The 140,532-nt window shown below is 46.1% G+C and overlaps 11 protein-coding genes across 14 annotated transcripts; 5 read left to right on the top strand and 6 right to left on the bottom strand.

Moving 5' to 3' along the window:
- Positions 1–28,240: 28,240 nt before the first annotated feature.
- Positions 28,241–28,904, bottom strand: LOC6597253. The gene has a single exon (XM_002022411.2). The coding sequence runs from the start codon at positions 28,886–28,888 to the stop codon at positions 28,391–28,393; it is 498 nt and encodes a 165-aa protein (XP_002022447.1). The 5' UTR covers positions 28,889–28,904; the 3' UTR covers positions 28,241–28,390.
- Positions 28,905–44,838: 15,934 nt separating this feature from the next.
- On the bottom strand, positions 44,839–45,682 carry LOC6597255 (probable U3 small nucleolar RNA-associated protein 11). Its single transcript, XM_002022413.2, has 2 exons — positions 45,170–45,682; positions 44,839–45,102 (listed from the first exon to the last, which is right to left on the bottom strand). The coding sequence occupies exons 1-2, from the start codon at positions 45,641–45,643 to the stop codon at positions 44,893–44,895; spliced, it is 684 nt and encodes a 227-aa protein (XP_002022449.1). The 5' UTR covers positions 45,644–45,682; the 3' UTR covers positions 44,839–44,892.
- A 705-nt stretch (positions 45,683–46,387) lies between these two features.
- Positions 46,388–49,791, top strand: LOC6597256 (RNA cytidine acetyltransferase). Of its 2 annotated transcripts, none has more exons than XM_002022414.2 (5): positions 46,388–46,603; positions 46,672–47,119; positions 47,179–48,463; positions 48,527–49,496; positions 49,564–49,791. In XM_002022414.2, the coding sequence occupies exons 1-5, from the start codon at positions 46,401–46,403 to the stop codon at positions 49,685–49,687; spliced, it is 3,030 nt and encodes a 1,009-aa protein (XP_002022450.2). In that variant the 5' UTR covers positions 46,388–46,400; the 3' UTR covers positions 49,688–49,791. The 2 variants fall into 2 exon arrangements, with proteins under 2 accessions (XP_002022450.2, XP_026846547.1); XM_026990746.1 differs by having other exon boundaries at positions 48,527–49,500; positions 49,564–49,612.
- Positions 49,666–51,405, bottom strand: LOC6597258 (ribosome biogenesis protein NOP53). Its single transcript, XM_002022416.2, has 4 exons — positions 51,278–51,405; positions 51,052–51,225; positions 50,262–50,999; positions 49,666–50,195 (listed from the first exon to the last, which is right to left on the bottom strand). Exons 1-4 carry the CDS (start codon positions 51,403–51,405, stop codon positions 49,796–49,798), a joined length of 1,440 nt encoding a protein of 479 aa, XP_002022452.1. The 3' UTR covers positions 49,666–49,795.
- A 920-nt stretch (positions 51,406–52,325) lies between these two features.
- Positions 52,326–54,419, top strand: LOC6597259. The gene is made up of 3 exons (XM_002022417.2): positions 52,326–52,624; positions 52,833–53,363; positions 53,419–54,419. The coding sequence occupies exons 2-3, from the start codon at positions 52,897–52,899 to the stop codon at positions 54,224–54,226; spliced, it is 1,275 nt and encodes a 424-aa protein (XP_002022453.1). The 5' UTR covers positions 52,326–52,624; positions 52,833–52,896; the 3' UTR covers positions 54,227–54,419.
- A 523-nt stretch (positions 54,420–54,942) lies between these two features.
- LOC6597260 (chitooligosaccharidolytic beta-N-acetylglucosaminidase) lies at positions 54,943–58,346 on the bottom strand. Its single transcript, XM_026990747.1, has 3 exons — positions 58,090–58,346; positions 55,304–56,841; positions 54,943–55,245 (listed from the first exon to the last, which is right to left on the bottom strand). Exons 1-3 carry the CDS (start codon positions 58,221–58,223, stop codon positions 55,064–55,066), a joined length of 1,854 nt encoding a protein of 617 aa, XP_026846548.1. The 5' UTR covers positions 58,224–58,346; the 3' UTR covers positions 54,943–55,063.
- A 17,653-nt stretch (positions 58,347–75,999) lies between these two features.
- LOC6597261 (paired mesoderm homeobox protein 2) lies at positions 76,000–77,472 on the top strand. Its single transcript, XM_002022419.2, has 2 exons — positions 76,000–76,513; positions 76,877–77,472. Exons 1-2 carry the CDS (start codon positions 76,307–76,309, stop codon positions 77,462–77,464), a joined length of 795 nt encoding a protein of 264 aa, XP_002022455.1. The 5' UTR covers positions 76,000–76,306; the 3' UTR covers positions 77,465–77,472.
- A 3,318-nt stretch (positions 77,473–80,790) lies between these two features.
- Positions 80,791–82,309, top strand: LOC6597262 (palmitoyl-protein thioesterase 1). Its single transcript, XM_002022420.2, has 4 exons — positions 80,791–81,302; positions 81,360–81,509; positions 81,571–81,697; positions 81,762–82,309. The coding sequence occupies exons 1-4, from the start codon at positions 80,902–80,904 to the stop codon at positions 81,879–81,881; spliced, it is 798 nt and encodes a 265-aa protein (XP_002022456.1). The 5' UTR covers positions 80,791–80,901; the 3' UTR covers positions 81,882–82,309.
- Positions 82,310–82,450: 141 nt separating this feature from the next.
- On the bottom strand, positions 82,451–87,675 carry LOC6597263 (carbonic anhydrase 2). Of its 2 annotated transcripts, none has more exons than XM_002022421.2 (4): positions 87,258–87,675; positions 83,069–83,928; positions 82,859–82,995; positions 82,451–82,781 (listed from the first exon to the last, which is right to left on the bottom strand). In XM_002022421.2, the coding sequence occupies exons 2-4, from the start codon at positions 83,541–83,543 to the stop codon at positions 82,641–82,643; spliced, it is 753 nt and encodes a 250-aa protein (XP_002022457.1). In that variant the 5' UTR covers positions 83,544–83,928; positions 87,258–87,675; the 3' UTR covers positions 82,451–82,640. The 2 variants fall into 2 exon arrangements, with proteins under 2 accessions (XP_002022457.1, XP_026846437.1); XM_026990636.1 differs by lacking the exon at positions 87,258–87,675 and adding an exon at positions 86,631–86,681.
- An 896-nt stretch (positions 87,676–88,571) lies between these two features.
- On the bottom strand, positions 88,572–91,673 carry LOC6597265. Its single transcript, XM_026990574.1, has 4 exons — positions 91,331–91,673; positions 89,262–91,249; positions 89,044–89,197; positions 88,572–88,977 (listed from the first exon to the last, which is right to left on the bottom strand). Exons 1-4 carry the CDS (start codon positions 91,556–91,558, stop codon positions 88,798–88,800), a joined length of 2,550 nt encoding a protein of 849 aa, XP_026846375.1. The 5' UTR covers positions 91,559–91,673; the 3' UTR covers positions 88,572–88,797.
- A 28,580-nt stretch (positions 91,674–120,253) lies between these two features.
- On the top strand, positions 120,254–139,035 carry LOC6597267 (homeotic protein ocelliless). Of its 2 annotated transcripts, none has more exons than XM_026990652.1 (4): positions 120,254–120,851; positions 127,921–128,310; positions 130,617–130,771; positions 137,523–139,035. In XM_026990652.1, exons 2-4 carry the CDS (start codon positions 128,130–128,132, stop codon positions 138,843–138,845), a joined length of 1,659 nt encoding a protein of 552 aa, XP_026846453.1. In that variant the 5' UTR covers positions 120,254–120,851; positions 127,921–128,129; the 3' UTR covers positions 138,846–139,035. The 2 variants fall into 2 exon arrangements, with proteins under 2 accessions (XP_026846453.1, XP_026846454.1); XM_026990653.1 differs by having other exon boundaries at positions 127,921–128,301.
- The last annotated feature ends 1,497 nt before the right edge of the window (positions 139,036–140,532 follow it).

The raw sequence follows: 140,532 nt of genomic DNA on the forward strand, positions 1-140,532 counted from the left end.
CTCGTATCTGTATAGAGCTAGACAAAACAGATACATGAGAGCTACATGGTGGGAATACGAATGCATGTTCGAAGAAATGTGATGGAAGATTGCCTAGAATAAATGGCAAACACTACACGAATGAAGCGTGCAAAACAATCATAGAAGAATTCAAGAATATAGAGGACAGTTCTAGGCTTAAATATCTATACAAAACCTGGGAGTATCACATATTCGAGGAGTTCGAGGAGTTTTCCCTTAAACGGAGCGAAACGGTGCCAAAGCACTTGCTCCTGCAGCTCCATCATACCTCCTACCTCCAGCCAGAGAGCAGGGGCTGTCCGATGTGTGGATGCTGGCTGCTGGCTGCTGGCTGCTGCCGCATCTACTAATTGCCAGACCCCAGCGCCACGCTTAATTACACGATAATTTCGCATGATTTTAGTGGAGCATTCCATGCACCCATCCCCATACCATCGCATCCCATCGCATCCCATCCCATCCCATTCCGACCAACATCCCACAGATGGATGGATGGATGGATGGATGTTGGTTGGGCGGTGGTGCTGATGCTGGTGCTGGTGCTGGTGCACTTGTTCCATGGAAATCTTCATCAGACAGTCAAGCAGGATGATTTTGATTGCTTCGACTGTGGATGGTGGATGGTGGATGAGTGCTCTGAGGAATGGGGAATGGGACTGACCGCAGAGAGCACATAAAGCCTTTAAATGAAGCGTGCCGCTGCTGAATTTCAGCTTATTTAATGCAAATGAAGCGACCCAATCCGACTCAGGCCACGACTCTACGACTCCAGGGGCCCCCAGAGCTCAGAGCCACATCATTGAAGGCCATTTCACTGTCAAGTCAAGGGATCTATCTCTGGCTGTGTGTGTGTGTGTGTTCGTATCTATGTATCTGAATCTGTATCTGTATCTGTGCATGTGTGTGTGTGTGTGAGTGCGACAGGCATGTTGACGGCGCTTGATAGTCATTCCCATTCCCATGCCCCTCGCCCCTTGCCCCTCGCCCCTTGCCATACCCCTATCCATGCTCCGCTTCATTCTGGTTATAATCATACCCTGTAGTCGTATGATTATGATACTCGTATGATCCCATTCGACTTCGACTTCGACTTCGAGTAGAATAACAGCTGAGGAGCGCTGCTGTATGACGCTGTATTTATCTAGCGTTTATTTAGGGATACACTGAAGCTCATTCGGAATAGATTTTCAGTGTAAGTAAGTCCACATCTTTTTACACATTGCTGAAATGTTTTGCTATCCGCCTTAACATTTGGCTTCTGGTTTACGGGGTACTCTCGTGGACGTAGCACTCGAGTGGTAATCCTTAGACATGTTTTTAGTTGCAATCTAGCTCAATCTATCTGCGTAGACATCTACATAGGTGGGGCTACGTGGGCTGCTGCTGCTGCTGCTGCTGCTCTTCTGCTCTGCTGCTTTGGTGTCGACGACACGTGTTCGCCTTTTTCGGGGGGCGACAACAGACGGACAGGCGGACAGGCGGACAGGCGGATGGACGGACAGGGAGACAGACAGCTTTATTACACGAGTTATGAGCGAGACACAGACGAAAGATTCATCTGCAGGATGCAGGACGGAGAGGTAGCCGTAGCCATAGCCGTAGCCGCACATTTACATGCATCAATATCTGTGCGTCGCCATCGGGGCATCGCCATCGTATCGTAGGTGGCCCCGACGAATGGGTGGCTGGCGGGGATGAGGGGTGAATGGATGGATGAATGAATGAATGGGTGTGGGTGTATGGGTGTATGGGTGCATGGGTGTGTGGGTGTGTGGGTGTGCGGATCCAGATTAATGTTTCGGGCCATTGCCGGCCTCGCTCTCGATTCGATCAATATTGTAATGAATGCAAATTACAACAAAAACATCTTATTGATGCCATAGCGAAAACAGATGCCGTTGCAGATACGTATAGAAGTACTCGTCATGTGTTTGTCAGTGTTTGTTCTCCGCCCTTAAGCTCATTATGGAAATTATCGAAAGGTAAACCCACACAAAAGGGAATCATCACCATCACCACCATCCCTTTCATCCCACTGCTGCCAGAGGGAGTCCTAATAGTTTTAGAAAACGGCTTTCCTTTTCGATAATCAAGTGGGAATTGCAATACCAACGAAAAGGGTGAAATACTGATTAAGAAATGCCTCAATAGGGTCTGTTCGGAGTCTTCATGGTTGGTTCTTTCCAGTTATTTGTTGTCTGATTTAAGAACTTCCTGGATTTTTCTCCCAAGTTCAACTTTATTCAGTGATCTGTGAGAGAAAGGTGCTCTTTAAGCCCCACCTTTAATAAATCTATGGCGAAAATTCAACAAAATTCTGATATCAAATCACACATCCATTGCTTGGGAAAAGCTGGAAAATATTTTCAAGCGGATGAGGGGGAGGAGGAGGGACAAAACAATCGCGGCAGCGGCAGCGGCAGCGACAAAATGAAATTTGTTATTATAATATTTTCATTCTGGTTGCGCGGGGCAACCCATCAATGTTGCATACACGGTGCAACGGATGATGCAACATGCATATGGATGCATCGATTTGTATGCGTTTTACGGGGAGATGGGAGTGGTCGAGTGGTCAAGTGTGGTGGGGGGAGGGGGGGGGGGGGGGGGGGGGATACCCGGACGGATCCACAAAATAAAATAGTCATTGATATGTTATTAAATATGGCGTCGGCTGTGCAAACAGTGAAACGCAGAGACAAACCCACAGGATACACAGGATACAGAGGATACACAGAGAGGGCCAGAGATTGAGGGAGAGGGGGACATATGTGCGAGTAAAATATATTTATGAATATGGCTCTCGTATCTAGATACATTTCGGTTTGTCTGCGAATCTGTGTGTGTGTGTGTGTGTGTGTGTGGCATTGTTTGCTTTGATTTTATTACGATTTTTGTGTTGATTTTGCTTTTATTACAACTCGATTTCAATGCCGAATACTCATACTCCCGAAACACCCGAGTCCGAATGCGAATGCCAGTGCGAATATGAATATTCATTGTGTTATTGCTGTTGCTGTTCGTTTTGTTCGTTTGATGGCCAACATTTTTTTTGGGGGGGCAGAAATCAGAGAACCGCAAACACAAAATGCGCTTAGATCGACAAGAAAAAACAATCAAAATCGAGCCAATAAAAATTCCATTATATATTTACACACACAGCCACAACAACAGCAACATCGTAAATATGATGTCTCTTCGAACATACGAATGTATTCGTTCATAAAGATACGAATAGAAGTACTCTCCCACCAATCTGATCCACTTCATGGTGGGGTTTTTCGATACGCTTAAGTGTCATCCATATTTGAGGAAGAGGTTTATTGACTCGGTTTCGATTTGGTTTCGATTTTCCGTAGAAAATTCCGCTATAATCGTCGAATGGTTTGAGTATCCTTTCAACGAATAGTTATCTCTATTATCTGCCATTCTTTCAACATACTTGTATATGTATATATCCCATATATTTACTCCCACAAAATTCTTATATGAGTCCATATTCCCACTGTCAGATGCGATATTTCCTAAGATGTACTCAGGAGGAATCGGAGAGAAGAATAGGAATACGATTATTGCTCTTCTGCTCTTCCCTATATCATACCGTGTTCACAGATATCTGTGGCATAGCATTACCATTGATAAATATAGGTAATACTCACAGTTCCTTTATACTGTAGACAACTTCAAGTACTTATGAACATTCAATTCACATCTTATGATACTCTCCTCCATCCATTCGATAGGCTCTTCTTCAGCAATTATCAATCAGATTCATCCCATCTGATCTTTGAAATTCCCAGGACATCCTATATATGTATTTTTCTGCTGCTTCTTCTACAGTTCAGTTCAGTTCAATTTAAATTTTGTTTTCTGATCTTTAGTCATTATCTTTGCTATCCCTCTCCCTAGCACATGATTGTCACATATTTATATCTTATTTCTAGCCGTTCTCCCGCAGTTTTCTTCTCATTTGCATGCCATATCATATTTCCATTCCCTGATCACATTTCCTTGATTAATATTTCGATAATTTTTCGCTTGAACTCCTCCGATTATTTGACTTTGCCTGCTGCCCTTCCCTGCCATTCCCCTCCTGCCCCACCGACACATGCCGCACATTTATTGCCACGCGAGTCGGCCGGAAGGAAGGATATCCTTCTTTGTGTTTATTTTGTGTTTAGCAGACAAACAGCAAAAATGAAAATCAACAAGAGATTCGTACCTCCTCCACCCGCCCCCTAAAAATTCATCTTTTGTCTCTTGCCAAAAAAAAAAAAAAAAGAGAAAGAAGAAAATATATATTTAAAAACAAATAAATTTCTTATTACAAATTTTTCATTTATTTACTTTATTTTTTGCCTCTGGTTTTTTATTTGTTTTGCCATTTGCTCCATATCCACCGAAATGAAACAGGGCAAAGAATAAGGGAATAAGCGAAAGCAGGAAATAAAAAGAAGAAGGAGACAGACAGAGAAAGGGAGACAGGGAGAGAGCAAGTGGAAGTCGAAACAGAAGAGCAAAAATACTCGTCGTGTATGTGTGAAGCATTTAAAAGCTTTACAAATATTAAAATGTCTGTCTAACTGTGAGTGTGTGTGTGCGTGTGTGTGTTTGTGTGTGTGTGTGTTTGTGTTTGTGTGTGTCCCTATGTGTGTCTGCTTATCGGCATCCACAAATTGCACACGTGTATGGGTGCGTATCTGTGTGTGTTTGCGCAAATCGTTAGAGCGAAGAGTTGTGTAAATATTTGTGTGAAAAATTTTTCGAAACGTGGATTAAAAACTTTTACCATGTTGCTTTGGTTACAGTTCGAGTGAGATAGCCGCCGCCCCTCCCTGATAGGAGGGATGCCACACTCTATATAGCTATGTATGTGTTCCCGGTGTAACGGGAGGGGAGGGGAAAGGTTGTTCCGGGGCTCCGGGGTTCTGGCAACTGCATTTAGTTGTCGTTTGTGTGTTAGTTTGTTGCCTCGAATATCTGCTATCTATTACAGATTTATTTTGAAAAATTTATTAGCATATTTATTTACTTTTTGCCCTCCCCGCCTGCCCCACAGACCACGCCCCGCTCTTCTATATGCGCCTATTTGCACGTGTGTGCACGTGTGTGCACGTGTGGGTTTATGTTTTGGTTATTTTTGGAATTACGCAATTTTTGGGGCTGCTGCTCTGCTGCTCTGCCGCTGATAAGTTTTTGGCATTTGCATTGGCTAAATGATTACAAAAATGAAAAATGAATGAATGCCCAGACAGGAGGAGCAGGAGTCTCTAAAGGTATTTTCGTATCTTTAAAGCGTAGTTTTTTCCGGGAAAACATAGGGAATCCAGGCAACAAGGGAATCGGAATGCAAATCGGGTGAACTACTACGGTTATAGAGAGCCCAAAACTACGAGGGAGCAATCCTTGGAGTCCGTTGGAAAGCCGTCAGATGCCGGACTTCTGTTCCATTTCCGATTTGTTGGATGTATTTCCTTCACTGGAGCTCGTGGCAATCGGACCATCCCCCTTCGCAGGTCTTGCCACAGTGTTTGCTGTTTGTCAACGCACCACTTCGTCTATTGGGATGCTTCTCCAGAGTCCCCGACTGACCTGAAGGTCTCTGCGGTTGCATCCCGAGAGCTGTGGCGCCTCTATTTGCCGAGTCGCCCCTCCGCGCCTCCGTGCGTGGCCTGGCATGGAGTGGCGTGCAGCGGAGTACTCCTAAGCCCACGTGAAGTGAGTGCAACCACAAGCAGGCGAGGGATTGGTAGCCAAGACCATGTAGAAGTCCCGTTCCGATTTGATTTCATTCCCATTATGGAAGCAGTATCGAAGGAGGGTCTATTTAAACGCAGCCTCCGGACTGGTTATCTTACAGTTTCAAGCCAAGCAATCACTAACGATGCCCTCTTCCTGCTCCGCCTTCATCCAGCCTCGAGGGTATTCCCATATATACTCTCGTATAGTACGCATATCTGAACAATGCCCAATCTAAACTTTACCTATTTCCACTCCCAGAAGAGTAGCACGAGGCAGAGGGGGCTGTGGGTTGCGGGTCGGGGGTCGGGGGTCGGGGGGATGGGTAATGCCAGAGAAAAGAGAAAAAATGTTGCACAACTTAAATTGCGGCAACTTTTTCCACTTTAAACAAGGCAAACAAGGAATGGGGATGGAGCTGCTCGGGAGCTGTAGGGGATGATGGGGGGAACGCAAAAAAAGTGTGAAATTTTAAGTACTTGAAGTGCCGCTGGGGCAAAGTCACTTCCCTGGCCACCGCCACCGCCACTGCCACTGCCACACAGTCACAGCTACAGCTCCTGCTCTTGGCTCTCCTTCTCTTCCAGAGCACACTGGAAAACACACACACACACACACAGCTGTATAGACACAAGCCCCGCAGACAGACAGACAGACGGACAGAAAACAAGCAATACGTATTCATAACGCGTATACGCCATGTTGTTGTTGACAGCCATTTTGTAGATGATGCGCGCGCGCCCCCACTTAACAGAACGGAGAAACAACAGGAGACAGGGTGGAGGAGGAGGGAGGGCGGTGGGAGTGGCATACCCCATACCCCTATAGCAATCTGCATCTGCCTGATATTTCTCACTGTCTCTGTCTCTGTTCTCTGGTCTCTGGTCGCTGGGCACCACTCCACTCCACCAGCTCCACTTCATGCCACATCCCCATGCCCCACGCCCTTCTGGGCACCACTCTGCCTCTGCTACAAAATCAACGAGGCGTTCGTTTATTTGAGCAGCGCCACCTTTGCGTGGCAAAAGCTCATTTCAGGCTGGACGTACTCCATCCTCCGACGTCCTACACCTACACCGCCACCGCCACCGCCACCTCCAGAGAGAGGCATGGGAAGGGCACGTAAATAAACACAGCTCAAGCGAAATATATTGACGATGTTGAAGCGGAAGAGCATCATCATAGCGGTAATCATGTTACCTCAATTCGAAATGAATTCATAACTGAATTTTCGCATTTTCCTCACACTCAGCCGCACACAAACCACCCAGAAACCCCCCACCCACCGAGCCACCGAGCCATCGAGCCATCCATCCATCCAAGCAGGGAATGTCACTGGCTAACCCCAAAAAAGCAACACAAACTGATGGCAAAAACCTGGGCTGCGGATGCGGAGGGGGGTTGGGCGGATGAGGGGATGGGGGGATGAGTTCTGATGGAGTTCCGAGATAGAACCGTTTCCAGGATGTCATGTTGATGATGACGATGTGGCTGTGGCTGTGGAAGGGACTGAGTCTGAGACTCCTTCAACCGTTTGCCAGGGGTTCAGAGGCTCGTTCTCGCTGCTCAAATCATATTTTTAAAGCGGGCAAGCGCGAGGCGTAGCCGGGAAAAACAACAGCAACAAATATGAAATGAGTAGGAAAATGTATAGCCAAAAGCAAGACAAACATTAAAATACACTTGAATTTTCAAGGAATTTCAAGGAGCACATATATATCCACGGAAAAAAGAGTCTTAAGAAAGGATTCATCGATTTGATCACGGATTGAGTGCATATCCATTTAATTAAATGGAATTAACGATAAATGTAGGAGAGGAAAGAAAGAAAAAAATTCCATATATATGAATATTAAATTCTATAATTTTGGGGGATATTTCGGGGGATATATGTAGTATAGAACCCTTAAAGGTTAATGCGATATTTACGCTGTGAACAGATATATTTCTTTAATTTTCAAAGCATATCAATATCATACTTCTGTGTTGTATTCCTGCGATAATTTTGGTTTTTTCTTGTCGGATTTGCGAGGACAATACTCAATCTTATTCGTAATAATCCCCGTACCGTCTCTACAAATGGCAAACGTAATCCCACAGCTGTGTGACCTTTTGAGGAGCTTCAGTGGAGAAAAAAATGGAGAAAACTCGTTAACTGGCATTCCATTGCCGCTGCGCTGGATTGGCAGCCTCGTCCTCGCCCGCCTCCACTGGCTACTGGCGGACTCTGTCCGGGATTTGCAACTGCTGCTGTTGGGACATAACGTATACGTATAGGTGAACGTGTACGTGGTGTATCCGTGGTGAGGGTGCAACATGATGAGCGTCTGATGGGCAGATGGTGGCCTTCTATTTGCTACCGTTTCATGGCCTCGCTCTGGGTTCTCGGTTCTCGGTTCTCGGTTGTCGGTTCTTGGTTGTCGGTCCATCCCCCACATCGTATAATGTATTTTGTCTCGTGTCTCCATCCGATCCCTGGCCTCCTTCTAGGCATGCATTTTATCTTGTTGTCGTCATCCTTGTTGCAACCCCCCCTCTCCCCACTGCCCCCCATTATGGTCTTGGTCCTGGTGCCCTGTGCCCTGTGCCCCGTGCCCCGTGCACAGGATGTTGCTCGTTAAATTTTCTTTATGAAGTTAACTGTAAATGTCCCTACTCGTATATCCAAGCTCCTGCTGCTCCTGCACTTCAATTTCATTCCGCGCAAAAATAAAATGGCGATAGAGGGAGACAGTCAACGGGGAGAGAGGCAGAGGCAGAGGCAGAGGCAGCAGCAGCAGCTGGGAGTAAAAAAAATTACCCTGTAATGCAATTTTTGCAGCTGCCTCGCAAATGTCGCGACCTCTTAAAGCTTTAAGGCAGATGCGGGTTCGGAGATGATTCGCCCAGCAGCCCCTTTCAACTTTCACCCGAAAAAAAGGAAAGCAGAGGAAATGTTCGGTGGAGCGGGGTAGGGTAGGGGTAGGGGTAGGGTAGTAGGAAGGGGAGGGGGCGCACTGCGTTTTACACGTGCCATGAATTTCCGTCAATTTCCACCGACCGTCCGGAAAGCAAACGAAACAAAAACAACGAAATGCAAATATTTAAATTGCATTCGCGACAGTCGTGTGCCACACTCTGTCCCACCCCCCCGTCGCCCCTGTGGCACAACATGCACCTTAAATCATTCGTTCTACAAACAGATAAATTATGTTCTACAAGAAAATGCGCTCCACAAAAGAAAATGAAAAAGAACAGAAAAGCGAAGTGAAATGGGGAATAGAAAGAAAGTCAGGGGCGTGGAATGGCGGTTGGGAATGGGGGGGTGGTAATGGGGGGAGATGGGGGGAAAACCTTCTCGAAAAAGTAGCTTTTGAAGTTGATTTCACTGTGGGCTCTGGCAACCCTAGGGAACCGCAGAACCGAAGCAGCAGCCGAAGCCGAACTAGTTCCCTCCCGAGCCACAGACCATGGAGATGGAAGGCAGACAAAGAAGCTAACGAAATTTGCCAAGTGGAAAGCGGAGAACTCTCATTGAAGGAGCAATGAAAGGAGCACAAGCTGTGCGAGGAGCAGGAGCAGTAGCCAAAAGAGTCGGACGAGGAGAAGGAGTCGTTGGATGAACTAGAAGAAGTAGCACTGCACGACGAAGAACTAGAAGGGTAGCCATGGAAAAATTGAATGAAAAAAGTAGACTATCATCAAAAAGGAGAACTAAACACGCAAACCGAATCATAAGATACACTTACAGAACCATTATTCGGATGTGTTTGTCGGAGGATGGTTAGAGTTGTATGTAGGAGTGCTCCAAAGATGATTCACTATGTTTTTCTTTTCCGCTCACTATGGTGGTTGGGGGTAAGGGGTTGCTAGACCGATCTCCAAGCCCTCTCAGTCGTACCAGGCACAATAACTGGCTCTTAACAGAGAGCGGTAACAGGCTATTGGCTTAGAGACTCATGACGTGATCAAATCCAAGAATATTTACCATTTCTAAGCGAAATGAGTGTATCCTATGTATACCCTTCGAGAGGGTACCAACAACAAATATGGCGTAAGAAGAAAAATGTTCACAAAGGCGTCTTAGCGAGGGCGTAGGAGGACGGTGAATGGGGGATGGGGGATGGGGGGTGGAGGACGGGGAATGTTGAATGAGATGGGGATTCAGATGGTGAATCGGTGGCGGGCGGGCGGCACTGCAAGTTTGTGTAGGCGAACGATGTTAAATGGGACAAAGAAAGACGCACAGACAGCACACAGCCAGCCCCGCGCTGTGGAGTGGAAAACAGTTGGAGTCGAGGGATCAGGGAACGGGAACGGGAACGGTGAACGGTGAACGGGGGTAGGAAGGAAGGAAGGAGCCCATTACAGTGGGATGAATCGAAGGAACAAGGAGAAAACTCTTTGACAGAAAAGAGGTGGGTATTTTCCCTTTTTCCATACGATTGTATCGCAATTTCTTGAGATAAATCCGTGTATTTATTTACCCAAAAGATGGGCACACAATTTGTATTTAATCTTTAGGTTGATCCTTTATGTTATCCGATTCCTATTGGTATTGATCATTAATCGTACATTTCTTTCAATCTGATGTAAAGTTTATAATCTCGTGAGATTGAGTTAAAATCTTTTTGGTTAAGGCTCTTCGAATTTCTTCCACTGTGTGGCAGTGTGGCGTGGCACGCGGTGTGGCACTGTCGAATGCTTATTCTCAATGAAGGCGCCAAAAGAGGAAAATACGAAAAACACACACACAAAAAGGAAAAACGAATCGAAAAACGGCAAAAGGAAATGAAGCAAGAAAAATTACAATTCCCCGACATGGATGGTTGTTGTTGTTGTTGTTGTTGTTGTTCTTGTTGCTGTATGTTGCACGGATGAGAATGGGTGGGGGAGGATCTGGGATCTGGGATCTGAAGATGGAGATTGGTTCTGGGTTCTGGGTTCTGTGGGATGTTAAGGGGGGTTGGAATTGAGTTTTGGTGCGCAACGACGACGACGACGACGACAGCGACGACGAGGACAAGGATGAACAAGTGGCGAATGGGCAGGAGAACAGTGGAGAGGGCGGGGGGCGGTAGGCGACGCCATTTTGTATGCAGGTGAATTGGCAACGCAGCTGCCTTTCCTATCTCGCTCTCTCTCGCTCTCTCGCTCTCTCGCACTCTGTGTGTCGGTGTGTATCTGTGCCTGCGTGTGTAATTTTTATCTGCCAACTTTTATCATTTTTTATTTTTATACACATTTCGTTTGCCTTTTACCCTGGGAGAGTGGCGGAGGGAGGCGGAGAGAGTGTGAGGGGGGGCGTCAAGGTAAACGACGAAGGAAATGAATGCTGTAAGAAAGGTGGCAGTGTGGAGAGGGACAACACACACACGCACACACACACAGACACATATGCTTTCTCCCGTGCGTGTGTGAAAAGAAAAATTGCGTTCAACTTTGAATGAGTTTTCCCCAGCAGGAGCAGGAGCAGGAGCAGGAGGAGCAGTAGATTGAAGGACGCACTGCCTCTCAAGGCTACACAACCACTACTCCACCTCCATCCCCATCTTCTACCCCATCCAACCCTCTTCTCTGCTCTTCTCTCATCTCCTCTCCGCATCTGATGGCAAACAAATAGCAACAAAAAAGTGGCATTGTCATCGTTTTTATTGTTGTTTTTCTACTGGGGAAAACTGGAGAGAGAAACACAATTACCTGTCGCTATCGGGGTGAAAAATACACACCCACACACATGATGTGTACAAAACGCGCTGGCAACTCTGGCAACTCTGGCAACCGTTTAATAGTCGCTTTAAGAGTTGCCGAATGAAAGAAGCCTGTGAAGGAAGGCCCTGCTTTCGAAGGACATCGAAGGGTATGCTGTTCCACGCGCATTTCTGCTGCAAAATCCATGGAATAGTTCTGTCGAATACGATACCACCTTCTCTGGGAACATGGCCTCTCTTCCAGGGGCTCTGCTCAGGCCAGCGGCTGTAACAGAGCAACAGGCCTGTTGCCGCTCCCTGTTAAGAGCGTCTACCATCGAACTCTCCATACCCACTCCCAGAAAAATATACAAAATGAACTCATCGTTGGAGCACTCCGCCATTCAACACTACCCAACCTCCTCCAAACACCCACCAAGAGGCTAAGCCTCATCCCAGATTCCCCCATACAGAAAAGAATGCTATCAATCGTGGGTTTAAACGTTTATTTACGATCTTTACAGCAAAGCGTTACACCAGGAAGACGTTCTTTATGTCTATTATCTTCCCGGGCAATACGCTGTGATCATGTTAGAACAAGCTGCAGTACAGTGGATGGAGGCGCACCATATCTCCGATCTCGCCTAGGAGATAAATCATGGCATACTATTCTGCAGCTTCCAAGCTATGCTGAATACTGGAGTCTTGCCTCGCAACTCTCTGGAGATCGTCAGGATCTGGACTATGTGCTACACCACCCAGAGACTCCATCAACGTCCCACCGATCTGTAGTTCCTTCGGGAGCGTCCCTTCGGTGGAATGCAAGGGAGACCTCTTGGCTGCAGTGGGCCCGCTTCTTATAGATGGGCCTTGTGTAGCGGCACTCTTGTGCATTTTCTTCTGTCTCAAACTAATAAATGGCAGAAATAAAGTGCATGGCACTGAGGGGCTAGCAGCACTGGTTGTTAGAGCTGACATGTCGCCATAAGAATCAGTGTTCCACATTTGCTACTCAAGCGAGCCAAAAGCCATTCCTTCCCTCGGGCGGCCGCAGGTAGCAGGAGATGCCCGATGCCCCATGCCCGAGTGTCTCCAAGGATCTGGGCTTCCACTTCATTTATGGTCTAGCCTCCTCCCACGCCCCAGTCGCATTCTCGCCACCTCTTCAGCTCTTTTTCTGTCGTCTGTCGAAACACTTTTGCAACTTTGCACACACATAGAACCCACAGGGAGGAAAGGCAGGAAAGGCAGAAAAGGGAGGAGTTTGCGAATTAATTTTTGGAAAATCGCCTGCGGCTGAGAAAATGGAAATTCTCTTTCAACACCGCCGCCACACCTCACCGTCAACACAGTCATTCTCCCATTCTTGATTTACTTAACCTTCAAGCAGTGAACCCCCAGAATAATAGCAGCCTCCAATTCAGGGCCAGAATCAAAGGCAGTTGGGCGAAAGAGTTGGTTCTTTAGGGCCGATATATATCGAAGTGATTATCAGATATTACATCCAAGTAATGAATATTCCGCTCATCCGAAAGTGGAGGATTTAGTACATTATTATTCATTTTTATGAACCATCGTCAAGAATCCAAAGAAGAATTCTAATTCGATGGAATCGGAGGACATCCCATCCACAGTGTTTACCGTTTGTCAACGCACCACCCCTTCTATTGACCGTAGAGCGTTGAGCGGGACGCAACCACGTGTCGGGAGGCCTCTAATGGGTCCCCGACTGACCTAAGGGTCTCTGCGGGTACATTCCGCGAGCTGTGACGGGTGGCAAAGGGCAAACGGCCTGCTGCTGAGCCTCTATGCGCAGAGTCGCCTCTCCGTGCGTTGCATGGCATGGAGTGGAGTGGAGTGGAGTGGAGTGCTCCTAGGGCCAAGTGAAGTGTGTTGCCACAGCAGCTGCAGTAAAGAACAAGCGGCATCCAAAAGCTTGACTCCTTAGCGCATCTCAATGACGATGATGATGTCCCAAAGATACGAGAACTTGTTACAACTATCTGTTCGACTTATTCGAGAGTCCGAAACCAGATAGTTTCCATCAATCCATTGGGTTGTCGAAGGTCCTTCATCAAGAGATTTTCCATTTATTGTTGCGATTTGATTTTGTTTTTGGGATAATTGGCTTATCAGAAATGTTTCATAGTCCTCGCCCTTGCCACAGGACCAATTGCCTCTGCCACTTGTCGTAGCCACTGGAACTTGCTCTGGCCCTGGCCCTGGCCCTGGAGTTTTCCGTTTTCCAGCATCCCGCTTTCCGTTTTCCGTTTTCCCGCATTCCCTGCCTCCTTGGCCCGATTCCCGTTTGCCGTTTCCGTTTCCCGTTCATCCCATTCATCGTTTCTGCGTTCATCGTCGCGTTATCCCCGGTTTCCGTCGCTCCGTTGACTTTGGCATTTGGCAATTGCATTTAGCGCCAAATCAAATCGTCTGATAATCACGTTACAAAAGCCAAATGCGCTGAAATTAAAGACAAGAACCCGTCCCATCCCGTCCCGTCCCGTCCCGTCGAGTGGCAGGCAACACGGCGGGAGGCAGGCACAATGCAGAAGGCGCGCCATGGCGGTGGAGGTGGAGGTATTTGCAACAGTATTACAGTGCTGCGAATACGAGGACATCGAGTCCGTCCTCGCGAGTTGTCGATGCCAGGCGGTTGACGGTGACGGTGACAGGTCAACCCTAAAACAGCTCAAAACACCAGTCACGACCACGAACCACGACTCTCGCGTATAATCGTATCCCTCATGGCCCTGGCTTTGGGCTTTGGGCTTTGGGCATTGGGCTTTGGGTTCTGGGTTTTGGGCCTGCTGTGATTTTCGGGCCAACCTCCCGCTGGGATCAGAGAGATGCGCCGCTAAAGTCGCATCCCAGCAGCAGCATCCTTCGGCTGTCGTCTGTCGCTTGGCTTTGACATGGTGGCTGGCCCTTCCTTTACATCCAGTCCAGTTACTGTAGTCCCCGCCATTCGCCAGTCGGCAGTCGGTTGTTTGTTTTGCCGCACAGGGACATGTGCAACACTCCGGGGCATACATACTCCGACTACGAGTACGAGTTTATGTGTACATATGCCATTCACTTTTTCGAGTGTGTATTTCACGGCCCGTCGAGCCGAGTTCCCATTTCCCATTTCCCATTTTCCCATCCATCCACCACCCCACAAAAGTCCGCCCAGCCAACCTTGAGCCGCCTTCCCGCAGTCCACCCCTGAAAATGTGGATCTGTGAAAAAAGGGAACTATTTTGTTTGTATTTAGATTGCATTACTAAGCAAATTGCGGAAAAATTAGCGGCTGATTTGGGGATCATCTAATTACACACCAAGTGAAACCCAGAGAGAGAAAAGGGAGAGGGAGAGGGAGAGGGAGAGAGCAGACCAGATGCACAGTCGATGAGGCATGAGGATAGAGGGTGGACGATTGAAACAGAGACTATATATCACATTACTTTGATTCCGTTTTTGGTCTGCCACGGACCACGGCACTGTGACCAGAAACTGCCATATGTGCCCTTAAATGCATCTGTATCGTTTTTTCCTTTCTTCTTTCACCTCCTCAACCCTCCCCCCACCACCTCTTGTTCGCCCAGCGCATTGGAGTGGGATCTCTTCTGATAAAGAAGAGTCAATGAAACAACTTATAGCTCCTTCCGGTTCTTTTACTCTTAAACTGCAACTTTGGGAACATACTTGGCACGAGAAAAAAATTAGGTTGTATTCCCGATGGAGTTGATCACATCCTCATACTGGAAACTTGCAATATATCCCCGAAACCTTTTTTCAAAAACCCCAATTTGGCGACCTTTTGCACTTCCATAACTTTCACTCCGCATTTTGCACCGTCGATATTCAAAACAATTAATAGGTTGAAAAGAGAATTATATGACCTTTTCGTACGATTTTTGATAAGTGCCGATACAAGGGGTTTTCCTGAAGATATATTGACCCAAAATCCAAACTTGTTAGTAAATCGTGTACCTTTTATTGCAGAGAATATTAGCTGTAATGGAGAGGCTACATATATCCTGTACCCGCAGAGAAAACACTTGGGAGAACACACTGTGATCCGTGTGTCGGATTTTGGAGGTGATCTCAGCAGTACGGACTGTATAGCGTCCAATCCCAGACTTGTTGCATGATGCTGGGGTCCTTCAAAGAACTACTCGGGAATTGCGGGAAACTGTGGCGTCCTATATGGCGACATCTTGGTCAATTCCAGTTACAGTTTGCTGCCCCCTTCCCCATTGGATCATTGGTCTCCTCTTGATGAGACGTATGATCCAAGATGTATTTTTAGGGATACATGTGTAGCGAGGCAATCATTAATGGCAACAGTGCAACGTTCATGTCACGACAAGTGTGTGGCCCTTCAGTGAGAAGAGTTCTAGTTGAATATGCCACGAAGCTGTGGAGCAGGGGTGCTGCTTCGATCTGAGAGCCCATAAGTGCAACTGTGATCCGATCCCATCGCTTGCTGCAATCGAAAACTCATCGTTGTGCCATTGAAAGTCGTTTCAATTGATTGATCGCTTCGGCTTCAGCGTTTCTGGCGAAGAAGCATGGCCCAGAGGTGGGATCATGCAGCAGGCAGCATGCAGCATGCAGCATGCAGCATGCAGCATGGGGTGCCATCATCAGAATCAGCATCATCGTTTTGGGCAACCGTTTTTCCTCCTTTCTGTCTTCTGCGTACGTATTTATCTTAACAGATGCTAACTGGCTGCCAACTGGGGCTCTCCTCTCCTCTCCTCGGCTTGGTTTGGTTTGGTTTGGGTCTCCGTCTCCCAGGGGAGGTGTTACAGCAGTAACAGTAGCAAGTAGCAAGTAGCAGCAACACCTTAATGCCACACACACACACACGCACACACGCACACAGGTCATCTATATGTAGCAGCATTCCACTCCCTCATTGGCGGGCAACCCCTGCCTGGCGTTGTACTCCGTATCTGTCCTCTATCTCTCTACCCAAAGCACATAAATACTAGTAAGGAGAAAGGAGAAAGGAATGGAAAAATGCAAATCACTGAAGCTCAAAAGCCCAAAGCGAGTACGAGGGGAAGGACTCTGCCTCAAGGGGAAGGGCATGGGGCACTCGCTTTGCCGGGTGGTTTGCGTTTGCCAGCAGCAAAGTCAAGCCATGCAAAAGTATTACAATAATTATGATAATCTATGCCATAAAAAAACGACAGAGAGAGCCCAGGCCCAGTCCCAGTCCCAGGCCCAGGCCCAGGCCATGGCCAGAACCGAAACGAACCGAACCGAAAGTCGCATTTGTGGCTTGACTTTGCTGTGAGTGTGGGTGTGAGTGTAGGTGTGGGTGTGGGTGTCGGCGGAGCTGCTGCGGGTGGTGGTGGCTCAAAAGGAATTACCATACTTTAAGCTACCGCTGGCAGAGAGGCGGCAGCACCAGAGAAATGTGCACGAAAATCCCAAAGTTCTGCCAACTTGGATATTTCTCGATTTTATGCTAAATACACAAACGGGGGACTGTGCTCTGTCGAAAGAAGGGAACCCTCGAATGAGATCTTGTCTGGGAGTTGGAGGACTCTGGAATGATATGGAATGGACTGGACGGAACCATCATGAGATTATGAACAGGAAAATCGGTGAAGCAGGATTGTGGTCCCATGGCCAAACAGGTGTTGACTTGGCTACACCTCCTCTGGTCTCTGGTCACTGGTCACTGGTCACTGGTCTCTCCTGCCTCGTCTATCCTCTGCTCCCCTTTTTCGATGCTGTTTTTCGGACATTGTATGCTTGATTTTTATCTGTGTACGTGGCGTGGACTGCAGCCCCCACGTGCCCCGACATCCCCGTTCTCTGCAAGATGCCTAATGGCCATTGGCATCCAGACATCGTATCGACAGCAACATTGTCCCCAGAGAGTGCCGCGTTGGCAACGTTTGCCAGTTTGCCAGTTTGCCAGTTTGTCCCCATCGCATTTGCGATGACGCCTACATATCCTTGTGGCCTACCAAAGGGGATGTCAGCCCAGTCCCAGTCCCGGTCCCAGTCCCTGTCCCTCTCGTTGCTGTTGCTGTTGTTGGAGCCTGTGTTTGTTGTTGTCGACAGGCCGTCAAAATCAGGCAACGCTGCCACTGCCTCCCAGAACGCTCGTATTTCGTTTACAATTTGACCCTTGAAAGGCACAGACAACAAAACAAACAAACAACTGAACGAACGACGAAGCGCCCAGCCCCAGCGAGGGGTGCCACAGCACCATTCAATATGAACATTGACATTAAGATGAGCAACGCCCATACATATCTTTGATTTGATACACGATTTTTTGAAGCTGACTTTTCACCTGGCTCCAGGCTCGGCCTCAAAAGCCACTCCAACTCGGCTGCTCTCTCGTATGAATCGTGAGGAAGCCGACGACTCTCGGATTCCCATGCATTCCCATTACAAGTGTATGGTGTTTGATAGAACCCACTCGTAGAGCCTACTCTCTCGCAGAGGGCCATAGTAATACGGCTTCGGCTCCCGTTCTCTTCGTTTTCGTTTGGGGATGCCCATCTATAAGTGTTCAATCCGCCCTCGCTCTGCCATTGGTCCTGTTCGTCCTGCTGCTACTGCTCCTGCTGTTCGATGGGAGTGCAGTGGACGACAGGTTGCTGTTCTATGGCTTTTCTACATTCTTCTTTTTCTTTTTTTTTTTTTTATGTGTGTGTCCTTTTCATCCCATAGCTTTCCATGGCTTCAGTTGCCACACAGCTCCACAGAGTCGATGCTGCCTCCTCTGGACTATGGGCTCTGGGTTCTGGGTTCTGGATTCTCTGGGTTCGCTGTGTTCTGGGGCCGTGGGTAGTTTTGATAAAACGTTTCAATGGCTGAGCACATAACAGTTGACTGGCTGCCAGCCCCTGCCCCTGCGACAGTGGGGATGTATGTGTGTGTGTGTGGGTGTGTGTGTGTGTGTGTGTGTGACAAAGACCATAAACTCCAAAAAGAAAAGAAAGAAAAAAGAAAAGCTGAGCACACAACCGAGGACAAACGTTAGTGCCCCAGGCTGATGCTTCCAGCTCCTCCATTCGCCGTTCTCCGTTCTCCATCCTGCCTTCTGCCTCCTGGTTTTGCTGCTGCTGATTCTGATTCCGATTCCTGCTGTTGACGATGCAACGCTGACTGGCATTTTGGGGGGTGGCAGCGGTGATAAAAAGTTGTGCTTGTTGTAATAACAACAGCAGCATCGAGAACTGACGCTCGATGCCAATGCCGATGCCAATGCCAATGCCGATGCCGATACTCGGGCTACAGCCACACAGCTCCCCTGTTCCCTTTTCCCTGCTTCTGTTCTGTTGCTCCTGGGGCTTCAGCTCCAGCTCCTTTACCATTGAACTGCACTGAAAGAAACTCCTCCTCAGTTATCGATATGGATCATATCTTTGTGCTTCAGAACCTATCTGTATATTAAACTCAAATTTAGTTCCTGTCTGTAGGAAAAGTCGGGCTGCGATATACATACGTGCATATATATTTTTTATACCCGCTCGAGAGCCGTGTGGATCGTGACAGCGAGCGGTAACAGTGCGCTGTAACCGGCAGCGGTAACAGGCTGTTAACTCGAGCTGGTAACAGCGCTCTGTTGCTCTGTTAGAGCTACGTCCTAGCAACAGTGCACTGTAACCGGCAGCGGTAACAGGCTGTTAACCTGAGCTGGTAACAGCGCTCTGTTGCTCTGCAAGAGCTAGGTCCTAGCAACAGTGCACTGTAAACGGCAGCGGTAACAGGCTGTTAACTCGAGCTGGTGACAGCGCTCTGTTGCTCTGTAAGAGCTAGGTCCTTCATCCGATTGCCTTCAAGCTACATATATATTCCACTGCTGATCAGGGCATGATCCTCATGCTGTTTCTGGCTTTATCCTTCGATTAAATTTTGCTTGAATTTCCATCTAAAAGAAGAACTCTATATGTGTCTTTTCTTTCAGTGCTCCAAACAAGCCTCGATTTTTGGAGAGCCATAAGAGCATGATGGTGGAGGCGGAGGTGAAGCTCTCTGATGAGAGCTGGGAGCGAATTCCCGCCCGACTCAATGAGGCTATTTGGAACACAACGATTTCGCGACGACGACAACGGCAACGACAACGACAGTGCTCCTGATGCTGATAGTACTCATAGAGATGGAGATGAGGATGAGGATGGGAATGACGATGAGGATGAGGATGACGATGATGATTACACGTTGTGGATGACGACTGTGTCGCTGCGTGCGTGGGGGGCGGGGGTGGGGGCGGGGGAGAGATACTCATCGAAAGGAAAATGACAGCCCAGAGACACATTCAAGGCACAGGCACACCAGATAAGAAATGAATGACAGGCGCAAGACGAGAGGCAACAAAACAACAGCAGCAGAAGAGCTGGGAGCAGAAGAGCTTGGAGCGGGGAGCAGGAGCTAGCCATCAAGCCAGAAGGAGCATATCAGTCAGTGTCAGTGTGAATGCGAAATTGCGTTGCTTTTACGAGTCCTTGGGCTGGCTGGATATGGGTATGGGGATGGGGATGGGGATGGGGATGCCCTTGCTGGCAGCCATTGCTTGCCACATAAAAGTAATGCCTGATGGATATGCCTGCCCCCAGCCTCCTAGCGATAGGAAGGTAAACCAGAGCCAGAGCGGGTGTGCGAATCCTTGTCGAATGGATGCTGGCTCCCCCCCAAAAACATACACGTATTCGGGGCCATGGCGTGGTATCTGTGAGTAGCATAAATCACAGCTGCAGTCCCCAGAAAACCATTTTGGGGGCCATACGATAGAAATCTGTCTCGGAATTAAAACGAATATTTATATGCTAATGCTGGAAAATCTGGAGAACTATTTTCAGTATTAAGTGCAGGGATATCTATGGATCTAAATGGAAATGGAAGCCTTGGGAAAACATTCAGGTTCCTTCAAGATGATGGCTAATATTTTTGGATGCTCTCTGGAAAAGTACCAACCATCTAGCTTTCCACATTTCCACAGCACAATATTCTGCCATCAGATAACAAAAATGTCAATCAGGAGACCACCTGCACCTCTGGAGAGCCCGTTCCAAATCGAACTTTGCTCTGGGAATTATGCTTATATAAAGGCGTGCCACACAAATCAACTGTGGCAACAGCAAATACGTGCAACAGCGCTCCAGTCACGTACCCCAGAGAGAGAGAGAGAGCGAGAGCTTCTTATGGCTGTACGGCAGTAAAACAGAGAAAAAGCTAAAATCCCGTACGGATATAAACAAAATATAGTTCGGGGCCCAACGGGACCCGCTCGATACACACAGACAGATACACAGAAGTGCAGATATATGTGTGTGTATCCTGTATTTCTATATCGTATATATTTGTACGTGTATTCTCCAGGTCCTTCCTTCCTTCTATATAGTAGTGGGCGTAGCATGTCAACTCTGATGCTTGTGATGGCTCTGATGGTGGGCGCCTCTGGTGTGAGGCTTTTGGGGCGCACTCTGGTGGTTGCCACGCTTTGGCGACCATGCCACCACAGCCGCCATCCCCCCGTCAGTCAGTCAGTCAGTCAGTCATTCGTTCGGCCTGGGCCTATCTCCCCTGCATATCCAAGGCCCGGATGTAGTCCTCCTCCTCCTCCTCCTCCTCCTCCTTCTGCTGCTTCCTTTCGCTATATACATACATATGTATGTATGCATCTGTGTAGCTATGGGTGTATCTATGCCCAGACCGCAGCCATTGTTGCACAATGGAATAGAGATACAAAAATCACTACATTTACAGGAAGTTGTTTCGGTGTTTCTTTCGATATTCTTTTAAGGAACACGATACTTGATAAAAGCTCTTACCCAAAGACTCTCTAACTTTTTAATTAGTACCCGATACTCCTGCAGTTTTGCCCCCCTCCGCCAGAGGGCGCAGCTCACTGCACGATGAAGAGTGTGGGAGAAATATTGTACGCGATCTACTAGATATGGTTCTTCTCTACGATTCTGAAAGTAAAGTAACCGAAAAGTAACCGTGTATATCACAAGAGTCTGGATACAAAATTGGGTTGCTCTAGCTCTTATAGTCTCGCAGATCTAGGGCTATTGATGCTGATACTCTATGGGTTCGAAAACACTTCCTTCTGGGTGCTACACACATCTACTTCAACCGCAAATCTTTATTTGTCGTTCTTCTGGAAAACCGAAAATTATAAATTAAGAGTATTTTCCCATGGGAAAACGACTGCGAAAGGACAAGAGAGTTTTTTGCATAGTATTTTCCATGCAGAATTTTCCATTTGGCATCCATAGTACTACCAAAGTTTTTGTATGGCGTGGCATGGCTGCGGAAGAAGTGGAGGAGGAGGAGGAGGAAGAGTAGGCCAAAGGCAGATGCCAGGCCAAGCATGATGATGCGCCCATCAACGAGGAGACATCGAGAGAGACACCCAAACTCGTATGTTCCGCTCCAACTCCGACTCTCCCGTCTCCTGTCTCCCGTTTACCGACTATAACAGCACGAGCACCAGTTCCGGACCGGGACCCGGACCCAACCACGACCACGATACCGACACTGACACCATCATCTAGCCATGGACTCCTGCTCCCGCATTGTTTTTCCGGCTTGGGGTATATTTTTCCTGCTATTTGTAATCCTACTGCTGTTCCCTCTTTCGGCATAGAATATTGTTACCTATGGGGCGCCCATGGTAGCCCTTCTCCTTCCTCCTTCCTCCTTCCTTTCTTCTCGATGCTTTTGCGAGTAATAACTTTATGCGAGGGTAACACGGCGGTCGGAGGGGGCCAAAAACCAAACCAAAATCGGGCTCAAACAAGCATAAAACTTGCCAAACGCCCAATGATGATGTCGGTGTGTGTGCCAGTATCTGTGTGGAGCTGTGGGTGGCTGGCTATGTGTATTCTCACTGATACAGAGTGTGTGTGCAACCCTCAGACAGCACGAGAACGAGAGACGAACCAACGATGAAGCTCCTCCTGCCCTCCTGTCCTCCTGTTCTCCGTTTGTCCGCTGCTCATTCGTGTTCCCTCTGAATCGCTCTCGTCTCATCCGTCGTTATATCAGCGCAGTCATCATCGATATAAACTCCTCGACTTGCGGCCCAGCAGACTGACAAACTGACAAACTGACAAACTGACAGACCATGCCCATGGCCCCATGGCCCCTTGGTTGGATTTCTGCTCCACTGACAGAAAAGATACCCAAAAAACACGCAAAAAGGAAACTTTATTAACTTCTGGAACATCTTCAAAGGAAACCCTTGTTTTATTACCCCTTTATTTCTCTCTCTCTTTGGTGACCTCTTCTTATATTACCTCTGATTTTTCGTTCAGTGTTGGGGCCATTCCCAGGGACTCACTCTATCAGAAGACTCCTTCGCTGCGGCCGCCTCCTGAGCTCATTCATCCATTCATTCATGCCATATCCCGGTCTCAGCCTCCCAGCAGGGAGGGGGCTTGGGGGCTTGAGGCCAGGGGGCGTGGCAACACACACCACAGATAGAGATAGAAAGAGAGAGAGAGAGAGAGATAGGGAGATAGAGAGTCCAAAGTTTGTGGGTCTCGCCATGCGTATACGTAATCTGGTATTAGATTACTGATCCATGTCAAATCTTTGGCTTAGGTCCGTCCTTCCGTCCTCTCCATGCGTCCGGCTGTGTGTTCGCCTGTCCGTCCTGCTTTCCTGCTGTCCGCTCGGTTGTCCGTTCACTTGGTTGGGCCTTTAGTCGCGTTGTTGTGATTGATACGAGAGGAGAGAGAGGCTGGGACTGGGACTGGGACTGGGACTGGACCTGGGCGAAGACTGGGTATCCTTATCTTCCCTGGTCTCTTGGTGTCGACAACCTCCTTACCCCTCCTCCATCTCTGCCTCCTCCTGCAACTGCTGCTGCTGCGGCTGCTGCTCATGCCGCTTCCATACGCGCCGCTGATTTTATGCGCATCGTTTCCACATCACAAAGCAGCAGCGGCAAAAACGCTTCTCAATCCCCAGTCCCCTTTCCCCTTCCGAAGGTGGATCTGAGGCGTGAAGGCTGGTGAGGAGCCATCCGAGGGAAAAGGCGAATTACTTATAATATTAAACAGTGGCCAAAACGATGGACACGCCGAGTAGCAGGTGAATGATTGGACGGATCCAGTGTCCGAGTATCCAGAGTTGGAAAAACTTCAGTTGATTGAACTTTTCACAGAGCGAGACCGAGTGGGATGGCCATGTGGCATGTGGGGCATGTGGGGCATGGTGGCATGGTGGCATGGGAATGGCCGGCGTAAGCCAAAATCCAATCTCGCACTTCAGTTCCTCGAAAAAACAAAACAAAAACCAAAAAAAAACCAGTGACCATTGTAATCAGTGGGAGATTATAACCAGATTGCGACTGCTATTCCATTCGAGGCTTTCCTCCGATTAGGTGGCCATAATCCCGGTTCGGTCTAAGCACTTAATTCTATTATCCAGCAAAAAAAAAAGGAGTTTACTAGAATTACTGGAGCCCACGGAGGAGATTCATCAGTTGAAAAACATTCTTCTATAAATACAGCACCAGAAAGGATTTTCTTGCAGTGTTTCAGCCATGAAAAGTGAAAGCACATTTTGTTTTTGCCTTCTTGGGACCGACTTGTGCGCCTCGCCAAGGACCGTGTACATTGTCGTTGGATTCTGGGACCGATGCAGTAGCCCGAGGAGTGTGGAAATGTGTCTATTCGCGCATGAGTTTTCATTTGCATGTTGCTCAAGGAAGCATTCAACCTCCAAATGGGCTTTTCATCATAATAAAACTAGAATGAGAATAATGTATGGTACAGATTGCAGTCCTCAGAAATTGTGAAGTACTGCATCACACCCAGATAATGATGAGTGCTTCTTTTGTGGATAAAACATATTGTGATTCAATCTACAGATATCCATCTTCACTTTATGTCATATAAATCCTAAGTAACGTTCATTTATGAAGGAAAACGGGAACAGTCCCCCCTGTAAGTCCTCTAATATTCCTTGTTTTTATGGCAGCCTTAGATCCTAGACATCTTCTATAGATACATATACCCCTCGATATAGTTTTAACCTTTTGATTGTTTTAACCCTTTGACCCCAAAGAAAAGGGAAAAGGGATAGCACTGGAATAATAACAGCAGCAAAAGTTTACAGGGTTCCCATGGCCCCGTAGCCCCGTGGCCCCGCATGTCCTCTCTCCCTTTTTCCCTCCTTCTCATCCCCATCCTCATTCCCCACCTCCACCGTCTCCTTCTCCTCCACTTCATTAATAATGCACAGTTTACCTTAAGAGGATTTTCAACGCCTCCTCTGCTAATAATAAGGACACACAAAAGCACACAACACACTCCCCGCTCCGCCCACTTCTCGTATCCTCCCTCTACCCCTCTACCCCTCTACCTGCCCCCCACGCCCCCTTGCAATCCCCGCCCACGACAGAGACAAATATGAAACAAGAAAGAAATACACGAATTTTTAGGAGGAAAGACTCGAAAACTGGATACCCTTTGCGTCGATTGATTATAAATAGCTTATCCTCTGCAGAGTTTTTTATGTACAAAAACGCACACAGAAAACAATAGATAATTAATAAATATAAATGTCAATGTACATATATGAACAGGATTTAAATAATTTGTGTGACTATTGCCAAAAAAGCTAAATCTTGTAGCACTAGGATAGAAGATCAAATAAATAAAAATCGTCTGGGAATGTTAGCCATAATGTTTAGGACCCTAGAATAGGGTTAGCCAATAAACAATTGTTCCTATGATAGATTTATTATAAGGTTAAGCTAAATTTGATTTTTTTCCCGAGTGATATTGTATAGTAATGTCTTTTGTAGCATTTGAGGAATTGATGAATGTCTTCAGAAGCAACAACTTCTACCTGTAAGAATATGTTTGAGTATAGAGTTAGCTCGAAATCCCATGTCTATCGTCAAGTCATCATACCCTGTCCTTCCGCAGGGTATTCCGATATGAAAATATGTGGGAATATGACGTGCTGGCGGCTGGAAGATCTCTTTCTCTTCTCTTGGCCAGCAAACTGAAAGAAGGCAAGGGCAGGAGAGAGGAGGGGAGGGGAGAGCGAGCAAAGCACGCCCTAATTTTGGCTTATTATTAACCAGCTCGCTTGGGTTCCGTTCGTTCGTGTTCCTTCGTCCCTTTTTGCCATGGGGTTCCGCTCCTCTACTCTGAACCGTCCTTCTCCCGTGGAGCGGCACGAAATGGGATGGGGGTTGCTGTGTGTGTGCGAGTGTGTGTGGGGGGGCGTGGCCCAGAGTTAACGGCAACAACATCTGTGAAGATGCTGCCAAAAACGCCAGCATAATTATAATAATCATTTCATAATCATATTTTATTTTTATGTTAGTTCTACCCCCGATCACCCCCTCACTCCTCACCCCATGGCGGCCGCGAGTCCCCCGCGGGTTTTTCGCTACGAACTTTTTTCGAAACAGTTGCCAAAAAAAAAAAATAAAATAAAAATAGCGCAGGAGGAGGACCAGGACCAGCATCATGGCCCAAAAAAGGAGAGAGAGAGGGCGAGAGAGAGGGAGAGGGTGCAACATCGACAGATGTGTTTCTCATTCGATTTTTAATATGCGGCCAATCTAACAGTAATTGGTTTGTTATTGTCTCCCCCGGCAAGGACATGCCAGTGGAACAGAGACAGCACTAGCCTCCAGAGACCAGACCTCCGAAGAGCATCCCCTGTTCCATGCTCGAGCAGTCCCGTCCGCAGTTCCGTCCGTACGCCCTGCTGCGGTAAATATCTATCGTTTATTGTTATTGCTCTTGTTCGCTCTATTGTCCTCCATTGTTCTCGAAGGAGAACAGAACAGAACTCCCGATCCCCGTCCACATGGCATACCCCCCTGTTGGTCGGTCGACCTGTTTGGTTAAATTTATGAAAAATGTTGTTCACACTTTCCGTTTTTACGTACAAAAGGAAGCACAAGGAAAGAAACGAAACGAAACCGACCTGAAACCGCCTGCTGCTCCGGGGTGAGAGCTTGAAGCGGCGGGAACGGGGCGGGGGGCAGGGGGCAGGGGGCACGAGGCAGGCGGACAGACAGGTTGCCCTCAGGGGGAGTCGACCTTTTGTTGGTGTACCAAATGGGTTACATGGTTGCACATGTTGTGCCTCAGTCCTCAGTCCTGTTTACCCATTTGCCCAGGATTCTACCAGCACAATAAAAAAAAAAACTAACACCCCCCACATACAGACACACACAAAAAGATAGATGGAACTTTGGAGGAGGGATGGATGGATGGATGGATGGATGCTGGAACAGCAGATATTTTACAAATCCTTAACCAGATTTTAAGAGGATCAACATGAGGATATCTGACGGAGCTTTGAAGAGAAAAGTTATATGTAGGAGATTAAAGTTAAAAAATGCACAGAATGCGTGTCATGCAACAGCGCTCATCGGTTGGAGAAGTTTCTGTGTTGGGATGGTGCCAGCGTTCTAATACATTGAAAATTGTGAATTATGATGGAACGGCCATAGGGTTATGCTGTATACACCAAAAGATACGTATCTAGAAGGACAATAATAATAAAGATATAGACGATTGGTAAAGATACTCCAGGATACACTCAGGAAAGGCCACTCGAAGGAATTGTAGAAATGTAGGATCGAAATACGGAAGGCCTTCTTCTGCCACACACCCATTAAGCTCCACCCGGAATCCACTTGCCATTCCATCACTCCACTCCCCTCCCCTCCCCTCCTCTCCACTCCACTCTACTCCCCAACCGCAATGACATTCGTACGAGGCACGTCGAATGAATACCCACCGAATGGGTTAAAGTGTTGCCAAAACTTGCCATGCCTCGATGGTCCAAGTGGTCCGGGGGTTCAGGGATTGTGGATTGTAGATTGTGGAAGGGGGGGTAGATTTTTGTGGGTGTGCGCTTTACACGCACTTAAGCCTCGTCTCGGGACGCATCTGATATCAGATTTGTCGCTATCGCTATCGCCCTGGCACTGGGTCTGGGTCTCCGGCTGGATTGCCGTACGGCTTGCGCTGCTCCTCTCTAAACGATTGATGGCAGGCGGCAGTCGTCTGCCCTGTCAAAAATCCGTATCCGTATCCGCATACGCATTCGCATCTACTCGTACCATCTCGCAGACCCAACCCCCCCTCCTCATCCCAAAAAAAAAACAACAAGAGCGGATGAACAATCCCTTTGCGATGGGTTGTGTTAGGGGTTTTCCTGGTGAGGAAATGATAAATTGCGCATTTGGGAGTTTTAAAGGTCAATTTAGGGGTTAGTCCTCTCAGTCGTTTCTCGACAGAAAGACAGAACGCCACAGCGACTGACTGACAGATGAACGCACGGAAGGGAATGGACGGGTTTTAGCTCTGGATCTGGCACTTCCGCAGCCCATAAACAGCGACACTTCAAAGTTAACTCGCACAATAAAAAATCCGTGTACGGGTTCGAGTTCGAGTTCGAGTTCCTCCTGGTGTCTGGTGCCTGGTGCCTGGTTCCTGGTTCCTGGTGTTTTCCAAGCGTTTTGAGTGTCGAATGGCGAGTGTCGCAACAGCGGGGTTGCACTTGAGCGATCCAAGGGGCAAGGAGTGGTGCGCAGTGCTGTGGAGTGGCGTGTCGTGGAGTGCTGTCCCGAATTTGCTTATGGGATTTGTTGTCTAGTGCGGCGCCTGTTGACTTCCTAGTTGGCATTTATATTAATGGCTCGGGCTCGAGTTCTACTTGCACTCGTTTTCCCTCGTTCCCCTTTGGATTGTTAGCTCCTGACGCGTGCCTGTCCAGGGATATGCGGGGCTGGAGTTAGGGTTGGGGTTGGCTTTGGGGATGGGGATGGTAGCAGGACAGGTAAATCCACACGGCAACTATTTACCCATTATTATTATTTATTTCCTATTATTTGGGATAATTCGATTGGTAAGATATGGGATTAAATTCGTTTTGAGCATCCGAATTGCATCACAGCCGTAAGCCTATCATGGGGCCTCAATAAATTGAGGGATACGGGGAGGTATCTGCTAAATGCACCTTGGTTGAAGCTGGCTGTGTCCCGGTCCGCCGGTGGCCAAATACTTGGCAGCCCACTCTGGCGTTCCGATCATATTGGCGGAGTAGTTTTCCTCTTCCGGTGACATCACGGTGACCTCGTCATCAGTGCTCTTGCTCTCCGATTCACTGTTTCTGGGTATCCGTACTGTCTGGTCCTGGATATCCTGGACTTCCTCTTCGGGGTCCCAGAAGTTTTCTTTGCTGCCTCGATCCATCGCTTGTTTTTGTGGAGGATCCGAGCTCCCACTTTTCACAAAATTCCGACGCAATATTTTATAGAAATTAAGAGTCAATGTGATGAGCACCAGCACGGAAACCGCCACGTCACAGACGACGAGCATAGCCTCGACGCCTTTGATAATCCTGGCCTCCAGGCTGGCTGCCTCATTGAAGATCTCAACCAAGTTGTACACGTCGTCGGCCATGAGAAACATGTTCATATCAACTGCATTCGTGTTGAGAAACATCTTGAGCAACGCCAAAACCTGAACCCAAAATTATTGAATTTTGTACTGACAATTTTTTGAAGTGCCAAAGGAACGCTCTGACAATATATAAACACACATACTCGTATGACGCAGTACTCCCTGTACGATAGTAATAGTTTCGCAATGCATTAGATCTTTTCTGAAAAATATGGTATGGTATTTGACTATTATTATTTGTAAATACAAAAAGTCCTTTCTTCGTTCGTATATTCCTATTCCTATTCCTATCCATTTTCCATTGCTTCCCATTCTTCCAGTTATGTTATATCATATTATTGTAGATGGGAGCATGCTCTTCCTTTGAGAATGATGTTGAATTCGTACAATTAGGAGTCGCAAGTGCTACCTTCTAAGGGCCTTAACCAAATCAAATCCTTTCGATCTCCCAATTGAAGCGGCCTCTCAGACCGCTTCCCACGTCTATAGCACTCTTTCTATGAATTTGTATGATTATAATGTTCCCAAAATGGGATTATAAATTCTGTTGTAAGCTCGTTAGGTCGCCGCTGCGTGTGAATGTGAATGGGCATGGGAATGGGAATGGTTGGAGGAAAACGCTTTTCGGCCTTTTCCGCGCTTTTCTTTTGCTAGCCCGAGCCGAAGCGTTTTTCTCATGTCAAATGCACACTATTCACGCGTGTCGGGGGCGGTGAAGCGGCGAATTAAGATATTTACGGGAACAAAACCATTGACACAGGCAGCAGACAGCAGACAGCAGGCAGCAGGCACCGGTCCCCCGGTCTACGCTGTACCTTGCCTCTTCCGCTGATGCTGCCGGTACTGCTGCTGCTGCATCATGATAAGCGGGACGTATAGAGGGCGGGGCTGCACCCAAGCTGCTGCGAAAACGGAAACGCGAGACCTGGTCTCTGACATCTCTTCAGGAACACGCGTGTAGAGTTGCCAGGTTGCGCTTATCACAGCAGAACAGGCGACAACTGTGGCCGGGGGACGGGGCCTTGCCACGGGACGAATGTCCCACGTGCCACGTGCGGCCACGTGACCGGGGCTAAGAACTTTACACGTGCCCCCAGAACGTTCCACGTCCCACAGCCCACAGCCCACAGCCAACATCCCACACCCATCCAATGTCATGGTTTTTGAATAAGGATATGACTGAGGATGAGGACGAGGATGTGGCTGTGGGCGTGGCACTTGCTCAGCGCTTACTCGAGGAAACGGGGAAGCGGGGTAATGCCCAGAGATGTCATTCGCAAGCCAATTTCCAGATTCCAGAAGTGCTTCTAGAGGGACATCAGATTCGGCATCTCCGTAACATACGAGTGGATACCCCATAGAAAGGTCCAGTGAATGATCTTCTGATCTGATAGAAAAAACATGGGAGTTCGCTTCGCAGAATGCAGGAAAAGAAATTCTGCATTATCCAAAGACTCATATAGGCATTTCCCTCTTGTATTTCAGATGTAATGCGCTTTCCTACTATTCGTGCTCTGTTTCTAGCATTGATCGAAGAAGGAAGTAAGGAAATCCGCGAACAATGTTTTACAATTATAGATCTGTTCATCATTGAAGGTATTGTGGGGATTTATATATATTTTGGGATATTCTAGAGTTGCGACAAAGAATTTTTGATAGTGGACTTTGGCGTTGGTCCTTGCATACGAGAGAAAACCGAATCAGAGGGAGGACAGATTCCCCCCACAGTAGAGTAACCGCCCATTTCATGGATATCCCTCGCTGTGGGACTGGTGGAAGATGCAAAATTACCCAGCATTATCCCCAAAATAATCTATTACACGACCATCCATAGCTTTTCAATCCATCAATCGTTTTGGCGCTGGAAATGCCGAGTGAAAATTAGTCAAAGTCAAAAGTCAAAGATTTTGGAAATATATTGCAAGTTCTTAGTATGGGGATGCGATCATCTCCTCTCATCTTTCGATACAGCTTCTTTTGTATCTTAAGAAACGTGGATATCAGATCCATGCGCCCCATGCTCAAAGGCTCAGAGCGACACTCAATCATGGAATGCAAACAGATTCGGGTTTCCATATTTTCGGTTAGGGCTTGTTAGGGTAAAAATCAGAGACCGCAGGCGACAGCCAGAGAGACAAACAGACAGACAGACAGAAAGCCACCATAAAAACATATGACACCATATTCTGATGAGTCGCGTCGCGCGTTTTGGCACGCCAAATTATGCACAAAATAGATGGCTGTGTTGACACTTTCCAGGGCACACGACCCACACTACACGGGAGGTACGGGATACGGTTTACACACGGGAGGATGGACTCGCTGACAGCGCCGCAGCGAGAGGGAGAGGGAGAGGACGAGGACGAGGGCCAGAGCCAGAGCCAGGACCAGAGCCGGCGGCCCTAATCGGACTTGTCATGTGCGCATCACAACAGCAATCACAGAGGTCGGGTCGAGTCGGGCCCAGGGGTGGGACGACGCGCGAACAAAGCCAAAAATACGCGACTGAAAGAAAGCCTTCCACAAATTTTTTAACTAGCATCAATTGGGTTTGTAATTTGAGACCCAGCTTTGTGCCCCCTACCCGATACCCGGGAACGGGATTGGGAATGGGAACGGGAACGGGAACGGCAACGGGAACAGTAACGAAGGGTGGTGGTCGTACAAAAAGGCGATTGCGGTGCAGCATGCGGCAGAGATTGTATGAGGACGAGGGAGTGCCACCACCCTTGGCCCTAGGTCAGGGTTTCACATGAAATTAGTTGACTCGCTTTTCCTCTTTTTTTTTAAGAAATATGGGATTACATATCTCCATAGCTCTTTGCGGTCTGATACCTTCAATTGCACTTCTGCGTGCTGTTCTGTTTTTTTTTTTTTATTCATTCAATGCCAAATTGTTTTTGTGTAAAATGTTAACTATCAGGATATTCACAGTCTCAGAGAAGTGTGACACGAATGAGGAGAAACAAGCCGCAGACACCTTGTAGCCTGCACTACATGGGACCATTAGGATATACTATAGTCCCATCCATAGAAATTGGTCCGGCAGAAAAGGGAACTCTTAGCAATGCAGCCCCCAGGACTGGTTTAGGTATTGGCTAGGCACACACAACGCCCTCTCGTGGGTTCGTTCACTTTAGAACATCATTAGAGCAAGGTTCGTGTCTGTGATGATAGGAAAGCTTTAGGGATGTTAGATGTAACATTGTAAACAAATTATCGATTGCAGCCATAGCCATATCGAGAGGTGACAAATCTTTAGTTCGATTAAAACGATATTTGGATTCTGCAGCCCTAGCAGTGCTAGGCTAGCACGCAGCTCTGGCTAGTTTTTCAAAAAAAACAACGCCGATTCATGATGAATCTTGAAGAATTTCAACACAGCTTAGTTGAAGATATGGCGCACAGAAGAAACCAGTATTCTACAGATACGCCAATCCCCGTCTTCGGAAGGCTATATTTCAGACAAATAGGGCCAGATCGAAGAAGGACCCACACTACCAGGATCGTGAGGGTCCAGACTGTCAACTGGCATCAAAATCTCGACTACGAAAATGAGGCCGATTTTTTGAAAATTTAATGATGTAACCATCATGATTTTTTGCGAAAATCGCTAAAATATGCGTGTCATTTTTTCCGATGACAGTCGATTGGCAGGACTCTCCCGATCACGGAGAGACATGCCGCGACAAGAGCGGCTGCCGAATTGCAGAGATATGGCGTACACAAGAAACCAGTATCTACAGATACGCCAATCCCAGTCTTCGGAAGGCTTTATCTCAGGCAAATAGGGCCAGATCGAAGAAGGACACACACTACCAGGATCGTGAAGGTCCAGACTGTCAACTGGCATCAAAATCTCGACTACGAAAATGAGGCCGATTTTTTGAAAATTTAATGATGGTTACATCATGATTTTTTGCGAAAATCGCGAAAATATGGATGTCCTTTTTTCCGATGACAGTCGATTGGCAGGATCCTCCCGATCATGGAAAGACATGCCGCGCCAAGATCGGCTGCCGCATTGCAGAGATATGGCGTACAGAATAAACCAGTATTCTACAGATACGCCAATCCCAGTCTTCGGAAGGCTTTATCTCAGGCAAATAGGGCCAGATCGAAGAAGGACCCACACTACCAGGATCGTGAAGGTCCAGACTGTCAACTGGCATCAAAATCTCGACTACGAAAATGAGGCCGATTTTTTGAAAATTTAATGATGGTTACATCATGATTTTTTGCGAAAATCGCGAAAATATGGATGTCCTCTTTTCCGATGACAGTCGATTGGCAGGATCCTCCCGATCATGGAAAGACATGCCGCGCCAAGATCGGCTGCCGCATTGCAGAGATATGGCGTACAGAATAAACCAGTATTCTACAGATACGCCAATCCCAGTCTTCGGAAGGCTTTATCTCAGACAAATAGGGCCAGATCGAAGAAGGACCCACACTACCAGGATCGTGAGGGTCCAGACTGTCGACTGGGTGTCCTTTTTTCCGATGGCAGTCGATTGGCAGGACTCTCCCGATCACTAAGAGACATGCCGCGACAAGATCGGCTGCCGCATTGCAGAGATATGGCGCACAGAAGAAACCAGTATTCTACAGATACGCCAATCCCCGTCTTCGGAAGGCTATATCTCAGACAAATAGGGCCAGATCGAAGAAGGACCCACGCAGGTCAACGCAATCGATGTTACCCACTTAGAGTTTATAGATAAAGATCTGAGCAGCAATGGTCCTTGCATCCTAGCGCGAGCAGAGCTGCACGAGGCGAAATCTGCCAACTTTCTGGATGCCAGGATGGGCTACAGCTTCAAAACGCGTAAGTGAATCAGTATATAATTGTGGACATATTCAAATATATTTTCTTTCACAGAGCACTTATGTACCCAACATTTTGCCACAAGCCGAGTCGAATCCGATTTCCCCTCCGCCAGACGGAGACCCATCCAAGCACCGAAGCGTGTTCGAGACAAACGGAGTCCTATCCCAGACAGAGAGAATCGTATCGCAGCAGGACAGAAGCGCATCCCTTGCAAGATCTGCACCTTACTAACCATCGGCATCATTCGAACTGGGCATCGACAACAAGGAGTTTGACTATGGCAACCAGGAGAGGAGCTACGAGGGCTACTAGACTCTAGATACATAGATCTCGTTGCTGTTAGGTTTAAGGATGTACGCGTGAATTCATTTAGAAAGTAGATACAAATGTTTTCACTTGTTTATTTGTTTATCCTAAGCTAAGTTTCGATGAATAAAAATATTGAAAAATCATCCTTGCTGTATCCTGTATGGGGGATTACAAAAAGGCTTGGCACGCCCAGATCGGTTTGCAAATAGCGGAGAAAACTAAATATTTGTATTGGGGAAATAGTCCTTGATCCTTGATAAGGACTCCATTAAATCAGGGACATTTTGTCGATCACAGGAAGCCATCGCACGCCCAGATCGGCCCACAAATAGCCGAGCAAATAAAATATGTTTTTTTTTGGTTGTTGGAGTCCTTACAGAAGGATCAAGGACATTTTTCTGATCACCGGGGAGCCATCGCTCGTCCCGCTCGGGCCACAAGTAAGAGAGAAAACAAGAAATATATGTTTTAAGAAAATATCCTTGACCCTTGGTCCTTGATACGGATTGCATTAAATTAGGAACATTAATGCAATCACAGGAAGACGTCGCAAGCTACGATCGGGATACAAATAGGGGAGAAAACAAGATAGATTTGTCTGGAGAAAATATCCTTGAACCTTGGTCCTTGATACGAATTGCATTAAATTAGGAACATTAATGCAATCACAGGAAGACGTCGCAAGCTACGATCGGGATACAAATAGGGGAGAAAACAAGATAGATTTGTCTGGAGAAAATATCCTTGATCCTTGGTCCTTGATACGGATTGCATTAAAAAGTTTTTTTTTTAATTTTTAAATTTTTTTCCGTTTTCTAACCCCCAACAGCATGCAACATTTTCGTATGGCCGAGTTAAAAAATGTTGCATACTTTTGGGTCGGGCATTTTATTTTTAAGACGCGACCTTCTGCTGATTTCTGTTCGCCTGGTATTTCAGATCACAAATTCTCGTTTTTGGCCTTTTGAAAGTTGTTGTTGTACAACAACAAAAATTTTCTATGCAACAACTGTTTTAGTTTACTCCGTTATTTGTGGCCCGATCTAGGCGTGCGACAGCACCCTGTGCTCATAATAGCTTCCTTGATCCAATGCATTCCTTATCAAGGACCAAGGGTCAAGGATATTTTCTTAAAACATATATTTCTTGTTTTCTCTCTTACTTGTGGCCCGAGCGGGACGAGCGATGGCTCCCCGGTGATCAGAAAAATGTCCTTGATCCTTCTGTAAGGACTCCAACAACCAAAAAAAAACATATTTTATTTGCTCGGCTATTTGTGGGCCGATCTGGGCGTGCGATGGCTTCCTGTGATCGACAAAATGTCCCTGATTTAATGGAGTCCTTATCAAGGATCAAGGACTATTTCCCCAATACAAATATTTAGTTTTCTCCGCTATTTGCAAACCGATCTGGGCGTGCCAAGCCTTTTTGTAATCCCCCATACAGGATACAGCAAGGATGATTTTTCAATATTTTTATTCATCGAAACTTAGCTTAGGATAAACAAATAAACAAGTGAAAACATTTGTATCTACTTTCTAAATGAATTCACGCGTACATCCTTAAACCTAACAGCAACGAGATCTATGTATCTAGAGTCTAGTAGCCCTCGTAGCTCCTCTCCTGGTTGCCATAGTCAAACTCCTTGTTGTCGATGCCCAGTTCGAATGATGCCGATGGTTAGTAAGGTGCAGATCTTGCAAGGGATGCGCTTCTGTCCTGCTGCGATACGATTCTCTCTGTCTGGGATAGGACTCCGTTTGTCTCGAACACGCTTCGGTGCTTGGATGGGTCTCCGTCTGGCGGAGGGGAAATCGGATTCGACTCGGCTTGTGGCAAAATGTTGGGTACATAAGTGCTCTGTGAAAGAAAATATATTTGAATATGTCCACAATTATATACTGATTCACTTACGCGTTTTGAAGCTGTAGCCCATCCTGGCATCCAGAAAGTTGGCAGATTTCGCCTCGTGCAGCTCTGCTCGCGCTAGGATGCAAGGACCATTGCTGCTCAGATCTTTATCTATAAACTCTAAGTGGGTAACATCGATTGCGTTGACCTGCGTGGGTCCTTCTTCGATCTGGCCCTATTTGTCTGAGATATAGCCTTCCGAAGACTGGGATTGGCGTATCTGTAGAATACTGGTTTCTTCTGTACGCCATATCTCTGCAATGCGGCAGCCGATCTTGGCGCGGCATGTCTCTCCATGATCGGGAGAGTCCTGCCAATCGACTGTCATCGGAAAAGAGGACATCCATATTTTCGCGATTTTCGCAAAAAATCATGATGTAACCATCATTAAATTTTCAAAAAATCGGCCTCATTTTCGTAGTCGAGATTTTGATGCCAGTCGACAGTCTGGACCCTCACGATCCTGGTAGTGTGGGTCCTTCTTCGATCTGGCCCTATTTGTCTGAGATATAGCCTTCCGAAGGCTGGGATTGGCGTATCTGTAGAATACTGGTTTCTTCTGTACGCCATATCTCTGCAATGCGGCAGCCGCTCTTGTCGCGGCATGTCTCTCCATGATCGGGAGGATCCTGCCAATCGACTGTTTTCGGAAAAAAGGACACCCAGTCGACAGTCTGGACCCCCACGATCCTAGAAGAGCGGGTCCTTCTTCGATCTGGCCCTATTTGTCTGAGATATAGCCTTCCGAAGACTGGGATTGGCGTATCTGTAGAATACTGGTTTATTCTGTACGCCATATCTCTGCAATGCGGCAGCCGATCTTGGCGCGGCATGTCTCTCCATGATCGGGAGGATCCTGCCAATCGACTGTCATCGGAAAAGAGGACATCCATATTTTCGCGATTTTCGCAAAAAATCATGATGTAACCATCATTAAATTTTCAAAAAATCGGCCTCATTTTCGTAGTCGAGATTTTGATGCCAGTTGACAGTCTGGACCCTCACGATCCTGGTAGTGTGGGTCCTTCTTCGATCTGGCCCTATTTGTCTGAGATATAGCCTTCCGAAGGCTGGGATTGGCGTATCTGTAGAATACTGGTTTCTTCTGTACGCCATATCTCTGCAATGCGGCAGCCGATCTTGGCGCGGCATGTCTCTCCGTGATCGGGAGAGTCCTGCCAATCGACTGTCATCGGAAAAAAGGACACCCAGTCGACAGTCTGGACCCCCACGATCCTAGAAGAGCGGGTCCTTCTTCGATCTGGCCCTATTTGTCTGAGATATAGCCTTCCGAAGACTGGGATTGGCGTATCTGTAGAATACTGGTTTATTCTGTACGCCATATCTCTGCAATGCGGCAGCCGATCTTGGCGCGGCATGTCTCTCCATGATCGGGAGAGTCCTGCCAATCGACTGTTTTCGGAAAAAAGGACACCCAGTCGACAGTCTGGACCCCCACGATCCTAGAAGAGCGGGTCCTTCTTCGATCTGGCCCTATTTGTCTGAGATATAGCCTTCCGAAGACTGGGATTGGCGTATCTGTAGAATACTGGTTTATTCTGTACGCCATATCTCTGCAATGCGGCAGCCGATCTTGGCGCGGCATGTCTCTCCATGATCGGGAGGATCCTGCCAATCGACTGTCATCGGAAAAGAGGACATCCATATTTTCGCGATTTTCGCAAAAAATCATGATGTAACCATCATTAAATTTTCAAAAAATCGGCCTCATTTTCGTAGTCGAGATTTTGATGCCAGTCGACAGTCTGGACCCTCACGATCCTGGTAGTGTGGGTCCTTCTTCGATCTGGCCCTATTTGTCTGAGATATAGCCTTCCGAAGGCTGGGATTGGCGTATCTGTAGAATACTGGTTTCTTCTGTACGCCATATCTCTGCAATGCGGCAGTCGATCTTGTCGCGGCATGTCTCTTAGTGATCGGGAGAGTCCTGCCAATCGACTGTCATCGGAAAAAAGGACACCCAGTCGACAGTCTGGACCCCCACGATCCTAGAAGAGCGGGTCCTTCTTCGATCTGGCCCTATTTGTCTGAGATATAGCCTTCCGAAGACTGGGATTGGCGTATCTGTAGAATACTGGTTTATTCTGTACGCCATATCTCTGCAATGCGGCAGCCGATCTTGGCGCGGCATGTCTCTCCATGATCGGGAGGATCCTGCCAATCGACTGTCATCGGAAAAGAGGACATCCATATTTTCGCGATTTTCGCAAAAAATCATGATGTAACCATCATTAAATTTTCAAAAAATCGGCCTCATTTTCGTAGTCGAGATTATGATGCCAGTCGACAGTCTGGACCCTCACGATCCTGGTAGTGTGGGTCCTTCTTCGATCTGGCCCTATTTGTCTGAGATATAGCCTTCCGAAGACTGGGATTGGCGTATCTGTAGAATACTGGTTTCTTCTGTACGCCATATCTCTGCAATGCGGCAGTCGATCTTGTCGCGGCATGTCTCTCCGTGATCGGGAGAGTCCTGCCAATCGACTGTCATCGGAAAAGAGGACATCCATATTTTCGCGATTTTCGCAAAAAATCATGATGTAACCATCATTAAATTTTCAAAAAATCGGCCTCATTTTCGTAGTCGAGATTTTGATGCCAGTCGACAGTCTGGACCCTCACGATCCTGGTAGTGTGGGTCCTTCTTCGATCTGGCCCTATTTGTCTGAGATATAGCCTTCCGAAGACTGGGATTGGCGTATCTGTAGAATACTGGTTTATTCTGTACGCCATATCTCTGCAATGCGGCAGCCGATCTTGGCGCGGCATGTCTCTTAGTGATCGGGAGAGTCCTGCCAATCGACTGTCATCGGAAAAGAGGACATCCATATTTTCGCGATTTTCGCAAAAAATCATGATGTAACCATCATTAAATTTTCAAAAAATCGGCCTCATTTTCGTAGTCGAGATTTTGATGCCAGTCGACAGTCTGGACCCTCACGATCCTGGTAGTGTGGGTCCTTCTTCGATCTGGCCCTATTTGTCTGAGATATAGCCTTCCGAAGGCTGGGATTGGCGTATCTGTAGAATACTGGTTTCTTCTGTACGCCATATCTCTGCAATGCGGCAGTCGATCTTGTCGCGGCATGTCTCTTAGTGATCGGGAGAGTCCTGCCAATCGACTGTCATCGGAAAAAAGGACACCCAGTCGACAGTCTGGACCCCCACGATCCTAGAAGAGCGGGTCCTTCTTCGATCTGGCCCTATTTGTCTGAGATATAGCCTTCCGAAGACTGGGATTGGAGTATCTGTAGAATACTGGTTTATTCTGTACGCCATATCTCTGCAATGCGGCAGCCGATCTTGGCGCGGCATGTCTCTCCATGATCGGGAGGATCCTGCCAATCGACTGTCATCGGAAAAGAGGACATCCATATTTTCGCGATTTTCGCAAAAAATCATGATGGTTACATCATTAAATTTTCAAAAAATCGGCCTCATTTTCGTAGTCGAGATTTTGATGCCAGTTGACAGTCTGGACCCTCACGATCCTGGTAGTGTGGGTCCTTCTTCGATCTGGCCCTATTTGTCTGAGATATAGCCTTCCGAAGACTGGGATTGGCGTATCTGTAGAATACTGGTTTCTTCTGTACGCCATATCTCTGCAATGCGGCAGTCGATCTTGGCGCGGCATGTCTCTCCGTGATCGGGAGGATCCTGCCAATCGACTGTCATCGGAAAAGAGGACATCCATATTTTCGCGATTTTCGCAAAAAATCATGATGTAACCATCATTAAATTTTCAAAAAATCGGCCTCATTTTCGTAGTCGAGATTTTGATGCCAGTCGACAGTCTGGACCCTCACGATCCTGGTAGTGTGGGTCCGTCTTCGATATGGCCCTATTTGTCTGAGATATAGCCTTCCGAAGGCTGGGATTGGCGTATCTGTAGAATACTGGTTTCTTCTGTACGCCATATCTCTGCAATGCGGCAGTCGATCTTGGCGCGGCATGTCTCTCCGTGATCGGGAGGATCCTGCCAATCGACTGTCATCGGAAAAGAGGACATCCATATTTTCGCGATTTTCGCAAAAAATCATGATGTAACCATCATTAAATTTTCAAAAAATCGGCCTCATTTTCGTAGTCGAGATTTTGATGCCAGTCGACAGTCTGGACCCTCACGATCCTGGTAGTGTGGGTCCTTCTTCGATCTGGCCCTATTTGTCTGAGATATAGCCTTCCGAAGGCTGGGATTGGCGTATCTGTAGAATACTGGTTTCTTCTGTACGCCATATCTCTGCAATGCGGCAGTCGATCTTGTCGCGGCATGTCTCTTAGTGATCGGGAGAGTCCTGCCCAGTCCACAGTCTGGACCCCCACGATCCTAGAAGAGCGGGTCCTTCTTCGATCTGGCCCTATTTGTCTGAGATATAGCCTTCCGAAGACTGGGATTGGCGTATCTGTAGAATACTGGTTTATTCTGTACGCCATATCTCTGCAATGCGGCAGCCGATCTTGGCGCGGCATGTCTCTCCATGATCGGGAGGATCCTGCCAATCGACTGTCATCGGAAAAGATAACCATCATTAAATTTTCAAAAAATCGGCCTCATTTTCGTAGTCGAGATTTTGATGCCAGTCGACAGTCTGGACCCTCACGATCCTGGTAGTGTGGGTCCTTCTTCGATCTGGCCCTATTTGTCTGAGATATAGCCTTCCGAAGGCTGGGATTGGCGTATCTGTAGAATACTGGTTTCTTCTGTACGCCATATCTCTGCAATGCGGCAGTCGATCTTGTCGCGGCATGTCTCTTAGTGATCGGGAGAGTCCTGCCAATCGACTGTCATCGGAAAAAAGGACACCCAGTCGACAGTCTGGACCCCCACGATCCTAGAAGAGCGGGTCCTTCTTCGATCTGGCCCTATTTGTCTGAGATATAGCCTTCCGAAGGCTGGGATTGGCGTATCTGTAGAATACTGGTTTCTTCTGTACGCCATATCTCTGCAATGCGGCAGCCGATCTTGGCGCGGCATGTCTCTCCATGATCGGGAGGATCCTGCCAATCGACTGTCATCGGAAAAGAGGACATCCACATTTTCGCGATTTTCGCAAAAAATCATGATGTAACCATCATTAAATTTTCAAAAAATCGGCCTCATTTTCGTAGTCGAGATTTTGATGCCAGTTGACAGTCTGGACCCTCACGATCCTGGTAGTGTGGATCCTTCTTCGATCTGGCCCTATTTGTCTGAGATATAGCCTTCCGAAGGCTGGGATTGGCGTATCTGTAGAATACTGGTTTCTTCTGTACGCCATATCTCTGCAATGCGGCAGCCGATCTTGTCGCGGCATGTCTCTCCGTGATCGGGAGAGTCCTGCCAATCGACTGTCATCGGAAAAGAGGACATCCATATTTTCGCGATTTTCGCAAAAAATCATGATGTAACCATCATTAAATTTTCAAAAAATCGGCCTCATTTTCGTAGTCGAGATTTTGATGCCAGTTGACAGTCTGGACCCTCACGATCCTGGTAGTGTGGGTCCTTCTTCGATCTGGCCCTATTTGTCTGAGATATAGCCTTCCGAAGACTGGGATTGGCGTATCTGTAGAATACTGGTTTCTTCAGTGCGCTATATCTCTGCAATTCGGCAGCCGCTCTTGTCGCGGCATGTCTCTCCGTGATCGGGAGAGTCCTGCCAATCGACTGTCATCGGAAAAAAGGACACCCAGTCGACAGTCTGGACCCCCACGATCCTAGAAGAGCGGGTCCTTCTTCGATCTGGCCCTATTTGTCTGAGATATAGCCTTCCGAAGACTGGGATTGGCGTATCTGTAGAATACTGGTTTATTCTGTACGCCATATCTCTGCAATGCGGCAGCCGATCTTGTCGCGGCATGTCTCTCCGTGATCGGGAGAGTCCTGCCAATCGACTGTCATCGGAAAAGAGGACATCCATATTTTCGCGATTTTCGCAAAAAATCATGATGTAACCATCATTCAATTTTCAAAAAATCGGCCTCATTTTCGTAGTCGAGATTTTGATGCCAGTTGACAGTCTGGACCCTCACGATCCTGGTAGTGTGGGTCCTTCTTCGATCTGGCCCTATTTGTCTGAGATATAGCCTTCCGAAGACTGGGATTGGCGTATCTGTAGAATACTGGTTTCTTCTGTACGCCATATCTCTGCAATGCGGCAGCCGATCTTGTCGCGGCATGTCTCTCCGTGATCGGGAGAGTCCTGCCAATCGACTGTCATCGGAAAAGAGGACATCCATATTTTCGCGATTTTCGCAAAAAATCATGATGTAACCATCATTAAATTTTCAAAAAATCGGCCTCATTTTCGTAGTCGAGATTTTGATGCCAGTTGACAGTCTGGACCCTCACGATCCTGGTAGTGTGGATCCTTCTTCGATCTGGCCCTATTTGTCTGAGATATAGCCTTCCGAAGGCTGGGATTGGCGTATCTGTAGAATACTGGTTTCTTCTGTACGCCATATCTCTGCAATGCGGCAGCCGATCTTGTCGCGGCATGTCTCTCCGTGATCGGGAGAGTCCTGCCAATCGACTGTCATCGGAAAAGAGGACATCCATATTTTCGCGATTTTCGCAAAAAATCATGATGTAACCATCATTAAATTTTCAAAAAATCGGCCTCATTTTCGTAGTCGAGATTTTGATGCCAGTTGACAGTCTGGACCCTCACGATCCTGGTAGTGTGGGTCCTTCTTCGATCTGGCCCTATTTGTCTGAGATATAGCCTTCCGAAGACTGGGATTGGCGTATCTGTAGAATACTGGTTTCTTCAGTGCGCTATATCTCTGCAATTCGGCAGCCGCTCTTGTCGCGGCATGTCTCTTAGTGATCGGGAGAGTCCTGCCAATCGACTGTCATCGGAAAAAAGGACACCCAGTCGACAGTCTGGACCCCCACGATCCTAGAAGAGCGGGTCCTTCTTCGATCTGGCCCTATTTGTCTGAGATATAGCCTTCCGAAGGCTGGGATTGGCGTATCTGTAGAATACTGGTTTCTTCTGTACGCCATATCTCTGCAATGCGGCAGCCGATCTTGGCGCGGCATGTCTCTCCATGATCGGGAGGATCCTGCCAATCGACTGTCATCGGAAAAGAGGACATCCACATTTTCGCGATTTTCGCAAAAAATCATGATGTAACCATCATTAAATTTTCAAAAAATCGGCCTCATTTTCGTAGTCGAGATTTTGATGCCAGTTGACAGTCTGGACCCTCACGATCCTGGTAGTGTGGGTCCTTCTTCGATCTGGCCCTATTTGTCTGAGATATAGCCTTCCGAAGACTGGGATTGGCGTATCTGTAGAATACTGGTTTCTTCAGTGCGCTATATCTCTGCAATTCGGCAGCCGCTCTTGTCGCGGCATGTCTCTTAGTGATCGGGAGAGTCCTGCCAATCGACTGTCATCGGAAAAAAGGACACCCAGTCGACAGTCTGGACCCCCACGATCCTAGAAGAGCGGGTCCTTCTTCGATCTGGCCCTATTTGTCTGAGATATAGCCTTCCGAAGGCTGGGATTGGCGTATCTGTAGAATACTGGTTTCTTCTGTACGCCATATCTCTGCAATGCGGCAGCCGATCTTGTCGCGGCATGTCTCTCCGTGATCGGGAGAGTCCTGCCAATCGACTGTCATCGGAAAAGAGGACATCCATATTTTCGCGATTTTCGCAAAAAATCATGATGTAACCATCATTAAATGTTCAAAAAATCGGCCTCATTTTCGTAGTCGAGATTTTGATGCCAGTTGACAGTCTGGACCCTCACGATCCTGGTAGTGTGGGTCCTTCTTCGATCTGGCCCTATTTGTCTGAGATATAGCCTTCCGAAGGCTGGGATTGGCGTATCTGTAGAATACTGGTTTCTTCTGTACGCCATATCTCTGCAATGCGGCAGTCGATCTTGTCGCGGCATGTCTCTTAGTGATCGGGAGAGTCCTGCCAATCGACTGTCATCGGAAAAAAGGACACCCAGTCGACAGTCTGGACCCCCACGATCCTAGAAGAGCGGGTCCTTCTTCGATCTGGCCCTATTTGTCTGAGATATAGCCTTCCGAAGACTGGGATTGGCGTATCTGTAGAATACTGGTTTATTCTGTACGCCATATCTCTGCAATGCGGCAGCCGATCTTGGCGTGGCATGTCTCTCCATGATCGGGAGGATCCTGCCAATCGACTGTCATCGGAAAAGAGGACATCCATATTTTCGCGATTTTCGCAAAAAATCATGATGTAACCATCATTAAATTTTCAAAAAATCGGCCTCATTTTCGTAGTCGAGATTTTGATGCCAGTTGACAGTCTGGACCCTCACGATCCTGGTAGAGTGGGTCCTTCTTCGATCTGGCCCTATTTGTCTGAGATATAGCCTTCCGAAGACTGGGATTGGCGTATCTGTAGAATACTGGTTTCTTCTGTACGCTATATCTCTGCAATACGGCAGTCGATCTTGGCGCGGCAGGTCTTTTCGTGATCGGCAGAGTCGTGCCATCAGAAAAAGGACTCGGAAAACCGAGTGTCAAAATCGAAAAATATGATTTCCGATCATGGGGAGAGAATGATTGGCTAATCATTGTCCACTCCACACTCCACGAAATTGATGAATCTTGAAGAATTTCAACACAGCTTCTGTGAAAGACATCGTGATTTTTTAAGCAAAGATGAAGGATAGGATGAAGCAACAAGAGTAATTATTAATATTATTATGTAATGGTATCTAATCTGGCGGGGCTTTATAGCCCCTCAAACACTTCGGCTTAAAATCCAGGTAAGCTAGGTGATCGCCATCACCATCCAGCGGGATTAAGTCAAATTTCTTTCCTTGTTTTGGATCACGATTCTTGTTATACACCCGCTATGGATGCAGATGCATCCATATAGTGGAATTCGGAGGCAAGAATCCTGTCTATATTCCTCGACCGTTCAGTAATTGGACACGTATGCCAGTAACACTTAATCGCTTTATTCAAAAAAAAAAAAAGAGGAACTTTTGGTAATCCCTCACTTTTTGCGCTCATAGCGGAACTCGTAGACCGGTGCCCTGTCCGCTGTGGCGGGCTTCAGCTTTTGTGGCTTGATGAGACGCGGTTGCTTGAGCTGCTTCTTCAGCAGCAGCTTCTGCTGGACAATGCTCAGCTCCCGTTCGCGCTGCACGCGTTTTTTCAGCTCGTTGATGCGCTGCTGCTTAGTGCTATTGGGTGCGAGGGGCTCCTGGTGTTGGGGTGGAGAGATGGTACATTAGTTTACGTTGGCTACTCAATCGAGGGGGAAAACTTACCTTTGTGGCCTCCGTCTCCTTGAGGCGCTCGCCCAGGGTAGCTTGCTGTTTTCTGCCCTGCTCATCGAAGGTGTAGTGCTTGTTGGCCTTACCCGCATCGATGTCCATGAGCTCGACCTTCAGGCGGTCGATTTTGCGACGCTCTATGGTACGCTTCATCACCACATACTTGAGATCCTGGGTCTGCATCAGGGACAGCTGTTCGGGTGTGTGCTCGTCTTTGGCCTGCTTCTCGTGGTGAACATCGTCCGAGAGCTTCGAGTTGATCATGTGGTGGTAGAACTCGTCAGGGTTCTTGTTCTGTGCCCGCTTGTACAGCAGCTTCAGGGTCTTCTCCTTGCGTTGGGCGTCGAGTGCGCGCTTCTTGTAATCCTTCTTCTTCTCGAGCAGCCCCAGATGCTGACGCGCATCTGGCTGGTGGCGCTCGCGATGCACCTTCTGGTTGCTCTTGTTAGCATTCTTCCACGAGGACATGGCTCCGATTTATATATGTCTTCTACAGTGTTTAACTAATGTTTAAAACTCGAAAAACATTTGTTTACACAAAAACGTGCGAGCCACAAATGGAGTGCTGGAAAAGACAAGACATTCAAGTGCTGTGAAGCGTCTAAGCGGAACTAGTTCATTCTGTTCTTAATAAAATACATATAATAGATCTATGTATTACATACTTACAAAACTACTACAAGTTATGATTATATATATAATTGAATTATGATCATTTTTTGGAGTTCAAAAATCACTTCATTTTGAATATACGCGTTGCATTGGTATTCGGCATTTGATTCCCTCTGAACCATTTAGTTCGTTCAGAATGGAACGTAGGCTTGAGCTGCTATCGCTGGCTATCTGGGGATGGGCGATATTTTGATACCGTGACAACCGCAAGTAATTATGAGATTTCTACCTTAAAGCATTAACATTCTAGTAAATTGTGAGCAATATGTATTTAAATTACTACGACTGATTTTTGCTGTCTCTAACCATACAGTATATAGTTATGCCAGTTCATACAACGTTCATGCACTGAATTAATTCCCAGCGATCCCAACGATATGTATAAACAAATAAGTATGAAAATTGTCACGGAATACTTGTGAAGAGGAACAACTATCGCACATAGAGATGCGTATCGAGACTAGAGCGCACACGTGCATTTTGAACTTCTGCGGCTCTCGCAGATAATTCCTTTATTTATTAGATTTAGAGATTAGTACAAGAGTTAGCCAAGATGGTCAAGAAGAAAATTGACAATCGCATACGCGTGATGATTGAGAATGGCGTCAAGCTGGGCCATCGGACCATGTTCATCATCATTGGCGACAAGGCGCGCGACCAAGTGCCCATACTCTACGATATCCTCACCAAGTCCACGGTGAAGGCGCGCCCCACAGTGCTGTGGTGCTACAAGAATAAAGACGAGGCCATATCCAAGTGAGTGGGCGATCAGTTATTCTCTGGCAAATGCCCAACTTTCACGTAATTCCCTTCATTTCCTTCAGCCATGGCAAAAAGCGGGCCAAGAAGATTGCCGTGGGCAAGGTGGACGTGAATGAGGCGGATTTGTTCGATTCCTTCCGTGTTGCCACCACCATCCATGGACGTTACTACTCGGAGACACATGCGGTCCTTGGCCGCACATATGGTGTGTGCGTGCTGCAGGACTTTGAGGCTCTGACACCGAACCTGCTGGCTCGCACAGTGGAAACCGTCGAGGGTGGCGGGCTTATCATTCTGCTGCTGAAGACCCTACAGTCGCTGAAGCAGCTCTACACGATGAGCATGGATGTGCACAAGCGATTCCGCACCGAGGCACATCAGACAGTCACCTGCCGCTTCAACGAGCGTCTGATCCTGTCGTTGGCCGACTGCAAGCGCTGTCTGGTTGTCAACGATGACCTGACAGTGCTCCCCCTCAGCTCAAAGACTATCAATGTGGACCCAGTTAACGTAAGAACCGATTCGATCAGTGGTTGTGTGGTAATATCATTCCAGTGATTTTATTATAGCCTGCAGGAGCGGGGCGCTCTGAGAACGAGAGCAGCCTAAAGGATCTGAAGGAGAGCCTGATGAATGTACAGCCGGCGGGGGCCTTGGTTAACCTCTGCAAGACCTACGACCAGGCCAATGCCGTGGCCCAGTTCATTGAGGCGCTGGTGGACAAGCAGCTGAAGCCGCCCATGTCTCTGACAGCGGCACGTGGTCGCGGCAAATCGGCCGCCCTGGGTCTCTCGATAGCCGCGGCCGTGGCCTTTGGCTATGTGAATGTTTACGTGACCTCGCCGCATCCCGAGAATCTGATCACGTTGTTCGAGTTTGTGCTGAAGGGATTCGATGCGCTCGAGTATCAGGAGCATGCGGACTACACCATAATCCGGTCGACAAATGCCGACTACAAGAAGGCCATCATCCGGATCAATATTACGAGGAGCAGCCGGCAGACCATCCAGTATATAGCGCCCAGCGACACGCATCTGCTGAATGCCGCCGATCTGCTGCTGATCGACGAGGCGGCCGCCATTCCGCTGCCACTGGTAAAGAAGATGATCGGCCCCTATCTGGTGTTCATGGCCAGCACCATCAATGGCTACGAGGGCACAGGACGCTCCCTCAGCCTGAAGCTCATCTCGCAGCTGCAGAAGGAGAACAATGCCCGGCCGCCGCTGAAGCTGGATGAATCGATTCGGTACCAGGAGAACGACGACATCGAGCGCTGGCTGATCAATCTGCTCTGTCTGGATGCCAGCACTGTGCCGTCCATCAGCTCCGGCTGCCCGACACCCGATGTTTGCGAGCTGTACTACATTGATCGCGACGCTCTCTTCTCCTACCACAAGGCAGCCGAGTCGTTCCTGCATCGCCTCGTCTCCATCTACGTTTCCTCCCACTACAAGAACACTCCCAACGACCTCCAGATGATGAGCGACGCCCCAGCGCATCATTTATTCTGTCTGCTGGGTCCCGTCCAGCGTCTCGATCAGCTTCCCGAAATCCTCGTCGTCATCCAGGTGTCGCTGGAAGGACAGATCTCCTCGAAGAGCATAAGCGAATCGTTGGGACGCGGCAAGAAGGCCGCCGGCGACCTCATACCCTGGAATATTGCCGAGCAGTATGGAGATGTGGACTTTCCCAAGCTCTGCGGCGTTAGGATTGTGCGCGTGGCCACACATCCCAATTACCAGAGGATGGGCTATGGCAAGCGGGCGATTCAGCTGCTCAAGGACTACTATGCCGGACGGCACACAAACCTGGACCTGGATAGACCCACTGCCTCCAAGGATGGTGGCCAAAATGGTGAGAATTCTACCCTCCGCAAAAGTACTCCCGAAAAAACTTTTCATTCCGCATCCCCCGCAGGCATAGAAGAGGTGGAGGAGGAGCAACTGAGTCTCCTGAAAGAGCAGATCCGGCCGAGGAAAAACATTCCCACACTCCTGCAACGCCTGCACGAGCGCACACCGGAGCCTGTGGACTACATTGGCACCTCGTATGGCCTGACGCCGGAGCTGCTAAAGTTCTGGAAGAGCGCCGGCTTTGTGCCCGTGTACCTCAGCCAGAAGGCTAACGAACTAACCGCCGAGCACAGCTGCATCATGCTGCACACGCCCGCAACTACTCCGTGGTTGGGGCTCTACTACCAGGACTTTAGGCGGCGTGTCCTCAAGTTGATGGGAAAGACGTTCCGAGAGTTTGAGACGAAACTCTGCCTGGCACTACTCAAGAACAAGTCCGCGGCGGAGTCTGGGAGCAGCAGCAAACCCCTGGACAAGAACACACTGGACGTGTTCTTTTTGCCGCACGACCTGGAACGCCTCGAGAGCTACGCGCGCCAGCAGTCCGAGTTCCGGCTGATCCTCGACCTCCTCACAGACATCGCCCAGCTGTATTTCCAGGGCCGGTTCGAGTCCCTGCAGCTGGACCTGGTTCAGCAGGGCATTCTCCTGGCATTGGGTGTGCAAGGCAAGACGGTGGACACCCTCGGGCAGGAGCTGAATATGCCGGGCAACCAGCTGCTGGCCAAGTTCTTTGATGCCATGAAGAAGTGCAATCAGTGCTTCCGCTCCATCATCGAGCAGCACATCGAGGGCGGCATGCTGCAGGAGGCGGATCTGCCGCGCGGCGAGGACCTCCAGCCGATCAGCCTCTCGCTCGACCAGGAGCTCGACCAGACTGCCCAGAAGCTGAGCAAGCAGCAGCGCAAGGAGCTGAAGCGCCTCAAGGCCGAGCAGCTGGACGAGTTCCTGATCAAGGGCACCGAAGAGGACTGGTCCAAGGCCCTGCAAACGAACGGCAGTGGCGGCGGCAGCGGTCTCATCTCCGTCAAGAGGTAGGTGCGCGTGCATCAGCATTCCCCTCATTTCAATGGCCATCTCATTCATCTCTCTTTTACCCAGTGGACACCTGAGAAGCGGTCCCATCGAGCCGATCGAGGATAGGGAGCTGGCCGGACCGCAGGCCAAGAAGAAAAAGAAGAGCAATATGAAACAGAAACGCAGTCTGGGCAAGTCCTTGATCTAGGAGGATTCACCCTAAGTGTGGGTGGATTTTAATTTCTGTAGAAAATTAATTACATTTTTGTTAAACGAGGAAAAAAAACCGAATATATATAATCGAAGATTTAAGGCCTTATATTTGAATGGTATCCTGGGTCTGCTTGGCCGCCTTGGCGGCGGCACGACGACGATCGGCCAGATCTTGGTAGCTGGTTCCGGGATCCTTGTGCGAGTTGCGCTCGAAACGCTTCACCTTGGCCTTCTTGCGGGTGACGGCCACCGTTGTGGGCAGCATGTTGTTCTTCTGCAGCAGATGGAAGCGGTCCTTCAGCAGATTGCTCTCCGGTTTCACGTTGCGCAGATTGCCGGCCAGATCCTCGGGCATATTGACATCCACATCGGGCTCCTCGAACTTGTGCCGCCCCAGGCGCTTCGGCTCGAACTTCTTCTTCTCCGCCCGCTGCTTGCGACGCTTCTTCAGGTCGTTCAGGTCCTCGGCCTCGTCATCCAGTTCATGGCGAATCGATTTGATGCTTAAAGTGGAGTGGAGTCCAAATTGAGTAACAGATAAGGCGAAAGGATGGGGGGAGATGGCTTACCGGATCAGATCGGCTGTCTGTTGCTTGAGCTTTTTTTTGAGCTCCGTTTTGCGCTGCAGCTCCTTCTGCTTGAGCTCCTTGCGGCGGGCCTGTTTGCTCTTCTTTGAATCTCGCTCCACGGCGGCATTGATTGTACGATAGGCCTTATCCGACGAATCGTTTGGGTCATCCTCCTCCTGCTCGGATTCCTCCTCTTTCGCATCCGCATCTTCATCCATTCCCTCGCTCAGCTCCATCAGGCGGCGCTCGTCGCGCTGCTCGGGTGTGACTTTGCTGAACATACTGGTGGTGACGCGCTTCAAATGCTGCTCCTTCTTGATGATGCCCTCCTCACGCTCCACGACCTCCGACAACAACTGCTTGTGCGCCTCCAGTGCTGGATTGTAGCTCATGCCGGGATGTGGAGGGACAAACTTCTTGCCCTTGATGGTCTTGTGGTGCATACTGGCGTGAGTCTTGACCAACTTTTTACCCACGTTGCCGGCTATGTGGAGGGCCAGATCGCGGCTGATCCAACCCTTTTCGTCTTTCAGGCCCGGAATCTTGTCACGAAAGTCCACATCCTGCCAAATGTCGTTGTCAAAGTTGGTCTTCTTGCTCTTCTTGTCGGCCAGGCGCTGCTCCATCTTTACATAGTACTGGCCCCGATCGCTGTTGGCCTGTCGATGGCGCGGCTTGGTGGGATTACACACCTCCATTTCGATATTGCGTCCGTTCTTCTTTTGCTTCACATGATTGCTGAAAGAACGCACTTGCATTTGGAGGATCAATACAAAGGTGCACCACCTACCGCTTGACAATGGGATCCTGCACTTTGGATGTGTTCTCCATGGGTTGGAATGTGCGCATGGGCTTCTTGGCATTCAGCTTCCGCTTCTGCTTGATGCTCAGCACAGTGGGCTTCGCCTTCAGCGGCGTGGAGTCCAGCACGAATAGATCCTCATCCTGCTTTTCTGTGAACGTGCTGTGTGGAAAAAGTTAAGAAAACTCCAAGATTCGGGGCAGCAAGAACCCACCCAATGCGCTCCTCCTGGCGCTGATCCTCAAGGAACTGCTCTACATCTTGAATGTCTGTCTTGCGCCAGGCGGATTTGTTCTTCTTCGAAATGCGCTTCTTTTTCGTTCCAGGCTCCATGGCAGTCATGGTAAAAGATGTTTAAAAACGAAAACAAATTGAAGTGCCAGAGCGGCACACGTGCAATGAATATGGGGATAGGGAGCAGTGTGACCGCGGATTTATCGTTGAAATATACCGTCCGACCCTCAGAAATATACCGTAAATATACTGACGAATTCAAGTTCTATTATACATATTCCTCGATTTTGATATTCCGTGGAATATTATTAGCTAGATAGAACATTTAGCCATGCCCACATAATTTTATCCAATTAATTAACCTATTTTCTAATTGACTGGTTTATTTTAAACACTTGCTTTTATTGCATTTTGCGTAAAAAGGTTTTACCGAAAATGGTCAAACAAAAAAACGAAAGAGGATAGTCGTTCCTATTTTTCAATTTTGATATTCCGTCGAATATTATTAGCTAGATAAATCATTTTGCCATGCCCACATAATTTTATAGTATTTATGAATCCATTTTTACTTAACTGGCTTATTCTAAATACTTGCTTTGATTGGATTTCTATATTCCGTTGAAAATAAAATTTAATAGGATGAAATTGATGGTATCAGCTCGATAGTGCCCTCGGCATTGATGGGCAATAACAACTGCTTTTCACAGCTAAAAAATTCAAAAATGGGTAAGCAACAGCACGATTTGCAAGCTAAATGAAACATATATTATTGATTTGAGCACCAAACAATAATATAATAATAATATTTTGCGAGGAGAGCAACAGTTGCTATAAAGAGCTAAAAATTTATATTAAATAAACATGTATACTTAAAAAATCTTGATATGGTATGGTACATAATTGAAATAGCTGAAAAATACATCAGCAACAGGGTAAACAAACTCAACTTATAAGCAGTGAATCTTTGCAGTATGTACAATAAATATATGCAATCGTACAATAACGAAGTTAAATTAAATAGCTAAATAGCTGAAAGTAACTCTGGCATGTAGCTAACGAACTGCATCTCTATACCATACCCAACAAGTGTCAGTTGAACAAAAATTTGCATCAAAGTGCGTAATTTTGTGGGTGCGTTTCCATTCAGCCGTATCAAATTTTGGGCTCAATTTAAAAGCCACTCGCTCAGGCAGTCCACAGAAGCAAGTCGCACTCCGTTAGAAGCAAAAGGGCGAGCAATAAATACGGAATTCCGAATAAAAGCGCTCCATACAACACAGAAGCAGCGCGAGAGCAACAACCAGCAGCAGCCGCTGAATAAAAGCCGGTAAGTTAACGCCGCGCCGCCGCTCCGCCAGCGTTCACAATGGCTGATGACAGAGGCAGCGCTGCGAGTGTACATCGGGAACTACTGACGTGTCCAAACACAAACCCAGCCAGAATAGGCGTCGCTGCCGAAGATGTTTTTCACTGATTAAAGCTGAATGTCAAGTGCTGTCCGCTTATCAATTGAATATTATCTCATTTTTGAGCAGATTGTTTGCTACAAATACCAGATAAAGATCCCCGAGCGGAAACACTAACCCATCAGCCGGCAAGATGAGCTCAACTGTGAAATTGGGAGACATTTCCGCCAAGTTCTCGGAGGCGACGCTGGACGAGATCTTCCAGAAGGCGGGTGGCACCAAGTACACCTCGTACAAGTTCGGTCCCAGCGGCAAGAAGGGCGATGCCTACTTGAGCCGCGTCTTTCGCATCACCATCTTTGGCGTTAAGGCAGGCCAAGATGGCAAGGATGTGGAGCTGGAGGTGAATACCATCGTCAAGGCCATGCCGGACAATCTGCACAGGCGTCGTCTGTTCCGGTCTGTGATATTCTTCCGGAACGAGATCCATTTCTACACGAAGGTCATTCCAGCCATTGAGGCCTTCCAGGAAGCCAGGCAGCCCAAACCGAATAATCCCTTTGTGGAGTACGCCAAGTGCTATGCCTCCTTGTGCGATGGCATCAATGATTTCATTGTTCTGGAGGATGTGGGACAACGCGGCTATAAAGCCCCTGTTCGGTGAGTCTCATCCATTCCAGCAGCCTAAAGCGATGACTGAAACAATCTCTCGCAGCCAGGACTACATTGCTCTGCCGGATGCCCTGCTCACGATGCGCGCTCTGGGGCGCTACCATGGCGTGGCCCTGGCCTTCAATGCCTTGGACCCGAAGAACTTCGAGAAGGCCGCCTCGGCTTTGGAAGAGACCTACTACGGGGAGCACACCCGCGAGTGGTACACCGGCTTCTTGGGGCTGGCCGAGAACGTCGCCAAGGATGCCATTGCCAAGACCTATCCCAACACCAAGTACGAGACGATTGGCAACAACTTCCTGCAGCCGTCGCTCTTCGACGATTTGATAGACCTCGTGTCCACGCGCTCGAAGCTGAGCGTGTTCGGGCACGGCGACTGCTGGACGCCCAACTTCCTCACCAGCTACGGGGATAAGGGCCAGCCGCTGAGCATTATCATCATCGATTTCCAGCTAGCACGCTGCTCCTCACTGGCCCTCGACCTAAGCTTCTTCATCTACTCGTGCACCAGCCAGGAGCTGCGCGAGAAGCACTATGAGGAACTGCTGCGTGCATACCTGGACAGTGCCCAGAGCCTGATCACCGATCTGGGCGGCAATGCCGAGTCGATCATCTCATGGGATTCGCTAAAGGCGGAGCTTGTTCAGTTTGGTCGCTTCGGCTGCGGCATGGGAATTGAATCGCTGCCCATGACCATGATGGAGGACGAAGAGGTCGCCGATCTGGATGCCATCAAGGAGAATGCCATTCTCACCGACATCTGGAACATTACGCCCTTCAAGGAGCCCGCCAAGCAGCAGCGTCTGGCCGACATCTTCAAGCACGCCATCGACCAGAACTACATCAAATAGAGTGCCTCGATTGTAAGGAGCACCAAAAAGATCAAAGGCAGTGGAGGACAATGAAAAAGGGCCCCCAGTATTATTGACTACATATTCTACCCAACATCATATCGCACATCGTATATCCTATCTAATATAATGTAATTTTTTACGAATTTTACGAAATAGAGTGTCCCATTATATGGACTATAGTGTAATTGCATGTGGAAGTCATGTTGTAGAATATTTTAAAGAATATTTTACTTTTACAGCGGGTCTCTCTCGATTGATCACTGATATGGTTGATGCTGTTTCGGACAATACGACAATAATCTCTTGGGATAATCCTATTTTCGGATTATTCGGATAATTTTCAGAACAATGAAGTTGCAACATGAAACCTTTGATATCCCAAGCTTTTAAGACCAGCATCAGCATTGGCCGAAACGCAGAAATATATATAATACCTAAGTCCTGGGCAGAAGATCGGAAAGGAAATTCGAAGAGGAGAGTTTAAAGATGAAACCAAAAAAATGGATATGGAAAACATTGGATTCAATTTAAAACAACCCTCCAAATGTTTAAGAATGGATAAATATTAAAATCAGCATATAACGCCAACGAGGGGCCCCTCCGTATGACGCGTGAAACACCAAGATTGGGTACAGATACGAGGAAATTAAGATCTAATGCATCCCATATCGAGTATTGTGATTCCTCTTCGAACAATCAGTCAAAAACTTCGATTCTTGTTAGATAATAATGAATTTTGTTGTTGTATGGATAATTAACGATGGAGATAACATAACTGATAGTAGACTGAAAACATATATACACAGTGCTGTTCGGCCATGTCCGGACCTCTGTCTAGAGACACCTCCCCTCATGTAGGACACACCACCGTGGGATGACGGCGTCCGCATGGATGCCACGTGCCAGGAGGCGCTCTCGATAGCGATAGAAGCGGCGCTGGGCGACCAGAGCCGAGGACTTTGGATTCGACCAGAGGCGTTCGGCGGCCGCACCAGCTCGTGGCCAGATGCGGGACTCTAAAGGATCGAATAAATGAATGATCTGAGGGGGGATTCGCTAAGGGCATGCACTTACCCAAGGAGTTGTGATCGACAAACTCGCTCCACATGCACACCTCGCCGCCGAGGACCTGGTTCCCGTGATTGCCCATCGGCATGCCGCTGGCGTAGACTGTGCGCCAGTTGTAGTAGCTGGTGCTGCCCCAGAAGCCGTGGTCCAGATACCAGGCGTTCTTGGTGGAAACAATCAGGCGGTAGCCGCGTTGCAGCAGGTCCCGGTTGAGGGGGTCCTGGGAGTCGACCCACGTCTGGATGATGAACCGCTCCTTGGGCAGGAAGGTCTCAATGTATTTCGGAACGGTCAGGTGGCTGGACCAGAGGATCACTGGCTTGGGCTCTTTGATGTTGGGATACATGCGCTCGTTGATGTCGTCCCAGGCGTTCAGATTCCGCTGATGGAACTGCGACCACAGCCGGAGGAAGCTCTGCTCGCTGAGATCGTAGCCCTGGGCCCGCATCTTCGTCACGATCTCCTCCGTGTTGTTCCAGCACGGGAGAAACACCTCGTCGCCGCCCATGTGCACGGTCTCCTCTGGTGCCCCCATCTCGGCCACATCCTCGAGGATCTCCTTCAGCACCGCGTACATGTGATCGTTCAGGGGGTTCAGCTGACCGCACGGCGGCTGCACGCAGAAGCGCCGCCAGGGCGACTGATTCAGGCACACGGACATGTTACCCAGGCCCGCCGCCGGGCCCCACTGCCACCCGTTGCCCGCGTGCGAGGGCCCATCGATCTCAATGAGGATGCGGATGCCCCGGAGGCGGGCATACTTCACCAGATTGACGGAATCCGTGCGGGAGTAGGTCTGCGAGGCGGAGTAGGCGCCGTAGCGCTGCATCTCCGGCACACGGGTGATCTCAAGCGGGAAGCTGTGCGTGTCCACCACATGCCAATGGAGGACGTTCATCTTGGAGGCGGCCATGGCGTCGAGGGTGCTGCGCAGATACCGCAGCGGTATGAAGTTGCGCGAGGTGTCCAGGAGCACGCCGCGATGCGGGAAGGCGGGACGATCGGAGATGCGGGCGGCGCTAACGAGGAGCAGGCCGTTGGTCACGCTCCCCGCCACCAGGTTGCTGAGCGTCTCGAAGGAGTGCCTCGCTCCGTACACTGTCGCCGCCTGGATGTCCACGAAGGTGGCCGTCTCCGTGGTGCGGAGCACCATCGAGTAGCTCTCGTCCGTGCGCCAATCAAGGACGAGGCTGTCACTGCTCACAGTGGCCCGCACGAGGATCTGCTTGCTGCTGGCCAATGTGCAGTTGCGGGTGCACTCCTTGAGCAGATTGCTCACAAACAGGCGGTTCGTCTCGCGCAGGAACTGCGTGGTCACCTCGCTGGGGGCCACCACATGGAAGCGCACCTTCCACGGATCAAAGTGCACCCGCTCGTGCGACAGGCTGCACTCCTCCCCCGTCGGCATCGGCCAGATGGATCCATACTTGCCGCACGACAGCCGGCAGTCCCTTTGGCTCTCGAATCGCTCCTCCAGATACTGCGCCCCATCCTCCATATCATCCTCGGACGTACAGATGTCCGTTTGGCTGCAGAGCCACTTTCTGAAATATGGAAATATGTTTATGTACTCTCGGGCGGAAGACTCCAGCGATAAGTTTATCAAATTCTTCTTCGATGCGGTTCCGTTCCACTCGAAAGACCCACAAAGATTGCAGAGGATCTACTCGTATAATCGTATATTTGCCTATTATGGAACATTTTTTACTAAATTTTGTTGTATTGTATCTGTAATTTGTAACAGCTTTATGGCTTTTGCGGTTCGATAATGATTCGTGGTAGTGCCGCCCAAAGACCCATCAAAATATACAAAACAAATATCAACTTTTAAAGGGGATCTTTTCAGTAAGCTCTTAAGTTAAGGGAACCATAGTTTTATTTATCTTGCATTTAAGTTCGTTTGAGAATGAATTGTTCCCTTTGTTCAAGCTTAGCGGAACTTTTTGAAACCGTCTTTCAAGGTCAGGAATTCTCTATGCCATGGAATGAATATGATATATGAAATATTTATTGCATAGGATCATTAGATCTTCACTATTGCACACGAGAAAAACTGGAAAGCTGTCTGAAAAAACCACTTTTTCTCCATGGCCTGGGTTTCAATTTCACTTGATCAAAATTGGGTTAAAAGTGGATTTTGGATTGCACTTTTAATTGCTTTTGCGGTTTTAGAAAGAAGGGAACACACCGGCTGCCGCTGCCGATCGCTTCGACGCTGTCCTCGTACTGCGCCGGCGCTGCGCTAAGGGCTAGGCAAATGCAGACAGCCAGCGTCGCTGTCGGCGTCGGCGTCGGCGTCGAGCAGTAACAAAGGTTGTGGCCGCTGAACCGCATCTTCGTTTTTAACTGTTTTAACGGTTTATACACCATATGCATCAAAGCGAGATAATGACAGCCAAACCATACAAATATGTATATCAAATGATTTAATAATAAGCCCAGAAATCTTAAATTCTTTTACCCTTATCTCCGTTTGGGTTTGTAGGTTTGACCCAAAAAGGACATAAACAATGTCTTTTTATCCTTTTGTTTGCATAGAGACTTCAGAACTTAAAGAACAAAAAAAACCACAAACTTTTGTATAATTGATTTAAATTTCACTTTCATGTATTCCGAAATAATTCACTTTAGATCGTCACTTTTGCACAAGAGAAAAGCTGGAAAGCTGTCTGGAAAAACCACTTTTCCTCCGAGGTCTTGGTTTCAATTTCACTTCAGCGACATTAGGTTTGATGTGGATTTTGGAGTGCACTTTTAATCGATTTATGGGGATATGGGAAAAGAGAACACACCTGCTGCCACTGCCGATCGCCTCGGCGCTGTCGTCGCCCTGCGACGGTCCTGCGCCAAGTGCTAAGCAAACGCAGAGTGCCAGCGCCGCTGTCGCCGTCGAGCAGGGATAACGGTTGTGGCCGCTGAACCGCATCTTCCTTTCTAACTGTACTCCCTGGCTATGCTGCTCGTTTTATACACAATATGCACCAAAGCGAGATAGTGACAGCCAAAAAAAGCAAAAAAAAACAGAAAAAAAAGTAGGTGAAATTTCACTTGCTGCAGCGACACACTAGGGGGGCCGGCACACAAGCAAATGGGCGCAGAACTGAATGCTGACTGGAAACTGAATTAAAAACGAGCGGGAATGTTGTGAGCCGAGGCTAGGGCCGCGGCTCTACATTTATACCCGATACTCAGTCAGTATGTGTGTGTTGCTATCTCGCTTCCCTCCGTTAGAGGGCGCCCACTGCACGAGGAAGAGTGTGAGAGAGAGAGGGATTGATTAAGCGCGTGGAAGGCGTAGCCACTGCAATTTCATTTGTTCCTTCTGGTTATAATAATGATCCGATCTAAGCCTTGTAGACATGCTCCTTCTCTACGGTTCTGGGTTGTTGGTTTACAGACTTGCCACACACTTTCGTCATTTGTGGGGGCGGGGCGAATTTTTGAATCCTAGTCTCTGAGACAGACAGACAAACACATATGACTAAATCGACTCGGCTATTGATGCTGATCAAGAATGTATATACGTTATGGGGTCGTAAACGCTTCCTTCTAGGTGTTACACACATCCACTTCCACCACAAATAAAATATACCCCAAAACTCTTTGAGTACCGGGTATAAAAATGCTGCAAAGCCGGGCTTATCGGCAGTATTAGCGGCCAGCAAGCAGCACACACTCAAGAGTGTTTGGTGACGGGCATAGTGTGAGCAATGGTGTATGATTGTAGGGGGAGATCTTCACCCATCGAACAAATTCCTTCACTTGGGTGAGTGGGTGGTGCCATGTGACACATGAGAGCGAAAGAGAGAGAGTGATAACAAAAAATACTCGACTCTATTAGCGGCAACGCCTCACCTCGCATAAATACACCCTGCACAAAAGCGTCGCGGTCACTGGGTGAAAGAGAGTTCCTCCAGCAAGCGAGAGTGAGAGATAGCACCAGCGAGGGAGGGCCGACAGCCCACTCGCACTCCCCCACCATCCTGTGTCGCAGGCATACATACGGAAATAATGGAAGGGGAGAGCGACGACACGATAAAATAAAAGAGAAAAGAGAAGAAGACGAACCGAAGCGTGGGCTACCCTTCCTTGCAGATCGATCATTCGCATGAGTGCCTGGCATGCGATAAACTGTAGTTACCATATCAGATTTCGATGTCCATTTCGAATATGGCATGTACAAAAATGAAAACCACAAACCATATCAATTCTTTAGTCGCAAGGCTATTCTTATGAATGTTGCATGGAAGACAAACTATGAATGAAACGTTGTTTTTCTCAGCTTATCGGCGAAGCTTATGGTTGAGTTGAAAGAGCCATGGAGGAGCTTAGTCTACAACTTGTATCACACAAAACTGTTGATCCCCAGCCGGAGATTAAACTAAAATAATAATCATCGATCGATTGTAGAATTTCCCCAACTTGTGATTAAATATAGAAAAATGTGGCTCAACGAAATGCTCACAATGAAATAGTCCCAAATAAGAATAATAATGCTAGGAGAATATTTCTAGAATACCAATTTTATAAAAATATAAATGTACCATAATAAATAAATATAATATTATATATTAAATATGGTAAGCGGCTATCTTCTGTTTGATAACGAATGACGGTTTCGGCGTTGGTATCCAAAACAAAAAGTAAACACCAAGCCGATAATATTATACCAACGTCCCATTGACTCCGTATATTATTTATTACACATAAACGGATACCGAAAGAGTTGAACTTAGAGAGGAAACCCATGGCCTAATGTCCACATATGAGACGATACCGGGGGCTGGAGGCTATAGGCCAAAATATGGGCATTCCGACGAAGGGACATTTCCGAAGGGACTCCAGATCGGGGGCAATGTTGGCGATAACTTTCCTATGACGTTGTTAGAGTCTCTGGGTGGTGTCGAACATACTCCAAATACTGAGGACGTGATGGCCATTATCTTCCAGACAATGCGCTGTGGTCATGTTCCATGTAGCCTCCTTAGTTACATATTTACATACAGTATGACAGGGGGAAGAACCAGTGTGGCCTCATGCTTATTTTCTTTTCCTTCCATTCATATGGCGTGTCAGGAGGACCTCTTCCTAGGAGGACGAAGAGGTGTGGCCGGAGAGGGGCACTCCAGAGAGTGGCGACGCAAGACTCCAGGATTCAGCATAGCTTGGAAGCTGCTAAATAGTATGCAATGATTTCTTCACAGAATCCTGAATGCTTGGACGGGATCGGAGATATGGTGTCTCTGCATCTTTTACCGCGTTTTACCTGCGTTTCCAATTGTGCCTTTGGAACAAATGTTAGCTTACATCTAACATGATCACAGCTTATTGTCCGGGAAGATAATAGACATAAAGAAGACCATGCTGAGCCTTGCCTAAAATGCTCTTAAGATCGTAAATATACTGTCAAACCTACGATAGATATCATTGCTTTCTGATAATTGAAGAGTCTATAGAGCTATTTCGAGGCCTTTGGGGGTATATCTGACATAAGCACTGTACCATACAATACCGTGCATATCATATCGATAAGACCACCGAACAAGTGGAGAGCGAACAAAAAATGGCTCGTTAAAGAAGAAAAACAATTGTGGAATGTGGTGGTCCGTTCTCGTTCGTCTGTTGCTGCGTTTGTGGATGATTATTTTTTTTTTATTTTTATTCGTATTTTATTGTATTCCGGCATTCACAAATCCCATAGCCATAGAACACAAGAACTATAGTTTTATCACTCACAACCCTCTCCCACTCTGTTTTTTGTGTGTGTGTTTTTTTTCGTTTTTATTAATATGTATTATTGTTTGTGGGGGTTCTGTTCTGTTCTGTTCTGTTGGTGTATGAATTCCAATTCCATTTCCAAGCGCGCCTTTTGTGCGCCTTTCAAATGAATTATGCGATAGCGCCGCCTTCGTCCATTGTTGTTGCCCATGAGCATGTGCCCCTCTCTCCCCCATCCCCCATCTCTCTCTCTCTCTCTCTCTATGTGTGTAAAATTATAATAATTAAAAAAAAAAAAAAAAATTACTCATAAGGAAGAGGAGGGAGGACATCATGTCGAGCCATATGGATTTGAGATGGCTGCACACCATCACGATGCACGATAGTTGCCAGATCTCTCATCATTCGTAAGGGGGTTGCATTTGCCATTCACACGGGAATGCGGAACCCATCAAAGGTAAATAAAATCTATAATTCGAGGCACACAGGCCTCCACATCAAGACACCATCAATATATATATAGTGACATATCTAAACATATTAAAACGCAAACTGCAGTGTCGCATATTTAACTATATATATGTATATATATACATGCATTTATGTATTTACATATAGAATATACATATTTGTATCTTATTATTTAATGAATCACTGGTACCATATGTTCGGGTATAAACATATTAACATTTTGTATTTCCTTTCCATTCCGATTCACGCACCCATCTCTAGGCTCCATCGAATGCGATTCCACACACATGCGAACCAAATGAGTTTTGCCCAACTCGGACAGGACTTGGCCACCAGAAGGAGGGGCAGTAGGACCTGCAGAAGTGGCAACATCATGATGAGGCAGACAAACTGCGGCGGCTCCTCCTGTCGCTTCCGGACAATGAGGATGCGAATGTGGAGAGATGCAAAATGCTGGCCCCGTCGCCAATGATTATGATGTTGATTACATCTGCATCTCTGCTCTGCTCTGCTGTGCTCTGCTGTGCTCTGCCCTTGCCCCCTTGCCCGCTGGTCACGTCCGTCAGTCGCCGTGTTCGTGTCCGTGTCCGTGTCCGTGTCCGGGTCCTTCATTCAGGCTTCGTCTGACGGGCATGGACTGAAGGATTCTGCTGCTTGGAACAATGCAAGATTAAAAAACTGTAACAAATTACAAGCAAAACGGCAAATGAATTACACAAAACACACAAAAACGTTGGGCAGGGGCGGAAAAGCAGGGAAAATGCAAACAAAAAAGTTCCAACTGTTGGGCGTGGAGGGCCGCTGACCTCAGTACTGGAAAGGTGCAAGAGGAAGAGGGAGGGACTGCAGCATACATATGCACATATGTGTGGAAACTGCCAACTTGAAGCAAAAGTTAATTAACATTGTGCCAGCGGTGGGGGAGAGAGGAGACCTCTCTTCAAGGTATGGTATCCAGGGATCTCCGAGATCCGAGGACTTATGCTCCTACAGTGATCCCTGCAGGGAAAGGAGAGTAGATTTCATTATAAATTGGTCTTTAGATGGAACTCTTTTGTGTGGAATGAAATCAAAAATTAAGTTTATCCAAATCGCTGAAGCGTGCTTTCTGCTTCTTTATCATCATCCACTGCCACTGCCGCCCCCAACCTTCTTCTCCTTCACATCGCTGTGTGGTGTAGTGTGGTGTGGTGTGCTCCCATTGTGGGCACAGATGGGCACAGGTGGCCCGACGAAGCGTTTAGCCAGGAGGGGGCTGGTCGCACTGATGTCGCACACAGATCGGAAGTGGATGAGTGAGGCACGGGCACGGGCACGGGCACGGCAGGGTCGGTGGTCGGTGGTCGGACGTTGTGTCCCCGGGAACCGTCAAACAATGCAAATTGCATGAATGAATGCCATTTTGCATTTCATTTGAATGACTGACTGCCACCACCATGGCCAGCCAGCATTTTTCCGGTGAACCTGAACCGGTAGCCGAACCGCATTCTGCTCTTTGCTTTCCGCCTGCTTCTACTGCTGCAGCGGGCCTTCGCATTCTGTTTTTCTTTTGATTAAATCAAATGCATAAAATGTTTTCAATTCAATCAGAATACAAGTCGGGAATCGTATGGACACCAGGGGAATATGTACAAAAATGCGGACTGTGGAATACCCCCTTTGGGATTTCCTTCAGGAATACTTCACTGTCCACATTCCACAATGAATCTCCGTACTTTAATAGATAATTGCTCTAAATATACATACAAATAATCGGATGTCAGTAAAATGGTCCATCCCATAGGATTTTCTAGGCCCTATTATCTCTGCGGTTCTATTAGGGACATTATTTTCTCTCTCTGGTTTCCCCTCTCTCAATATACCCATCCGTTTACAGGGAATCAAAACAACCAGTGCAGGAACAACTGTAAAAGCACAAGCGAGCAAGAGAGATAGATAGATATATAGAGAGAAAGAGAGAGAGAATGAGAGACTGAGAGGAAAATAGAATCGAATGTTGAGTCGACCATTCTTGTTGTTGTTGTTGTTGCTGTTGATTTTGTTTGTTTTTTTTTTTTAATTTGTGCAAAGTTTTCCTTCTTTTTTTTACACACATGTGGCATTTCTTCTTTATATACCCTGTGCAGAGGGTCCCTCAACGGAACACGAGGCAAAAATTATTAGGTTGTAGGCCTGGATGCCTAGAGGGCATATCCTCAAGCATAGAAATTGCTAATATATCCACATAATCTTCTTTTAGGTACATTCAAAGGATTCCATTTTGTCACACAGTGTTATTATTCGAAGGATATTTCATTATTTTTCTAATATTCTGGAAATGGATCTACTCGTAACTATGTATACTGCTTATGTAATAAAAGATCATAGAACATTCTCATATTTTCTGAGAGAAGAATATTACCAATCAGCTCTCTATAATCATATACTCTTTCTGCTTGATAAAAAGTGGGATTACTGTGTCATGAAAGGGTATCTAGGCCTTCGTTTCGCTCAAAAAATGGGGTTGCTTCCGTTCCCCCTGTGGCTCTCACCCTTTTTGTTCTGCCGATGCGCACATACATATGTACATGAGTGGGGTGTGTGTGAATCTAGCTTTTTAATTAATTGCACTAACATTGCCCACAGCCACCACAGGCCCCTGTCCCCAGTCCCCAGTCCCCTCCTCCTCTCCCCGTCTTCTGGCTCTACCCTGTCTCTGGTTTTTTTCGCTTTTTGACTTTTGTGTTTTGTTGTTCAGATTTCTGTTTGTTCGGTTTGTTGTTGCTGTTTTGTTTTTGATTTGATAATCCAACAATTTCAATTGTTGTTCAAGTTCAAGGCCCTCTGAATGCTCTTTGATTTCTTTTTATTCTTTTTACGGGTATTTTTCTTGATTTCATTTTGATTTATTTCTTATCGGAGCGGTATGTGTATGGAGGCCGGTAAGAGAACCCCCACTCGATGGAGTGTCTGTGCATCGTTTTCGGATCAATTATCTAATTAGATTTAAGCGAAACGGCAATCGATGGACCCCAGGGATCTGTAACACCCATCTGAGCCATTAGGCAATTAGGTCATTAATAACCAGTTCTGAACGGGTTTATAAGCGGGTTTAAGCCTCTTAAAAGTCAAACGAGATATAGCCATGAGATTCAGAAAAAAGCAAAAGGCTTCGAATACTCCTACGAAGCTGGCTACTCTTGTTCCCGGATGGGATGTGTCTTGTGTCCTTCCATCGGTCTGAACATTATCCAATCAATTATGTTTCGAATTTGCATTCCAAGCTGTCGGAACAATGACTTTGCCCCACAACAAAACACACTCCCACAGAAAGATGCAGAGAGAGAGATAGAGAGAGAGAGAGAGAGAGACACTGATGCACAGACACGACCGAATCCTGATTACATATTATGATTTCATTTTTCTCAAGGAACAACAGCACTGAGAGGAGAAACAGAAACAGAGACCGGGACCGGGACCGGGACCGGGACCGAAATAGGAAACATTGAAACAGACACGGCAAAAAAATAAGTAGAAACGAAACAAAAGCAGATGACAAGCTGCTAGGAAAAGGAGGAAAAGGGGGACCTGCCGGCAGTCCTGGTCTTATACACTGCTAGAAATATGAGGAAAGAAATGGAAATGACATCATTTGAATTGAATGATCCACGTGAATGGCTTCCCTAGTACTTCATTCAAAGATGAGCAACTATCGATCGTATTCATCGCCATTCACCCGTACATTTATACAGGAGCCATACTTAAATATACCTAAAAATACCTTAAAAATACCTTTTATTGTAAAAATAATTCAAAGATGGATCAAATACAATATAAATAAATAGAGCGCTCGGGCTGGAGGGGTTTTTGAGAGCTCTCTTGTGGTTTTTCAACCAAAATTAAGGAGAGTCTGGAGCGACTTTCAAAAGCAAGCCTGAAAAAATCATGCACCAAAAAAAATGTACTATTACTATTTACATTCTCTTGTAAACGTAGAACGAAACGAGTATCAGTGGTAGCTCTTTCATAATTTTTTGATTTAAGGAAAATATATTTGCAAATCATAATTTTCCATTGAAAATGTAACATTTGCTCCCCTTTTTGAGCAGCGGCTTTCCCCATGATTCGAATTGACAGCCAGGAAGGAAGCTTGTGGAGGAATATTCCTGATTCAGTTGTGAATACTCCTCCCCCTTCCCACACACTATCCCTCTATCTCTCTCTCTCTCTGCTTGTCTGTGTCTTTGTCTCTGTCTCTCATTGGAAGGCGCCAACATAATCAGTATAACAAATGAGATCCTTGTCGACAGTTGTTTGCTGCTTTTGTGTCAGTGGCATCATCATCATCATCACAATGCTGTTGCACGGGGGGATGGATGCGGGGGGTCGTGTTGCAGTGGGGTTTTTCGCCTGTCAACATCTCTCTCTCTCGCTGGCTTCTTTCTCTCTGACGTTCTACATTGTTATTGTTATTATTTTTGCTGCCTTTATGCAATGTTTTGATTAATTTTTGCCGCAGCCATCTTACTTCAGCTTCCCCCCAGCTTCCCCCATCCCACCAGAGCTGCCACCCACTATCGCCCCACCACTGAAGGAGGGGCGGGCGCGTGCATTTGCTTGACTGCATTTTCCGAGCCGCCTGCCTGCCTCCCTGCCTGCCTGCTGGAAAATGCTGGCTCGTAGGGCGTTACACGACAGGCATTCCACCGATGTTTCTTTTTGACGACAGGCATTCCATCTAAGCATCGGTATATCGGTATAAAATTTATTATATAGGCTACAATAAATCATAATATTAGATAAGCATGTACATATGTATATACTGACTGAGGAACTTTCCTACTCAATAAAATTACGCTCAAAAAAGCATACAATAAATTGTCCCTTAAAAGTCGTCCTAATACTTGAGTTCGTCACTGTACACAGGCGAATGGCAGGCATTCCACAGATGCTTCACTAGAAGACAGGTGTATCTAGCTCTCGGTTCCATCGGGAAGAGACAAGCCCCGTACACACGAACAATACACCGCTGCAAATAGTGTGAATGGCAAACAAAAGTCGACGGTGGAATGCCCATCGTGTAGTCATCGCGTGCAGCAACAATGGAAATGTGGTGCTGATGATGGGTGGTTGTTGGTGGTTGGTGCTCTGAGGTGGTGGTGGTGTAGGCGTGGCTGTTTTGTTTAGTAGTTTTACGGCCTCAACTCGCGGTAAACAATGAAAAATTCTGTCGCTGTTCATTGTCTCCTGACGAAAACTTGCGAGACGAGCAAGAGACAGGCGGACAGAGGAGCTGAAAGGGTGTCTCTCGAGAAAGGGATAGTAGAAAAGGAACAAACATATATTTCGTTACTGTAGATGAAGATATACGTAAAAGTTATTTTCTACTTTTGCCGTAGAAAATGAGACAAATTTCTAGCAGATTCGCACCAAGGGGAATGATCTATAGGAAAAGAAACAGAACCACAGATCCAATCTTATGATCCGTCCGCCCTTAAGTAAGCCCAAAGTAAAGAAGAAATGATATATCTGAAATTCAATTTTATTAGAGGATCTTAATCCGGGGAATAAGTAGCCGCCTGTGATGCTTTGATGATTCTGGATCAAGAGTAAAAAACGGGTCTAAAGCACTGGATGGAAATTTCCAAGGCATTCCCAATGCCAACACAGCATCCAGATGTCAGATGTCGTGTCAGAAATGGCTGGCCATTTAACGCCCTTCCTTAAGGGTTTCATTGGCTCTTCGAGAGGCAAAGCACCTCTTCGTAAGACAAGTACTTTGAGTGCCCCCTGGTGCTGTACGAATGCATGATCTAAGAAGAACTTTCGGGTAAACCAAGGGAGCAGCTTATCCAGTCTGGACAGCGAGCTGCCACTTATTTTCCCATGAGATCAGTGGCCTTGCCTTACCCCCAGATGGACGCGGTGGCAACCTTTGGGGTCGATGTGGGGTTGAGTCGAACCGAAATCAAATCAAAGGGGTAAACGCAATGATGCAAGGATACAAAAAGTATGAATACTTCGGTGAAAACCGAACCAGAGAGTCCAGTTGCTAATTGAATTAAACATTTTTTGGGGGCAAGCGGCCAGCCAGGCAATTTTTGTTTTGGCCAATAAAATTCGGCACATCGGCACACTCAATCGAAAATCAAAATCAAAATCAAAACTGCCAGCAAAATGCATTTGCATTATTGCACTTTTCCGATGCAGCAGGGCGGCTGCAGCTGTTGCAATGCCAATGCAATCAATATAATTGATGCAGCAATGGAATCCAGCGTCTCTCTGTGGCTCCTCCTCCTCCTCCTCCTCTCTCACCTCTCGACCTGGATCGCTGCGGCGCTCCCCGAGTATATTCCCATTGAGACCCCCAAAGGCCAACAAAGGAAGCAGCAGCAGCAAAAAAGTAAAGAGATTTACATATATAGATATATGCATGTAGATATAGGATTTATTTGTGCGCATTTCTGTGTTCTTTTGTGCATTATAATTTACAAAATTGATTTTGCCAAAATGAATTGAAAATCTGTTATTTCCGCACCAACAAAAAGCCGGACAGGACCAGACAGGACACATTGATAAGTGGAAAAGAGCTGAAAATGAAACGCGTATGGGGAAAATCCCACAGTCGATGCTTTCGAGAATGCTTTAAGAAAATGCATACTCGTACTCTCTATCTGGATGGATCACCTTGGACCTTTATAGTTCACCAAGCAAACTGGGCATATTCTTGCACACCGTTAAGGTAAGGAAACATTTATATGTATTTCCCCAAGTCGGCCACTGTAAAAACCCAGGAACATGCGTTTCCCACCTCACCTTCACTTCTTGAATCTACCCATTATCTACCTCAAAAAAAGTTTGGACCGACATTAAGCGATTAGCGGGTGTTCCCACCCAAGCCTTCTAAAATAAATTCAAACGGCCTCAGGACTGGTGACCTGTTGCCACCGTGTAGCAGAAGCCTGGCCAAATATTCCAGCCGAAGGTTAAGGCGGTAGCCGGGAGGGGGGGATGTGAGCCCCCCGCCCCGAGCTCACTTGGACCTATGCATAAGAGGTCCGTTGTGTTGCCGCATGGGCATGTGCCCCTTCTCGTTGCCTGAACCGTGAGAGCAGAATACTGCAGGTTAAGGGCAGTCCCATCCGGAGGCTTGGATGTATTTGGTCAAGGTCCCTGGTTTGATTTCGGACAGGTCCGAAATGTCCGTGAGGAAAGCGGCCCCGAGAATACGAAGACGACGATTTCCAAGGGCTGGGCAGTGGCAGAAGAAGTGGGGGACCGATTCCTCCTCCTCCTCGTCGCGACAACTCCTGCAGAAGTCGTTATGAGGGATTGACATCAAAACATCTTCTATCAGACACTCCGGGACTTCTATCCGCAAGATGTTGAAATGAACAGAAATCGAAGCAGCAGTTGCAAGTGCAAAAGGGAATGGTCCAGGTGCACGTAGAACATCATATCCCAACGTATCTAAAAACAAAACTCCAGGAAATATTCAATACCATGCTCAATTCTGGTACCTATCCACATAAAAGGAGATCAGTAGTAGCAAAAGCGAGACCTGTAGCTCTGAGTTTCTAGCCCGCCTTTAACCAGACCAGCTCGGATCAAGAGTTTGGCTCTACACCGACGGCTCAAAAAGAGCTGATGCCACCACCCACGCCGTAACTACTATTGTCGTAGGAGGAACTCTCTACAAAGGACTATATGTAATATGCTCAGACAGTCTATCGAAAATATCAGCTTTACAAAGCTCACCAAAAATCACGGCTCATTCTCTGGGCCCCCAGCCACCAAGGGATCCCTGGCAACGAAGCTGCCGACAGGGCCGCTACTGATACTACAAATCCAGCTACAACTTAATGAAAAGAAAAAGCATGGGGATTCTTCAGGCTCTTCAGATAAACCCCTTCCTTCTTTTCGCTAACCTTAAGACACGGGCATGCGACCCACACAATGTACACATCAACACCTACTGACCGGTATGCCACGGTCTCCCTGTCCACTTTGCGGGTATTCCCTTTGATTCCTGCCGAACAGTACAGAGCATTAGGGCTCACCTCTTTGGATCTCAGAGCTCTTCTAACTGCTAAGAAAGGGTCAGAACAAAATATGCCACTTTATGAAAGAAGCAAATCTCAATATATAAAGGCACTGCAGCCCTAATTTGCAAGTCGAAGGCCCTAGCAGCTAGTCCTTTTAGTTAAGTATTGTATGCTAGATTCACTGAGTACGTGACATCCCTGGATAGGTCTCTCTCTCAAGCAACTCAATCGGAAGCTTCCACCGTTCCTATTTTTACATTTTCCACAGAAGATTCATGTGGCTCGATCATATGTTCCATTCCGCTGTCTCTATTGGCTGTCCAAAGTGCAGTAGCCTTAATTCCGTATAATTCTCGTGCGTCATTTCACAGATTATCTCATCCTTTCTTATTTTTATAGGCATTTTATTGTTTTCCAAGTAGCGAGGGGTCTGTCTAGTTTTTCAGCTTGTTTTAATCTGCTAGTACCATTTGGCTTTCCTTTTTGGGCAATGAATTCCTATCAAAATTCTTTACAATTCTAGTTTTGTTTCATTCTATTGGATTCGGTTTTTTCTGCATATGATTCCGCACTTATTGCTGCGTTTCCCAATGTTAGTTTCGTGTTGTTTCATTTCAAACGTTCCACTTTGATCGTAATTTCCTTTTACAACTTCCTGCTTTTCATCCGTTTTCAACTGTTCCATTTTGATCATAGTTTCATGACTTCGTTATTAATTAATTTCATATTTTAGGTGGATTCTGCTTTCGCAGTTCCCGCTAGCGCATCTTGACTTTGTCTTGGCCGTGGCGGTCCTTTCCGCTTCCCTTTGCATCTCGCCTTTTTTCCCGCTGCATTTGCTGCTCTTGTTGTGTGTGTTTTTTTTCAAATTACTTTTTTTCCAACTCATTTTCTTTTGTGAAATGCAACCGTGCCTCCACCGAGCGCAGCTCAGAGTTGAGTCGTTGCCTGGCGTGTTAGCGTTGTTGTTGTTGTTGTTCTTGCTTGGCTGCATTTGCAGCATAAATTCAGTTTTCATCTCCCTCTTTGGCTGGCACATCTTCCCATCCGCCATCCGCCATCCGCTATACGCTATACGCCATACATCTCCTCCAGCCATTCCCCCATTCTCATTCTCATCTCATTTCGTTTCATTCCGTTCCGTTTCGTTTCGTTTTCGTCTCCGCTGACAGACAGCTGTCATGGGCGGCAACCCTGGCTCGGCGGCGCGCGGCTCATTCCCGGCTCATTCCCCCCACCGCTCTGAAAAATGACATTGTGACTATGCAATTAGTATTATGAGAAACATTTTCTCTCATCCCGTTTCCGCTTTTTCCATTTTTTCCCATTTTCGAGGCGCCTAGACCACGCCTCCACTGCCACTGCCACTGCCACCGCCACCGCCACACTGCCACTGCCACGCCAGATGCCCCATCCAAAAAGCCCGAGCATTACTCGGGCAGCATCACCGTGTGCTTTTGTGTGGCGCTGATTATAATTTTTGTGTTTTTTCTTTGCCCCTCCATCTGCCTCTCTTTCTGTGCCTCTGTTTATGGTTCTGCTTCTGCTTCTGTTTCTCTCCCGCTCGTGTTGTTGCATTTGGGCGCGTGCAAAAAATGTAATTAACTTAATGATTTTCATAAGCGAGACTGGTGCCAAGAGGCAGCCTTTGGAGGCAGAGGCAGGGACCCTGGCAGGGGAGAGCTGTACTCATTATTGGGGCAATTAAAATGATTACAAAATGCAACAGAGATGCAGATGAGAAAAAAAAATATAGTGATGGTTGGCCCGGCCCGGCCCGGCCCGGCCGCCTAGTTTTATGCGTGCCACCGTGCCAGGATATGCGGCATATTCTGGGCTTGGGCTTGGGCTTCGCTATGTTTTGTTCTCCTTTCCATTCTATTCCTTTCCCGTTTTTGTTTCGCCTTTTTTCCCCCATTGCATTGACAAATCATAATTAAAAATTCCAATTAACTAGCGTCTTTGGCGGCAGAACAACATCAGAACCCCAGAACCCCAGAACCCCGAACCATTCCCACATCTCACGAACCACAGCCCACATCCCACTGCCCACAGAGCAAAAATCTTTTTGACGCGACAATCATTCTCCCACAGAAGCAACGAAACAGCAAAATTTCATTGTTTGCTTTTTGTTTGTCGCTTGAACGATTGTAGGGCTGGGTAAAAGTTCGGGAACATCCATCATCCGTTCCGTCAGTGGGATGGATATCTATCCGCTTCCGCATCATACCAATAGATTTTTAAATGAATCTTCAAAATGGTAAGGCTTTCGGTCGTTGGGGAAATATGTATGTTAGGTCTGTGGTAGAACTCAATGAAATTCGAGTTCCGGAAGATCAGAAAATATACCAGAAAATATACCAGCAAATATCCCAAGAAATATTCCCAAAAATTCATATTTCTTTCTTCTTTTCTCTCTCTCTCCTGTGGTTATCAGTTTATATGTATATATTATTATTATCTATATAATAATTGTTAATAAATAAATAAAAATATGATAATCGTAGATCTGGTGGACCTATTGATATTATGAGTCTAATATCGAGAGATACAAATAATAAATAACAAAAATAAAATAAAAGATATAACCTCTGAGTAACACGATACTTTTTACTATACTTTTTGTTGACTTCAAAACCGCCAAATCTATGGAATGTTTGATTTTTTGTTTAGTATATCGTAAACTAGTATTTTTCTTAGAAAAAAAAACCCGATGTATTCCACAAAAAGATGTCCATCAGCCATCAGACTTAATTCAATAAACATTTACCACAGATAATATGTGCAGTATGTAATATCAATAGCAGAAAATACAAAAAAAAACATTGCCTACTTTGGGGCGGCACATGATTATGCACCGGATGATGCCCGGTAGACGCCATTTTGTTTTGTATTTCGGGCGCAGAGAGGCATATTAAATCAAAAAAATCTTAAATAAAAAGCAACAATGGAAAGGAGGGGGGAAGGGCAGTAATGGGACACCACGGGTCGGGGTAGGCAGGGGAAGAGCGCGCTAAAATAAATAATTAACAGCGGCAGCAAAATGCTAGAGCGAGACAGGGCTTAAACAATGGAGCACACACATACACAAACAAACAGCCACACTCCTCAAACAGTCACAGCCACACACACACACACACATGTACAGGAAGCTAGTGAAAGACCAATCAGCGCGACAAAACAATGGACCCACACATACTCGTGCGCACAGCGAGCGAGTGAGAGCGAATGAAGGAATGGGAATGGGAATGGAAAAGAATAGAGCACCGAGTGGGTGGAAGATGGGTGATTTAAGCAGCCGCTGGGGTGTGGGGGGATAACTCCACCCCGCCACTGTCTCCCCCACTCCTATGCTCAGGTGGAAAACGCGTTGCCTAATGAATTCCAACAACAGAGAGACAGCATCAAATTACAAAATTAAAAATGGCGCTGAGGCAATGCCAGGAAGCGAGACCAAAGAACAAGAGAAAACACACAGAAACAAAGAGGCAGTGAAGCAAAGCAACGACCAGTAGAGGGACAGAGAAGAGGGGGCTAAAAGAACAGTCAAAAATAATGCCAAAATATATTTATATTAATATATATGGGATTACAAAAGGTACTCAAGTTAGTTAACAGCAGGGGACTGTACCAAAAAAGTAATCTATTAGGAGGGAACACGCTGAAGAAAGTGCTAGAGCGGGACACGAACGACGACTCTTTATACGAACAAATATTAAATTGCAGAACTTTCGTATTGTATATCGTAGATTGTACAAAAATGTCCAGCCTTTCAAGACATAAGCCGAAGTATGAACCTCGACGAGACGTTGCCAAAAACAGAAGTGGACTTTGAGCTTGGCTTATAAAAATGCACGACTTTGCGAATTGATTCAAAACCTCTACATATACTGAAAAAAATCAGTTTTTTGTGCTAATATATTATATAATATATATATTATAAAACTTAATTTTTTGGTAGGTGGTATTCACTTTATAGTTAATGAGATTATACTTGTGTCAATTGGTCAAATGAGTAATAATATGAAGGCTATATGGAACTATATGGAAATACTTTTTACTAACTTGTAGTGTTTATTGGATTATTTAAAACAGTAAAAGTATTTAAAAAATACGTGTTTTTTTACAGAACATTCAAATCCGTTTCATGGGAGGACAGCTGATATTATTTACCGTCCGAAGAGTAGGAAAAATAGTAACTATCCATATATTTATGCTGGGCGTTTAGAGCTATCCAATTCCTTATTGAAGTTCCCTTGTTATCCAATTGAAGTTGGTGTCTTACCGTCTTGACAGTATCCATAAATTTGCTTAAGATATCCGCAACAAGATCATCAAATATCACTTCTATAACTTCGAAGTAGTGGATATCTACATAAAGTAGAAGCCCGGCTTTTTTTGTAATCCCTTTTTCATAATTTCAATGAACCTGTCAACGCTCCCTGGCTGGTCGTCGTCGCTCGTCAACGCTGTCAGCGCCCCCGCTCCTGTTCTGCTTGTTATCCCTGGTCAACCCTCTCACACTCACGCACACACGCACACACGCACACACAGAGAGACAAGCCACCCACCCACACAAAGACACACAGAGACAAGGACATCATCTGGTCTCGCTTATGATTGGCTTCGGCGCAAAAAGAAAAAAATGAAAATGAAATAAAGCGCACACAAAAACAGCGAAGCGAAGCGAAGCGAAGGTGGTGGTGGATGGTGGGGTAAGTCGGGGTGGGGTGGGGAAGGAGTGCCACGCCTATTCTTCATAAATAATAAATAAATATAATTTCCAGCGCAAGCGCAGCGCAAAAAGTAAAACGGAAAAGCGTGTGGCAGTGGCAGGTGGCAGGTGGCATGGGGGCCGGAGCCGGAGCCGGAACACAACACAACACAATACAATGCAAATGCAAATGAGAAAATTACATCCCTTCATTTGTTTAACACACACACACACACACACACACACAGAGAGAGACGCAGACAGAGAAAAAGAGACAAGGATGTGCTTGCATTGTTTCGCTACTCCCTCTGCTGCTGGTGCTGGTGCTGTTGCTATCATAATCATCATCAGCTGTGGTGGCAACCTCATTTTCTTATGCCCCATACCACCCTCTCATCGCCACTCCACCTCTGTGCCACAGGGTGTTGCCTTATTGTTCTGCTGCCGACGTCAGTGCCGAAGCCTGTCTCTCTCTTTCTCTCTTTCTCTCTTTCTCTCTCTCTCTAGCACTGGTGCTGGCACTGCCACTGCCGCAGCTTGTAGCATTAAGTGATTTGAATTTTATTATTCACAGGTACAACATTCCAAACACAAAGACAACTTTGGATGGGAGGTGGGGAGGCGCCACAGTGGAGCAAGGCAAGGGTAAATATACTTTTATGGTTCGGTTGTACTCGTATGTGCCCACGGTCGGCTGTGCCTGGGAGCTTGAAAGTTCAACAACAAAGTCCAGCCCTGCAGATCGATCGTACCAAATCGATTCGCTGGGATTTATCAATCATCAATCTCATTACATTTTATTGCTCGCCCAAAACGGACCAAAACAGGTATAGCCATTTGTACTGTATTGGACCCCGAAATGCCTTTATATAGCTTATTCTACAGAAGGTTTCCAACATTCTGGCATTCATTTCTCCTGTTTCCCAAAACTGTCGGATATCTTTGGCATGCTGCCACTTTTCATTGATCCTAAGGACACGGTGCATGGCACAGAACTCATCTAATGAAACAGCACGACGTCCGCTGCACACAGGACTTTCCTTCTCTTCCCACACAGACACACACACAAACTCACACACACACAGATAGCGGAACAACGCTTATGAGGTTTTTGTGCTTGTGCCGTAATTTTAACGAAGTCAAAACGAGAAAACAATAAACCCCCGACGCAGTCACAGAAACAAGAGGAGAGCAGCAGCCGAATGAACACGAACGAGCGAATGAGCGAGCTTTTGGTTCGGAGGCTGCGCAGCGTGTCCCAGGCCAGAGGGAGATAGCAATGACGGTGTGGGTGGTGGCGTGGGTGCGGGCAGCCAGGGAGCCGGAGAGCGAGAGAGATGTGAGGCCCAAATGTTAATTGCATTCAAGCAATCCCGTTAAACGCATTTTAATTGGCACACCTGAAGAGAGCCAGAGCGAGAGAGAGAGAGAAAGAGAAAGAGGATGCCGCTCTAATTAGTTTTCTTTTCTGAAGAAGTTTCAAGTGTTTTACGAGAGAGAGAGATGGCAAACATAATTAGTTGTGGCTGGGGGGCTCGGGGGCTCGGGGGAAAGCTCTCTTAATTATCACAACTACAAATGCAACGAAGAGTCGCAGGCGCACCATCGAACCGCCACACACACACACACACACACACACACACACACACAAAGATTAGCTAGAGTCCTGTCGCTGCCTCTGCCTCTGCCTCTGCTTCTGCCGGTTCCATTCGCTGCTCTGCTTCATAAAAGCCACAGACCACCGACTGCATTTCAACAGTCGCTGCCCAAACGTTCAGCAGAATACACAGCCGACTCCTTCAAATCTCTCTCACTCTCTCCCTCTCTTTCTCGATTAATTGCCGTTACCGTTTTTTGTTGCTGTTGTTGTTGTTGTTGTTGTGTCGCCCACTGGCGGGAGTTTGAACTACTGTGCGTCCTCGCATCAAATTTTTTTCACCTGAGTGCCGCGTTTGTGGAAAAAGGTCCCAAAAACCCATCAAAAACCCAAAAGAGAATCAAGAAGAGACTCTCCGGAACCCCAGCCAAAATCCAAAAGTCCAAAAACCAAAAAAAGAAAGTATTCCGAAAAATCACTAAACTATGGCTGGACCATTCATATCGCCGTTGCCCGGCGATCTGCTCACAGAGTACATGTTCGGACGGAGGCGGCAGCGACGGAACCGAACCACATTCACGCCGCAACAGCTGCAGGAGCTGGAGGCCCTCTTCCAGAAGACCCACTATCCCGATGTGTTTCTGCGCGAGGAGGTGGCCCTGAGGATCAGTCTCAGCGAGGCGCGTGTTCAGGTGAATGAACCTCCCAATAATGTTGTCCTATCCTACGAAATGTCAGAAGAATCCCTAAGCACTTGCCTTCATGGAGAGGGAGCACCCTCATACATATATAAGTACATTCACTTTCATAAAGATTACGAGAAAGCAATTTTCTCCATAAATGATCTTCATTCACGTTTTTATTACATTATCTTTTTGGATCCGAGAAAAAGTTAATTATTTTAGCACTATTCCTAATAATAGAGCAGATTCAATTGTGTAGAGGTCCAGTCTATCAAGATTTCATGGGATTTTCTTACAGGGATTTTGTAGGATCCTTGAGAACAATATTAGGATTACCGAGTATTATTGTTTAACCTCCCATGTATCCCTCAGGTGTGGTTCCAGAATCGTCGCGCCAAATGGCGGAAGCAGGCGCGCCTGCAGCTACTCCAGGATGCCTGGCGGATGCGCTGCCTCAGCCTGGGCACGCCTCCCGTCTTGGCCGGTGCAGGAGCGCAGTCAGGAAGTGGCAGCAATCGTCCGCCGAGCCAAACGGCCGAGAATCTCTCAGCCGGAAAGGACTCCCATGCGGGCAGCGACTTAAGCGCCAGCGGGGATGCGGCCAACTTCACCATGATGCATCCGGCATTCCAGCATCAGCAGCAGCAGCAACAGCCGGGGCAGGGACAGGGGCAGCCCCATAGCCAGGACAAGCTATCCAAGACCTACACAGAACTGAAGCTGTACAAGGAGCCCGCGCACGGAATGGATATGGGCGGGATGGCTGCCCTGGCCAGCAACTCCGACGACGGCTCCGATGGCTCGGACTCCGAGGAGATCGATCTCACATCCGGTGCCTGCATCGACTTCTCGCAGAGCAGTAAACTCCAACAGCAGCAGCAGCAGCAGCAACAGCAGCAGCAGGGGGCAGGACTGGCTGTGGGGCCAGCGGGGGTGGCGCCAGCAAATGGCGTGCTCTAGATACTCATAAGCATATATAAATATATATATATATATATATATATGTATGTATAGCAGTGTATATATCGGACATTTAATGTGCATTTTATCCACTGGTTCACATCTGTTTCCATTTTTTGTTCGTTGGTTTTTGTTTTGCAATAAAAGTGCAGTCTAAAATAATCCCCAAAAGATGTACCTAGCTATATATAATACTTATAGTAAGTCGTATATCCGTGCCCGGAAACTTAAGTACTACGTACACACGGTTATGGGTATATGGATCCGGTTCTGCTCGGGAATCTCGACAAAAGCATTCCTAATGGAACGAGAGGCCCAAATGTGAGTCCAAACTAATGATCCCTTTCCTAGGCAGATATCCATGGCCCCAAATAAAGGCATGTTAGACATTGCTAACAATTACAACTAAATAAAATTCCTTAATGCTTTTAAATCGTTCCAAAGTACATAAAAAAAACGAAAGCTTACAGACGAACCACTGCAATCAAAGAGCCAAAAATATATCAAAATCATTTGTTAAAAGGCCAACATATTAAGGTCAAAGTCTCCATAATAGTGGTATAAGACCATTCAAAGAATCCAAGCGAACGGCAGCAATGTTTCTTTCAACCGTCAGATCGTAATGTTGATACATGTTGGCCCAAGAGATCCAAGAGATGCAAGAGATGCAAGAGTCAAAAGTACTATTTATGCACTTTGTGGCTTATTCTTACGGATGAGAGTACGACCAATTGGCAAATGTGAAGGACGTGAAGGAATATTCTCGGAATAGGCCACGGGAATCCCACGGGTATTTCAAACTGAAGTTATAAGAGATAAGATATAATACCTATGATCTGGTTGAAGAGGTAAGGTTGTAAATGGTAAGGCTGTTATAAAAACGTTGTGGCACATCGCAGGGACAACAAGTCTGAGTAAGATTCTATATATTTTGGCTAAAAAGCTCAATTCATAGAGACATATGTTCATGTTTTACTAAATGGTTAAAAATCACACCTTTATAATAACATCAAACGCTGATTTCACTGTTTAATAGCATCCCTTATTCCGCCAGAATAAAGTTAGATGGATAGAACAAATTCAATGAATGGAACGCGAATCCAAGGCCAGGAAAATAAGGACAAGAAACGAATACAGATTGTAATATGAAAGCCACAGGGAAGACCAACTAAGACTAGTGATGAAATCAATAGAAATGGCAATAGTCATACATTTTGTTGTTATGCTCAGGTAGATGAAATCCTTAGCATCCTATCAAATCCTGGCAGCCTACATTCAAAAGCCCCAACAAATTAGGCTATGCAAAAGGCACAAGAGACCTGTGCATTTTTACTTGGGTTTTCAACACAAAAGAAAATAATATTTTTAAATAGTAGTTTTCACGAGATTTCCCAGCCGAAGTTGACTCCAGAGCCGAAGACCTCTGCGAATTCTGATGGAACGTTTCGCTTGCATGAAGTGATAAAACGTCTATATATTCAGTATTACCATGCCCAACGACTTTTTTTTTTGCTTTCTCAGAACCGCCATTTGCGCGTCGCCAGGGACTGTGTACATACTTTATCATTGGAATCTTGGACCGAAAAGTAAGTTAAATCTGCGCCTCGACAACGGCTGTGTTTATTGTTGTTGGATTCTGGGACCGACGCAGCTGCCCAAGGCATTGACGAAAAGACGAAGCCGTGTGGGCAGCGGCTAAAGATAGCCCAAAAGTAGTACAATCCCGTACCACGAAGTATCGGAGGCAACTTTTAATGGAATTTTTCCTTGGCCTTTTATAAAACACACAATAGTGACGGGCTCATTAGAAAAATCTTTTAAAGGCTTTTTTTCACGCAACATTAAAATAATCCTTTTTTTATATAGCTTATCTTATATGGTGGCAGGGCTGATTGCTTAGCGATCTTCATATTTGAAGATCCAAAAGCCTTTTTTTTCTCTTGGCAAAAAAGCAGACCTGCCTGTCAACGTTTGTACCTTGAACTATTTATATGCGATCGTGCTACTTTTAAAAAAGGTCATCATGCGCTTTCACTTTGTCAGCCCTAACTTAAAATTTTCTTGGCTTAAGCAGTCCAACACCGCTAAATTTAAGCAGTGGGCGTAGGTGTAGGTGTCGTTTTTGAAGATTGTCACATGCCTTACCATGGCACTCGCATTGTGTGTTACAACAACACCCACTTAACCAGAAGCTTTCGCAATGCGTTGGCTATGTGTTCTGATGAATGAATAAAGGGATATTCAAGTTTTTCGGTTAACACCACTGCACTTTTCAAAATCAAAGTAGAGATGGGGCAGCGACCGATAAGAGCTCGATAGTATCGTGAAGAGTAGCAAAACCATCGATAGTAGCACTAACCATACAGTATATAGATGTGCCAGTTCATACAACGAAAGTGTCACACACCGGCTTGCGCTATCCGTACCCCAGAGTGACGTCTTCATGAGAGAGAGAGCGCAGAGAGAACATCTTTGCATGTGTTAGTACACACGCAATATGTTTCGACAAAAATATGTGATTGTATGTATTTTCAGATTTTTTGAACTCTCTCAGGTCTGATCTGTTTTGCCACCAGCATGTTTTAGTGTATGGGTGCCCATGCATTCTCACGTACTTTGCGTGTGTGTGTTTACTATTGCTGGCCGCTAGAACTGAAATTTGAGTTTGGTTCTTGTTTCGGGTCTTTTGATGGACTGACCTACCGCCACAAAATAAATGAAGAATGGGCAGGGGGTGGGGGTATGGTACACTAGGGCGCGGGAAACAAAATAAAAGCTGTTATTTGTTTGATTTATACCACAAAATATAAAATATTACAATAATATAATTACACATTTATTTCCTTATTTTAAACAGGTTGATTATAAATTATAAAAATTATGCAAACGCCGTCGGTTCTCGACTATATATAATAATATAATTGCACATTTATTTCCTTATCTTAAGCAGGTTGATTATAAATTATACAAATTATGCAAACGCCGTCGGTTCTCGACGTTTTTGTTTATTATAACTAAAACAATGATGTATCTAAATATACAATATAAGAAAATATATATATATACTTAAATAAATATGCATAAATATAAATGGAATTGGTTTTACATATATTTCAAATCAATTGTCAATCGCGCGCTTTCCGACGGGAATCTGCAAAGTACAAATTTATACTGTATGGTTAGTGATAGTAGCCACTAGCACCAAAACATCGACACTATCGATAGTGCCATCCATGGTTTGACACCTCTAATTCATGTTTGCTTTGTTTTGAATTGCAAAAATGGTGCGACCAAGAATAATAAACTTCAACATTATTCAGCTGAATATCGGACTCAAAAAAGCCGCAGTTTTTAGTGTGTTTTTAGCTGCTGTCTATTTCGTGGTAGGCTTTGGGACGAAAACAAGGAGCGCGCTGCCCGTGGTGCTATGGCACGGCATGGGCGATACTTGTTGCCTGCCCTTCAGTTTGGGTGCCATCAAGACGCTGATTGAGGAGCATGTGAATGGGACGTACGTCCGTTCGCTGAAGATCGGCGGCAACGTGGTGCTGGACTACGAGAGCGGGTTCTTCATCCATCCCAACGAGCAGGTGGAGTATGTCTGCAAGCATTTGGCCCAGGACGAGCGTCTGGTCGAGGGTTACAATGCCATTGGCTTCTCGCAGGGCGGCCAATTTCTGCGTGCGGTCGCCCAGCGCTGCCCCGAACCGCCCATGCGCACGCTGATCACGCTCGGCGGCCAGCACCAGGGCGTCTTTGGCCTGCCCATGTGCCCAACGCTGACAGCCACCTCCTGCGAGTACATAAGCCGCCTTCTCAATGTGGCCGCCTACGAGGAGTGAGTGCCGAAGCTCCACTTGTGGTCTCTAGCTAATCTCTTGATACCCCCGCGCAGATGGGTGCAGGCCGAACTGGTTCAGGCCACCTACTGGCACGATCCACTGCACGAGAACCAGTACCGTCTCGGCAGTACCTTCCTGGCCGACATCAACAACGAATTGTATCTGAACGAGAACTACGTCGAGAACCTAAACAAGCTGAAAAAGTGAGTAATCGATCTGGAGCGCTGTGGAGAGCACCTCTATTCTAACCCTAATCTTCCACAGATTCGTAATGGTTATGTTCCTCAATGACACGATTGTCCAGCCAAAAGAATCGCAGTGGTTTCAGTTCTATACGTCCGGACAGGATCGGGTCATCCAGTCGTTCAACGAGAGCAAAGTCTATCAAGATGTGAGGCTTTCATCCCGATCTGTTTTCCACTGCTTTCCACTGATTTGCTCCTCTTTCGTTTCAGCTTGGCCTGGACCGTATGCTCCGAGAGGGAAAGCTACAGTTCCTGGGCATCGAAGGCGATCACTTGGCCATATCCAAGGCATGGTTTATAGAGCATTTGGTGCCGCTGCTTCTGGAATGACGCAACCGAAACCCCAGAGGGAAAGAGAAAGAAGTGGCAAAAAAGAAAGAGAGGTCGTACTTCGAAAAAACTTACGATCTTAACATCCTATGACAACTATATATAACTACATATATATTTTTAATTAGATATTTAGTAAATTCAGTTATTGCGTACAAAAAAGACATTTGCTTTTTTCCCCTTAAATGTAAGGATGTTTCTTGTTGTTTTATATTCATTTTCGTATGTCACAATCTCTCTGTCTTTTGTAGAAGATCGATAGATGGATTAATACATGTAGATAATAGGATAGATAGAAGATGTCTTAAGTAGTTGTGTATGTGTCTGTGTGTGTGTGAGTGTGATAAATATTTCTCTGAAATATCTAATGCAAGGCAACCGCGTGTTCCGACTATAATGATTTATCCATACACGTATCGTAATTGTAATTACTTGATATATATCCACTATTTATATAACGCTATGTACACATGAGGCAAAATAACAATCAAAACAAAATTCAAAAAAAAAATATATATATATATATAGAAGCTTACAGACACGACAACCATCGATAGATCATATATATGTATATATAAAATATAGTTGAAGTTTAATTACGATTCACAAAAGGAATGACCGATGCCGAGGAAAAACAGAAACAGAAACAAAAAACAGAGAAGAGAATCGTTTCGGTTCCGTTTTTGGTTTCGGGGTTTCGGTGTGGCAATGTGTGACGTTTGACGGAGAGTACGGATCGATCGCCACACAGCAAGCACATCATAATTTTGACTTTAGGTTTGTGTTGCGGGCAAAGAAGATCTCTGGATCCTTGTGCGGTCGCTGGATCTCGCGATAATTGTTGACTATCTTTTTGGATTCATCTTTGGGACACGATTGCAAGTTGCGAAAGACGCTCACCTGTCCAAATAGAACAGAGAAGGAAATAGTATAATAATAATAGAGATACGACTATCAGGACGGAGACCCTCACTCACCTGACCCCGCGACACATAGATCGGTGTGCGGTAGATAATCCATGTGACGCTCTCAAAGTACGGCGCCGTTGTCAGCGAGCCCTTGTATGTGTAATAGTGTTTGCTCAGCTCCTGCAGACCAATCCACGAGAGGCAATCTGTAGAATCGATTCAATCTTTGGTTAGTTTTACACGATATATCGTGGGGGGGAATATTGCGTGTAGACTCACCGGAATCCAGCGATGCGCTCGTGCTTATCTTTTGGACAATGCGTATGCCCTCGGTGATCTTTTTGAATTCGGGACAATCCTTTTCGCCGCATGCCTGAATGAAGAAGGCCACCACAGCGAGGCCGTCCGGTTTGTTCTTGGCCTCGGCAAAGTCCTTGTACTTGGCATTGTAGTGGACGGCATGCGCTTCCATCGAGTACTTCATGCCCTCCAGTGTGTGCTCGCAGCCCGACTCGTCCGAGTCCGACCAATGGAAGTGCAACTGCTCGAAGACATACATGTTCGTATCCAAGGCACCGCCAATGATATACGGCTGCTGTTTTCGCTTGCTGAAAGTCACCATGGCCGAGGTGCCCGTGTTTTGGACACGGGCCACACCCACCGGCTCCCAATGGCCGTGGTATTCGAGGGGATCCACATCATCAATATGCTCGATGGCCCGATTGCTGATCTCGATTGGCGACTGCACCGGCATCTTGGCAGAGCACTCTCTCTCTCTTTCTCTCTGTCTTACTCCCTCGTTCTTTCTCTCGCTCTCTCTCTCTCGCTCTTCACACTCCACTCGCTCCAGCGACCAAACTCGTCTGCTCCTCCTATCTCCTCTTCGGTATCTACGTGATGTGAGGCCCGCCGCTGGGGTATTTCTTCTTCCTCAGCTTGTAGACACGCCCGCGATCGTCGGCGCTGGCGTCGTCCAAGTGCTCGGCTGACAACAGAAAAGCTTTCGGCGGCGACGTCGTGGTGGCGACTGTTCTAATTGACTGTGGCGTATCGGAAAATGCTTCTAAGGCTGCCTTCACTGGAGCCTTCTCTGGATCGCTCTCGGGTCTCAGATGATGACAGCGATGATGGGTGGTGTACTGCAAATAAAGAGACATGCCAGTGTTGTTATAAATATTTAACTAACAACAAAATCAATTAAATGTTTAACGCCTCGCGTGACGGCCCCCCCTTCCCCACAGCACACCTCCTTGAGGAGGTGTCATCGATTGATTGGCCATTTGTGAGATTAAAATGCCCAGGAAATGTCTTTATTTTATCATTCCGGCTCCACCCCCCCCTCCCGTACAGCTCTTGAAATATTAACCGGGTAGGGTCCGGGTCTCTTGTTTGCACAAATTCCCATCGTTACAAAACAATTTGCATGGATCGATTGCCACTTTAACTGCCAGTTAAGTCTTTCAATTTGTAATAAAAGACAATTGAAATCGTTCCCTTAATTGAGGCAACTATTCCACAAAAGTGCCATCTAAATAACTCACTTGATCAGACGATTGTTCGGCTTTAAATATTTAGTGGCTGGCGAATCGCCATAAATGGAACGCGATTTATGAACTCTTCTTGAATTGCTTTAAGACAGATTAAAAAGACGGCGGTGCTGGTCAGATCTCGTGGCAGCTAATATGTGCTCTGCAATAAAGCCAAATATGATTTTAATTGACACTTTTATAATCCGCAACGTCTCCGACCACCGAGCCACTGGTGCAAGTGTCAATCGACGGAATCGCGCGGAATCAGCGATCGTCAGACGTTGGCTTATCGGCTAATGGGAAACGAAACCGATACGAGACCGGCCCGGCCCGTCCCGGCCAGCCCATGGACGGCAGATTGTTACTTTTACGACAACCCACTTATGGGTAATGGGAGAGAGTAGAGGGCCATAGAATTGTGCTGATAATTCGACAGTCCAAGACAAGGCCGCCCGCTTCATAAAAGAGTTTCTTTCTGTTCTGACAGACGATATTCAATTTGAAAACTGAGCCCAAAACTGAAAGCCGAGAAGCTTCCAGAACCAACAGAACAACACTTGACTCAGCAGCAAAAATACGTCTACCCTGATGATGGATTTTCATTGGTCATTGGCCTTCCAAACATTCCATTTACTCCATACATTTGATATCTTATCTCGACTTTTTGCATTCTCCTCCTGCGCCTGTGTGGTCGTCATCGTTAAACCCAATGCACGTCATCAATCATCCATCATGGACGTTTTTCTCACACTTGATCTTTGCCCTCTCCCAGGGGCCAGATCCGATCTTTCGTGCGCTGCAAACAGTTTCTAAATTAAAGAATCCAACTCTCTTATCTTATCCAACTTTTTTAGGCAAAGTTCTTTAGAGCTTTGATTTGATTTGTGCGCTTTTGATGGTTTTTGCAACTTCACAGCGTGTCGAAGAAGCTGCCGAGAGCGGGAGCGAGAGGGAGAGGGAGAGAGAGTGTGGTTAATTCATATTATCTTTGAAGCTTGTTTAGGTGTTGTTTTCCTGTAATCTTATCCAAGATTTATATGATATTTGGACGCTTTTTGGCACGTTCTCTCATCTGTTTGTTTCTCACTGTATAAATGTTGTTTTTTTTGTGCTTTGAGCCCTCGTTGAACTTTGTATCCTTTTAGAGTCCGAACATTCCACAATTCTTATCCTTTTTGGCCGATCGCTGAAAGAAATTTAGACTGATTACAGATATGGTTTAAAACGCAAGGCGAAATATCCACGCAATTCCTTACCTCGTCCAAAGTCTAGATAGATTCCATTGCCTCCGTTCCTGACCTCGAGCGAGAGAGCGAGAGAGAGAGAGAGAACTCTTATCACTCACATTACGCGCTCACGTTTATTATCTGCATAAAATTACACAACTAATGGTGGGTAAACAAAAGTGAAATGTATTTATAGCGTCCCGCCGAGCACCATTTGTTATCACTTCGGCATATAATTTGCATAACGCTTTCTCTCTCTCCTCGCCACAGTCCCCCTCCCTTATCAATAGAGGAGGACCATCGATAAGGCATCGGTTTTGGGTGGAAAATTAACGAAGCGAGAGACTCAAGTGGCGGAGAGCCCCACACTTCACAAATGGAATCTGCCATTAGATGTCAGTGTCAGATGTGGAGGAGGAGGCCTTAAAGAACGAATGGGGTTTGATGGATGATCTAGAGTTGTATTTGTATCTGTATCTGAATGTGGGATCGTGTCAAACGAAACGTTGGCAATTTCACTTAGTAGTTGCGGTCGTATCTCGAGCGGAATATCTCGCAACCTTATCGCCAGACGATGATGCCAGACCACCTCTACGACATTGTAGAATCAGCAAATAGTATGTCATGGAATGGAGTGGAATGGGGGTCGTAATAAATAAAAGAACTTAAGTAATTGCATTGACCGATTGACTGCGGCTACCACTGATGGAATGAGAATGAGGTCGGTCAGACACTGATACAGAGAGAGCTCATCTGCTGGCTGTGTGTTTGTGTGTGTTTGCGGTGGGATCCACGGAAATAGAACAGGACTACAAGTGTGGCTAAGTATTTTTTTTTAGCCAACTATGACCTCATCCATCCATCAAGCGACTACGGTTATCCGGCTAACAAGCTATGCTATGCCCCGCATATATGGGCTAGTCAACGTTGACGGGCCAACGACGAGCAGAAAAAGGAAGCAACAGGAGCCGGGCCGGAGGTGGTGCCATCGACCAAACTTATCAATGCAGACGAGCGTTGCGTTCAAGTGCGTTCCAGGTGGGGCTGGGAGTGTGGGCCAGTCCCCTGTCTGTCGCAAGGCCTCACCTTCTCGATTGGATATACCCTGCACCAGCTGTTCAACGTGTGGGTGTGGGGTTTGGGTGTGTGTGTGTGTTTGCTCTTTGGTGGCAGAGTAGCAGCAGCAGGAACTGAACCAGAAGCAGGAACCAGAATAGAATAGAAGAGAAGAGAAGAAGAAGAGAATTATGGAAGCAAATCAATAAAATGTTTTCGCTCCAAGTGCAGGGTCGCACACCCATACAGTGATACCGACCTTCGCACGCACACACACACACACACACAGACACAGCGGCGGCGCTGCTGCTGCACACGTGAATGTGAGCCGGGATGGCGGTGACTTGGTTGAGAAACGGGTATGATGTTGATTGCGGGAAGAGCAGAACAAATACCATATAGCGACTGATGGGGTGTGGGAGGGACGGGGATAACCGTTTTTGAATCAGCGGCCGGGCCCGGCGTTGCGTTGTTGCTTTTGCGGCGACAGACATTTTTAATAACTGTGCTACTCTCGCACACAAGCGTATGCACACACAACTACAGTTAATTTCGCGCATGTTTGTGTATGGATAAGCGCGAAGAGAGGGAGACGAGACGGAAGCAGCAGTCTCATCTCCCATTTTTTTTGTTGGTATAATGTATAAGTATATTTACCTGTTGATTTACTTCTGCACTTCTGTCGCCCTGCGCATCCCACTTTAAGAAATCACCCCACCACCAGACACCAGACAGTATCAGCGGCAGTAGTAGCAGCAGCACCAACAATCAACAGTATTAATTAATGCAAAACTTTTGACTTTGACACGCGCGCTCTCGTTTCGTTTCACTGTTGCTCCTTGCACTTCTTCTTTGGCAGAAATTCACACACTCGCACTCATGTATATGTACACAAAAACAAGATCTAACGCATTGCACTGCAAATACGCGTGGAACATGCATTAAACATATATAGAAATACGACAATTATATTCAATTTGAGAGACCGTCCATCATATTTATTTACTGGCGAAAAAGAGGTGGGGTGGTAGGTTTGCCTCGTTTCAGCGTGAACTTAGTGGAGTTTACTTCTTGTTTTCGTCGACCAGTGGATATATACCGGATTTATTGATATCGATACCGTCCGACCAAGAAATATACCACTATATACTGTCTCATTTTAAAAATATACCGTAAATATACTGACGAATTCAAGTTCTATTATGCATATTCCTCGATTTTGATATTCCGTGGAATATTATTAGCTAGATAGAACATTTAGCCATGCCCACATAAATTTATCCAATTAATGAACCTATTTTCTAATTGATCGGTTTGTTTTAAACACTTGCTTTTATTGCATTTTGCGTAAAAAGATGTTTTAGCGGAAATGGTCGAACAAAAAAAACCAAAGAGGGTGGTCGTTCCTATTGTTCAATTTTGATATTCCGTCGAATATTACTAGCTAGATAAGACATTTTGCCATGCCCACATAATTTTATGCGATTAATGAACTTATTTTCTAATTGACTGGATTATTTTTAACACTTGCTTTTATTGCATTTTGCGCAAAAAGAGGTTTTAGCGAAAATGGTCAAACAAAAAAGACGTAAGTGAGTACTCGTTGCTAATGCTCAATTTTGATTGTCGGTTTAATTTTACTCGCTAGCTAGGTTCTTCAGCCACGAAAACACTATTATGTCCAATTTATGAATCAATTTTCAACACGATTGGTTAACTTTAAGGATTATCTTTTCTTGATTTGTTTATAAAATAAGTTTCGACTAAAAGGATCAACAGAAATGTACATTATTTTACATGGTAACTACACGGTAACTACGCATTTCCTTTATATCAACAGCATGCATACATATATATGTATATGGAGTATGGAGATACGAAATACCCTATATTTAATATGCAATTACTGTTTTCCCAGCTGCTTTGAAACCTAATTAACTTTTTCTCGGATTGGCATGCTTTTGACATAAGTTGAGTTAAAAAATATATGCACATATTTTAATCATATTGTATGTGCAGGTGTACAATAAATATTCGTATCGTATATATGTATAAAATCAACATGGGTTCTCCGCTCTCCTTCCATCGCATCGCCTGAGGTACACAATTTTCATAACAGTTTTGGTAATTTAAACGATTATATACAGGTCAAGGATATACATATGCATACACTGATAGATATACACAGACTTGGGGGCTAACTGGCCCTGGCCTGGAGCCGGGCACAGCGGGGACACGGCTCGCTGCGTTTGGCCCTCCAGCAGCTGTAATGGGAGCACGTGCCGCATCCCACGCAGCGTTCAATCTTCCGCTGCCAGGGATAGAGGAACTCGTTGCTCTTGCAGTATTCACACACAAAGGCCCGGCCCACACAGAGCTGCAGGAGAAGAGGATGCAAGAGATATAGCCAGGGGGAAAGATCGGATCAGCGGATCACACTTACCACACAGTTGTGCACATGCTGCTCGCTCAACAGGATCAATTCCTTGATGGAGCGGCTCATGCTGCTGTTTTGCACATCCACAAAATCGCACATGGACCACATGTCCGTATCCTGGGTGAGGTGCAGTGGTATGGCATTGAAAAATGCCTGTTCCCTGGCGGAGGAGAAACGTTTACATTATGTTTTATTGCTCGATCCGAAGCATCCGATCCACTTACCTCGTTGCAAAGCGACAGTTGCCAATGAATTCCTTGACCGACTGCAGTTGGATGCGGCGGCGACGCGCTTTGGCCAGGTCTTTGTGCTTTGAATAGAGCTGTGCATTCAGGTCGGGCACATGGAACAGCGGAAACGTGTACATCTGCTCGATGAGGCGGTAGGCGAACGAGGATACCGGATAGCAGCGAAAGTCCCAGTTCTGCAGGATCTTGGCGGGTATGGCCGAGATCTGATTGCGATGACAGCCCGTGCACAAGTACTTGCCCAGGTAGCTGCAGTACCGGAAATGATGCTGGTATTGGCGTGCCACTCGCATCCCGCACCCGGCACACCGGTTCCCCTGGCGACTGAGCTGCTGGGAGCGGCTGACGCTCGGATGCTCGGTAAATATGATTTGCTGGCGGGGCGGGGCCCAGGTCTTGGTGCCGCGCGTCATGCTGGCGGCGGCGGTCTTCTCCTTGTCCTGCTCCTGCTTGGGCATCGGCAGCAGCTGCTGCGGCGTGTCCTGCTCCGAGACTAGCCACTTGAGGTGCCCCACCCTCGGCAGTTGCTGGTCGTTGAAGCGGGAGATGAGCTGCAAGCCCACGGCCTCGGCACTGTGGCTGCTATGACCGCCTTCCAGAGAGCCCATCTGCTCCACGTACGGCATCAGATCGGGTTCCGTTGAGAAGGCGGCGGCACTGGGCTTGGCCACGTCCTTCCGGCGGCTCCATTTCACGTGCTCGATGGCCGTGATGCAGGCCTCTGATATGCGAAAGTGGGCGTTCTCCTTCTCCAGGTCCGTGTTGTTGTGCGTGTAGCGGGACATTTGCAGAAAGGTGGCCAGCGACTGCTGGTCCATCTTGTCGCTGCTCAGGGTGCTCCCCGGCGTGGCACTGGCCGAACTGGAGCTGGTCGCCTGGCTGCCGTCGCCGTAGCTGCCATCCGCCATTCCAACGATGTCCAGCGGGGCGGTGCTATAGTTCGAGGTAGATGCCACGGTTGCTGCCGCTGCTGCCTCATCCAGCATGCTGACGCCCTCGAAGAGGGTCTGCTTCTTCTTCAGCTTCCTGCCGTTGACTGGGAGGAAGCTGTCCAGGACGCCGCCGCCTAGGCCGTTCAGATCCTCCCCCAGGCCGCGATTGAACCAGCTCGTATACACAGGCGGGGAGCCAAAGAGATTCGTTAGGAAGTTGTTGAACGGCGAGGCCCTGATGCTGCACTGGGATCGGGACTGCGACTGGGTTTGGGGAATCTCCGCTGGTTGGCTGCCTGTTTGATCTGTCCAGATCTTAATATCATCGCAATTGATCAGTTCGATGCGCCGCGGACTGGTGCTGGACGTGCTGGTGCTAGAGCGGCTCAAACTGCTGTGGAAGCTGCCCGCCGAAGTGGAGGGCAGCATGTTAGCATCGGCAGCCGTTCTGTTTGTGCGGGGACTGCTGTAGGTCTGGCAGCGCCGACGGGCCGCTTCTTGCTCCTCGTCCTCGTGGTACAGATTGGGCAGACTCTTGCAGCGTCTCAGCCTGGGCAGCCGCTGTTGCAGATGCAAATGCGGATGCAGCTTCTCCTCCGGCACCACCTGCAGACGCGGCGAGATGCTAAAGTTCGGCTGCGAGCAGGTGCGTCGATGGCGCAGCTGCCTGTGCACCTCCAGCTGGCTGAGGAGGCTGCTTTGGTTGAGCTGCACCGCGGTGAGGCACACAAACAGCGTATTGGCATGCCCCAAGTGGCGCAGAAAGGCTACCTCTCGCTGATAGTAGCAGTCCAACAGCTCCTTGTCGGCCACCAGTGACTGCAAGCACTGAGACAGGCAGCGCGCCTGCAGGCATCGAGTAATCCACAGGCGGAAAAACTCATCGACACTCCGCGGCGACTGATGTGGCTGCTGCTCGCTCCAGCGGCGATAAGGTGGCTGCTGCAGCTTCATCTTCTCCTCGCTGGTGAGCAAAAACTCAAAGTCATCGGCGAGACGCTGCAGCTCCCCGCTGCCAGGCTGCGGCTGCAACTGATAAAAAATTGCATGAGCATTCGTCATTGCACGACACACACACACACTCTCTCTCTCTCTCTCTGTCGCTATGCTTACCACCAGCCCGTGTTGCAAGATCTGGGAACATGTCTGGACCAGCATCTGGAAGCCATCATCGTTCTTCGCTTGGAACCAGTAGTTGGTGGCGCGTCGCAGCTCCGTGAGCAAGCTGGTGGCAACCACTTGCTGTTGCCTCAGCTCTCGTCGATCATGCCTCTGCTGGGTGGCGTCATATGCCACCGTTGTGGCTGCTGTAGTCTGAGTTGGTGGTGCGCTGGCCATCATTGTTCTTGGTACAATTGCAGCTCTCCCCTGCTAGGCGGCGGCTCTCCACGCATTGTTTACCTGCCACATTGTTGATTATTCAATTGTTTTCGAGTTTATTTTGTTGCAGTGCTTGTTGTGACCAGTGTGACCGCGCACCGGTCTGACACTCAGAAAGAATTCAAGTTATATTATACAAATTCCTCGCTTTTGATATTCCGTGGAATATTATTAGCTGGATAAAACATTTTGCCATGCCCAGATAATTCTATACGATTTACGAATCATTTTTTTACTTAACTGGCTTACTCTAAATACATGCTTTCATTGGATCTTTTCTAAAAAGAGGGTTTAGCGAAATAGTTCAAACAAAAAAGGACTTAGCGAAATTGGTCACACAAAAAAACGAACGAGGATAGTCGTTCATATTGCTAAATTTTTATATTCCGTTGAATAATTCTGGTTAAGTAAAACCCTTAGTTCTGCGCACATAATTTTTGACCATTGATGAATAAATTTTCTACAAAATTGGTTAGTTTTTAGTCAATGCTTTTATTGTATTTTGACTAAAACAAGGGTTAAACAAAATAGTTCAACAAAAAACACAGTCGCAATGATGGTGGTATTTGAAGATATTATGCGTGTATAGGCATTTGTATACCCCATTTCGTTAATTTAATATGAAGATGATATAAAGATAAAACGTCATTAATAAAGATCTTTTCTCAAATTGACATGTTTTAAACATATTCATGCATACATATATATTTCTGGATCCTAATACCTATTCTTGGTCTCTGTCTCTGGTCAGCTCTAAACCCATAATTTTACCCAATCTATAAATCAATTTGCTACAGGACTGATTAATTTTAATATCTAATTTTTGTTGGATTGTTTTTAATATAAGATTTAAACAAAACCGGTAAACCACAATTTCCATTAATTTTCCTTACAACTACATTTGTATGTAATTCCCAAAAGCGACACCTAGTGGGGAAACGTGTAAATTTCATACAATTTTGGCCGCTTGTTTTTCATTTAAGCCACATAGAAGCGCCACCAGACATCAGACTATCGATAATATCATTAGATACTAGAGCTGAGCGCCTAAGTTTGAATGTGCATTATTGACAAGGATATAAACGCAATCCATTGAAATAAATGATGCAGGGAAGAACCGTTAAAAATTAAATTTAATAGATTGATGAAATTGATTAAAAATACCGTTACATACAGATATACCGTAAATACACCTTCAACTCATTTTCGACGTCAAAATATACATAAAAGTAGTGTTGTGTTGATGGGCTGAGTGATGGATGCGGCCCTTAAGTATGCTCGCTCCCCTCTAGATGGCGCCACCTAATCGACTGTTTCCACTAGGACTGTGTCATGTGCTTTGCGTCTTGCCGGAGACGCAGTTTAATAACAACAAAAAACTAGCAATTTAAATATGCAATTTTGGCGCGTTAAACTTATGGCTGAGGGAAAAGGTAAAAATGTACATAAATTATTAAAAAAAAATAGTTAAAAATATTTGTATCATTTGCCATAAGGATGCTGCTGGATATCGATAACGATAGGAAACTCGCGGCGGTGTAAAAAGGATACAATGCTTTTTAGGTTCGATACAATTTATCGCATGATATAATAAGCCCGCGGTTTTTCAAATTAACTGATCTAACGGCTAATCTAAGAATAAATACAGAAAAATAATTTCGATAATTCCAAAATAAAATAAAGGAAAATAAAGAATAATATCGACCCAGAAACAAAAGGCTGGTAGGCTATGTGCTGCTCTTCTTCCGCGAACTGTCGATGGAGTTCATGGCAAGTCCGTCTACTGTTGAACTGTAACCTATTCGTGTGGGCGTTCACATGAAACGGAATCCACAGCTGCCATTGGCTGAAACCCCTCCCTGCGCAAATAGTGGCCAAAATATGTTCGGTCCAAGGCGTTATGGCCACGCCCACACCACCCCCCTCCACCCAGCTGTCATTGACGGTGGCGTTGACGCTGGCTGCGCTGCGCTGCTCTGCTCTGCTCAGCTCTGTGCTGTTCCCCATTTTGGGTTGCTTCTGTAGCGCTTTCTCTTTCGCTCTTTTGCTGTTGCTGTGAGGAGTGGGAGCCGGAGTCGGAGTGGGTGCATGTCCGTCGTGGCTGTTGTGCCTGTCGGTGTCCTGTTTGTTTGTGCTCCGTTTGTCGTATAAGTGATGAGTCAATTAACCCAGCATTCCTGGAGGCCACATATTGCTTTAATTAAACAGACAAACAGGAATTGTTGCAACAGCAGCAACAGCAGCAACACAAGCAGCAGCACTACTTTTCGTCACCATTTTGATGCCACACTGCCCTGCCCCACAGCACTCTTCTTCACGCTAGTGGCGTTGCTTCTATTTTGTGACTTTTGTGGGGATTTTCTACCATTTAAATGGGAAATAAATATTTGCATTTATTTTGAGTACACACACACACACACACACACACACACACACATGCAACCTTGAAAGCAGGTGGCGAGGAGGTGGGTAGGGGTGGCCTTTTTTGCTGTATGGGCGGTACTTCTCTTAATTAAACTTTAATTACTTGTAATTAATCAGGCTGATTGATGTGTGTCCTTTCCTTTCGTTTCGTTTCGTTTCATTTCGTTTCTTTTTTTCCACCACATTTTCATATTTTCACTTTTTCCAGGACACAAATATAAAAATGCTGATGCTTCTGTATTGTTTCTATGGCTACAATATAATTACATATAATATATGTCTGTATATGAATAATTAATGTATGTATATAGTGGCTCTGAATGTTCTGCATACTTACAATGAATATGAATCCCTTTCAGAGGGTATTAAGGGGTTTTTTTTTGTGTTGTTAAAAGAAATACATTAATTGTGTGATGTTTTTTTTTTACTTTCTAGCATCCTTTTCATGCTAAAAATATATATGTACCTACATATAATATTCTTTTTTCAAACGTTGCTCTAGCTTGAATCATTACTTTTGGTGTAGGATTCATCCAAGGCTACAATTTTGTAATTCAATAAAAATAGATTAATATTCCCAAGTTCCTTTGGGATCTGATCGCCATATGAAATAGCGAAATACAGGTATACAAAACTTCAAAAACTGGAATTTTTTTTAATTCTACAAACTATTATCTATTTTATTATATGCCAAAAATTGAGGCTGAATATTTACTTCCCATAAACTCTATATAATTCTGATAAATATTTGTTCAAATATATGTAATTTTGTCAAGTGAATTAACTATTTCTTATGCATGTGCATAAAATATATCAATAAAATTGTAAGCACTTCTAACAACTCTTAAATTTAATATTGTTTGAAAATTTTAAAATCTCCGCTTTGGGGCAATATCTTTTGTCTGAAGGATCCAAAAATTTCGACTGACAAATTAGGGGACACTAATAATCCCTATATAATTGAAGGGAAAGGAATGCGCAAGGGAGATGGCTGGCTGCTGGCTGCTGCCTGCTGGCTGCTGGCTGCTGCCTCCTAATGAAGATGAGTGCGATGATGATGGGCTATGGGCGGATGGTGATGATGATTGGATGGACAATGGGCGAATGTGAACCGCAACATATGCACACAGGGGGAGGTTGGCAGGAGGTGGGGCGCTTGTGTGCATGCAAATTTGCTTTGCCGAAATGCAATTGAAAGGAAAGAAAGGGAAACAAAAGCGAGGAACAGCAACAGCAGAAAACAGAAGCCCAGGCGATTGAGAGAGTCCTGGCTCTATCTCCGTCTCCGTCTCTTTCCCTGCCCCTAGTCCTCTCTTGTCCTGTCCGGTCCTCTCTTGTCCTGTCCTGTCCTGTCTCTAAAGGTTGTTTGTGTGACGATGGACAATGAGTGGCGGAAACAATGGGCCACATCTGAAAACAAATTTTGCATGCAAAATGCAACAAACAAAAATAGTAGAATTTTTAATTCCGAAAGCGAGAGATGCGCAGAGGAGAGAAGGGCAAATGCTGGAATAGGAATAGGAATGGAAATAGAAATGCTCGCATGTGTTTTCCACTCAATAAAGGATTTCCACTTGAATGTTTTGTCGGTAGAAACAATGCGAAACGAAACCAAACAAAGGCAAATAAAGAAAATCGACCAAACAGAATCTGCAAAACGAATTTTTATTTCCATTTTTCGCCCACATATAAGCTCCTCCTCAATGGCAGGTGACTGGTTCCCCCCCCCTCGGCCCTATCCCTACCAAGGAGGAGGAGCAGGAGGCGGGGGGCGGGGTAGGAACTTGCACAAGATACCACTCGCTGCATAAAACGAAACACAAGTACAGTGCGCTTCATGGCTGTAGAGCGCTTATGTGGTAAGTGGCCCTGTAATCACAAAAAGCAAACAAACTTTCAAGGACGGTCGGTCGGTCACAAATTTCTTGTGGCACTGCACTGTTTTGTGTGCTGATAGCAGATGACTTTTAACCATTCGATAGCAGACTCTTAGCACTTCGATAGGAGACTTTAAAGAACTTCAACGACTTTTTGGAGTCTTGAAAATCGTTTACAAGTAAAACTTCAATGAAACCTATATGAAAGCCCTTTGGAAAGTCATCTAACTATTTTTAATAAATTCGTAAATAATTCCTTCTTCTTGTCCGCTCGATAACGATCCAACATGATTATTCTGACGATATTGATCGCTTTTCGATTACCATTCCCCCCATCACCCAGCAGCCATTGATCGCCTGAGCACTCAACACAATTGCAGTCGCGAAACGCACTGTACTGTATCCGAATATAGGTACCTATTAGACGTAACGCATATGCGATGCGATGCGATGCCCACACTTGATCGACTTCTGACTTAACGCAGCTCTGGCGTTCAGAACGCAATTTAGCGAAGAACCTCGCAAATCTTTCGAAGAAAAATACAATGAAAAAAAACGTAGCAGAAAAATACAATATAAAGAAGCGAAACAAAAAACGAAAAAATGAAAAGTAACTCGGATATGGGAGGGACAGGGCAATCATCAAATAAATATTTTACGATGGGTGTGTGAGTGAGTGCCCTCTCATCCTTCGTCCTTTTCTTTTGCTTTGTATGCATCGCCGAATGTAAATAGAAGAAAGAAAAAAGAGACGAGACGAGACTCCGTCAAAGTCGAAGAGAAGTCCTTTGAAGATATTTGATACAAATTGAAAGCGATGATCTGGAAACGTCGAGTCCCTCGTCTGAGCCATAAACCCTCTCCAATCTCTCGGCTCTTGGCTGGCTCTTGGCTCTGTGTGTCGATGATTGTTTATTTGTCTGCACGAAAGTGAGGGAATTTAATTCGCCAGATCGATTGCGGTAGTTGATCTTTAGAACGTAATTTGTACTCCCTCTTTGGTGGTACAGATATTCTCATGTAGATGGATGCAGAGAGAGCTATAGAGGCGGGATTGATTCATTTGTCGAAAGGGAAATGATTGAGGACGGATTGATTGATGACTATTTGGACATACATATGTAGAGAGAGCTGAATAATGGACAGAGTTTTAGTTATTTTAGAAGATGATTCCAAGATCTACAAGTCAAAGCTTCGTGTCAGAGTGTAGAGCATGTTCTACGAACATTAAGGATACTCAAAGAGTATAAGGGATATACATACATATGTATAAATGTTGTGTAGGTTTGTGTAACGCCCATAAGGAAGCGTTTCCGATCCAATAAGGCATATATATTCCTGATCAGCATCAATAGCCGAGTCGATATAGCCAAGTCTGTCTAGAGCTCTAGCTCTTTTGTGTGGAGACCCCTGTGATATCATTTTTGATTCGTATACTTAACGCGACGCTGTAGAAATAGCAAATAAAGGATCAGTCACTGAATGGATATTTATGGCACTTTGATAAACCATCACTAATACAAATCATTTGCCATCTGCGAGAGCTCTCAACAAATGCTCCCCCTCTCTCTTTGTCCCTGAACTCCCGGCCGCCCCGCCTCCCCTCTCCCCTCTCCCCTACTTAATTTCAACTCTCATTTTTTACAACTTCCGCTTGGGACGACAAAAAAAAATTGCATTAGGAAATCACTTTGGGCACGCATGTGTGTCCTGGGTCCCGAGGAGTCCTGGGTCCCTCCTGTGTTCCTCTTTTTGGAAATCCTCCGCTTGGCCCTCACACAATTTTTTATTCGTTCTCGATTTTGTTTTGTTTTTTGCACGTCGCGCGCCGCCCGCGACGAATCGAGCCCTGCTTTCTTCTCCGTTGTCCTTCTCCGCTCCCACCACTGTGATTTGGTACCCTGGGTAGTTGCGGGAGTACTCGCACAGCGGGCATGTTCGACACGAATCGACATGAAGATATCTATGAAGGTTAAGACCGCACAGTAGCCATTTCCAAACGGAACAGGACTTTGCCATCGATATATTATGATGATGATTATTATGATATGTATTTAATAAGTATACGACTTTGATCAGTGATTAAAGAAGACAGTTTAAAGTTAAAGTATGGAATAAACTCAGTGCAAAATGGCATTATACTACTACTACTACATATCTATTGGCATACTTTTATTTAATCCTTTTTTCTCTGGGTGTATGTATAATAATGTTCGAATGTTGGGCATCCCTTAGTCGTGACTGTCGCCCACAGGGTATGGTGCCTACTTGTTCCACCTTGACTTTGCTGCCCCTGGGGTCCCCTCTGCCCTCTGCCCTCTGCAATCTCCCTTTCCCTTCGCCGCCTCTGCTGCCAGTTTTTTTATGGGCAAAACTATAATTGCCGAGGAGGACGACGACGACTACGACGACAGTCAGTCTGGGCAGAGCGGCCATCATTTGGGATTAGTTTGCTGTCCGTTCGCTTGTCCGCCGCGTGTGTGTGTTTGACCTTTTGCATCTGCCAGAGGTCGTAACAGGAAAGCAGGCGAGTGAGTGAGAGAGATAGAGAAAGAGAAAGAGGGGAGCCGCCAGGAAGCCGTGCTCGTTATGGAGTCACGCTTATTGCTGTTGTTGTTGCTGCCTCTCCTCTCTTTCTCTTTCTCTTTAACTGTGCCTGTCTCTGTCTCTGCCTCTGCCTCTGCCTATATGTTCGTATATGTATAAATTGAGATCCCTAAATGCTGACAAAGGCCACTAATTCAATGGCAATAAAACGGATATTAAACACACATCGAAACTCCCTACCGGCTACCGACATGTCATGTCCATGGCGTACGAGGAGGAGGGGAGGGGGGTGAATGGTCAACGAAGGTAGGGCCGGGGGGATAGCCCCCCATAGCTTCTGATATTTCCCCTGCCTCTACCTTTCTCTTTCTCTAGCTGCTTGCGTCGTTTGCATTAATGAATTAAAAATTGGAAGAATTCTTTTGGATCGCGGGTACCGGTGGATGGGGGAGGGGTATGGGGGGTATGGGGGGGGGGAAGGGAAAAATGCGTTCAACGGTTGCTGCTTCTACCTTACATTTTTTTATGAAAGAAGAGAAAAATGTGTAAAGAAATCGTTTGGAAAAGTACCCTATAATCAGAGGATATCCCCATGGAGAGGAGAGTATGACCTTCAAGGGAATTAATAGATGATAGATCCAATAGTTATAAGAATATCTGGCTAAGTAATATAGTTCTATACAGATTTCACTGAGTATTGGGTTCTGTTGAAAGGAAGTGTTGTTGATTGGTGATTGTTGATTGTTGATTGGTGATTGTTGATTGGTGATTGTTGATTGTAAAAGAACGATGTCTAGCGAAGAGAATGAGAGAGTAAGCGGCACACTTCGACAGTCTCACTGTGGGTGCCCCTCGGCTCTCTCCAAATAGAGAGGGGGTATTCCACAAGTCGATCAGTATCAATACACCATCTACACATACATATTTTTTTACGACTCTCGGCTGTCCCCGAGAGAGCTGATCACTAATTCATTTTTCCAATTTTCCAAAAGGTGGAACCGCAGTTGGAGGAGGAGGAGATCGAGCGATCGAGCGATCGAGAGATCGAAGCGGGATCGAAAGTGGCGATCAATTCATTATGGGCCGTAATTTATGGCCCCGCTGTCAGCTGTGGACAATTGCGCGGCTGCAACTGGTCTTCAATCGGTCTTCAAACGTTGCTCTCTGCTCTGCTGCTGCCTCCTTGGTGCAGTGTCAAAGGTCACTCACATCGTCTCGAGTTGGGCCCCGAATCAGGTGCACCATACGCCGGGACAATGGCCATCTCTCTATGACAACTGTCCCACACCAGCGTCTTCCCTTTTTGGGCCTCATAAATTAGCCATTACCAACCAATTATCAAGGCAGGGCCCAGACAATGGCCCAAGGGGCGACGAGACAGGGAGAGACCTGCTGCAAGGGAAACAGGAAGTTCTCGCCTCTGGTCCGCCTTGGTCTTTGTTCCTCTGGGAATCCGGGAGTCCATCAGTCCGATTCCGAGTCCAAATCCGGTAGCAGACTTTCATTCTTTTCCATTTTCCAGCTACTGTGCGGTCGCAACTTGAGGAAATGTTCCGACTCTTTGCGCAAAAAACACTCGATGACACTTTTGGCCACTGCACTGGCAGGAGGATGACTGACAATGAGAACGATGAAGATGATGATGAGCTGTTCAGGAGGAGTGGGAGTACGGGGACCTGCGGAAGTTGACCGGATATTGGACTGTCTTTGATGATGGGAGCAGGGCAGAGTAGTGCAAAGCTGGGATGAGGGGAGCACTTACAGGTGGGTGGTCTCCTAAGGATCTTAGGGAATATCTTCTGGCCCGAAACGGGGGAATATGCTCAAAGGCCCGGACGAATAAACCTTCTGGGAAAAATAGCCGCGCTGGAATAAGGAAAAAGTCATCAATAGATTACCAATATTTTGATAGAAGAAAATAATGGGCTTTTCTAACAGAAAGTTTAACAATCTTTATCCAAGGAAAAGCCAAACATTCAATGGCCATGTACATACTCGTACTTCATAAAGAAAGCCTCCATAGAGCATGTAGAATTTCATGATAATCGATTCATTAACAATCGATGAATAAATCATAAATCTCTTTTTAGTGGTTTTTGGAAACAGTACACAGGCTGAGAAATCAGGAAGAATCGATGTATTACTTTAAATATTTTATTTATAACTCCCATTGAAATAGTAATGAAATCAATTCTGATTGAAACTCTTTGCCCGAATCACAAACAATGGGAAAATCTCCTAGTGCATGTCGTTTTAGTCAGTATTTGATTTAATTAATGGATTTCCCATCAAATGAAAATACTTTCCCATGAAGAGAAATTCAGAGTAAAAAGGTCTGGTTCTATTACAGCCCTCCCCCAGAGAGAGAGAGAGAGAGAGTGCGAGACCTCTGGTTAAGCATTAAGCAAATCATTAAACATGGACTACCGAACGACCTCCCTTGGACCTCCCCCCCACCGCCTATTTGGGGGGAAATCAATCACATAGAAGGGAAACAGATGCAGCAGCCCCGACCACGAGTTCAGCGACTACTGGCCGACGTTCTGGCCAAGTTAAGGGCGACCCTGCCACCGACCACCCTGGGGTCTGTCTTCTGTCTCTTCCGAGGCGGTCGGTCGGTCGGACGGGAGATGGAGATGGAGCTGGAGAGGAGAGTGGGAATGTGCTGTGCACAGAAGTAGAAACTGCAACCGGTCGCTGGTACCGGGCTGTCTGCAGTCTCCATCTCGCAGTGGGGCTCGCGTGTAGCAAGTGTCTCGCTCTCTTGCTCTCTCTCTCTCTCGCTCTCTGTGGAGGCCATGCTGTGCCGCTTATTAATGACACACAATTTTTGTATCATTTACGGGTCACAATAATGTTGCCCCACTCTGGGTGTTTTTTTTTTAGTTCTTTTTTCGGTTCTGGGCTGCACAGAAGCGCATTCTTAAGCTGCACAGAAAAGCAGGCAGGCAACTGGCCGGCTGGCCGGCTGGCTTCCATAATTTATTATGCGAGAAATCTTATTCACGTGACTTATTTGCTTTTGAATCGAGAGCCACACAGGTACGAGTGTGGCGAGTATAGGCCCCCAAAGAGAGAACAGAATCAGAGTTCAGCGTCCAGAAGCCGAATCGGAATCAAGTAAAGTAGAGTTGACCAGTGGATGACTCATAGGACAGCTAGATAATGGCGGTGGTGCCTTGATGTGGGTCCCAATTCCAATTCCAATACCAATTCCAGATCAGAGACGGACACACCTAGCAATCCCATGCGGAGGCAGGGTCCAGTGGCGACAGCAGGCAAATGGAAACGAAAATACCTATAATGAAACAATCACGAATATAATTGAAGAAAGGTGAAGATTAGTTGTATGTCAATGGGGATTATGAAGCGAAACAAGCAGGAGAGGGCAACAAGTCCTTGGTCTGTACATATCATAAATGCGGAACACCTCCTTGAAAGGGTATCCAATGCTCCGTACTCTTTGGCTGTTTTTTTCTCTCCTATAACCAATCCAATCCACTCCTCTTCTCTTCTCATTTCATTTTCTTTTTTCTTGCTTTGGGTTTGCTTTAATTTATTTTCATTTGGGTCCGCGTGCGATTTTTATGCTCATTTTTGTCGAAGACATTTAATGATCGCATATATAATTTGAGAGAATGCGTATGCGAATGCATGTCCGTGGCTTGTGAGTGTCTCTGGGAGTCCCTTTATTGAATGCGAATGTGTGGATCTGTGGATCTGTGGATCCGTGGATCCGTGGATGGGTGATGGAGCTGCCACGGGGGACCCAGCCACTGCCATTGGGGCACTGCCTCTGCCTCTACCTGTCTTGTGGCCGCCGCAGTGCAGTTGCTCATAATTTTATGGGAGCTGCTGCTTCGGCAAATACACTCGCTAAATTTATGCACATTCCAGCCGAAGCCCCAACTGGCACCGCTCCTCCCCCCTCTGCCCCACAACAAAGACAATTTGCATACCAAAAAATTGGAGGAAAATATCAAGGATAGTCGAAGCCTTGAATGCCCATCAAGATGTGTTGAAATATGCATTCCATCGGAATAATCTGTGAAATTATCGATAAATAGATATCTCTAACGAATGGATCTCTTATCAAGAAAATGAATGCTTTGTGGTTTCAAAGACTTTTCCTTTGGCCAAAATGATCATGCCCCATGCGAGGGTAGCCCACACCGAAAAAGGAGGAAGGCATATGTTTGCGAAGGTGCAAGGACGGATGGCTATGGGTATGGCTATGGGTATGGGTATTGGGGATCCGCGCGCACTAAAAAGGAGCCGCCCGCTCAGTTGGAGCTCTTAACAAATTTGTTCAGGGCAACACGCCCAAAAATCAACAACAGCGACCACAATTGGAGTCCCAGAGTGCCAGAGTCCGGGCGGGGGCTCTGGATCTTTCGGTTATGATATCTGAAAGATACAAAAAGAAGAAAAAAAAAAAACAACCAAGGAGACCCCTGGCACACACACAGGTCCCTCCCCCGTTCTAATTACGAGAGCTGCTCGTGTGCCGGAGCTTCGGGTTTTTTTTTCAGATTTTTCAGTTTTGTTCGGCTTGTGTGTTTTTTTCTCTTTTTTTTTTTGGGTTCGATCTGTTTCGTTACGCTTCTGGTTTTTGGTTTTCTTTTCACTTCTGCGCTGCGGTGACAACATGAAAGGCAGAGGAGAACGGGAAGGCCAAAAAAAACCCAAGAAGAACGACAACTGCAACATCTGAGAGGCCGATACAACAATGACAACGCCTTGACTAAGCTGGGTCAATCAGCCAATGGATGGTTTCGATGGGGCAGGGGCACGCACCTCGGTGGCGGGTTACGGGCTACGGGTTACATGCTTCGGTCAGTAGGTGCGGCCCCAGTCCCAGCCCCAGCCCATGCCCCAAAAAACTCCATAGAGAACGTACATTTCGGTAGCTGCAACATAACTTTTCTTTAAGTGGAAAGATTGAAGCATGCTCCCTCCATCGCAGGGCGGGAAAGGAGCCACATGTAGCAGATAGAATGAATGATAATTATTGCGGTGAAAACTGGGCCCAAGGACACATGAAATCTGTGGCGCGTGGCGCATGGGGCAGGGATTAAAACCCAGGCGCGTATGCACTTCTACATGCCACATTCCACGCTCCACGCTCCACGCTCCACTCGAGAGTCAAGAGTCAAGGTCTCATTAAATGCTAATTATGAACTATTTTTAACCCCATTAATCGGTTTAGCTCTTGAGCCCCTCCTCTGTCCATGGCTGGTTAATGCTTCTGCAATTTACCCACAGCATCCGCTTCATTAACAAATTGCAATTGGCAGGATCCGTTTTTGCATAGGTCTGAAGGTGCACCTTTCTCCTTTGAGATTTCTGTAGCGGTTTTTATGTGGCTGTAAGCCTTGCCACGTGTAATCGCATGACGTCAGTTGGTTGCTGCATATGAGGGGCAAATGTTACAAAGAAAGTGTGACTTTTCTGCAAGGGCTGAGTGGCGCTGCTGCATGACACGCGAGATGATATTCATGCGATATGTTGCAGAGAACACAAACAGAAACAGAAACAGAATGTATTCCTTGGGAAATACATTGAGACGATGATCCCCCAATCGATCCGCCTTTTGATTTCATAAGTATACGTCCCCCAGGCCCAAGGATATGGCTAATTGTATGGCTAATGTGCCGAAAGTCATGCCAATCAACCAAATGATCTTTGACCTCTGATCAGCCCCCGCAGCCACGCCCCAGACTGAATCTCGATCTTGATCTCGAATTACCCAAAAAAAAAAAGGGCGTTGTCTGGCGTTGTTTAGGCTAATTGGGCGAGGAGGATCGAAGGGAAGAAATTCGATCTGAAGGCGAAAGAATTTCGTCTCAAAAATTTCTCAAAGATTCAGAGGGGAGAGAGAGAGAGAGAGAGAGAGAGGAGCTGAGGATCAGCGACAACAATTCATCTCAATATGCCAAAGTCGCTTTCAACGATTGCATTGTTTGGACATCATAGAGAAAAGGGTCGGCCGCAGAGAAGGCAGACTGTGAGACGCCTGGGCACCCAATGGTAGACAGACCCAATTTCAGGAAGAAGTTGAAGCTGCAGCTTAAAGAAGAACAAGAGAGAGCCGCAGAGAAAGAGAAAGAGAAAAAGATGAAAATGAAAATAAAAATAAAGAAAAGAACAAAAAGGGAAGGATTATCCCGGCAATGATCAACATGGCAAAAGAATGAAGACATCATCTCTCTACCGCTCTCAAACAGTAGGCCAATTCACACACTGATTGAATGGTCGAATGGTAGAAGTAGAAGTAGAAGGCCGAGAGTGAAGGGAAAGAGCGGTAGCCGCCAAGAGGGTGGGGGTGGGAAAGAGAGGGAGGCAGGCTCAGAGTGGCAGCAACTTGTATCGGTCGCTCGTCTCTTTCTCTCAAGAAAACTGAACAAAGGGCAAACCAATGCACATGCATCCGTGCATTGGTGGAGGAGTCCGAGGAATCCGAATCCGAATCCGAGGATGCCGATGCTGATGCTGATGCTGATGAGGATCGAGGACCGACAGACAGGCCGACGGACAGGTAATGTCGGTCCCTGATGAAAGAAAGTAAAAATCAATTTCAACTCGAGAAAAACAATTACTTTCTCATATATCGCTCGCCCGTCCACTGAGAGAAACGTGTGCTGATGAAAGGGCAGCATTTTTGAGGCTATCGATCGCGGCATGCGGCAGCGCATCTCGGTCGCTTGTAATAAGCCTCCTATTGATGTTGCTCGGGCACTTCATACACTTGTACATAAATTAAGGAGTGGGTTCTCTCCGTCTCATATGTACATACATATGTCCCATATCGGTACTTTCCTTCTCTGTTATTCCTTTTCATAGACCACTTTCCATACCTCCCCTTTATGCATAATCTTTCGCTCAGTGTAGCGGGAAAACAAATTTGGTTTCGAAGACAGGCAGGCCTTCAAACTGCACACACAAATACTCGTACTCACACGAGTGCGTCATAGTGTCAATCAAAAAAGGTTGCACAACAACCATGCCACAACATGTTGAAGAGCGTTGTTGTTGTCATTGCAGATAAACTGCTGTAAATCTGTAGAAACCGTTCGTTCTCGTTCTCCTTCTCGGCCTCTGCATTCCGGGAACCCAACAAATAATATTCTTTTCTCTGAGCGAAGCGAACCCCTTTGCCTTCCATTGAATCTGGGAAAATTCGGCTTCGGCCCCCGCCCAAAGAGAGACAACAGTTTGATTTGATTTAACCTGGCCCAATGTGGAGGCCCAGAGACTTAGCCGTGTGTCTCTCTCTCTCTCTCTCTCTCTGTCCGATAAGGCAATCTGTTCACTCTCCATTGTTGGGTTTGTTGGTGTTTTGTCAGCATTGGGCCATAAGCCCAGCGAAAGACGGTGGAAAATTTTGATTGACAATGCTCATTGTGCCCTTGCAGGGGGGTACTCTGACTTTGACAGGGAATCCGAGAAGGAAGCATCATCCTTGAGAGGAGAAATATCAACTATAAAACTTTAGAAATCTGACTACTCTATCATTTGTAGCGTATCTTCAGCTTCGGCCCACAATTTGTTGAGTTTTTGTTTGTTTGGTTGCTTATTGTTGAAGCGACAGCAACACCCAAATCCAAATCCGAATCCAAATGTTGTATTCGAAAACTTTTCGTGTTCGGAAGGCAGTCAATCAAAAATTTTCAATTGAATCTTTCCTTGAAGTGTTTTTTCTCTTAGCTGGTTGCGCGTTTTCCCTTGTGAATGGGATATCGAGCACCTTCTGTGGCCAGTGCTGCCCATTGGCTCGCCTGCCCTACTGGTGCTGCCAATTTCTGTAAAGATGAGCGAGCCCGAAGCTCTCTCTTTTTAATCCCGATTGTGTGCCACAGAACATTACATGAAACACATTACAGGATGGTTGCTGGTTGCACCGCCATTTGAGGCATAACCTTTTTGCGTAACACTTTAACGTAACGCAAAGCAGTGAGTAAAATCCGTTACGAGTTGCAGATTTTATTTTTCTTTGCCTGAAAAAAAAAATAGAGAACAACTGGAAGGGCAAATCTTTGCACACTCTCTCGTAACGTAACCCGCTGAAAAATGCACGAAAATTGCGCATACGCCGCGTGTGTCGCTCTATCTGTCTGTCTTTCTCTCTCTGTGCCGCTCAATACGTTCAACTGTAAATAATAGGGGGAAAATTTCAATTCGAAATTCCAATTTCCAACAATAACACAAAATCCGTATCCACATATCTACATACGAGAGTATCTTTCTTTTGTATCTTTGTATCTGTTCGCTGTTGTGTTTGGCTGTGGCATTGTGCAGGCATTTCCGGTGTGTGGCTCTAAAGGAAATTTTTTATGACGTCAACACACACACAGACACACAGAGACATAAAAAACAATCCGCTGCACCAAAAAAAAATCTTTAAAAAAAGATGAAGAAAAATAGTAATAATAATAAAAAAAAATAAAAACGATTGAAGTTGAAAATTTAAAGTTTTCTTTTCTTATTTTCGTTTTTTTTTTTTTTTGGGTTGCATGGAAACCAATAAAAAGAGAAACATGAAATCGAATAAAAACGTAACAATGTTGTTGCCCTACCCTCTGCCTACCTTTGCCATCTACGCAATCCAGCAGATACTTTTGTAATTCGAATCATTATATTATGTGTGTATCTAGAATCGATGGAAATGTAGAAACTTTCCTATTCGGCAAGAAATTTGATTATCAAAAGCGTAATCTCACAGAATCTTTGGTATTTTCTAAAAAAAAAAATATCATCATATTTGCAAAAATCTTGAAAATAAATCTGATAGGTTTCCCACATAAATTCGCATAGAAAACCATAAAAAACTATCGCTCAAAGCTTTGGACCTCGTTGCCACTCTTTCTTTCTTCTAATATCGAATCAATACGTCATATAGCGATGGATTTGCATGGGTATCTACTGCTTGACACCTCAAAGATAGCCTTATTTTCTCGCTTTTTGTTGTTTGGTTGTTTGTGTTTTTTTTTTGGCAATGGGCCTACAAATTGGCTGCCTTGTCTTGGTCACATATTCGTGGCGTCCAAATATGCATAATTAATTTTGTTTTATTTTTGTTCCTCCTCCAGCCCCCGTCTGTTCCCTCTTTTCTGCTCGTCAGATTTTCTATGCAAACAACAAGAAGAAGAGACTCAAAAAATTAATAATAATACAAAAGAAGCTACTGGGGAACGATCCCTGTATCTGTATCTGTATCTGTATCTGCATCTGTATCTTTCTCTGTTTCTGAAACCATCTCTTTTTCTCTACAAAACGGTTCCCTCTTCTTCTCCACTGCTCCACTGCTGCTTCTCTTCGTGTTCTTCGTTTTGCTTTGGTTTTTTGTTTAATAATGAGACGACATTTCGAACGCATAAAATCGTCATAATAATTTTTGATATATGAAGCAGCATATACAGGCGGTGTACAGGCGCGCTAATATCAAACGAATTCTTTTCAAGATAAAGAAGCAGCCAGCAAGACAGGAAGCTCAAGCCGCTCTGAAGATACCCTTCCAGCAACATGTATAGATGAAAATACCAGGCATTGTGCACTTTTTCAGCGAGATATCTTCGAACTTGAGAATTTTTCAAGGGCACAGGAAGTAGGATATGGCCTCATCGGTGCTCCTTATTGATTCGAAAGCCCCTACCAAATCTATATACAAAATCATCGTAGCTTCCTCTGCAAGGGTATCACAAAAATAAAAACCGAAGCGAAACCGAAGAGTCAAAGAGTCGTTCGGCCACGACTCTGCGCTGCGCTGCGCTGCGCAGTGTCTCCATCTCCCCCACTCGGAAACTTGATTTTGTTTTTGTGGAGCTGTGTGTGGAGCGACAGTAGCAGCTCCTTGGATGAAGCACAGGGGGAAGGGAGAGTGTGGGCTAGGCTGTGCACCCATTAAGTACTGGCCAAACGACACAGCAGCAGCAGTGAAAGCAAAGACGTTTTTGGAGTAGATATATGACAATTACTCGCTGTATTATAGGCTCTTAGAATTTGGAAAAAGGTTTATCGAAAATAAAGGGAACCATTGGTAAAAAATTGACTTGTCCTTCATTTTATTTGCTAGATTTTTGTTTTTTTTTTTCTGCTGATTCGTTTAGGCGGTGCTTAAGAGGAGGGGCTGCCGCTTGATGCTGACACTGAGGCTGACCAATTCTTATAAGAAAAGCCCCCCAAAAGACGCAAGAGGCAAAAGACATAAATAAAGAAGAGAGCCACAGCGAAGAAGAGTCTGAAAAATCGACAACAACAGCAGAAGCGGTAGCCAAAGCTCAAGGTATATTTCAGAGAGAGTAAGGCAACGGACAAAAGCTGACGAGAGAGAAGGAGAGAGCTAGCCCAATTGCGCTCTGCGACACAACGAGAGTGTGCTTGGGCCTAGTCGTTGGTTGGAGCTATCAGTGCCTCACCTTGTGCGCAATATACCCTGCAGATGCTGCAGTGCAGAGCGAGAGAGCGAGAGAGCGAGGGAGAGAAAGAAAGAAAAAGAAGCAGCATTAATCGTAACAATGTTATTAGTCGTACAACAGGGGATTAGGCTACCGATTCGTGCATCCCCGAGAGAGAGGATGGGGACCACGACGACTCTCCCCCTCACGCTCCCACCTCCTCTCCAACATCGTAGCACTCTTTTGTTACCTCTTCTCTCTTTGTTGTTGTTGTTGGGTTTTGTGGGGGGGAATGGTGGATGGGGGAGGGCGAAGCGATGCGATTCTGCTTCTGCTTCTGCCTTGGCTTCTGCGTTCTGCGTTAGTCTGCTTCTTCTTTTTGTATTCTTTTTCTCTTCTTTCTTTCTTTATTTTGGGCGCGTTTTATGGACAATCTTATGGCGGTGATTAAATCATGGTGTTGCACAGCGAATGCGTCGTATCTGCCCCAGCCCAGGCCTCTTGCCCTGTGGGCGGGGTCTTGCAGGGGGGTGGAGAGAGATAGAGAGACAGAGAGAGAGAGAGAGAGCGAGAGATGGTAATTGCATGGGGCATACCCTATATATCATGTTTTTGCTTGTAAAAATGTGCTGTAAAATTGATTCCAAGTATCCATTAACTAGGGCATAAAACACCCGTTTTCCAACCCATAGAACCCATAGAACGTATCCATGAAGTTGATTACTTAATATCGAAAATGTCTTAGTTGTTGGAAATTCTCAAAGAATTCTCTCGGACCGTCTGCTCCTTCTCCTGTGGCACAATCTTCCACCCATCCAACCCAGCTTCTGTTGCACCTCCTCCAGCATGCACCATGCACCATGCACCATGCACCATTCACTTTTAGTGTCCGCTTCTAGAATGTTTCGAGCGTTTGCTGTCCGCCTAATTGCATTAATTAAATGCCAAAGAAGTTCGCCAGAAAGAGAATGCCGCCACACACCGCCAAGAGGCAGCGATTCCTCCGAAAGTTCTTGCAATTTTGTACGGTCATTTCCAACATTGTTGGATCGAATGCCGAAAACATGCCACACAGAGGAGTGGCAGCCCTGTCAACACGTAACTCCCCGCCAGAAACCGCCCAGCAGCCCTGGAGCGAGCGATAAAGAGGAGGTGTGGACAGGAAAATGGAAAATGGAATACTGATCGATCGATCGATCGATCGAAAAATGAGCAAAGCGGAAGGGAAGGTAGACCTCAAAGTAATTGCCAAATAATTGCACAGCACAGGCAGGACGAGACGACCTCTTCCTGCCCCTAAATCCTGGCCCGAAGGCAGGCAACGTTGCTCCTTTTTTCACGAGAGATATTTGCACATCGGGTTACCCCAAGGAGGAGATGGTAGATGGTAGATGGTAGATGTACAGATAGGATCCTGGCAGATAAAAGCACTATGGCACTATGGCACTATGCTCCTTCTCCGGCTTCTCTGGCATTCAGGGTGTGCAAAGAGGCGCAATTAACGCGGAACAAAGAGCGGAAAAGGAGAGAGAAAACAGAGCGGGAACACATAGCGAGAGCGGAGTAGGGGTAGGGGTGGGGGTAGGGCATGCCGGGAGGGTTGACCGAGTTTTTAATTGAATGCATCACAGCGGAAAAGGTGAAAATACTTTGTGTCTGTCCCTCCTCTCCCTGTCCCTCTACTTCTGCCACCAACTAAAATACAAGAAAATTGTGTAAGAGCCAGAGAGTACACGGGATGATAGGCGAATACGGAATATGGAATACCCTCCAAAGAAACAAAGAAATGCTTCAAAGTATTATTATTTTAATATTGATTTAATGTAGAACGATATTCAACACCTTCAAGGTAACTCGTGCTCTGATTTCGATCGAATCTTCATCCCCGTGGCGGCCTTTTCCTGATCCGACACCAGCCTCTGGTGCACCATGAAGGCAATCGGTATGGCAATAATGCCCAGAAGGATTAAGATTACTTCAGCGACATCCAGCATTGTGCAAATTTAAGTATTTTACGTTCAAGAAAATATATGTTGAACAATTTTTGTGAGACCAGAAAACAATGTGACTGATCGTTCAAGGGGGGGGGGGGGAATACAATTTCAAAACTTACTAGAAGATTTGATGTTTCAATTTGAGATTTAAAATTTTTTAGATATTATAGAGTGAAATCTGGTACCATATATGCCATATATAATATAGTCTTAAATACTTTAAAAAGTCGTCGAATTAAATATTTGTTTGGGTATTAAGTCTCTGCGATGGGGCTTCCTCGGTCTTAAGATGAACATTTAACGAAAAAGTTAAGGTACCCAATAATAATTATAAAAAACAATGTAATAGAATAATCAGTGTTTCAACTGGAAGTACTTGAAGGATAATAAGTACTTTAAACTCAACAGAATTTCGGTACTTTCTTCTAAAAGGTGGAAGCATTGCTCATTCAAGGGTTTCTTAATGCCCTGTAGAACAGTGCAGTCTTGTGTTGAAGTTTCAGTCAGAAAATGTTGCGCTTTAAAGGAGAGAAACCCTAACCACCACCTACCACGCCATTTTCATGGGTCCCCATACCCAATCCCCCGTTCCCATTCCCCTTCATCGTTGAGGACTAGCGCTTGGGGCCTGTCTGCCTCGCTTGCTTGCCAATTTCCACTTTTCCGGTTTTAAGCTCACACCAACACAACACCACACTCACACACACACACACACTGCTCCTCCTTTACCCGTTTGCCTCCCTCGTTGGCTCATTTTCCCCATTCGCTTATGCATTTTTCATTCATCCGTGTGTGTGTGTGTGTGTGTGTGTGTGTATGAGTGTGTATTCTTTAAGCAACTTTAACCAACAGTTAATAGTACATGGAAGAGACTCGAGACTCATCCCTCTGCTGCAAGGAGTCCTTGAATCAAAGGTATTTACATATACTCCAGCTTTAGGAAGGGACTCAGAAGAGTAGCGGAAAAGCTACTGAGAAAACTCAATTTCCCATCAAAATTTGCTAGCCTCAGATTGCGCTTACTTTCCCCATTTGTACACCTAAATGTATCCATACGTAAGACAAGGAATCTGATGATTGAATTGCAACCGCGAAAGTGAATGGCACATCGAATGACAGATATAAGATGATAAGATGATGGGGGTGGGGCTCTGATATATGGCTATGATGGATGGATCGATGGACATTACAACCTGTTGAGCAGCGGCAGCCACCACTCGCCAGCACTTGCTGATGAGCTGCAAATCAGCGGCAAATTTATGATCTCCACCCAACCGCATCGTAATCATAAAACATTTTTGCGCATCTCAAATGAACTTGAGAGACGGCAAAAGACCTGAAAGAAACGCCCATGAGAATCTCCAGCGAAGCGTGCAGCAATTAAGTTTTCCTTCTCCAAAAAAAAAAAAAAGGAAAGAAAGAAGAATGATTTTCATTAATAAATGTGGACTGAAAGGGGGAAAACCCACAAAAAATAAATCAGTTTTCGAGGAGATTGTCTCATGTCTCTCGCTGGTTGATCGACAGTCTCCACTCCATCTGCCATCTCTCAATCTGCATATAACCATCTCTTTCACATGCTGCCCCCCCGTACCACCACAGCACCAACTCCAAGACGCAGATACAGACTACGACGACGACGACGACGACGACCGTTCATCATATACCCTTCAGTCCATTTAACACGTTTCTGACACTAATCCTGCCTTGATGAAACTAATTTTTTTCTTTCTTCATCTTTTTTTGTTTTTTGTTTCATACATACCCATAGCCATAGCCATACTCGAACTCGTACTCGTATTTTCCAAACCGACGACCGCTGACCGCTGGCCACTGGCCACTGGCCGTGGGCTCTCCTCAGACCTCGGGCCTCAGAGCGAGTCCGCCAGCAGTTGATTTATTTCAGCGTGCGCTGCTGGTGATCTCTCCGATGCTTAGACAAAGTATATAGCTATATAAACTATATACTAAACCCCCGTGGTGCACTCAAAGAAAAAACGGGGTGGATTGCGCCGGCACCGAAAATAAACATTGGGTTTTCTTTGAGGGAATATAAACACACCTTTCTAGAGTTTCCTAAAATAAAGTTCTAGTAAAGTACACAGAAATATTCTCAAAAATGGCATTCTCAAATTTGCATGATTTAAATGCAATTTTCTTAAAGTATCACCGACTTTTGGGTATATATTTTTGAATAAAAATTACTGTTAAATCGTAGAATCTGTAAAAACAGAGCAAAGTTATTGTAAATTAATTTTTCTGATGATTTCTGGCAGTGCAGAATATGACTGACTGACTGAGTGACCAACTGACAGTCGATGTGTTTTCATTCCCGCAGCTTCTGCTTGAGCTCACACACTCCCCAGTCTCCAGTCCCCAGTCCCCAGTCCCACAATCCTCCACTGAGAACTTGACTGCGAGACCCAGAGATCAGAGAGATGAGACCTGGAGCTGTGGCCTGTAGAGACGCGGAGACTCAGAGACTCAGAGACTCAGAGATGGCTTGCTGTGATATGTATGACTATATCTCTGGCATGATCTTGCCACAAATTAGTTTGGTTAGCTGCCGTTGCCGGTTTGCCTCCATTCGGATGCCGATGCCTGCTCTAAATGTGGCACCGATGGCACCGCCTTTGCCCCTGCCCCTGCCCCTGGGCCGTGTGTCAATCACTGAAATGTTTGTGGACCCGAACTCAAAGTCGAAGCGTGGTTAAAGCGACTTCAAGTCCGGTTTCGGCTTGTTGCAGTTCGGTTTCTGTTTCTGTTGCTGTTGCTGTTTGCTCTGGCTCTCTGTGGGACAGTGCAATGTCATGCTTCATTTCCTGACTTGTCAATTTGTCTGCTTGTGTACACCAGACCCCAGACCCCAGACCCCAGACCCCAGAGACCTCGATGGTTCGATGCTGAAGATGATCGAAGAAATGGGTAGAAATCGTACATACGAGAGTTATCGCTTAAATGCCAGCAAACGATCAAAACAGCAGGTGTACGTTGGGGAAGGGGTCCCGGTGCCGGTGCCGGTGCCGGTGCCGGTGCCGGTGCCGGTGCCCGTTCCTGGCCCGCAGGATGGGCCATGGGGTTGTCTAGGATACACAAGCTCTGAGGCAGATTAAGGGTCTTACAACATCATTTGCACAAACAACAACCGAACAACCGAATAACCGAAGAGCAAATACAACACAAAAACAACCCTCCCCCAAAGGTCAATGAGTGGGAAACTTTGATTCCGATTTTGATTCCGTTACGGATACCGTTCTTGATTCCGGATTCTGATTCTGGGATTCCGTGATTCCCCGCGATGCCAAGTGGATTGAGAATAACTTAATTGAAACCCACCCGCCCCTGTGTGGCGGCAAACGACTCCCCCACCAAAAGGGCAAATCCAAAAACTCTTTTTCTCAAGCTCTCTCTCTCTCTCTCTCTCCCTCGCTCTCTCTGGAGGGTTAACAAACGTAAATCTCATTATCGATAACGTGATAATCGCCTGATAATCGGCCATGTTATCATCATCATCATCATCTACTGCCCTCGGAGAAAAGCGACAGCGGCAGCGGCAGCGGCAGCGACCGGCCCGAAAATTGTAGTTGGATCAGCATCAGCATCAGCAGCAAGGGAACATTTTCCAATGAAATCCTAGAGCGCATCATAAACTCATAATCACCTTTAGAAAAAAGGGTTCAGTTTCTGGTTCAGGTTCGGGCTTTAGCTTCAGTTTCGTCTAGAGGTTAGGTCAGGTTCGTCCTGCATCTACTTCAGGTCAGATTTTGTCTGTTTGGAAGGTCCTGTCGGTTTAATCTTTTGGTTGAAGTTAAGGTAGCATTTGCAGCCTCCTCTTCAGCTTGAACTTCGACGGCACTTGAGCGTTATCTATAGCCCAGAGGTTAATTTTAGTTTATATTCGGTATCAATTATATTTTTCCATAATCTACAATCTCTGATTTCATTTGATAACTGTAGATATCATTTCGGGAACAGCTTGAGTTTTAGATGGAGTCTTCTTGTTCTTGTTCTTGTACTTCAGACCAAAAGCATTCAACAGAGAGATATCGCGGCACACGGGCCTCAACACCCAGATACCCGATACCCGATACCAGAGTACCTGGTGAGTTCTTCAACTTTAACCCCAGTAAACACTCTGGTCTGGTCTGGTCTGGTCTGCTGTGTGGCACCTTAAGTTGTAACTTGTGCCCAGGTTCATCTGCGGCTCAGCTCGTGATCATGATGCTCATCTATCGCTTCTCAGGTCAGACGCCCTGTGCCCTGAGCCACAGACAGGCATGGGTCGGGCCGGTGTTCGGGCCGGGTCAGGATGAGTGGTGCGTTTGGCCGAGATTAAATTCTGGCTGGCTCTCTCGCCCGCTCGCATTTGTATTGTTTCCCCGCGCTATAGGACAACAATGAAGGCGATTAAAGGCGTTTTATCCTGCTAACCGCAGCACTGTCCGCGTCCACGTCCACGTTCATGTCCAAGTCCGTGTCCCAAGTCCACAGTCCTGGCAACGGCATGCGGTTAATCCTTTAGCCATGTCGCACGCGAGGCGAGGCGAGGCGAGGCTAGGTCGAGGGCGGAGGACGCTGCGAAGGACTCCTGTCCTTCTCGGGCTGGCGGCAGGTACTGGTACTCAAGTCGAGGCATTACCCAAAAACTTGTGCAGCTTACGCGAAAGTCCTTTGCCTGCTAGTCGTCGTCGTCGTCGTCGTCGTCCTTTGCCTGAGGAGCGTCGTGTGCGCGACGCGGCCCGGCTCGGCCACTTTGCGGTTTCGAGCGCTTAACCGCATCATAAAACCATCAAAAAGTATAAAAGTAAACCATTATCATCATCAAGCCACGCACAACGGTGGTCTCTCTGTGCCTGTGCCTCATCTATCCCGCTGGGCTGGCTCTCTCGGCGGTACCTCCCCCGGCCACCAGCTGCATTGATCCTTTTGGGCCTAAACAGAGGCCTGCTCGTTTTAATGAAAGAAAGAAATGCGAACCGAACCCGCCGCCTGATCTGCTCTCGATCTCAATTCCCTTCCATGGCATGGCACTTGCCATCCTTTCATCCAATCCATTCCACAGCCACTTTTCTGCCACCTTTGCTGCCCCTTTTTTCCTTCAGTTATTCCAATAATTCCCTTCTCTTCAGCCAAGGCTTTTGGGCTTCTGTTTTTCTTCGGTTTTTGGGCTTCTGTTTAGTCTGTCCTCTGTCTGTTCTCATTCTCATTCTCCTTCTCCTTCGACTCTCATCTCTTGATCTCTTGACATTTATATTGATTTAAACTGGTTTCATTTTGGGATTCGAATGTTTGATGTATTGTTCGGGGCTCGTGATTAATATACTACTTTCCACATTTCGATGGGAGGAAGCATAAACATTTTTCCATTTATGGGAAGAACCAGTCAAAGGTTATTTAAAATCTTGGAAATTGTTAATGATTCTTGGAAAAAACTATCCAACTATTAGCTAAACATATGTATCTTTCAGATGTTATGGAAGGAACATCTTAGATTTGAAATGCTGAAAAGTCTGGTAGTCTATTAAAAAAGCCTTTGATTCTCTATAGAGAGATGAACTGTGCTTGCAATTCTACAAATTGAATCGTAGAAGAGGAAACTTCAGAGTTGGTATGTCGTAAGTCGTAGTCCATGGAATGTGCAACATTTTCTTTTTAATCAGAAGCGCACTCTATTTTTGTTCCTTGAGTGGATGGATGTCGTAAAGTCCATGTGCACGGATTATTTGCTTTCGCAATATCATTATAAATATATGTACATATATTCACATATATATATATATATGTATATATGTATTTATTGTAATATAAACCCTACCAATCTCTCCCTTTCTCACTCTCTCTTGCGTTTTGCGAAGAGGACTTTGATGGAGCCGTTTGCTGTTGCTGTTGCCGTTGCCTGGTTACGATTGCTGGCAGCTTAATCAGGCTATTTATGCCACGCCCACACTTGTGGAGAGGGGGTCCCGAGGCCCATATACACCACCCACTCGCACACACATACGCCTCTAACATGCCCCTCCAGGAGGCAGGCAGGCTGCTGCCTGTGGAAGACAAAAAAAGACAACGGCTCACAGGGGCTAATGAAATTTACTGGCCCACGGATAGAAGAGTAGAATAGAGTAGAGTAGAGCCTTGTGCCCCATGCGGCATGGCAGCATGCCACGCGCCTACGACAGCGTGGCCTAATGAATGTGCCACTGCCAGTTGCAAGGCAATAAAAAATCAGCCAAACGAATTGTCGTTAATCAGCCAGCAGCACGGCACCTAAAAAAAAGCACCAAAAAAAATACAACAAAAAAAAAAGAAAAAAAGAACCACGCAGCACGAAGCACATAAAATGAAATGAAATCCAAGCAAAGTTTCCTTCTCCTGAGAGAAAAACCTGAACCTGAAACCCACACCGAACCGAACGAACACCCACATGCACAGCCCAGCAGCACAGCAGTACAGCAGTGGATGCCACAAGCTGTCCCTGGCACTGCCACATCTCCCCGCCCACACATAGACACCCCCGCAGCCCTGCCCCCTCCCCCACACATCCACTTGCACACGATCCACACACAAAGCAATCAAAACTGTCGCCTATGAAAAATGTTCGGGGCAAATGGCGGCGAACTTTTCGAAAAAATACTGCATAAAAAAAAAAAACCAAAAAAATACCACAAATCTATATATGTATGTATGTCCGTGTGCTATATATTTGTTCGTGTGCGCGTGCAATCTTTGTTTGAGAATTTTCATTTTGCAATCATTTGTTTTGTGAGCATGTTTTTGGTATACCCTCTACCGAGGGCATGCAGATTATACAGACCATCTCTGGATGATTTTTGGCTGCAGAGGAACCTGTAAAATACATCAAATATGTACTATGTAAATTGCAGCTGAGAGATAGATGAAGAAGGGCCTTCTACAAATCTTTCTTTTGTTTTCTAAGCCCATAGAAACAAATTACGATAATATATTGTATCCATGCACTTCATAGAAGAGTATCTACATGTGCACTTCTTTATCGTTCTGTTGTCACATTTAAAGCTATACTCTGGCCTAAAAGTACACTGAAAAATGTATATGATATGATGATCAAATCGATGTCAGGGCTGCTGGGGATCAAGATCAGGATCACCCTGCTGGTGAGCTGCTCGCAGCCATCGACCGCGAAGGAGCTGCGACGGCGACGGGAGATGGGTGGAGATTTTAAACCGCAATTTCGTTTAATATCACAACAATTTATCTCTAAGATTTCTAGCTGTTTGATGCTAGCTTTAATTCTTAGCCACAAATTTATTTGATTTTTCTTTCTATGATTAATTAAAAATGCATATCCATTGGCATTTTATTTCGTTTAAAATTTAATTTGTTTTTCCATTTATCGCCCTCTTCTTCCAAAACATTTTAAAGTTTCCAATAAATTTTCACCATTTTTTTTTTGGTGCAAGGGGGAGCTGGATGCCCCGAACTGTATGCTAAGCTGCGATAACTGTATTCCCAGCCATCCCGCACTTTCGAAAACAGCCCGCCTCTTGGAGGAGGGGCGGTAATTGCCCCATGTTGCATCTACACATCAATTAGCCGCAACAATTTCATTTGCCAGCCTGAAAATGAAAATGAGAAAATTGCGAAAGGCAAAAAAACAGCAAAGTTTTAACAAGAAAAATCCATAAAATATTTGTGCAACACCACCCACCCCACCACCCCAACTCACTGCGTGGCCGTGGGGGAGGGGGGGCAACAACTGTCGTCAGCTATTTTCAAATTGTCATAAAAATTTGATAAGGTTTTTTTCGCTGAACTGTATTTTTTTTTTTTTTGGTTGTTGTTTGTTTTCCTGCGTCAGCTGAGAAAAAAGCTGAGCAAAAAAGAACCGATATGGTTTTTGTTGGTCTTTGGTTGGTCGCTTGGCTATCATTCATGATGGAGCTGCAAATCAGGATTCACACTGAAGGAAATAGGATAATTTAGAGGGGGGGTTTGCTCTGTTTTCAGCAATAATTCTCTCTGTTTTGACTCTCAGGTGAAGTCATCATTAAAACAGACTGATCTCAAGTCCAATCCGCACTCCTCATTACCATAATTATCCTGCGGGCGGTACCCTTTCTGGCAGGCTCCTTTCTTGGCAAGGCTAAACCCAAGCCATAAACCCTTTCGAGAGCGCATGATGCATCATTATTGAAACCAAATCGAATTAAATCGGAGTTTCGAATTCCTCGGCTGTTTGCTTGAGTGAATGATAATTGAACAATAGAGGGCCAGGGCCGCCCCTTACGTTTGGGAGGGGGTACCGCCTGCCTGTCGTTGTTCGGGTTTTTTTCTTGTAGCTCCTGGCGCTCTCTCTCTCTCTCTCTCTCTCTCTCCCTGCATGACAATTTTTGACCAACGTCCTTTGCAGCGCCCTTCCCCCACGCCCCACAAGCAGCCCCACCATTCTTCAGGCGTCTATTTCTTGTCCTCGTCCTCGTCCTCGTCTTCTGGCTGGCTTGCTTTTGGTAACAAATTTCAGCGCTGTCTTACGCTTTTCCTCCGCTCTGGCGGTGTTTTGGGTCTGCTGTCATTTTCATTAAAATTTCATTGCTGGCGCGCGCAAAACTACCAAAAGGAACCAATTTTTCTTATTTTTCTCTACTTTCTGTTGTTGCTGTTGTTGTTGTTTGTGTGAAAACAAAGTTGTTGAACCGACTGCCAGGCCTGGGTCGAGGGGGCCGGTGAGGGGGGAGCAAGCGGAGCAAGCAAGCAAGAGGCGGCAGCGTTTATTTATTTGGGGTGTGGTTCCACTCTCAACCACACACTCGCACACACACACACGCACACATAAAAAGCAGGCAGCAACAGCAGCAGAGAAGACAGCAACAACACATAGGTAAATACAGCTGCTCGAATGCTGGCTCCAAGCTGTCGTCCCGCTTGCACTTGCTGCTGGCATGCGCCAGGGCCAGAGCGGGACAGCTAGCTGTCTAGCTGTTTCTGTTACGGTTACGGTTGCGACGACACAGCCAGCAAGCCCATCTATGTACGGCCATCTCCCTTGCACGATCGCTCGGATTGAGCCGAGCGCGGCGTCAGCCATTGCTAAAAGTGTTGCGCTCTCGCTTTGGCCCACAAGGTGCTGCTGGTGGTGTTGGTTGGCTGCACGAACACACACGAACCGGTCGGCTGAGGTTCGTCGGGTGTGTGCGTGTTGTTGTTGGACTCGCACTCGCATTCGTGTAGCTGTGAGTATCTGCATTTGTATCTGGTCGAGCGACTTTTGCTACCGCCACCGCCGCCGCCTGCTGCGTCGCTGCTCTGCTCTGCTCTGCTCTGCTCTGCTTTGGTACGCTGCTGCTACGGTGCTCTGCTGTGCTCTGCCGCCGTTTGTCCGCTGGAAGGTGTCACGAAAATCAGTTCCAAAGATACATTCGTGCCGCTCGGGTTGTCAGTGCGTTCGTCGCTCGCTCACACACCGTCTCTCTCTCGTTCAGCGTTCCATTGAGCACCGTTCAACGTTCCACCGTTCACCGTTCACCGTTCACCGTTAGTTTTCGCCGCGCTTTTGCCTCTCTCGCCGTGCGTAGCGGCAGCAAGCAGCAACAACAAAAAGGTTCGCCGTCGCCAAAACAAACAAACAAACAAAAAAAGAGAAGCCACAAAATAACATTTCATTCTACCATAAGAAAGTGCGTGAAACACAACAAAAGATACAGCAGATACAAGATTCAAGATACAAGATACTTCTTCAACAAAAGCAACAAAAGATATACAACTATAACCGATAACCGATCGTTCAGTTCAGTTCAGCAGTCGATCGATCAGCATATCGTGTGTGTCCGTGTCCTATGTGTGGGATATGTTTTTTTACGGTGTAACCAGTGCCTCCTCAACCCTCAAACAATAAACAACTGCAGCCATAAACCCGAATGTACCGCAGAATATCTGGATCCTAAATTGGAATATATATTATACGATCTGATCCGAACGATCCCAACGATCCATCCTAGTCGCCTACGATCGATCAGAGATCGTTCTGTTTGTGTTTTTTTTTTCGGTGAGTGTTCCATATATCTCTGTCTTCCATGTCGGGCGACAACGTACAATCCATATCCATATAATCCATTAACTGAACTGAACTCTCACGGATCGCGGAAAGCGGCAAGAATGAAGCAAGGATTATATTACCTAGGATTAACATGATTCGATCGATAAATAGTACTTATGTATATAGCCTTAAGTAGTTGGGGTGGATACCTTATCCACCTTGGATATTTGTATCTCACAGATATCTATAAGAGATCCCCAACACTCCGACTCTTTGATGATCCGTAATATTGATTCTCAAAGAGACATCTGATAGATAGAGGAATACCCTTAAAACATGAACTATTCATTACACAAAAAGATAGTTTTCTCCATGACTATCTTTTATGTTCTACCACTAACCATTCTGTGGCACACGATCTTTAAAATGATGATCTTTTATAAGTGTTCCACTAATCTCTAGTGGCGACTTCTTTTGTCAGCTTCTGGCAACCCATTGCAAAAATCTTTATACATTCAGGCAGAGGGGGAACCCCAAGCAATTATCTATGCCCTAGAAGTCGCCCCTTGACCTTTCCTTTCCACTCTTCTGTTGAAGTTCTTTGCAGTTCACAGGAAATTCCACCTATGACTAATATCCAAATCATAATGTGAGAAAATCCAAGACCAAAGCGGTCTCCGGTCTCCAGTCTCCAGTTTTTGAATCTGAAATTCGTTATGATTTTCATAATTTTAATGGGCATATTAAGGCCGCCTCCCTTGGCCGTTAATTAGGCAAAACATTCAACCAAAGATCGATACAAAAAATATACCGAATATATACGAGTATATGCGTATGAGCACAAATATACTACAACAATAAGACCCTAAAAAAGAGGTCTAATATTAGATACAATAGAGGTAGCAGCAGCAGCATCGATGGAGCGATGGACCGATGGACCGACCGACGGCGGACCCGTTCAGGTCACATTATTCACACATATTTTGTGCCCCCTCTCCTGGTGCTGCTGCCGCTGCTGCTGTATCTTGTATCTGAGTCTTTCTCTAATTTCAAAGCGGCGGCTATAAATTAAAATATCTGAATAAAACGTTGACTCCTCTTCCATCTGTGTTGTTCTGTATTATTAATTTGCATATATGTACGATGTATGTCTGTATGTCTGTATGCTAGAAGAAACACACACTAAAATTAATATGCAAGTTAATTTTTTGGGATGACAGTGGAAGTGGAGTTTGGGGATCTCTATGGATCTGTTCTGGCACCCACGCAACTACCGTGAAGCGGCGACTCCTAGGCTTAGATCCCAATCCCCCTGAATGCCAATTTCAATCAACTTCATTTCATTCACAACATCCGCCTGAAGAGAGGGTTGGCAATTGTGAATTGAAAGAAGTCTTTGGAGCCCCAGAGATCGCGTCGCGACACCTCTGATAGCTTATCTATCCCTCATATCCCCACAGCGACACGAACTGCGAACCGCAAACGGAACGGAACCGAACGGCTTCCATTGTGGCACCATAGCACGCCCCAGTCTCCAGTCTCCAGTCTCCAGTCTTTCACAGTTTTCAGACTCCCACACACAACACTCTCTGGAAACCTACCTGATCGGGTTTTACTCTTTTTTGATTTTTGATTTTTGTATTTTGTATTTCTTTTTTTTTGTTTTGGTCGTCATCTTTTGTCAATCTTTTGCCTTGCCTTGCCATGCCGTGCCTCGCCCTAGGTGAGGTTTTCGTTTCGTACGGATTGAGTCTCGTTTCGTTTCGTTTCGTTTTTCGTTGGTTTTTTCTTGATTTTTGTACCCAATTATTTGTATTATTAATTTTTATCTCTCTTCACTCTTTGCTCATTACGCGTACGCGTAGTTGTTGCTTCTCAAATTTCGTTGACAAAGCCATTTAAATAGAAATCACTCAGACACTCAGACACACTGAGATGTGATGCCTGATGCCTGATGCCTGCTCTGAGACGGGGTTCCATTTCCATTTCCAGTTTCATTTCATATCAAGATCACATTGACAATGCGTCAAATAATAAGGTTTTCTGTGTTGTTGTGACCAGTCTACAGCCGATCACCGATCACCGATCGCCGAGAGCTCTTTACTCTATTAGTCTATTATTTGATTTATTTCTCTGGGTCTCTGTTTCTGTGTCTGTTTTCAATGATGCAATCATTTGTACTCGTACAACTCTGAAGGCGAAACACTGCCACTGCTGGCTCTGCTGGCTCTGCTGGCAATTCATTCAATTTTTATCCATTACAATTCGTTGTATCTGTGAATGGAATTGGGCGGAACGGAGAATGACAAGTGGTGTAATACCCCCGAATATTTCTTGAATTAGAAACAATTTTATGGTACATTTACTGGAAGAGATATGAATGGAGCAAAAGAAAGTGTAGATTTCAGATGCTAAAGGATGCTAAGATATGTCCAAGAACTATCAGTATCAGTTCTCCACTCGAATCATATCAACCATAACAAATCGTTAATTGGCCGAGCCAATCCTCTACTCAATCTCTCAAGTGATTTGTTGTGTTGGCAATATTTTAATTAATTTGCAATTATTCAGGGACTGGCAAATGGAATTGCAAATGGAAAATGGAAAATGGAAAAGCGTTTTGGGCACTTATTCCTCTCTTTGTGGTCCCCTCCAATCACTGTGATTGAACCAGTCCTGGCCTGCATTCTCTCCCTCTCTCCTTCAATTGGCAATGGGCGAATCGGCTGGTTTCCCAATCGCAATCATTTTGATTGAGCAATCTCCTGCTAGCATCTATTAATCACTGGCAAACGCTGCTCAAGTGTCAATTTGATTAAGTAAATAATAAATAATTTGCCATGTGATAAGCAGCAAAGCATAAGCATTCCCCCCATAGAAAAAACTAATTAAAAAAACCTCTACCGTACCGTACGGTATGGCGTACAGTATGGGGTATGGATGGAAAAAACTTGTCGCCAGAGCAGCAAATACAAGTATCTGCCGTATCTACGAGTAGTGTCAGTTGATTTCTAGGCCATATATATGTTTTTAATGCGTCTTAAACTTGTCAAATCTTCACACTTTTTCAATTATTTGGCACGTTGCTTAATTAAACTTCAGGCAACGTCAACGTCAAAGTCAGTAGCTGGAATCCACATCAACATCACATCGTCGTGATCCTCGCAGCAGCAACAGCGGCAGCAAGGTTGCAATTTTCACCGCAACAACAACACACAAAATAAATATAATTTTATGCGAAAATTGCAAATTTAAATGTCAAAATGCATTTGCGTAGAAATGGTCTCCTCATCCTCATCCTCCTCCACTCCATCCTCCATTCCGAGAGAGCTCCATTCCCATTACCTGTTTTTCGGGACGTGACTGCTTTTGCTGCTGCTGCCTCATTCTTTGTTGCATTTATTAAGTTGCATTATTTTCAGACAGAGACAGAGCCACAAAAAGCCAGACAGACGGACAGACAGACGGACAGACAGACAGACAGACAGACAGACAGAGAGACAGACAGGCTTATTATGCTAGACCAGAGTCCGACTTGGTCTCCGAATGGTAGTGCTAGAAGCGGTCTGCAGTCTGCAGTTTCTTCTCCCATATAGTATTCCATATTCCAGTAGCTGTGGCTCAATGTAAATGAGCCTGAGAAATGCATTTTTCATCTGTTTCGTGCCTCTCCCCCGGTTCGGCCATAACGCGAATATCAGGCTTACACTCAACAGCAAAGAACAACACAACAACATTTTCAGGGGCTACATACAATTTGGCAGAGAAGAGGATAGCTGTCATAGAAGCCAAGAATATACCTACATATATATTTACTTTAAGAATCGATCATATTTTGACTTTAAGTTGCATTGTTTAGTTTCTAGCTAATATATTCTAAATGATCAGTGGCTCAATGATCATAGAATCACAAAAAACGTTGCAAATGGTTTTTTGTTTAAAGAAATCAGCTTTATCAATTAATTTGGCTAAGAATAAATATATAAAGGAGCTTTTACACACACAAGGCTCATGCATAGGAGAAGCTTTGAGCTTTCTTAGAGAGGACAATGATCAAAAAGAAAGCTCACCCATACACACTCAGGCAGTACGCATACGCATACGCATACGCAAAGGAAACAAAACCTCTGCAGTAGAGTGTAGAATATGTGCAATGTGCCCGGGCATATTAAGTTGTTATAGAGCTTGTTAAGGCAACTAATAGCTCCGACTACAACAACCACTGAGCCACAGATATCCAGTGGCTGTGTAGCTACCACAACAGCCAGAGAGCCACAGAGCCAGAGAGCCACAGAGCCACAGAGCCACAACCGAACCGACTGACAGGTTAGCACTCCTGACAGCTGCACACACAGTGGCGGCCCCAAAGTTGATCTCTCGTGACTGACTAACAGAGTTATAAGCGTACACTCGCACGCTCTAAAGATACTATATATTAGTCAGCGACACACGGGGGCAAAGACAGAAATAAAGATAGCCAAAAGTTATGCAAAGTCTGGGGGGACGGGACCATTAATCATCCGAAATTCGTATGGTTCGAATGGTAGATGAAATCTTCCCATGGCCCAAATGAACAGTAGCCAAGTGGCTAGCGATTTCTTTTCTGTCTTCTGCCTGAGACTTTCCCAGGGCCGGCCAGCATCAGAAACAAAAACACTACCGTTCTTCAGAGAGTGTTTCGATGTGCGGGTCGGGTCCATCCAACGATCCATCGATCCAGTGATCTCTTGCATACGGTAGCTGGCATCTTCAATTTGGAGCTGGATTTCTTGGCATTATTTTGTGTGTGTTTTATGTTTTGTTTTCCTCGCGGCTGTTTACCTTCAAAACTCTTGTGCACAAATATTATTTTGACCGTAATTACGTGAGTGAGTCGCCTCTCTCTCTCTCTCTCACTCTGGCTCTCTGTCTAGCGCGGGAGGAAAATAACATCAAATATTGTCGTGCCCGGAAACTGAAACCGAAAGTGATACGATCCACAGAAGAATCATCATCAGAAATTGCCGAAAATTGAATATATAATGAAAGTGTCTTCTCTGTACGTGATATATATCCAGTTCAAATGATTTTGTCCCGCCTCGTTTCGGCGGTCCCCCTAGGAGACCGACCATCACAATGGATCAGCCAGAGCCAGCGGGGCCTTGCCTGCCTTCTTTTTTGCTCTTTTTGCCATTTACCATGATTTTTCATAATCAGCGAGGGAGGGAGACACAGAGACACACAAAGAGCCAGCCAGCGAGCGAGCGAGCGAGTGAGCGAGACACCGATGCCAGCGGCAAATGACTAGAAAATCACGTAGTAGAGCCCCGTCTTCCGTGTGAGTCGCAGTTTCAATCCACACAAAAAATGTGACACATTTCTGGGGCTCCGACAATTTTCGGTTTTGACAGATGCTGAGAGTTCGACGGGAGTTCTTTTCTTTCTCGGTTTTTTGTTTTTTCTGAAGCTTTTTTCTGTTTTTGTTAATGGTTTCTATGGGAAATTAGGTTCCCAACAAAAAAACAAAACAGAAAATGTCCGAAAATATAAGACAATTATCTTTGAACCACTTTCGGAATGAATGGATCCATATCATTTCTCTAAACAGAAATTATTCAAACATAGAATATACTAGATCTAGTTAATTTTATTGTCCGCTCGATGGTAGTTAGTTCCTACACCAATTAAACACTTAGTTTTTTTTGATTTTAATTTGATTTCCTTTAATCGATCATTCATCGATTACATCCCTGTTTAGTGTGGCTGCGTTTTGTACTAAATATGATAACGGTAACTGCTCGCTGCCGCTGGTCTCTCTCCCCGAATTGAAGACAGATGCGTTATTAATTTGCGTGTGCGCGTGAGCATGTAATTTGGGCAACAGGACTGTCTGTCTGTCCTTCGGGGGGTATCGGGTGCTATATCAGGGTCGAGGTTTTGGTTTCTCTTTTTTTCTGGAGTGGAGTGGAGTGGAGTGGTTTTTGCGGGCTGCATTTCCATCCTTCATGCGATATTCAGTCAGCCATGAAAGCGACATGACAAAACAAAACAAATTTTACAGGGCACCACAATGAGATGTGTGGATGTGGTGCATCCAAGGGATCGTCCTCTCCCTATCCCTATATCTCTGTCTCTCGTGGTCTTGTACTCTCTTTAGGGAAGTGACAAATAGTTTTTGGTGATTTCTGGGTTTTCAATTTCCAAAACAAAAGGCAAAACGTTCAGAGAGAGAGAGAGAGGGAAGAGAGAGTGAGGTGTTCGTGCTAATTCCGCAATTGCTTTTGCCCCTCTTAACCCCCGGCCTATGGGTGTCTCTGTGTCTCTGTTTCTCTCTTTCTCTTTCTCTGGGATAGTGCTAATTTTTTTCGCACGAAAACAGAGAGAGATAGAGAGAAGACAGCCTAGAGACAAAAGAGTTTTAATCCAGGTTCTGGGCTCTCTCTCTCTCTCTTAAGCCATGCATCGTCCATTGTCCTGTCATGTGTGTGTGTGTGTCCTGGCAGCGGCGGATCAGCAGTCCCAGCAGTCTATTGAGTCGTAGTACCAGTTTTAGTAAGTGTCTGAAATAATCCTGTGGCTAAGCGCAGATCAAAGATCTTAAACCGCAAGGATAAGCCCCCGAAGGAACTTCGTCTTCAAGTTCGGCTTGCCGGCTCGTCGGCTCGTCGGTCGGTCGTTTGCGGGCGTTCTCGTTGGGTAATCTTCGAAAACGGAGAGATTAGAAGTTTTTACATAATAGGGCGGCAAACCTCAGGGATTAGGCCACCAAGACAGAGAGATAGAGAGGGACAGATAGAGCGTACTCTTTGGTTTCGGTGTCCCTTTATAAGTCTGAGCCTCGTACTCTACCGATCTTAGAGTGTAATTGGAACTCGTGGCAAGAGCTTAACCCATAAGCAAACAAATACTTATCGGAGAGTAGAACATTTTCCAAGATATTCCCAGTTTCAAAAAGATAATTTGCAATACTGTAAGTAAATATCGCGAGTATTTACTGTGCTCCGAAGAGGGTAGCATAAGAAGAGCATGAGAAGAGGTGTTTTATCATTGATTATCAGACATCTAACTATATTGCATTCCATTCTTTCCATACTTTCAGATACATTCAAACACACACAACCATTGAGGCGACAGATCGAGAGGGTCCCAGCTTGGATTTCGGCAGAAGGAAGGAAGGATACTAGGAGTTCTTACACCGTCAGCGTCTCTTAGATCGGTCTCAAGATTGATTTCGGGGAGATAGCTGCAGCACGTGGCGAGCGGACACACAACAGCTTCAACGTGGCGCTCCACTCGACAGAGGCCCTGATGGCGGCGGGTTTCCTCAAATCTGGCGATTTGGGCCCCCATCCGCACAGCTATGGCGGCCCGCATCCCCATCACTCGGTGCCGCACGGGCCCCTGCCGCCGGGCATGCCGATGCCGTCTTTGGGTCCCTTCGGCCTCCCACATGGTCTCGAGGCCGTTGGGTTCTCCCAAGGTATGTGGGGTAAATATCGAACTGAACAATTTTGGTATATCTATCCCATGAAACCCATGAAACAAATGTGCTGAAAGTTCTCCCTGCATCCTTTCGCAAAATATACAACTCGGTATCAAAAGTATCTTTTGGCTGCTGCCTGCCTGCCTGCCAGCCTGCCAGCCAGCCTGCCAGCCAGCCTGCCTTTCAATGTCAGTTCGCATCGATATTGCATCATTATCAGGTTAAATTGTCAAAATGAATAATGAGGCAGAGTCTCCGTCTCCAGAGGCACTTTTTTATCTTTGAAGTTCCAGTTTCTCGGTTCGGTTCGTTTCGTTTCGTTTCTTTTCGTTCGGTTTCTCATTCGGTGACGCTGCAAATGACACAACACAAAAAAAACCTGACCAAAATCACAAAAAATTGGCTACAAAACGCCAACAAAAGACTCTGTGGCCCCACACTCCCCCCACAAAAAAGACAGCAAAAGAAAAAATGACAAAAATATTTCATACTTCGTAATCAATATTTTTTTTTGTTGCGAGTATTTTCTTTATGGTTTTTCATATATTTCTGTTGTTGTTTCATAAGCAAAGTAATTGACAGAATTTTAGCTTGTGATATAACTTTTTGATTGGAGCGAAAGAGATATTGTATGATGGAAGAGTTTGGCCACAAAAAACGAGATTGCAAAAGAGGACGGGCCTCTGTTGAAAAAAAAGAAGAGAAAGACCTCTGTGTATGAGGAAAATGCTTGGTTGTAGGTCTTTAAAATGATGAAAGATACAATGAATTCTAGGTGAATATCTGTGGGATAAAGCAGCATTTATGTACAAGTTTTTTGGGATTTTATTCAATATTGAATCGAAATAAGTAAATTCCATCGATTAGAGAAAAGGTTTTTCAAAAATACCTTAAATGCCAGATATACCATGGAATAAAAGAGATCTCTTTTAAGAATTCCACTCAAGAAGTAAAATAATTAAAACTATACCAAATTGAATGGTGAAAAGTGTTAGGAACGATTTTTGATCACCAAATATGGAAAACATCAAAAGTACTAAAGAGACTTCCAATAAAATGTGGGGGTCTTCGATAGTTTAGCCCTGAACCAACAGAAAAAAACAACGAGACCTTCCAGGAAACATCATAAATTGGCCAAAAATAAACAACACTCCATAAAAAGCATCACAAAACAATAAAAAATACAACTGAGAAAACAGCCAAAAAATTTATAGGTGGAGTTAATTAAACGACACGACAATATCTCTCTCTTCCAAGGTAAAAATTATGAAAATAAATATATAAAAATCTTTTAAAAAATAAACAACAAATTGCAATTAATTGTAAACCGACAAAAAAAAAAACGGGGCAACCATTTTGAAAGCGAAAACAGCAAACGGCAACGGCAACGGCAACAGCAACAAAAACGAAATGTGGCAGCTGCAAAATGGAATAAAGTGAAGGCTGAAGCCGGGCAGGAATTGAAGTTGAAGTTTTTTATTCAATTTATAAATTCATGACCAAAATGACTAACTCATTAATTTTTGATAGGGATACAGATTGAGAGAGGGCGAGAGAGAGAAAGAGAGAGAAAGGCAGAGGGAGAGGTGTAGAGTGTGGCACGAGGGATAGGCACAATAGCAGGGGTAGCAATGTATTTCCAGTGGCAAGGAGAGGCAGAGGAGGAGGCAGGAATCCAAGCCAAAGTCGAGTCGAAGTTACGGAGCGACAGGGAAAGAGACAGAGAGACAGAGAGAGAGAGAGAGAGAGAGAGTGAGAGAGTGAGAGAGAGATAGAGAGGCTGACAAAGCAAACAATGCTGCGGCTTAACACACAGATACCCACGCACACGCAGCAGTACATACATGTATATGTATGTGGCACGCACACACACACAAACACACTTTGATATATAGCAGCATTTTTGGGGCGGCTGCTGCTGCTTTTGCTGCACGGGGGTTGGTTCTTTCAATTCTTTTTCTCCGCTTCGCATCGCATCGCTTCGCTCCGTTCCGTGTTTCGTGTTCCGTTCCGCTTAGGGGTTGGCTCTCGTCTCTGTGTGTCGCACTTTTCGGGGGTTGCTTGCTACCCAAAAAACCCAGCAAACCCAGCAAACCCAGCAATCCCAACAAACAAAAACAACAGAAACCAGCACGCCAAAAAATATATTACGGGGAAAAGTTTCCGTAGAACGACCACGAGGCGTATACTTGATTTGGCCCTCGAAATAGACCTTCAGCACATTTGGCTTTCAGGCACTATCTTTTCGCCCTGGCTAATACTTTCTTTCCCTTTCCCTTTCCCCCCACCCCCCACCCCCACCCACCATTTAGGTGTCAACACAAGAAAACAGCGTCGGGAGCGCACTACATTCACACGCGCCCAATTGGACGTCCTGGAGGCACTGTTCGGCAAGACCCGCTATCCGGATATATTCATGCGCGAAGAGGTGGCTCTCAAGATAAATCTGCCCGAGTCCCGAGTACAGGTAAGAGTCCTTGATTACTGTGCAGCTATGTTATCCATATGAAAGACAGATCTGTTCATTATACATCCATCTTTGCCCAAAGACCTACCATAGAACCTACCATACCTTCTATGCATGGTGTTGAGCCACGAGTGCCTCGATTCATTCTTTGGTAATTATTGCCTTATCCCTCCTCCTGGGCCGTATCCCATTGCTCCTCCGACCCCAAAGGGAAATAAAACAACCTGCCAACTGGTTTTTTCTTACACTCACTTAACCCGCACATGTGTGAGCTTTAACTTTAACAGACAGAATGGGAGTGGAGTGCGAAAACACTTGTATAGCTGGTGCCGGATATTCGGTTTAATTAGGCACAGCCAATGCCCCGTGCGGAAAAGTGCCCGGAAAAGTCCAAAAAGAAATCCATAAAACAAACAAATTACAACAGCTCCCGGGTAACAGATTGCCAGGGAATCTGTTTCTGGGATGTGGTTCTACGGACGGGTTTTTGGGGGGATGGTCCCGGATGGTTCACATATGGAGCGAACAGATTTGATGACTTTCAATGCAAATAGAGGAAGATATTCGGCATTCGGCATTCGGCATTTGGTGTACTTTTCCCCTCTGCAAAATGAGATATATTCGGCGTTTATTTGCCAAGGGAATTTGGGGTATGACAAGTCACCCCTCCAGGGCAGGATACGCAACAGAAGGACACGGTGCAGAGCAGAGCAGAGCAGAGCGGAGCGGAGAGGAGGTTTGCTCAACGCATTAGTCGAGCATAATTTGCGCTAATTTTTACCGTCAACCAAATGCGGCCTCCTGCCTGACGATGACGATGACGATGATGATGATGATGATGATAGAGGAGAGTTTTACAACTCAATTTGTTAAAGGATCTCTCTCGCCCATTCAGTGCGCGCTGTGTGTGTGTTTGTTTAGGTGTCGTCGTGCCCATGTCCAATGATCGGGCCTAAACAAACACAGAATTGGGATGGCAAGCGCCGTCGGCCCGAACAACTGCCAAATGGCCCAAGAGAAACGATCAAACAGAGACATCATCTACTGCTTCCGGCTGCTGCTGCTGCTGCAAGAACTGTCATCTCTCCTCTCACCGCTCCTGGTAATGTCCTGGATAAACAAGCCACCGATCGATCCAAAACGACACAATATCCAAATTGCAATCGGAAGCCGTTGTTGCATGTGGAAGAGGCATTGATCTATCGATTTGTTTGCTTTGCTTTCGTTTGCTTTGCTTTTCTTTGCTTTTGTCCACAATGTAATTTAAGGACGTGACATTGCAGTGGCAGAAGGAGGAGTGAATGCCAGTGACAGAAGAGGCAGGAAATTGGGAGAGAACAGAAACAGCTTTTGTCACAGAAGAAGCTGCAGATAATGCCCCAGAAGAACCAGCAATCGCGTCGTACAGCACTGCCCCTCGGTCCTTTAAAGGAAGGAGTACAGAGGAAAAGCAGTGTCTGAGGCACAATCCCAAGTAGTAGAAACAGCAGACGATATGCAGAAGTGCAGGAGCGTCGCTTGGGGCACAGAAGAAAATGCAGCAACAGCAAAACAGAGGACGTAGAACAAGCAGGGCAACACAGCATTTGTGTGGCATGGCAGCAACAGACAGAACAACAGAGGAAGCCCCTGCAGTGGTCTTTCGGGTCGATGTGAAAATCGACACGTTCCGTGCCCTGCCCTGGCTGCAGCAAGGACAACTTGCATATGTCCAATGTCCAATGTTCTTGCCCCATCCACTGGTCACCGATGCCCCGACGTTTTTTACACAATTGATTCCCGTAATGCACACCACACACGTCTGTCTGAATGGGGGATTCCATGGGTGTGGAATGTACAATTTGTATAGATTTTCCATATGTGTTTGTTGTCTGTTGTCTGTCGTCCGTTGCTTTTCTTTCTCTCTGGTCGCCGTCCTGTTTCTCGGGGCTTGCATTAGACGTATGTTACAGTGGGACAAAAGTAACTTTAAAAAAGTTCAAATATGAAGAAAAAACTTGATCCCAAAGTGGGGAACGCGTCATGCAGGCTTCACTTCTCGGTCGCTCGGTCGCTCGGTCGCTCGGTCGTTAGTCGCTTCTGCCTGCGACATTTGATGATGGAATTCTTGTTTTCTCTGATTGTGACCCACTGTGCCTGACGCAACATGCCAATGCATTCACGTATCAGATTACAGCACAAAACTAGGAAAAACCGTACAAAGCCACGAATGGAAATGCCAAAAAGCGCCACAGAAAGACGGAAAGGAAATGGAATAGGAATAGGAAAAGGAAAAGGAGAGAGAATAGAGAATAGAGAAAAGCAAACACGATTCGTATGCATGTTACATGGCGTCTGGCTTTTGGTTTTTGGTTTGGGGCTTGGGGTTTTCATGGGGGAGGTGGGTGGTTTGTGGGGCTTGGCAGGAAGCCAAGCAACTCAATTAGCAAAAAAACTAGACTGCTTTTAAAGGGAAAGAAGTGGAACAGAGCAGAGAGATACCCCCGAGAATCCGGATAGAAGGATAGCAAGAATAGAATCAAAAGGATATTCAAAACTAAAGATGGAAAGATCTTTTTAAAGATCAAAGATGTGTACATAGAAAAGCCTACAGTTGAAATTGAGAGGTCAGATGTTTTTGTGGGGCTTCGATAGGAGGAGGAAGTCATAAAAATCTCTACACCATAACTATATTGTTTTCTTTGGGGGGTCGGAGTCGGTGTCGTGGTCGGGGTCGGGGTCACCTCGTTAGTTTCTGCCATGAAAGGGTCACCTTCGAAGGATTTTCCAGAGGCACGAAAAACACATAAATAATCATTACCAAAAGAACGAAGAGAGAGACAGAGAGGAGGAATGGAGGAAAATGTCTGAATCAGAAACGGGAATCGGCATAAAAATCAGAATCAAAATCAGAAACAGAATCAACGAATGAATCCCCGAATCCCCCCGAAATCAGTGGCCGAGAATCATCGTCAGGAGTCATAATCAGGGAGGGGGGCTTAAGGTCTGGTAAATATTAATTGAATGATAGGCATCTTTATGGCCCAGTAGCTGCCTGCCCCAGGGGGGTGGCCTGTGGCCTGTGGCATGCTCCTAAGTGAGAGGGCGTTGATTGCAGCCAATACAAATAACGTAATAATTTTACGGGCAGCTTATCTGCACCAGAACAGAGCAAACATTTACGCCCAAAAATGTTTTCATTCGCCCCGAAAAACGAGGAGTGCCGCCAGAGGGGTAGCAACGGGACCGGGGATGGCTGCCATCGCTGCCATCGCTGCTGTTGGCAATCATAAATCACATGCAAGCCAGAGAAGACGGAAAGGGGACGGGGCAGGGGAAGGGCATGGTATGGGGGCAGAGGCACCCTTATGGCGTCCCTCCCTCCCATTGTCACCTCGGCATTTGAGCCTCGTTTTCAGCTGTTCGATTTCCCCGTCGGGGGTTGCAATCGCGAGAATCGCTAGAAAGAGACTAAGAGACAGAAGCCAGAGAGAGGGAGAGGGAGAGGGAGAGAGAGTGAGTGAAACTTTGTCAACTCTTTTTCACATTTTCCCTTTCTCCCTGTTTTTAGTTTTCCAAAAAATCTCTGCTTCCTTTTTTTTTTTTTGTAAAAGGATTTGTCTCGTTCTCTGCTGCCTCTCATGCCTCCTCATGATACGCAATGCATTGGGACATGTACATATATGTATAGAGGAGAGAGAGGGGTAGAGGTGTGCTAAGGGAAGGGAGAGCGTCGCAGGAAGAGGGGACGAGCGGTGGTGGTGTCATGGCGGGGAGGGGGCTTAGGTAGGAAAACTTTTTGTATAGAAACGGGCAGCAGCACGCAGCACCCAGCACCCAGCACACAGATGTTTTATAAAATTAATTTTCCCATTGCGGATTAACAATTTCCACTCTTTTCCTCAACCCCTCACACCCATCCTTCCTGCTCTCCTCCTGTAAGAGCACATACATATGTATGTGTGTATGGCCAGAGAGAGAGAGAGAGAGAGAGCGAGATTTATGCAAGCCGAGCGCATAATTTTCCATTTTCCCATTTAACAATTTCCCCCATTTGTTAATGCAATATCAAGTTCCACGTGGTACAATTTTCAAGCCAAGGCAACGCCATGGGAAAAGTCACCAGCGAAACAAACAGTAATTTAGAGCCAAAGGATCAACTTTTCAATTGCAATCAAAATTAGATTACTTATGCCAGGACTTTTCCAAATAAGAAAAAGCTGTGCTTACAGTTTCCCCATTTGATCGGGTTATCCCCCTTGAAGTGGGTTCATTATCACTTGAGAACATTTATAGGGGAAATTCCTACAGCGATTATAATATTAGTTCAAGGATAAATAGCCCTCTTTGGCCTACATCTAGTGTGGCCTATAATATCCCTGTTGAAATACACTTTAATCTTCTTAGATCTCCAGCTCGAACCCAAGAAGAAATCGAATGAAAAATGATCAATGGATCAATAGAAAATCCCTAAAAATCTACAAATTATTCGATATACATAAACAAGGTTGTAAAATATACTAGAGTTTCTACTAATCAGATATATGTATATATATATAGAATGGATAGATAAATCAAATATATTTACATATTTTTCTGTTATAAATCAAATTTGAGAGCTCATCTCCAGAACGGGTGGTTCTTCTTCGCGTAAATCCCTGCCCATCCTCCCTTCCATCGAATGAATCAATTTTGAAAGCTATTCAAGCAAACTCCCCTCAAGCCCCAATCCCCTCAGTCCCTCCCCCCTCCCCAACCAACCATTACAAATCAGGTAAAACCGCAAACGAGCCAACAATTTAAAAAAAAAAAAAAGTTCTTTGAAGTTCTCTTTCCTACCGTTTCGCTGGCATTCAATTTTGTATGATTTGATTTTATTCTTTTTTGAAGTTCATTAGAAGGACAAATCGAATCGGGTTCCTGTGTTTTTTTTTGGCTGCCGATTAATCATTGGAAATCATGGGAAAATGTTGTATAAATTTTCTGCTAAAATTTGCAAAAATTCCCAAGCTTAGTTTTATCAATATTACGAGAATTATGGAGTTCTCTTCTCGCAGTTCATTAAACGATATCAAACGATTCGGCGGGGTGTCTGTGGGGAAACGGAATGAAAGCAGGCGAAGCGCAAAGGAGAAGCGGAGTGGCAGGGGGGGATGTCCCGTTTCAAAGTCAATTCACAAAAGGAGATTTTACAAATTCAAAATTGAATTGAAAATTGAAATTGAATTTTCAACGGCACAGGGCTCGGGCCCCTTACTCTCTTCTCTCTTCTCACTCCTCTCTCCTCTCCCTCTCTCGTCCTTTGCTGACAAATAATGAAATTTGATACGCCTTGTTTAATGCTCTTTTTTTTCGTGCCTCAAGTGGGGGTGTGCGTGTGTGTGTGTGTGTGTGGCACACACTGCAATGAAACGCTCGAGTGGCCACAGCCGCCGCGTGGCAAGTGTTAACTTTGGCCCGAGGCGGGGGTATGGGTCCCCTTCCCGCCCTTCAATGGCGAGAGGAGGAGTGACAGTGGGAGTTCGGTAATAAATTCTGCTGTTTACCAAAGCACAAGCCATTAGCAAGCAACACCAACCCCAATAAATGAATGGGAATCAAGAGCGGTCGAAGTTCTAGATACCCTATGCCTCGAAAATACCCTTAAATGATGATTGGATCCAGCTTGAAGCTACAGAATATCTTAAGGAACAAAGGAATATCTTTGGAAGCTGCCATTCGATCTATAACTCATATCTCCAAATGCAGCTCTTAAGGTGGAGAGCGATTCGAGCATGTTCTCAGAAGAAAGTTCCATTCAGGGATTCTACTGTATTATGGGATCATAAATTCACTATTTTCTGGCTGCCCAAGTAAGCCCAAGTCCCTGAATACCCGCTCTGTTGAGGGTATGCCCGAACAAATCACTGAAATAACATTTTCCATGTTGCAAAGGGGCGGGCATCGACTTCAAACTTCGGTTTTGGTTTGAGTTGGAGGTTGAAGGTTGGAGTTGGACGGAGTTAGATGTTAGATCTCTCTCTCTCTTTCACTCTTCTGTGGGGATGGATCTCTTCTGTGGATGTGGCTCTGGCTGTGGCTGTGTCTGTAGCCAGGGGCGGGGACTGGGACTGGGACTGGCAGTGGGAGTGGGACTGGGAGTGGGACTGCTCTGCTGTGTGCACTTAGCGGATTGTTTGCAGCCCCTTAAGCATAACAAACAAGGCTAAGTGAATTCCTCTCGCTCGAGTATCCCGCTTTATGGGCTGTTTATTGTTCTCTTCCTGCGGAGAGAGAGAGAAAGATAGAGATTGTGGGTGTGGGTGTGGGTGTGCAAGAGAGTGACAATATAATCGAGTCAATTTTTTGGGACTGCCCGTCCGCCGCCGGCGGCTGTTGATGTAACTTTTCCTCTCTCTCTCTCTCTCTCTCTCTCTCCCTCCCTGTCTCCCTCTCTGTCTCTTCCGGCGGCAGCGCGTGACTTTTTGCACTTGTTGTGGGTTGTGGGTTGTGGGTTGTGGGTTGTGGGTGTGTGGGCCAGTGCCACCCCCTCCTTTTATATAATTTATTCATTGCCCGTCCGGAAAACTAATTGATGTGGGAAAATTGCAGCCGCTTGCCACACACAGGGAAAGCAAACACTTGAGGCGGCACGGCACTTGTGGCAGGGACACTCCAAGGGACACAACAGAAGACATTTTCCCTCGGGATAGGGATAATCGAGGTTTCATAGGGAAAACTTCATATCTTAGCCCCAAACTAAATGCTTCTTCTTTGTTGCAACTCTTTTCAGGTTTGGTTCAAGAATCGACGCGCCAAGTGCCGCCAACAGTTGCAGCAGCAGCAGCAGTCGAACAGCTTGAGCAGCTCCAAGAACGCCAGCGGCGGGGCAGGCAGCGGCAGCTGCAGCGGCTCCAACAACAGCCGTAGCGGCGGCGGCGGCGGCAGCGGCAGTGGCAACAACAACAGCGGCAGCGGCAAGTCCGGCGGCCAAAAGCAGAGCCAAAGCCAAAGCGGCGGCGGCGGTGGCAGCAGCAGCTCTGCGGCGGCAGCGGCCAGTGCAGCGGCAGCCGTGGCGGCGGCCCAGTCGATCAAGACGCATCACAGTTCCTTCCTGAGCGCCGCTGCTGCGGCAGCTGCTGGGGGATCTGGCGGTGGCAACAATGGCAACAACAGCAGCGGCAGCAACAACAACAACAACAACAACAACAGCAACAACAACGGCGGCGGATCGACGCCGAACAGCAGCAGCAGCAGCACCGGCGGCAGCAACTCCCACAGCCACGCGCATCTATCCGCAGCAGCAGCAGCGGCCGCCCTGAACGTGACGGCGGCGCACCAGAACTCCTCGCCCTTGCTCCCCACCCCGGCCACCTCCGTCAGTCCCGTTAGCATCGTCTGCAAGAAGGAGCACGGCCTGACGGGCGGCTACGGTGGCGGCGGCGGCGGCGGCGGCGGCGGCGGCGGCGGTGGAGGCGGAGGCGTTGGCTCCTCCGGCGGCGTTGGCCTCAATCTCGGCGTCGGCGTGGGCGGCGGCGTCGGCGGTGGCGTCGGTGTCGGTGTGGGCGTCTCCGGGGATGTGCTCCGCTCGCCATACGATCAGCTGAAGGACGCCGGCGGTGACATCGGCGCTGGGGTGCATCACCATCACAGCATCTACGGATCGGCGGCGGGCAGCAATCCCCGCCTGCTGCAGCCGGGCGGCAACATCACGCCGATGGACAGCAGCAGCAGCATCACCACCCCCTCACCGCCGATCACCCCCATGTCGCCGCAGTCGGCAGCAGCGGCCGCACATGCCGCGCAATCGGCCCAGTCCGCCCACCACTCGGCCCACTCGGCCTACATGTCCAACCACGACTCGTACAACTTCTGGCACAACCAGTACCAGCAGTACCCCAACAACTACGCCCAGGCGCCCAGCTACTACTCCCAGATGGAGTACTTCAGCAACCAGAACCAGGTGAACTACAACATGGGCCACTCGGGGTACACGGCCTCCAACTTTGGCCTCTCGCCCTCGCCCAGCTTCACCGGCACTGTGTCCGCCCAGGCCTTCTCGCAGAACAGCCTCGACTACATGTCGCCGCAGGATAAGTATGCGAATATGGTGTAGAATCTACTCTTCCAGTACTGCGGCACGAGCAGCACGAGCAACACGGGGAGCGGCAGTGCGAGTGGCAGTGGCAGTGGCAGTGGCAGTGGCACGGGGAGTGCTGCAAGTGGCAGCAGCAGCGGGCGATCGCCACAATTGCAAATGGAGCAGCATCATCATCAGCAGCTGCAGCAGCAGCAGCAACATCAGCTGCCACATCATTTGCAGCAGCTGCAGGGGCAGCAGCAGCAGCAGCACGAGGATCAGGAGTCACATTTGGGGGGTCACTCCTTTGGCTAAAGGATCCTTCCCACATACATATCTAACACACACACACACACTCCCCTACCCTCCAGACCCCTCCCCTTCCCTTCCCAACCCTCCTCTCACTCTCTATATCTCAAAAATATTTCAAATAATTTTTTTTTTCTTATAGTTAATAAAAGTGTTTTTTTTTTTCTAAATATAAAAACGAGTATATATATATATAAATACAAAATGGATCCGTGTATAGAAAGACAGAGAGTTATCCCGATACATCCGATACATATATATAGAGGGTACACATACATATATATACACATATATATATCTAGCCTAAGCCGCCAGGATCAACGAAGTAAATGAGTGATAAAAAGAAAAAAAAAAAACATAAAGCAAAAACACATTTGTTAATAATCGAAGAGTATGCCCGCGGGATCTCAGAAGATTCGGAAGGGGGTAAGGGGGGAGATGCAATATGTATGTAGTAGGACCCCCCATGCCCTATATAGCAGAACGGAAGAGCAGAACCCGAGCAGGAGGATTCCACATTCCCCTGTACGGAGGCAGGGAGGCAGGGAGGCAGGGGAAAATGGAAATAGATCAGCTCTCATATCATAATATCTAACCCATAATTCCAAGTTTCAAGTTCTTTAAATAACGCAAAAAAAAAAAACAAAAAGAAAAAAAGAAGTTTCAAGTTCAAATCATCATTTTGTTGTCTTTAAATAATAATAAATAAAAAACAAAAAACAAAAGATAGTTCTACATATATGTATATGGTTATATATGGATATATAGTATATATATTCGGGGGAATAACCGAACCTAAATCAGCTAAAAGAAAAAACACGAAAAGCGAATTAACATTTCAGACTTCAAAAGCATATAAGCCACACACACACACACACAGACACACACAGACAGACAGACACACATGAGAGAAGTATCTAGAACATAAGCGAGATCTGAATGCGGTGAATGGATGAATGGATCGAGAACATATGTATGTATGTAAACCATTTATTGATTTAAATATAGGAAATTTTATTGCAAATAAAACACACAAAAAAACACAAGCCACAATCCAAAAGCGAAGAATTCAAATGACAAGAGTAAATATTTATAAAATAATTTAAAGAAGCATAAATCTAAAACAAGTATAAAAACAAAAATGTACAAAAAAAAAAAAAAAAACGTAAGAATCTTGACAACTATATGCATATATATTATATTGAGTGTATGATATATGTATATACTTATATGTATACATATAGTATATTGTATGTGTGCGTGTACATGTTCTCCATAAAATATGATATATATATAAAAGAAATAAATGAAAACTTTTGTAATATTTAAAGAATCGAAAACACACACACACACCCACACCACACACACATACACGAAACAAAAGTTAGTTCAATGGAGAGGTTTTTTCATACAT

This window comes from Drosophila persimilis, unplaced genomic scaffold (genome assembly GCF_003286085.1).
Source record: "Drosophila persimilis strain 14011-0111.01,24,50 unplaced genomic scaffold, DperRS2 tig00000606-arrow-arrow-pilon, whole genome shotgun sequence".
Lineage (NCBI taxonomy): Eukaryota > Metazoa > Arthropoda > Insecta > Diptera > Drosophilidae > Drosophila > Drosophila persimilis.

What these genes read in the sequence shown, in the direction of transcription:
- LOC6597262 (XM_002022420.2), top strand. Translation starts at nt 80,902, where the DNA reads ATGGGCGATACTTGTTGCCTGCCCTTCAGTTTGGGTGCCATCAAGACG. An exon ending in AACCTAAACAAGCTGAAAAA is followed by an intron (nt 81,510 to 81,570) that starts GTGAGTAATCGA and finishes AATCTTCCACAG; the next exon opens with ATTCGTAATGGTTATGTTCC. An exon ending in AGAGCAAAGTCTATCAAGAT is followed by an intron (nt 81,698 to 81,761) that starts GTGAGGCTTTCA and finishes CTTTCGTTTCAG; the next exon opens with CTTGGCCTGGACCGTATGCT.
- LOC6597256 (XM_002022414.2), top strand. Translation starts at nt 46,401, where the DNA reads ATGGTCAAGAAGAAAATTGACAATCGCATACGCGTGATGATTGAGAAT. An exon ending in AAAGACGAGGCCATATCCAA is followed by an intron (nt 46,604 to 46,671) that starts GTGAGTGGGCGA and finishes CATTTCCTTCAG; the next exon opens with CCATGGCAAAAAGCGGGCCA. An exon ending in CAAGGATGGTGGCCAAAATG is followed by an intron (nt 48,464 to 48,526) that starts GTGAGAATTCTA and finishes CATCCCCCGCAG; the next exon opens with GCATAGAAGAGGTGGAGGAG.
- LOC6597258 (XM_002022416.2), bottom strand. Translation starts at nt 51,405, where the DNA reads ATGACTGCCATGGAGCCTGGAACGAAAAAGAAGCGCATTTCGAAGAAG. An exon ending in CGCCAGGAGGAGCGCATTGG is followed by an intron (nt 51,226 to 51,277) that starts GTGGGTTCTTGC and finishes TTTTCCACACAG; the next exon opens with CACGTTCACAGAAAAGCAGG. An exon ending in CAGGATCCCATTGTCAAGCG is followed by an intron (nt 51,000 to 51,051) that starts GTAGGTGGTGCA and finishes GCGTTCTTTCAG; the next exon opens with CAATCATGTGAAGCAAAAGA.
- LOC6597265 (XM_026990574.1), bottom strand. Translation starts at nt 91,558, where the DNA reads ATGATGGCCAGCGCACCACCAACTCAGACTACAGCAGCCACAACGGTG. An exon ending in AACTGTCGCTTTGCAACGAG is followed by an intron (nt 89,198 to 89,261) that starts GTAAGTGGATCG and finishes CTCCTCCGCCAG; the next exon opens with GGAACAGGCATTTTTCAATG. An exon ending in AGCATGTGCACAACTGTGTG is followed by an intron (nt 88,978 to 89,043) that starts GTAAGTGTGATC and finishes CTTCTCCTGCAG; the next exon opens with CTCTGTGTGGGCCGGGCCTT.
- LOC6597263 (XM_002022421.2), bottom strand. Translation starts at nt 83,543, where the DNA reads ATGCCGGTGCAGTCGCCAATCGAGATCAGCAATCGGGCCATCGAGCAT. An exon ending in GAGCGCATCGCTGGATTCCG is followed by an intron (nt 82,996 to 83,068) that starts GTGAGTCTACAC and finishes TCGATTCTACAG; the next exon opens with ATTGCCTCTCGTGGATTGGT. An exon ending in TCTATGTGTCGCGGGGTCAG is followed by an intron (nt 82,782 to 82,858) that starts GTGAGTGAGGGT and finishes CTATTTGGACAG; the next exon opens with GTGAGCGTCTTTCGCAACTT.
- LOC6597261 (XM_002022419.2), top strand. Translation starts at nt 76,307, where the DNA reads ATGGCTGGACCATTCATATCGCCGTTGCCCGGCGATCTGCTCACAGAG. An exon ending in TCAGCGAGGCGCGTGTTCAG is followed by an intron (nt 76,514 to 76,876) that starts GTGAATGAACCT and finishes TGTATCCCTCAG; the next exon opens with GTGTGGTTCCAGAATCGTCG.
- LOC6597267 (XM_026990652.1), top strand. Translation starts at nt 128,130, where the DNA reads ATGGCGGCGGGTTTCCTCAAATCTGGCGATTTGGGCCCCCATCCGCAC. An exon ending in GTTCTCCCAAGGTATGTGGG is followed by an intron (nt 128,311 to 130,616) that starts GTAAATATCGAA and finishes CCCACCATTTAG; the next exon opens with GTGTCAACACAAGAAAACAG. An exon ending in TGCCCGAGTCCCGAGTACAG is followed by an intron (nt 130,772 to 137,522) that starts GTAAGAGTCCTT and finishes AACTCTTTTCAG; the next exon opens with GTTTGGTTCAAGAATCGACG.
- LOC6597253 (XM_002022411.2), bottom strand. Translation starts at nt 28,888, where the DNA reads ATGTTTCTCAACACGAATGCAGTTGATATGAACATGTTTCTCATGGCC.
- LOC6597255 (XM_002022413.2), bottom strand. Translation starts at nt 45,643, where the DNA reads ATGTCCTCGTGGAAGAATGCTAACAAGAGCAACCAGAAGGTGCATCGC. An exon ending in AGGAGACGGAGGCCACAAAG is followed by an intron (nt 45,103 to 45,169) that starts GTAAGTTTTCCC and finishes CCCCAACACCAG; the next exon opens with GAGCCCCTCGCACCCAATAG.
- LOC6597260 (XM_026990747.1), bottom strand. Translation starts at nt 58,223, where the DNA reads ATGCGGTTCAGCGGCCACAACCGTTATCCCTGCTCGACGGCGACAGCG. An exon ending in GCGATCGGCAGTGGCAGCAG is followed by an intron (nt 56,842 to 58,089) that starts GTGTGTTCTCTT and finishes TCCATATTTCAG; the next exon opens with AAAGTGGCTCTGCAGCCAAA. An exon ending in TGTCGATCACAACTCCTTGG is followed by an intron (nt 55,246 to 55,303) that starts GTAAGTGCATGC and finishes TCGATCCTTTAG; the next exon opens with AGTCCCGCATCTGGCCACGA.
- LOC6597259 (XM_002022417.2), top strand. Translation starts at nt 52,897, where the DNA reads ATGAGCTCAACTGTGAAATTGGGAGACATTTCCGCCAAGTTCTCGGAG. An exon ending in GGCTATAAAGCCCCTGTTCG is followed by an intron (nt 53,364 to 53,418) that starts GTGAGTCTCATC and finishes AATCTCTCGCAG; the next exon opens with CCAGGACTACATTGCTCTGC.